The sequence below is a fragment of the Epinephelus lanceolatus genome, chromosome 12, assembly GCF_041903045.1.
Source record: "Epinephelus lanceolatus isolate andai-2023 chromosome 12, ASM4190304v1, whole genome shotgun sequence".
Taxonomy (NCBI): Eukaryota; Metazoa; Chordata; class Actinopteri; order Perciformes; family Serranidae; genus Epinephelus; species Epinephelus lanceolatus.
This window is the reverse complement of record NC_135745.1, coordinates 42,579,650-42,707,393: the sequence shown is the minus strand read 5'-3', so window position 1 is coordinate 42,707,393 and position 127,744 is coordinate 42,579,650. Positions and strand designations below refer to the sequence as shown.

General features: G+C 41.0%; 6 protein-coding genes and 2 pseudogenes across 6 annotated transcripts; 2 read left to right on the top strand and 6 right to left on the bottom strand.

Annotated features, from left to right (window-relative positions):
• Positions 1-6,451: 6,451 nt before the first annotated feature.
• On the bottom strand, positions 6,452-18,169 carry LOC144464956 (immunoglobulin lambda-1 light chain-like). Its single transcript, XM_078172800.1, has 6 exons — positions 18,042-18,169; positions 17,638-17,949; positions 17,522-17,539; positions 9,221-9,268; positions 7,165-7,464; positions 6,452-7,043 (listed from the first exon to the last, which is right to left on the bottom strand). The coding sequence occupies exons 1-6, from the start codon at positions 18,082-18,084 to the stop codon at positions 6,880-6,882; spliced, it is 885 nt and encodes a 294-aa protein (XP_078028926.1). The 5' UTR covers positions 18,085-18,169; the 3' UTR covers positions 6,452-6,879.
• Positions 11,261-14,984, bottom strand: LOC144465033 (THAP domain-containing protein 6-like; annotated as a pseudogene).
• Positions 18,170-26,968: 8,799 nt separating the features above from the next.
• LOC144464969 (immunoglobulin lambda-1 light chain-like) lies at positions 26,969-38,517 on the top strand. Its single transcript, XM_078172812.1, has 5 exons — positions 26,969-27,096; positions 27,189-27,518; positions 35,679-35,726; positions 37,479-37,778; positions 37,900-38,517. Exons 1-5 carry the CDS (start codon positions 27,054-27,056, stop codon positions 38,061-38,063), a joined length of 885 nt encoding a protein of 294 aa, XP_078028938.1. The 5' UTR covers positions 26,969-27,053; the 3' UTR covers positions 38,064-38,517.
• A 2,339-nt stretch (positions 38,518-40,856) lies between these two features.
• On the bottom strand, positions 40,857-75,358 carry LOC144465138 (uncharacterized). The gene is made up of 8 exons (XM_078173502.1): positions 75,279-75,358; positions 74,854-75,186; positions 70,057-70,104; positions 67,994-68,293; positions 67,798-67,872; positions 67,374-67,521; positions 63,264-63,440; positions 40,857-41,814 (listed from the first exon to the last, which is right to left on the bottom strand). The coding sequence occupies exons 1-8, from the start codon at positions 75,319-75,321 to the stop codon at positions 41,652-41,654; spliced, it is 1,287 nt and encodes a 428-aa protein (XP_078029628.1). The 5' UTR covers positions 75,322-75,358; the 3' UTR covers positions 40,857-41,651.
• On the top strand, positions 61,310-64,243 carry LOC144464962 (immunoglobulin lambda-1 light chain-like). The gene is made up of 3 exons (XM_078172805.1): positions 61,310-61,466; positions 63,229-63,528; positions 63,650-64,243. Exons 1-3 carry the CDS (start codon positions 61,328-61,330, stop codon positions 63,811-63,813), a joined length of 603 nt encoding a protein of 200 aa, XP_078028931.1. The 5' UTR covers positions 61,310-61,327; the 3' UTR covers positions 63,814-64,243.
• A 12,654-nt stretch (positions 75,359-88,012) lies between the features above and the next one.
• LOC144464964 (immunoglobulin lambda-1 light chain-like) lies at positions 88,013-91,124 on the bottom strand. Its single transcript, XM_078172807.1, has 3 exons — positions 90,738-91,124; positions 88,728-89,027; positions 88,013-88,606 (listed from the first exon to the last, which is right to left on the bottom strand). The coding sequence occupies exons 1-3, from the start codon at positions 90,874-90,876 to the stop codon at positions 88,443-88,445; spliced, it is 603 nt and encodes a 200-aa protein (XP_078028933.1). The 5' UTR covers positions 90,877-91,124; the 3' UTR covers positions 88,013-88,442.
• Positions 91,125-92,940: 1,816 nt separating this feature from the next.
• On the bottom strand, positions 92,941-96,054 carry LOC144465137 (THAP domain-containing protein 6-like; annotated as a pseudogene).
• Positions 96,055-112,864: 16,810 nt separating this feature from the next.
• Positions 112,865-115,846, bottom strand: LOC144464961 (immunoglobulin lambda-1 light chain-like). The gene is made up of 3 exons (XM_078172804.1): positions 115,693-115,846; positions 113,590-113,889; positions 112,865-113,468 (listed from the first exon to the last, which is right to left on the bottom strand). The coding sequence occupies exons 1-3, from the start codon at positions 115,829-115,831 to the stop codon at positions 113,305-113,307; spliced, it is 603 nt and encodes a 200-aa protein (XP_078028930.1). The 5' UTR covers positions 115,832-115,846; the 3' UTR covers positions 112,865-113,304.
• Between the last annotated feature and the right edge of the window lie 11,898 nt (positions 115,847-127,744).

Genomic DNA, 127,744 nt, shown 5'->3' with positions numbered 1-127,744 from the left:
GCTGTGCATGACGTTATTCAGACCGTCTGACAGACACAGAGCCGTTTGGGACTCTCTCTGGATGAGACAAAGTTTAGGGAAGCGGCTGTGTGCTGCTCTTCATCGGAGGTGGAAAACAGAAACTAAGTGAAAACACTTGTGATCAGGTATAGGGGAGACCAGGTATGGTTGTGACACTTTTTGTCTCAGCACCTATAACTGGCTCAAGTTTTGTGCTCAAGCTCTCAAATCTTGACACAAAGTTCCCTTTTTTGTCCACTACAAAAAGCAAAGTTTCCAACTTCTCCAACTACACCACAGACTGCATGAACTGATGTCAAATACAAGGAGTTCCAGTGTTACAACCTGTCCCACTATGGGGCTCAGTTGTAACAATAAGAGTGAAGAATTAACACAGTTACAGAAATGACAAGAACAAAAAAAGACACACACACTAATAAAGACTTTGTATAAGGTGTAAGTCACTAACTCTGGACCTGTCAGATGCTGCGTACCTCTCGTGGAAGTTTGCTGCCTCAGTTCAGTAACTAGTCAAGACATCCTCTTTCTGTGCAGTGAGGATGTTGTGACTGCTGTGATCGCCCACACGGGGCAGCTGTGTTGATCCTCTTTCTCTGAGGTCAAGTAACGTTTTGCAGTATCTGCTAAATGTCAAACAGCAGATAGAGTCATCTTTGGGGACTGAGCTTACTGCAGAGCTTACTGCTTTGGGCCCTGTGGTGAGCACGGGGCCCCCAAGAGCGCTGGAAATGTCCCACAAACAGAGCCGGGCGGCCGTACGCTCACTACACAAGTTCATCTCTCTGAGCCTCTGTTTGTTTGTCGCTCCACATGAAGAGGGTCCAGAATCCAGGCTCTAAGGATAGAGGCTGTTGTACGTACAGATTGTAAAGACCCTTGAGGCATTGTGATATCAGGCTGTATACACTGAACAGACATTTCAACTCAACACTTTTGTGTTTGCTCCCATTTTTCACAGGTTGAAGTTAAAGATCTGAGACTTTTTTATGCACTCAATAGATATATTTCTCTCAAAGTTTGGTCACAAATGAGTTCAAATCTGTGTTAGTGAGCACTTCTCCTTTTCCAAGATAATCCATCCACCTGACAGGTGTGGCTGATTAAACAGCATCATTACTACACAGGTGTGTCTTGGGATGGTCACAATAAAAGGACACTCTAAAATGTCACCTTTGATCTTGAATAAAGACATTTATCAGGATTTCACATGACGAGCGCTACAGAAATGCATTTTTTGGTCACAGATAGCCCAAAGAATCAGTCAGTATCTGCTGTGACACCATTTGCCTCCTGCAGTGCGACACATCTCCTTCACATAGAGTTGATCAGGTTGTTGATTGTTGGTCCACTCCTCTTCAGTGGCTGTGTGAAGCTGCTGGATATTGGCAGGAAGTGGAACACGCTGTCGTACACGCCGATCCAGAGCATCCCAAACATGCTCAGTGGGTGACATGTCTGCTGAGTCTGCAGGCCGTGCAACAACTGGGATGTTTTCAGCTTCCAGGAATTGTGTACAGATCTTTGCAACATGGGGCCGTGCATTATCATGCTGCAACATGAGGTCATGGCGGCGGATGAATGGCATGACGATGGCTCTCAGGATCTCATCACAGTATCTCTGAGGATTCAAAGTGCCATCAATAAAATGCACCTGTGTTCATTATCTGTAGCTTATAGCCTGTAGCATAAGCCCCCTGCCACCATGACACACTCTGTTCACAATGCTGGCGTTAGCAAACTGCTCGCCAACATGACGCCATACTGGCCTCTGCCATCGAGACGACATTCCTGCAGTCAGCACGCCAATGACACGCTGACTGCAGGAAACACAAACAAAAGACAAAGAGTGAAATGAAGAGAACATAAACACACACACACACACACACACATGCACTGTTTCTACACACTTAGAGGCAGGACTGATATAAAAAATGAAAATATAAAGACAGAAACTAAACACAAGCAATAAACACAACATCATCAGAAGGCACTAACAGTAGAAACAGTTGTAGTGAAGCAGCAGTCCAGTTAGAAACAGTGTGTTGTTGCAGACACTAGAGGGCAGCAGTGTGAAGGTTTTATTCTTCACAGCAGCAGCACACAACAGAGAGAAGGACTGAAATATCAATTGTATTATTCAATGATCACGTGTTCATTATTGTAACCATGACGACAAAGGTCCCGTCACCTTAACAAAGAGCTTATTTGAACCCAAACCACCATCTTTCCCTAAAACTAACCAAGTCTTGTTTGTGCCTAACCAAACCTTAACCACAGTGGTGTCACATCATCACACTGATTTATTTCTCACAGACAAATGATGTGGTCCTGCTGATAGTTTCATCAGATCAGAAAACACTTCTATGTGTGCTTTTAAAGCTCACTTACTAACTCCATATTTTGTCATTGAATTTGGAGAACTTTTTGGCCCCAACCTCTGCCTGAATACCAGCTGTTTCAAATCCAACCAGGGTTTTTACAGGCAGAAGCTCAGCTGTGGTGGCTTCACCAGTGTCTCCCATTGTGTCTGACCTCTACATGGAGGAAGTAGAGAGCAGAGCCCTGAGCTCCTTCCAGAGAACAGCACCATAACCACTGCTTCACATATGAGGAGCACACCTGGACTGAAACTCTTGTGAAGCCTCCGCTGGCTTCGTCTTTACAAACTAACCCTCTGAACTTTATTTGACATTCTAGTGGAGATCCCAAAGTTTACAAAAATACCAAATCTGTGCCACAAACAAAAAAGAAGCTTTTTATACTTTATACTTGAATTGATCATTTTCACTCTTCAAATCACCTGACTTTGTATTTTTCCTTCTTTCTAATGTGGTGCCGCAGAATTCTACTTTTCCACCAGCAGCTTCAACACCACCTCCACCGTCACTTCAGATTCAGATTCAGAATACTTTATTAATCCCCGGGGGGAAATTGTTTTTGTTCCAATGCTCCGTGCAAAGTAGAAATAGAAATACAGCATGAATGGAAACAAGAGATAAAGATGAAGATATAAATGAGATACTAAAATAGACAATGAAATGAATAAAATAAAATATTAAAGTAGACATTAAAATAAAATAAATAATAAAATATTAAAGTAGACAATCTGAAATATATACAATATTCTACTACTTCTACCAGCTGTTGCTGCTGTCCCACCTCAGTACCAAGTGAAGCTGCTCTGTGTGCTGTACACAGTGCTGATAGTGAAGAGTCTGGTGTACTGCTGTGGACTCTCTCTGCTGATGATCCTCAGAAACAAGGGACCGTCCACCAACTGCACACATGCTGACTGACTGTTTTCTGCTCGCCTTTTCTCACCATCAAATCTCATCAATTCATCTCATTTATCACTTTGATCAGTGTTCACAAATATCACTTATGACGTCTTGTGCTTGGTTGTAAATTTCACATCCACATGTCTTAAATCCATAAATACAAATATACACACATATATTTGTACATGAAGCCTTAATGGTTATTAAGTGTTGATATTTTTGGACAACAATGGAGCTCTATGGCACAGAGGAATAAGATCTATCAGCCTTTGATACACACACAATACTTGTTAGTAAAATACATTCAGTGATTTTGTTGATAGAAAATCCAAAGATCAAATAACACCAACATCATCTTTGAATCCATTTTTAATGACAACATCTTAATGATCTCATTATCTGGAGAGAACAAATGTTGATGATACAGATAATATTAAGAAAACTCTTATCTCAGGATAACTTCATTCAAAATCCACATATGAGATATGATCAGAAGATAACAGGCTTACTAAGAACTCCCACAGCAACTTTCACTGTTTTTATCATAGAATGCTTCTTTTATACATCATATTGAATATTTCTATTGATTTTCTTCATCTTATCAGCTTTAGTTAGTTTTTGATCCAAATCTTGTACTTTGCTTTTTGCTTTCATCTCTATTTTATTGACTGTTAATCACATTTGATCAAATCTGTTTTATAAATAAAGTTCAGTTTGATCATTTTTATTTTTCTATTAGTAATAACAGTAGTGCTTTTATTTTTTATGACTGTCTGTTTGTGTTATTCAGTTTTAATAAATGAAAGAAAAACATTTTTGACTTTTATTTTCTACATCAGACAAAGTGTAAATCATTTCATTGAACATATTTGATGTGGAAAGAAAAATATATCTTCAGCTTCAAAATCTATAAATGTGTTTGTCTGCAGAGAAACTTTAGCAAATATTTAAGGTGGTGTCATTTCCTGTGTAAAAGAAAAATCCATATTCAGTGCTAAAGTGCATAATTGATGCCTTTCCATATAAAAACATAGAGAAATCAAATGAGTCCAATAAAAACACTGTCAGATGGTGTTGCTATAGTATTAACTTGAATCATTTCAGAACATTAAGGAGTGGATGAATGTTGTTGTCATGACAAGTTGAACATCAGAGTTGATTTTAGTATTCAGTCTCATTTCTTTGAGTTTCCTGTCTATGTTTGTTAGGTTGACCTCTCTCAGTTTGCTGCACTGTAACAAACAGGAAAAGTGACTCAATATTGAGCATGTTGTCAATATGCATCAATAATCATTGACTGCAAATAATGACATCACAACATAGCTTGTGCTTTGAAATGTGTGATATTTCACAGCTGTTTGTGCTGTGAAAATGCTAACAGGAACATACTAAAGCTGCTGATTGACTTCCTGAGTTTAGCTCCTGGAGCTCCTCACTTCTTGGACTATTTGATCAAAAAGCACTTTGAGTTGCTGAACCTTAACAAGAATCTGTTTGCATGACCACGCTCCTCCAAGCACATAGTTGAACAGACAAATGATGTTGATTTACAAGAGGAGCCCACACTTCACTACCATACAGTAATGTCAGTTTGATTCTAGATGTGAATATTGTGAGCCAGATTCTAACAGGTATATCTATGTTTGAAGACTTCTTTATAGCATAGGGCTCTCTGGGCTCAGTTCAGCTGTGTGTGGGTGGAGGGCTCAGTGGAAAAAAGGCTTCCAGACAACAAGACAAAAGACAAACAGCCACAGAGAGGGAGAGCAGTTGATGAGTGTGTACAGCAGCAGATATGAATCTGTTCTCAGTGGTTATTAGGACTCATAAAAAACTGTTGACAGCCCATCAACACTTCCTCTCCTGCAGCAGATGGGCTGTGTGGGTTTCTGCTCTGCAGCTTTTCTCACAGTAACAACACAATGACAGTTACAACCATGCACTCTGCTTAAAGAATCCAGATTCCAGGAACTTCACTCACTCACTACAGTGTTCACATGGGAATAAGAACTAAACTACGCTTCAAAACAGCAGCATGTTCACAGTCACAGCACACCAAGAAATCAGCTCAACTATTCTTAAATGCTCTTTCTGAAATCTTCTCAGAAATGTCTCTGTAAAAATACAATTTCACACAAGTTTGAAGTTTCAGAGTCTTTAAATCAGCACGAGAGGATTTGAAGCACTGACTCCTCCACCGCAACATTTCCAAAAATAAGTCTTACATGTGTTATCATTGATCAGAGCCACAGAACACAAACCACTCAGACAGAAACACAAACCACAGAGACAAACAAGTCATCTTGTTGTTTCACCCCCTCAAAAAAACATCTCTATCTGTTTCTGAAGCAGAACTAGAGCGGCCATGTTGCTTCACCTCAGGATCATAGTGTGCATACATTTTTAACACGTCAGTACAAAAACAAGTTCAAATTCATCTCTTCATTTTCTGCCATGTTTAAATAAATACTCTTCATACATGACTTCATCACAAATATGTTTTCTACATGTCTAACTTTTGTATTTCTTTGTGAAGCATTTTGTGATTCTGTCTTGAAATGTGTTCCATAAATATAAATCTTAATTCCCGTCTAATCAGTAACTATACCAATCCATTTCATCTTGATCAAACTCTAATAGTTAAGTGACATTTTATTGAATGATGAAAACAAACAGCTCCATTATTTCAGCAACATTCAGACTTGAGGCCGACTGATGAAGCCGCTGTGTAATCATTTTATAGCAGTTGTAGCTTCAAAGCAGCTCGCTCTGCTGTTTGTTCATGTGTGTAAACAACAGTGTCATCAGCGTGGAGTTTTACATCCACACTGACACAATTATAAAAGGGGCTCAGCACTGAACCTGGTGGAACACCCACACCTACTGACTTGTATATAATAGCTGTGTGTATATATTTGCTGATCTTTGTTTAGCTTTGTTGTCCTTGTTTAGCTGTATGCTTATATTCATATCTTCCTGTACATGTGTTCTTGGCGCTGTGTGAAAGTATATTCAGAGCTACTTACAACCAGAGTCAAATGACTTGTAGGTGTCAACATACACGGCCAATGAAGCTGATTGTGTTTCTGATTATTTGCTATGAAGCCAAACTGGAATCCATCAAAACAAAGAGGTTTATAAAACACAGACACTTTGATTTTTCACTTTATTGAGAATGTGACACTGAAAGAATTTGACAAACCTGCCGCACTCTGCAGAATGTATTAAAAAGAAACACAAGAACAGAAGAAATACTACAAACAATAAAATATCTGACAGACAGCTCATGATTCAGATTCAATTTCTGTTATTATACAAGTCAAATTTAAAAGTGGAAACAAACTGAAGTATTAAAATAACACAAGACAGAATTTACGCTTGCAAATATATATATGTGTGTGTGTGTGTGTGTGTGTGTGTTATTATATGTTGAGGATGACTCTATCTAACTTGTGCATAAAAAGATAAAATTCACAACCAAGCACAAGACGTCATAAGTGATATTTGTGAACACTGATCAAAGTGATAAATGAGATGAATTGATGAGATTTGATGGTGAGAAAAGGCGAGCAGAAAACAGTCAGTCAGCATGTGTGCAGTTGGTGGACGGTCCCTTGTTTCTGAGGATCATCAGCAGAGAGAGTCCACAGCAGTACACCAGACTCTTCACTATCAGCACTGTGTACAGCACACAGAGCAGCTTCACCCTGAACTGCAAAGTCTGGACTGGAAAGTAGGAAACCTCTGAAAGAGAAAAGGAGTGAAATGTTTGGAGTGTCAGTGAGAAATGTCAGTCCTCTGCTCCTCTGCTCTCTTTGACATGAAGCTGAATCACTGCTGAACACAGTCACCAAGCCTTCATTACCTTGTTGTGTTTGGGCCTCCACTGTGCCCCCCTGGTGCTGGACGGAGCAGCGGTATTTATATGTACCAATCTCTTTTTGACGGATCAGCAAGATGGCGGCGGTGCGTCCCGACTCTCTGAGCTCCAGCTGCTCTCCCTCAGCAGGGAGCAGAGGTCCATTCTCCTCTTGTCTTTTCCAGGAGAAGCGGACCAGAGGAGGAAACATGGCTGAGGCCAGACACAGCAGGGAGCTCTTCCCCTCCAGGTGGGCTCTGGATGCTGCTGGGTACACGCTCACCACGGGCTTCACTACCTGCTCATCTGAAGTTTGACAGCAGCAGCAGCAGCAGCAACAAGCAGCACAGACACACATTCACACAGTCAGCAGCAGCTTACAGCACTGCACTGCATTCAGTCTGATCCTGGAAACTACATGGACTCTGATCACTAAACTACTCATCAATACAGCACAAAGTTCACTACATATACTGGATTCACCTTCATATCAAACACACTGAGCAGCTACTGTCAGCATGTCTTCTATGGACACTAAAGAAACTATTCTTTATTTTAATGGACAAACTTCACTCACTCTCATTTAACAAGAATTATTATTACATCAAAAATTGTCACTTTTACCTCCAATAAAAAGGGAATAGATTTCCTGTATTTTAAATAACTGACGGGTACATGAATACACATATTATACTTTACTACATATTTACCTTCACGTCGAACAAGAAACAATACATTTACCACCGTATACTTTACTCTGACCAATTTAAAAAATTGATATATAAATAATATCTTTTTTTCCACAATTCATATTAATTTTCAACAATTTTAACAACACACAATCACTTGTGAAATACGAATAAAAACTGCTATGAAATGAAAAATAAGATGAAAAAATGCTGATCCTAAACGGAGTAACTTACAATATAATAAAGCATAACAGATATAATATAATATAATATAATATAGTAAAGACATTTTCCTTCACAGAATTTACAGTTTTATTCTTCTATATTAAATATTTGATAAACAATGAACAATAATTTATCTTCACATAAAATACAAATTTCCCTTTATTGATGACAATATAAACACGACAGGTTTCACATTTACCAACATATAACAATTAATTGAATAACTTTTAAATGTCAGTTTTTAGCTTCTTGTTAATCTACAATTAACACAGCATGTCTGTGTGCACAACAGTCGTCTTTAAAAATAATACTGATTATGATATTATATAATACAGTTTTTTCCTTTTGAAATTAAATCAGCTGTATTTACTTATGCATACAATCTGCCAACATTTACCCTCCAGAGAATATTTGCCGTCATATATTTAAGATGACACTGGACATAATATATAGTTTTGATTTTGTCTATATTTGTCTGTGTGTTTATGATCATATATCATCACTGATCGAATATCATTTAAATATTAATAAAAAAGTCTTTATGAAATATTCAAAATGTAGCTGCTGTAATATATTATATATTAAATATATATATATATATATATATATATGTATATATAAATAAATAAATAAATATATATATATATATATGTGTGTGTGTGTGTGTGTCCTCATTTAATAATTATTTCCCATCTTAAGAAACATTTATCATCAGTCAAAATTCATCCTTTGAAATATATATATTTATTATTGTTAATATGTGCTCGTCATAATACATTTACTGATATATATAAATAGTGTTTAATATCATATATAATGTTGTTTAATAAAAAGCAGAGATGGTGCTGAATCACTGAGAGGATCAAATACTGTATATCTGTAACATTTCCAATAATCCTACTTTTTCTATATGAATCAGTTTAATCTCCTGCAGAAATAAAGAATAACTTGAGTTGTGCAGTGAGATTTAAACATCTTTTCAGGAATGATGAAGCTTTTTTATGTAACAATAGCTGCATGGCTGCAAGAATTCTCTACTAATGATGAAAAAACTAACATGTAAAGCCTGAAGCAGCACAAACTCATTAAAAACACATTTTCAACTTGTTCAATAAAACAACTGAAGGAAAATGAAGCTTTATTCTTACCTGTTACAAACAGTTTAGTTCCTGAGCCAAAGATCATGTACCATCCACCTCCCACAGTGAGAGAGAGTGATACAAAAACCTGTGTGCTGTTGAATGTGTCAGCTGAGGTGAAGGAGTCCAAATGATGAAGCAGTATCATATTTCAGCTCCATGATGTGTTTCTCTAATGTTCATATTAACATGACTGTCTCTTCTTTGATTTCCTTTTTAGACACACTAGCAGAGTGTCTCCGTGGATGGTTGCTTGACACGTTCATGTTCCTCAGAGGATGAATCCTACTGACTTTGCTAAGTTTTTATCCAGCACCATCATCAGCTGACATTTTGAAATTGTCCATTACTTTGATTGATGACGGATGTGCGTCAGATGACAGGACGCTTGTCCACATAGCCAGTGTGTGTTGCTCTGTAGTCTTGTTTTGATTTGAAGTAGAAAGAGTTGTGATCCTCCTACTTTTGAAATCAGTGCAACACATGAGAGCAGAGTTACTGTTGACACAAACAAACACTCAACAAGTCAAACTACTGTTTAGGACAAATATTGTAAACACTTAGTGGCTTAACACTCAAATATTTTTGCTGAACTGAAGCTGAAAAATATTCAAGATCAAATGAAGCTTATTGCTTGAAAAGGTTTGTTGTCAGTTGAAATCTAAGCATTAATTCAAAGTGATGTCAGTGTTTGGATGGATGTATATAGGGTTTGACATTGATATCATTCTACTTTGTTTTCAAGCCTTCAAATATCTTGTATATCAATATTGTGTCACATATGCTCATGAGACATTTCTCTGTTGATTAGCAGTTGAAAAGACATCTTCAAACTAAATCAATATTAGGATTCATCCTCTGGGGACCATAAACATGCACAACATCAGCATTGTGAGGAGGAATGGACTTTATTCCTGCAGCAGGTCAAAGCAGAAGATTTGAAACTTTGTCAAAATGCTAAAGCTTGTTTTTGTTTTTATCATGTTTAGACTTTCATTTGAATCCATGCATTTGCAGCACTACTTGGGGCTGGGTCACGGGGGCAGCAGGCTGAGCAAGGTTCTCAGGGCATTCCTCTCCCCAGCAACACTTTCCAGCTCCTAATGGGGGATCCCAAGGTGTTCCCAGGCCAGAGGCTTGTACTACAAAGCCACTTCAGCTCACTCAGGATAAGTGGAAACCACCACCCTGGTCTGCCACTCTACATGCACTGTACCAGTGTTTCAACAATGGCAGCAAAACAGTGTCCAGAGCCTTCAGCATCTCAGGGAGAATCTCATCCACACCTGGCACCTTGCCTCCAAGGAGCTTTTTACAGGGCTCTCATGCAACTGGTTGATTTTCCCACGGTCTCACCTCCAGATATGGTGGCATGTGTGTTGTGAAGCAGTTAGACCCCTCAGGAAAACGCAGTTCTGCGATTACACGCTGTCTTCCGCTGATTTCACGTCTTGTCATGGATTCCTGGAGCTGCCGCGGCATAGTGCAGAAATTATACTGTGGATGTGTTGTCATAACAAATATGGCCACTGAAAGGCGCTGTCACGTAGATGGTGATGTAACAAGAGTCTGCGAAAAGGGAAGTGGTGTGTTTACCCCTGGTGGCGAAGAGCCTGTCAGTTATCTAAAAGCAAATGTTTGCATTAACAAAAGCATCTGAATCATCATCATAAACAATATCATGTTCCCGTGAGTCGTTAGTCTAATTTCTAAAATATAAAAAGGATTCACTGTTCACAGCATGGCCAGTAAATGTTGATAAAAAACAAGGTTTGCATTAGGGCTGCACAATTAATTGTTAAAAAAACAACCTTACTATGAGTATTATGTTAGTATTACCTCAATGAATTCAGCTGTTGCTTCGTAGTGTTGAAACTGTGAATAGCCAAGGTCCCTCAGTGTGCACAGAGCTACTGTCACAGAGCGACTCAGTGTCTGCGCAGCCAAGGACACCTTCATCTTCTGTGAATCAAAATTCACATGCTTGTCTGTTACCTTGCTGACAGCGTGCAATCCATCTTTTTTTTGGACATCATTCAGATGAACGATCTATGTCCAGTTGATCTGGCCAGTGGTGCTGGTTATTGGATTGTAAGCCTGCAGCATATTCTGTCCTAACTTCAACATGTGGCAAGCATCCATCATCACACACACCCTCTCACCAGTCACTGGATGTGGAAAAAGGTTCTTAAGGGCTCAACAGGGTTTCCCTTTAGCTGGCACCCAAGTTGGTTACACATGCTGACATTGGAGGCATGCCCATCCATTGTGACACATAACACTCTTAGCACTCTTGGCATCCACAGAACTCATCCACCTCGCTAAGAAGAAAAAGCAGTTATTTAATATGGATGCTCTGATCAGGATTTTTGTGGCTGATCACTAATCACTGGAAGCAGTATCGGCCAATGCCCATCAGCAAACAATTAAACTCAGAGACGGGGATCTATTTAAGGTCCTCTATTTATGGTTTATCATTATTCATTCATGGTAATGTTGATTATGTTAAGTGTAGCTATGTCTGCTGTTCACTCTGTGCAGTCATAACGGGATTAAATAATATGCACAGCTTAGATAGAAAAAAAAGGCTTCAAATAACATGAATTTTGCAGTGTATGTGGATGTGGGAGATTCATTTGGAGAGACTAGCTTTTGGACCATGTAAGTGGAGAGTGACGGCAAACTCCCTCTGGTCTTTGGTGTATTCATGGCTCTGTTTTGACAGGAGGTGTACTGGAAGATCTGAAATTCAATTAGCACAGGCTAATTAGTAAGTACCCTTGAAATAACTAGGAAGTCTTACGTAACAAAATGGGAAAGTTTTATACACTCAAGTTAAAATTTTCTCCAAATCTGTATTTTCATTTTACCTGAGTATGAATCGAGCCTCTCTTTCAGCTCTTCATTTATGAGTTGCTTCACCCTTAGAGCCTCCAGAACACCATGGACAGTGTTCTTTGCCCTCCTTTCTCTATCTTTTGCATTCTGCTTCTCTCTTTCCAGACTCTCCACCCGAGCCAAGGCTTCACTGAGTCTGGCCCTCAGATCATCAGGTGACAAAGGCAGTGCATAGGAGTGGTCCTAGAAACGATGATGAAAATATTATGAGTCATGTTTGTATGACATCACTCAGTCACAGTCAGTCACATTCTAACTGTAATCACATCACTCCTCAATTGTATTGTCAGCACTGTGTGTGTGTGTGTGTGTGTGTGTGTGTGTGTGTGTGTCTGTGTGTGTTCAAGACATGTTTCAATGTATGTGCATGTGTGTACGTCAGTATGTCAGAACAGAGTGACAGAGAGTGGGAGGTGGTGGGAGGGGGTGGGGGTGACAAGAGGTTTGAATATAACCAGGGTCGTGATGCTCATAGCTGTTTGAGGCATATAGTACTTAGTACTCACAACACTGGGCACAGGAAGGGGTTCGGTCTCTTGGACGAGCTGGGAACAGTCCACTGACAGGCTCTCTTGAGCCTTCTTTGAGGTCTGAGATGTCCTGGTAGCCACAGGCTAAAGTGAAGGATAAAATATTTGAATTATCTCACAGGGTAATACAAAATACACAGCTGATTCCTTCACATTCAGGGCTCTAGTTTCCTGGCGCAGTGCAGGGTGGCGAACCCCGCGCAAAGCTAGTTTCGAGCAGCGCAACCCAAGGCGCGCTGAGATTGATAGTTTGGCAGACCGAGGTGCGCTGAGATGGGTGTGGCGGTGCAGCAGGGGGAGGTGTCGACAGATCCAGCTTGGCGCAGTGACAGTTTCGTGCTAAAAGGCTTCGCTGAAGGTGCGCTAAAAGCTCGCCAGCTGAAACCAGGTCTACTGTCAGCGCAGGCAATGCAACTATCTGCAATCAGCACATAAATGAATCTCTGTATCGACTGTCCCGTCACATCTGATGTCAGATCAAAGGGGATTGGCACCGTTTGGCACGTTTGGCACGCGTAATGGAAACCCAACCTGATTTGATTAACACAGCTGCAAACTAATGAGTTCACATCCCTCTCAGCCAACCACAAACAGCCACAGCATCAGATAGGGAGTATATATTCAGCATCTGTCATCTCAGAAAAGTCAAAAGAAAAGAAACAGAGTGAGACTGCGAGAGAGAAAGAGAGAGCGCGCGCGCGAGAGAGAAATGCAACATTGATTTACAATTGTGGTGACCTCCTCCCAGGCTACCTTTGCATCATCAGCCCGTGGAGGTCTGCTCGCAGTTCCGTATATTCGGACACTGCGAGCTTGGACCTCCCGGACCAAAACATCAGTTTCCTCCTGGGAGAAGTTTGGCCGTCTGACGCTGCTGCTCTCTTCTGCCATGGCGAATTGAGTAAACTCTCATTACGCCTTCGCGCGGCGCATTTAAGGGCGAGGAGAGGGGCTCATTTGATTGGTGTGATGTGTGTAAAACCCACTCCACGCCTTCTCTCCTCCCTCTTTCCGACTTGCGCAGGTAGGAGGGACGGAGGTGGGAAAGAGGAGTAGCTGCACCAGGCGCACGGTTTGCCAAACTTGCAAAATCCGCCTGGCCACACCCAGGTGGTGAAGCGCAGGTGCGCTGCGCCCCCGCCTCGCCCGGTCTGTGAAACTAGAGCCCTCAGAAAGGAAAAATAAAACACTTTCAGCATAGTGTGGCATTGACTTATCTAATACAGCCTATTGATATACCCTTTGGAGATGAGCTGGGAAACAGAAGACAGAAGGAATAGCTCCATCTCTGAGCCGGACTATTTGACCTGTTCTGTCAAAGTCCTCAGGTCTGAAATGCTCACTGCAGAGCATGGAGGACGGGCTAGCAGCTTTCTCAGCTCTTTGTCTTTGGGAAACCTACATAGTAGAAGAAAAGTTAGCTAAGCAACTGACAACAATCAGAGTAGTTCGTTCGGGGCAATTTTGTTTAGTAAGATTGACTTTTTCGTTGTTTGGAGTCTGGTTTGACCGCGGGAAGTCACAGTATTGTGCGCGAGACTTCATAGTATTATCCACAACATCAAATTCTGTTCTCAAAATGATGTTATAATGGCCAAATACAATCAAAAGTAATTGTTCAGTCTTACCTGTGAAAGGTAATTCCCTGGGATCTGGTATGGATCGTGAAACGGTTCGTACATTTCCAAGCAGCACATGAGTGGGGCATCTTGCCCGGTCTCCCCAGCTTGCCACATCCAATATGGCGGCGACTTCGACATACGATTCAGGGCTCAATGCGGCGTCTACGTATTATATGTCTATGGTTTACCCGCCCTCACCACAACATAGGTATCATTTCCTAGACTCAACCCAAACCTCATTTTAAAAAAGGCCCTGTCCTACTTAAGCTTACCTAACTGCATACACCTGAACACTTGGCTCCACGAGCCATTAAATTTATATAAAAGTTACTGAAGCACAATAGAGGGAATAAAAAGCTATTTCATTTAAAATCTACAAACATACATGTCAACAGCATAACTTTCACTCTTTTACAAAATCTAATTATGGTCAAATTATGCTTTTTGCATTGTTCCCTCTGTCAAGCTCAAATTTTTGAATGTTTGGTGTCTAAATGACAAATCAGGACAGTAACTTTTTGAATTGGTCAACTAGGATGAGCTAGCTGCAATATAATCCCCCAGGGCAATGCCTCATTCATGTGCATGTCCATTTACAGGTCTTGTTTTTGTAGTTTGGTCACTGACATACAGTGCAAAAGACGACACAAAACGCAATTAAAAGTAACGTTATCATTTAAAACAATGTTTGAGTAGAAGTCTTACCTGAGTCGCCTTCGCCATCTCCGCCCATCTTCTTCGTTCTTCTTCTTCTTCTGTTTAGCACGGTTTAGCATTGTGGACGTGGTTTGTAGGGTGTGGTTTGTACCGCGGCTACAGCTGGGTACTATTGGGTGTAGTTGCTGTACTTGATTGCTATGTATGTGCTGTCACACTATGTGCCATGTTCAATCTTTTTTATTTTCTTTATTTCTCAGTGTTCAGGGAATAAGAAAGCACTTTATTTTTTGTTATACAAGTGCTACTGGTTGGCTTATATTTTGACATTTCACTGTCTGCGCTTAAGTTAAAAATAAATCTGTCCAAGAGGGACAAACAAGATTTGAATGTGCTTATTTTGTAACCAGTAAAATAGTCTCAACTACTAGGTTCCACAATGGTTTACTGTTTTAGAATGGTATTGCAATTATGTGCATGTATTTTATAGGTCATTTTTTGGATGACTGAATGAAAACAATAATTTGAGGTTGTTTTTTTAATGTCTGCAGAATACTAACTTTCATGCTGCGGAGTCAAGCCTTTTTCTCTCTTTATGTTAAAAATATATCATGAAATGCTCTTTAGACTACAATAATACACAAAATATATTATTATTCCCAAAATAATATTTTAGTTCAATCTTAATCAAAATATATTCAACCATGAGTTTTGCTTTAAATCCAAAATGGGTCTTGTGTCTACAAAGTAATAGGCTATATGCCACATAGGCTATGGGGTGCCGTTTGTAGAGTGGCTCACGCTGAAAATAACATCAACATTTTGCCACATTTAGCTTCAAACAATGTTTAAAAAAGTGTTGTGAATTTTTTACCACATTAACAGCAATATTTGTTAACTTAGAAATATATTAAATAGTTAAATCTAAATATTAAATGTGGCACCTAAATGTTAAATGTTAAATCTAAATATTAAATCTAAATATTAAATATAAATATAAATGTTTAATCTAAATGCTAAATATAAATATAAATCTAAATGTTAAATCTAAATGCTAAATATAAATATAAATATAAATATAAATGTTAAATCTAAATATTAAATATAAATATAAATGTTAAATCTAAATGCTAAATATAAATCTAAATGTTAAATGTTTAATCTAAATGTTCTGGGTGAAACTAAATATTTAGCTAATATGCAAATTCACACTGCTGGTCACCGGAAGTACCAAAATAAAAGCTTGAGATGGTCAGACTGTGTTTATAGAACATTTATATTTATATTTAGATTTAGCATTTAGATTTAACATTTAGATTTAGATTTAGATTTAGATTTAATATTTAGATTTAACATTTAACATTTAGGTGCCACATTTAATATTTAGATTTAACTATTTAATATATTTCTAAATTAACAAATATTGCTGTAAATGTGGTAAAAGGTGACGTTAAAAAATTCACAACACTTTTTGAACACTGTTTGAAGCTAAATGTGGCAAAATGTTGATGTTATTTTCAGCGTGAGACACTTTACAAACGGCACCCCATAATAGGCAAGTCCTAGTTTCTGGTTTCCACTAGTTGAGTCACTCTGAGCTGAATGCAGGTTCACTTGTGAAGGCCCTGCGAGTCAGGGTGGCTTTGAATGAATGTAGGTATTGCCCATCTCCAGAATGCTGCCCCTAAACCCACCAGAATGCAGGAAGTCACATCTACCACATCCAAAATGTTGTGGGGGAGGACCCCCAGACCCCCACTATACCACCAGTGTCTCTCTCTGTATGGTATTTGTATGTAAGGTATTAGGCCCTATCCATCTCCAGCAGGCGCCCCAAACATCCGTTAGGATGCAGGGGATCAGGATCACATCTACCAAATCAGCTGACAAACAAAACCTTTATGTGGAGGCCTAAACGACAAAACTGTGGTCGGCCCCGCTGAATCTCACTCCAAGGTTTCTTGAAAAGTTGTCAGCCCTGTGACGACCTCAGTGACCTCTGCCAGAGATGTGGAGGAGAGTTCTCCCGAGTCTTCAGACTCTGCTCCTTCATGGAGGACGTGATGGTCGGGTTCATACGTTCTTCAAAGTGTTCTTTCAGCAGCAGTTCTCCTCAAATGTTGTTTTGCTCTATGTTATTAATGAGGCACTGTTTGATTCAAAAGGACATCCTTGTGTTTTTATCCCATTTATGTGTATTATTCATTTCATGTTATTGTTTTCTTTCTTTTGTCATATCTTTGATCGTTGTTCCTCTGTGTCACTAGAAAAACAAGTGAGAAAACTGTACTCAGCTCATTTTCTTCTATTTGTAAATTAGATTGAAGTCTTACTTTTAAAAAATATCTGTCATTTTATCCTTTGATCTGAATTATTATTTTATTTACTTTGATCTTTTCTTTTCTCTTTATTTTCCTTCATTGTTGTTCCTCTGTGTTTCTAGTTTGTCCTCACTGTGTGGAACAACAATAAAGCTGCTGGAATATCTGATAAAAATATGAATCAATATAATATTGAATAAATCCTGACAGCAGTAAAGAAAATAAATCCCTCAGTTCAGTGTGTTTGTGACTCTGGCTGAGATGGAGGTGAAATATGTGAACCTGGGCTGTGCTTTACTGCTCTCTTCCTGTCACAAACACTGTTTGACATCTGTTCATCTGGAGGTTTTTGTTCAGGCTGCAGGGATCTTTTCTCACTGTGGGGAGCATCTTTCCACAGGAGCAGTAGTAGGTGGCTGAATGATTGAGTTTAACTGTCTGGATCTTCAACTCACAGACGTTCTGTTCATACACAGCTGAGAAATCATCTTTCTGAGGATGATTGTACCTGTCCTTCTCTATGTCACCACTATTCCTAATAATATCAAGAATCACTGTGAATGTTTCTGTGTCTCTCTTCTGGAACCAGAATACATAATCATAGTCACACTGGTCAGTGTTTCGACAGGTGAAGGAGACGTTTTCACCAACTCTCCTGGTCAATGTTAAATCATCCTGAATCAGCTGCTCTGCTGCCATGGCAACCAGCGCTGTAGAGAAACAGACAGGTAGATGAAGGTGAGTGTGACAGTGTTTGTTAAAGGTTGAGTTTGTGGGCTCCTGATTGGCTGGAAACACTCACCTGAACACAGACAGCACAGAGCAGCAGCTGGGAGGAAAAGCATTTTGTGCAGTGGTGTTTCCTCTGGTGAACCTGGGGAGAAGTGGCGCTCTGATGCAGCTGAGGCCAAACAAGGACGAGCTGTGAGATCAGACGAGGGCCACGTGGTTTCTAACAGCTCCTCAGACCTCCCATCAGCCCCTGCGGCGCCACATTAGAAAGAAGGAAAAATACAAAGTCAAGTGATTTGAAGAGTGAAAATGATCAATTCAAGTATAAAGTATAAAAAGCTTCTTTTTTGTTTGTGGCACAGATTTGGTATTTTTGTAAACTTTGGGATCTCCACTAGAATGTCAAATAAAGTTCAGAGGGTTAGTTTGTAAAGACGAAGCCAGCGGAGGCTTCACAAGAGTTTCAGTCCAGGTGTGCTCCTCATATGTGAAGCAGTGGTTATGGTGCTGTTCTCTGGAAGGAGCTCAGGGCTCTGCTCTCTACTTCCTCCATGTAGAGGTCAGACACAATGGGAGACACTGGTGAAGCCACCACAGCTGAGCTTCTGCCTGTAAAAACCCTGGTTGGATTTGAAACAGCTGGTATTCAGGCAGAGGTTGGGGCCAAAAAGTCCTCCAAATTCAATGACAAAATATGGAGTTAGTAAGTGAGCTTTAAAAGCACACATAGAAGTGTTTTCTGATCTGATGAAACTATCAGCAGGACCACATCATTTGTCTGTGAGAAATAAATCAGTGTGATGATGTGACACCACTGTGGTTAAGGTTTGGTTAGGCACAAACAAGACTTGGTTAGTTTTAGGGAAAGATGGTGGTTTGGGTTCAAATAAGCTCTTTGTTAAGGTGACGGGACCTTTGTCGTCATGGTTACAATAATGAACACGTGATCATTGAATAATACAATTGATATTTCAGTCCTTCTCTCTGTTGTGTGCTGCTGCTGTGAAGAATAAAACCTTCACACTGCTGCCCTCTAGTGTCTGCAACAACACACTGTTTCTAACTGGACTGCTGCTTCACTACAACTGTTTCTACTGTTAGTGCCTTCTGATGATGTTGTGTTTATTGCTTGTGTTCAGTTTCTGTCTTTATATTTTCATTTTTATATCAGTCCTGCCTCTAAGTGTGTAGAAACAGTGTATGTATGTGTGTGTGTGTGTGTGTGTGTGTGTTTATATTCTCTTCCTTTCACTCTTTGTCTTTTGTTTGTGTTTCCTGCAGTCAGCGTGTCATTGGCGTGCTGACTGCAGGAATGTCGTCTCCAGTGTTGAAGATAATTTGGCAGTAAATCCAACCGGCCTCACAACTGCAGACCACGTGTAACCACAGCAGCTCAGGACGTCCACATCCAGCGTCTTCACCTCCAAGATGGTCTGAGACCAGCCACTCAGACAGATGATGCAATAATTGGTTTTCACAACCAAAGAATTTCTGCACAAACCATCAGAAGCCGTCTCAGGGAAGATCCTCTGCACGCTCGTCATCCTCAGCAGGGTCTCAAAGGTGAAGAGTGTCACATTTAAGGGGACTTGGCGTCTATTAGTGAAGTGCAGATTGTAACCAGCTGAAACTTCTCCCAGCTAAAAGTCCTTCAGTGTTCATTGCTGAGGAGGTTTTTATCTATTATCTACTATTTATCTATTTATTGATGGCACTTTGAATCCTCAGAGATACTGTGATGAGATCCTGAGAGCCATCGTCATGCCATTCATCCGCCGCCATGACCTCATGTTGCAGCATGATAATGCACGGCCCCATGTTGCAAAGATCTGTACACAATTCCTGGAAGCTGAAAACATCCCAGTTGTTGCACGGCCTGCAGACTCAGCAGACATGTCACCCACTGAGCATGTTTGGGATGCTCTGGATCGGCGTGTACGACAGCGTGTTCCACTTCCTGCCAATATCCAGCAGCTTCACACAGCCACTGAAGAGGAGTGGGCCAACAATCAACAACCTGATCAACTCTATGTGAAGGAGATGTGTCGCACTGCAGGAGGCAAATGGTGTCACAGCAGATACTGACTGATTCTTTGGGCTATCTGTGACCAAAAAATGCATTTCTGTAGCGCTCGTCATGTGAAATCCTGATAAATGTCTTTATTCAAGATCAAAGGTGACATTTTAGAGTGTCCTTTTATTGTGACCATCCCAAGACACACCTGTGTAGTAATGATGCTGTTTAATCAGCCACACCTGTCAGGTGGATGGATTATCTTGGAAAAGGAGAAGTGCTCACTAACACAGATTTGAACTCATTTGTGACCAAACTTTGAGAGAAATATATCTATTGAGTGCATAAAAAAGTCTCAGATCTTTAACTTCAACCTGTGAAAAATGGGAGCAAACACAAAAGTGTTGAGTTGAAATGTCTGTTCAGTGTATACAGCCTGATATCACAATGCCTCAAGGGTCTTTACAATCTGTACGTACAACAGCCTCTATCCTTAGAGCCTGGATTCTGGACCCTCTTCATGTGGAGCGACAAACAAACAGAGGCTCAGAGAGATGCAGTGCTTTTCAGAAAGTTTACAGTGTTCTCATCAGCAGGACAAACATGAACTATATGTACTAGATTTAATGATTCATTGAGACTGAGACCGACCTGCTGGAAGGATCATGGTAACAGGTACAAGCCTGAAGTCATCAGAGAATAAGCAACTGACTGAAAGTTAAAGCCAAAAGATTTGTAATGGATTTAAAGGTGTCAACAGAGTATTATCAGCAGGGAGGTTATTCCAGAAGAAAAGGCTCTGCAGCCTGCTGACTTCTTTTAACTCTGGGGACAGACGGGAGCTCTGTATTGTGAGAGCGGAGAGTCCTGACTGAAATATAAAGTTTAAGGAGATCAGACAGGTATGAAGGGACGTTCTCATTTACAGTTTGTAGGTCATCAGAAGCAACTTAAAGTCTAATCTGACATGGATCAGGAGCCAGTGAAGGGAAACTAAAACTGCTGTAATGTTGTTAAATTTTCTAGTTTTATTTCAGATTCTAGCTGCAGCGTTCTGAACCATCTGAAGACTTTTATTACGAGCCGGCAGCAGGCCTGATGAAATGTGATGATGAACAAGTTTGGATGATACAAAGGATGTCTGCATCAGCCACTGATGAAAAGACCTGATTTTAGCTGAATCTATGTTGCCTGGATGAAAGAAGTTGATCGGTAGTTTCTTTAATGAGCTGATGAAAGGAGCGAGTAGGATCAAACCTAACACAAAGATTCTCCACTGTCAGACTTTGAGAGATCACACAGTCGTCTGGAGTTTCTGTTACTTGGTCAAACTGGTGTCTTTGTGGAGCAGGGCCGATGACCAGCATCTGAGTTTCATCTGAGTTTAGGAACAGGAAATGACCTGACATCCAGTCTAAATCATTTGGGAATGATCATCTGCCTCTATAGTCACAAACAGCTGAGTATCATCAGCGTAGAAGTGGAAATTAATTCCATGACTGCTTATAATTTGGCCAAGAGGTCAATCAATTTTCAATCAATTTTATTTATGAAGCCCAATATCACAAATCACAATTTGCCTCACAGGGCTTTACAGCATACGACATCCCTCTGTCCTTATGACCCTCACAGCTGATCAGGAAAAACTCCCCAAAAAAAACCTTTAACGGGGAAAAAAAACGGTAGAAACCTCAGGAAGAGCAACTGATGAGGGATCCCTCTTCCAGGACGGACAGACGTGCAATAGATGTCGTACAGAACAGATCAGCATAATAAATTAACAGTAATCCGCATGACACAATGAGACAGAGAGACAGAGAGAGAGACAGAGAGAGAGAGAGAGAGAGAGAGAGAGATGCAGGTAATGACAGTAGCTTACAACAACATTATTGAAAGTAATAATATTATAGTTATAGTTCTGGCTACTGTGGTACAATATGTTGAAAGTATGTATTAATATCTGGCACTATACATGTGTGAAATATGTTATGAACACAGGAGGGAGCCAAACACAGGACACACACAGGGTGGTGGTGGTGAGAAAAGAGCTTTTATTGTGGAGGAGGGACTGATGGCTGGGAATGGGAATCTGGTGGTAACTGGGAAGAATGGAGATAATGGAGGACGGGGCTGGTGTGAGCGTGGAATGAGGGGGAAGTGTGGCAGGAAGGGGCAGCTTCCAGATTAGACGGCTGCTGGCAGGTAAGCAGGGAGACAAGTGTTGGACTGGAGGGAGGAAATGTGTGTTTTGAAACATTTCAGCTGGTTTGGATCAAAACTTGTGAAGGCCGTAGTGTTTTTGGACCCAAAAGCTGACACAGACACAGAAGGGTGGATGATGATGGTGCATTGTTTTGGAAGAATAAATGGGGGAATGAGGGAGGCTGGTGTTGGCAGGGGCAGGTGTGAGAGGGAGGAGAGGAGCTGGGAGCAGCTGGGACTGTGGGAAGCTGGCAGGAGAGTGTAAAGGCTGGCTTGAAGGCTGTTGGTGCGGATCAAGTTGGTGAGTCGGTGGGGAAGTGGACGCTGGAGATCCTCGGCACAGGAGACAACAGGAAGTAAGCAGCTGGAAAACACACAAGGATAACTCCAGTATAAACAACACTGAGCAGCTGAGAGAGTGACTGCCACTGAATCTGTCCATCAGTGAGTGATGCCCCCTGGTTCTTATACTGCGTGGTGATGACATCATTGGAGACTGAAGTGGAGATGGAATCAGAAGCTCCGCCCACAACACACACAAACAGGTAAACAGACAGGGGAGGTGGAAACATGAGGGAGACAGGGAGAGGAGCACATGAAGAACTTGGAGTCACAGAGCCGTGACAAAAATAGCTGTATGTGTCTGTTTAATATGTAGTATATGAATTACAAATGACATTTACAGTGCTTACCTAAGCTGTTTCCTCATATGAACTCTAGACTATTTCCAGAGAATCAGGTCCTGACGTCTGGAGTTGCCCGTTCACACATGTAGCACACAACAGATTTTGACATGTATGCTGTGGTTGTAATTCAGTGTTTTAAGATAGAAATAAAAGCACTTTAATTTGATGTGAAATCAGGACGTCCTTTCCCTCATTAGCTCCAGCTTCACAGCGGAGCGTTCAGGCCCAGTCAAAACAATCCTGCAGTCAAAACCAAACCAAAGAGGACAGAAGCAATCAGTCCAGAGACGACTGAATTGTCCCTAACAATAATTGAGATGTTCAAAAATGTAATATAAGCACTGCTGTCTGTCAGAGTATTTGTTAGCCTCCAGGTATTTTGACTTGTATAAAGTTTGGACTGCAGTGTGGCGTCTTTCCTCTGACCGGTTGCTCTGTGTCTCTGTCTCTGCGTCCCCCTCGCTGAAAGACACCTTTGCTCTGTTTGGGACTGTCTCCAGACTCATGCTTCCCACTGAAGCTGCAGCTGTGAGCTGCACTTTATCACAGGTGGTGAAGTTAACATGTGTGTGGACAATAGGCCGCACAATGGGGAGAATTAGGGGAGAGCGGGTATGGTTGTAACAATGGGATGGTTGTAACAACAGCACTTTGACCAAGAAGGGATGACCTATGAGTCATGGAATACATTTATTGTATGAGCACTTCCTTCCTGATCCTGCATGTGATATTTCGTAGCTGTGTGAAGAAGTGTGCAGGTTTTACAGCCAAAATTCTCATTTTCAGACATTTTTTGGACCAAATCTATATTTTGATGAATTCTGCTGCTGTTGAAGTTTGAATCATGTAACTTGTATTAGATTAGAGAGTTGTGTCGTGGGTAAAATGTGAGTCATTTCATCTTTGCTCATTTCAAAGCACCATGCTGCTACAGCTGGCTAAACAATGGCTGACAGAGGAGGATGTGGGCTGGTTGTGACAGAGTTTGAAAAGTCTTACAACTAACCCCAATGATAATTGAAGACATTTTCTCTTTCTATCTTACTCATTGTTTCAGCATGCCAGGAGAGTTGGTGAGAAAAAATAAGACACGTAGTCAAATGTGCATCAGATGAGGTGAGGCAGGGAAAGACAGTAAGGCAGGGCCACACCTGGACTGTTGGGGGCCCCAAGCACATTTGCTTTGGGGGCCCTCCTCACAGTAACCATGGCACTACAACAACTCATGTGTATTGTATATATGAGTTGAAGCACTCATCATGTACAAATAAGCATGTAAAAAGTGAAGTGGGAGCAGTTAGCAGCAACACTATCTTTAAGTGGACCACAGTAAATACAGTATTTGTCTATTACCCCCTGATCCTATGAATGAAAGATGAAGCTTGATGCATATTTTAGTGTCATGTGTTAACTGTAGAGGGCTGAATCTCAGCTGTCTGATAAAGGATACGAGCAAAAGATCTGATGCACAAGGCAACCATATGGTAAAGAAGATACATTTCAAATATCTGATAATATTGTGTAAGGTCTGGTGCAGTGATCAAATGAGACAGAAAGACAAAAGGAGCACTGTTAAAATAAAACTTTGATATTGGCCAAAAGATAAAACATGGGCCCTGACATTTAATGCTGATAGTATTTGTTGAAGCTGCGGCTGTACTGGGTCTGTGTTAGTACTGACTGAGACTGGATGTGGATCAACTGAGTCTGTGATTGTACTGCTTGATGATCCAGCATCTCCTCTTGCTCTGTTTCATCTGTCTCTCATGGAAGTTGTAAACACTGACACCTGCTTTGAAACAAGGGGGAGGCGGGGCCTAGCATAATTATCAGTGCGTATACGCAACTTGTGTAGTGAGCGTACGGCCGCCCGGCTCTGTTTGTGGGACATTTCCAGCGCTCTTGGGGGCCCCGTGCTCACCACAGGGCCCAAAGCAGTAAGCTCTGCAGTAAGCTCAGTCCCCAAAGATGACTCTATCTGCTGTTTGACATTTAGCAGATACTGCAAAACGTTACTTGACCTCAGAGAAAGAGGATCAACACAGCTGCCCCGTGTGGGCGATCACAGCAGTCACAACATCCTCACTGCACAGAAAGAGGATGTCTTGACTAGTTACTGAACTGAGGCAGCAAACTTCCACGAGAGGTACGCAGCATCTGACAGGTCCAGAGTTAGTGACTTACACCTTATACAAAGTCTTTATTAGTGTGTGTGTGTGTGTCTTTTTTTGTTCTTGTCATTTCTGTAACTGTGTTAATTCTTCACTCTTATTGTTACAACTGAGCCCCATAGTGGGACAGGTTGTAACACTGGAACTCCTTGTATTTGACATCAGTTCATGCAGTCTGTGGTGTAGTTGGAGAAGTTGGAAACTTTGCTTTTTGTAGTGGACAAAAAAGGGAACTTTGTGTCAAGATTTGAGAGCTTGAGCACAAAACTTGAGCCAGTTATAGGTGCTGAGACAAAAAGTGTCACAACCATACCTGGTCTCCCCTATACCTGATCACAAGTGTTTTCACTTAGTTTCTGTTTTCCACCTCCGATGAAGAGCAGCACACAGCCGCTTCCCTAAACTTTGTCTCATCCAGAGAGAGTCCCAAACGGCTCTGTGTCTGTCAGACGGTCTGAATAACGTCATGCACAGCAGAGTATAGAGCAGCTGGAGTTTTTCTTGATATATTGTGACTTTATTCTCATTAAATCATGACTTTGTTTTATCAAAATATTATTCTGGACTTCTCAGAGAACACAGATATGTGGGATATGTTTTGACTGTGCAGAGAGTTTTGAACATGAGCAGAAATCTTGCTGAAACACATGTGAGCTATTAAAGTCCAGGAGTTTATAAATGAATTCAAATCAATGAATGTATCATTGACATGAATGGCTGCCACATGCACATTTAAAGAGGTTACTTCCCCAAACAAAAGACACAAAGGAGGACTCAAATATTTGACAGCTATACAGAATGCCTGAGAGCCTTACTCTATTATATTCCATTATATTCTTATATCTTGAATTGTCACCTGCTGCCTGAATTTTGTCTTTTCCTTCACATGAATAAAGACATTTCTGGTGGACGACCCCCAGACCCCCCGCTTCATATGTGCCCCCCCCAAAGAATGTTTGGAGAGCCGGGGTAGATATACTGCAGGCTGATGAGCTGATGAGAGGCAGGTGAGCAGACTGGGAGAGGTGATGAGCAGATTGCAGACAGGTGTGCATGATGAGCAGAACCAGGAGCCAGGAGAATCACTGTCACATCATGACACCAGCCACTGTTAGTGTAACAACAGATTCCTCCAGCTTTCCTTTTACCTGACAGTTGTGTGTGGTGATCGGCTCTGATCAGCTGGAAGTCTGCCAGCTGCAGCGCAGAGTCCGCTATCCATCCACACAGAAACGTTTACATGAAGCACAAAACACAAGATGAAGAAAAGTCTGTGTTTTTCCACCAGATTGAGGAACAGACAAAAGGTTCAGTCTGTGAGAACCTCAGCTTTCTATCAGAGCTAGTAGAAGTAGTGCTAATATTTGTAATAGTAGAATTTACTGTGTTGTATTAGTCGCAGGAGGAAAAGGATCTGAATTCTTTTTACAAGTAGGAACAACAATAATACCAGTGATACTTGTCCTTTACTGGTTTTTGTCCACTAGATGGCACTGTGGGGATTTGTGGTCAGCATCATCCTGTCGTCATGGCGACCATCATCAGCATCATGTGGCTCCTCTTGCACTTCCTGTGACTGACCACAGGGTGGTGCTCTTTCTCTGTGATGTTTAATGTCAGCACCAGCAGCAAACACAGAAATCCAGCATGTGATAAAGTTTGGTTTGAAATCTGTCACACAGCCATGTTGGAAGAGCTGATTTATTGGTGTGACACCTATCTAAGAGCGTAAAGAGACATGTGATGTCATAGAACAGAGCCATGCTTCATGTTATTAGTAACACTTGTGCTTTTCCTTCTGTGACAAGTCAAAATGTCTGCTGTGAAAAAGGCCTGTTGTCACACAGCAGCAGCCTCATCTGTCGGCCGCAGGGGCTGATGGGAGGTCTGAGGAGCTGTTAGAAACCACGTGGCCCTCGTCTGATCTCACAGCTCGTCCTTGTTTGGCCTCAGCTGCATCAGAGCGCCACTTCTCCCCAGGTTCACCAGAGGAAACACCACTGCACAAAATGCTTTTCCTCCCAGCTGCTGCTCTGTGCTGTCTGTGTTCAGGTGAGTGTTTCCAGCCAATCAGGAGCCCACAAACTCAACCTTTAACAAACACTGTCACACTCACCTTCATCTACCTGTCTGTTTCTCTACAGCGCTGGTTGCCATGGCAGCAGAGCAGCTGATTCAGGATGATTTAACATTGACCAGGAGAGTTGGTGAAAACGTCTCCTTCACCTGTCGCACTGACCAGTGTGACTACCAGTATGTACTCTGGTTCCAGAAGAGAGACACAGAAACATTCACACTGATTCTTGATATTAATACGAATAGTGGTGACATAGTGAAGGACAGTTTCAATCATCCTCAGAAAGATGATTTCTCAGCTGTGTATGAACAGAACGTCTGTGAGTTGCAGATCCAGACAGTTAAACTCAGTCATTCAGCCACCTACTACTGCTCCTGTGCAAAGAGAGCTCCCCACAGTGAGAAAAGATCCCTGCAGCCTGAACAAAAACCTCCAGATGAACAGATGTCAAACAGTGTTTGTGACAGGAAGAGAGCAGTAAAGCACAGCCCAGGTTCACATATTTCACCTCCATCTCAGCCAGAGTCACAAACACACTGAACTGAGGGATTTATTTTCTTTACTGCTGTCAGGATTTATTCAATATTATATTGATTCATATTTTTATCAGATATTCCAGCAGCTTTATTGTTGTTCCACACAGTGAGGACAAACTAGAAACACAGAGGAACAACAATGAAGGAAAATAAAGAGAAAAGAAAAGATCAAAGTAAATAAAATAATAATTCAGATCAAAGGATAAAATGACAGATATTTTTTAAAAGTAAGACTTCAATCTAATTTACAAATAGAACAAAATGAGCTGAGGACAGTTTTCTCACTTGTTTTTCTAGTGACACAGAGGAACAACGATCAAAGATATGACAAAAGAAAGAAAACAATAACATGAAATGAATAATACACATAAATGGGATAAAAACACAAGGATGTCCTTTTGAATCAAACAGTGCCTCATTAATAACATAGAGCAAAACAACATTTGAGGAGAACTGCTGCTGAAAGAACACTTTGAAGAACGTATGAACCCGACCATCACGTCCTCCATGAAGGAGCAGAGTCTGAAGACTCGGGAGAACTCTCCTCCACATCTCTGGCAGAGGTCACTGAGGTCGTCACAGGGCTGACAACTTTTCAAGAAACCTTGGAGTGAGATTCAGCGGGGCCGACCACAGTTTTGTCGTTTAGGCCTCCACATAAAGGTTTTGTTTGTCAGCTGATTTGGTAGATGTGATCCTGATCCCCTGCATCCTAACGGATGTTTGGGGCGCCTGCTGGAGATGGCACAACTCCAGTTTGACTCATCAAAGCCTCGTGTGTGTGTATCACACGTTTTGGGGGAGAAATACGGCCCATTTCATTGATGTTGTTCTGTTATCTTGCTTGTGACAACAATGCCATGCGAGCTAAAGTTAACAAGCTAACTTGGCTGCAGGCTAATGTAGAGTTGGTGCCAGGGCTAAAATTAACAACCGCCAATGGCGGGTAAAAAATGAGTTTGGCGTGTAAAACAAAAACACACACCCGTCAGTGCCGATGGAAAATTTTGAATTGCATGTGGGTTTTTTATGTGCTTCGACCATTTCTGCCAGCTGTGTCCAGGGACGGTTTTTGCTATGGGCAATGTGGGCGACCGCCCAGGGCGCAATCTATGTGAGGGCGCACGAGCGCCCTCCAAAACAAAAAATAAAATAAAATAAAATAAACTCGCCAGTTTTCTAGACTCTCGCTCATTTCCGCGTCAAGTTAGTGGAGTGGGCGCTGGGGCGCTCCTATTATCACGTTTCAACCAGCAGCAGAAAGGAAAGGCGAATCCTGGCGGTTGTGGGTTGAACAGGGGTCACAGACAGGAATACGGCGGAGGCTCATAGTGCTCTGCGGCACAAGATAACGGCTTACCAGCGACAGAGAAGTCCGACTCCAGGTCCAGTAATTTCCTCTTTCGTTGGTGTCATGACTGCCCAGTAGTACCTGCACAACCAAGCCGTGGCGGCACACAGGTATGTGGCGTGTCAGAGGAGAAACGAGTCGTTCACATTTCTTTCTTTGTGGCAGGTAACGGTCCACAAACCTCACCGCACTGTGGGGGGCGCCGAGGGATGGTTCGCCCAGGGCGTAAAACTAGCCAGGACCGTCTCTGGCTGTGTCAGACTATTTTGACCCTCACGGCTTATGGTACATGTGCCGGGAAAGCATGACGTCAGCTACTGGAACTTGTTTGCCGGACATTCTATGGTAACTTCTGAGCAAGATGTGGCGACACCTTTCTGCTGTGAAGCCACCGCCAGAAAACAGGAAAAATGAAGATGAACATGTTGGACTTGGACAAGAAGAACAGACAGACGGTGTACAAATGTCGCATGGCATTTGATTGAAAAACGGAAAGTAGACGAGGCTGGCCAGCCGCGGTCATGGCTGACCTACGACCTACACACCATCACGATGAGTTGCAGCCTTTGCCGCAAGCACGCCAAAGAAACACAGAGGACAGGGTTGGATTTTCCTAAAGTTGGATTTTCATACTAAAAACGTAAAGTAATTATTTTTCGTCAAATGAGGTACAATTCTTTTATTTGGCTGGTGAAAAATATGTTTGGCCGGTAAATTTTTGGAGGTCACTAGCCAATGGCAGACGAGGTAAAATGTTAATTTTACGCCCTGGTTGGTGCTCTGAAACAGGGGCGTCACTAGCAGTTGAAAACATCCGGGGCCTTAGCCCTGAAGTGGGAACGATGTTTTTACCCAGTTCGGAGTGGGAATTACGGGGAGAAACCCCCGGACCCCTGAATTTTGAATAATTCCCTGATAAATACGTGATTTTAACGTATTTTGACAAAGAATGAGCACTCGTCTTCTATTAGGCTGCCCAAATTGTCCCCCAACTGGGGGACTTTGAGAACAACTTTGCAAACACAGAGTGAAACAATGCACTAATCACGAAGAATATAGTGATGTTGCACATCAAATTAAACAGCAGAACCTGGACTACAAGGCTGTACAAACCCTTTTTACATGCCCCAAACACAGCTCAAACAACAACTAAATAAACAACAACAAATCCAACTCCATACAGCATCTATGTGTCGACCCACTCGGTATATTTCGGGCTCTAACTCAACGCCATGTTATGCAAAACACACACCATTCATCTCAAATGAAAGCAGAGTCTCTGCTGTTTCCACACAAAGCACTCTACACCAAAGCATCAGAGAGATAGAGGCCAAAGAACAACAACAGAAATCGTTTCGCCGAGCCATAGTTGTAAAATTTCTCTGACCGTTGTTGTTTTGCTGTGAAACATTAATTCTGCTGGTAAAACACAGTACATCCTGGTAGACGGACGTGTTGTGCTGCATTCAAATGAATCCGGGCGAACATGACAGGCTTTAGGTTATGAGGGGAAAAACCGGCACCTCCCTGACAACTGCGTTCTGCTGACTCTGACTGGCTTACAGTGCTGTCAATCTCGTGTTGGTGGGTATAGCCTCATTCTATTGGCTCTAACGAATCAAACGAGGTGTCAATCACTCAAATCGACCAATCCGTTGCGGAGATAGAGCCTCCAAAGCACAGAAGAGGAAATCTGCTTCACATATGGTGTGTGTGTGTGGGTGTGTGTGTGTGTGTGTGTGGTCAGTTTGGAGTGGGAATTACATAACAAAAACAAACACACAGTTGTATGTGTACAAGACTAAGTTAAACGCGGCAACTCGGTGCTGGCCACCAGTATGCACAATAAATTAGTGATGGTGAAATGGAAGCTTCATGAAGCAGTGAACCACTTTGACACAACTGCTTCAAGAATGACACACTGCTTCAAGCATTTCATACAGTCAGAAGAGTGACATCTGCTGGCTGTGTGTCAGAACTGCATCTAAGTGGAAGACCTGGAAAAGCCTCAAGACTGCCTGTAACGAGGCCTCGCTCTGGGTAGTCACGTGATTGTGGGCGTGCCAAAGCAGGGACACTGTCACGGAACACTTGTGCTTCAAAAGATCGACACTGTGTCGAGCAAACTGGCTCGAGCGTAACATCACTACAATAAATACACTTGTAATACAGAGCAGCCTACTGACGTTGCACTTGAAAACTGTAACACGTTATCATTCTGACTGCCCATATATGGGCATATGCCATGTAAGCTGGTGTGACAGTGAGTGTGTTGTGTGCTACTGTGCTGCGTGCACTGCTGTCTGTTGTGCTCCCGTGCCGTGCCCTGGACTTTAAGTTGGAAACGAGGTGCTTTATTAGTAAAAAAGAACAAAACAACAAAAAAACAGCAAACGGGGCTGAAAAGATCCGGGGCTGAGACCAAAAGATCCGGGGCTGAGCCCAAAAGATCCGGGGCTGAGCCCAAAAGATCCGGGGCTATAGCCGGGAATGCCCAGGTCTAACGACGTCCATGCTCTGAAAGTTAGCAAATATATGCCTATAACGACCGTGGAAAGAGGAGAGCTTATTTTCTCTTATTGTCTCTGGATGGTGGAGTTGAAATTTACCAAGACTTCTGATATCACGTTAAACTTTGTATGGAAACTGTTAGCTTACCTGTCTTTATGCTTCCTTTCGAGGTGACGGTCAAAGTTTGATGTCGTCCCAGCTGTTTCGGTGAGCAGAGCACTGCAGAATTTGCACACTGACGAACTTTTTCGCTTAGTTTTACAAATGAACTCCTTGTGCTGTGTGAAACGAGTTGGCAGACATCTTTCATTATGACGAGTTCACACAGCCGCTCTCCTCCTGTTGTCTCCATCCTCTGTGTGCAGCTGCTACCTGCCGGGCACACAGCAGCTGCAGCTGGGGGGAAATCTTTACACTACCAATGATTTTTGTTATTAGCTGTTTTTGAGAGGGTACTTTTTCACTCTTATCAGTGGGGCACGGACAAAAACCCTATCAGCAGTGGTCTTGATCAGTCTCATTCAAAAAACCTGAGTCCACCCAGTCAGAGACCGATCTCGAGTGCTACAACACTACCTGGAGGTGAGAAATGCAAGACTTGAAAGATTTCTTCTTCCTCTGCAGGAGGGCATCATTCATCATTGTAGGTACTAGTAGCCTAGTAATGTAAGGTGGCGCCCAACTTTTTTTTTTCCGACTGTGAAATTGGAGGTGTGGCGTGAGACCGTGTGAAATCAACCAATTGCGTGACTCTCACGGCGAATGTGTGAGAGTTGACAGCCCTGTAAAAAGCTCCTTGGAGGCAAGGTGCCAGGTGTGGATGAGATTCTCCCTGAGATGCTGAAGGCTCTGGACACTGTTTTGCTGCCATTGTTGAAACACTGGTACAGTGCATGTAGAGTGGCAGACCAGGGTGGTGGTTTCCACTTTTAAAATGCCTTCGCCTCCTGTTAGAGGATTTCCAGGCACGTCCGACTGGTAGGAGGCCCCGGGGCAGAGCCAGAACACACTGGAGGGATTATATATCTCATCTGAGGCCTGTAATACCAAGCAGGGTTTGAAGTTAGCCAGATAACTTTGGGCTTAACTCTGGGTTTTCAGCACTACCAAGCTGGTTCTCTTTTGACCATGATAAATCACCGTGGCAACGTATGCTGAACAGCTAAGCTGCTCCAGAGCAGGTTAACTTCAGGGTATGGGATCACAGCCTGTCAACACCCCGACCTCTGACCAATCAGATCACTGAAGAAAAAAGTCTCCATGTAGCAAAGTCCAGAGTGACAGCAGGTAAAAAAGAGGAGCCTGTATGCTGTCACAGGTCAGTAGAATCATTTCATTATTTCCACTGGTTTTAAAACAGAGCTTCTAACAAATGGAGAGATTGTTTACAACACTAAACACATGATTTTAACACTGTTTGAAATGATGCAAAGTTTATTTCAGTCTGCAGTGATGGTGATATTTTACACTCTGATTCATCACTGCAGCTCAAAATAACCTGAGACACCTGTGTGATGAGAACTGGGACAAAACACATCATATTTTATTAGTAAAATAATCCAGACATTATTAATTGGCTCCTGTTATTATAAATGTAACATTTGGATCAGACAGACCTCATCAGTCCTTAACTACTTTTGCACCCTTTACTTCAGTAACACAAACAGTCTGGCGTCACTTCAAAGTGTTTTATGTGACAGATTGAGGGTGGTATTATCATCGTCCAACTAAACAGCAAAATAATACTCTGTACTAATGTCACATTGGCCCATAGCTCAGTGATACATGCACCTAACTTAAGTCTCAGATGACGCTACATTTTTGGATGGTGTTTACAATGTTTCTAGATTTTCCTTTTGAAGATTACAGATTGTTGTTTACATCCCACGCCACTGACATTTGACTGGCTCACAGTAGCAGACACTTTTGCTGCCGTTTCATCTCATATAATATGAAGCAGCCTACTTCATTCATGGTTCTGATGATGTGGCCCATAATTAACACCACTGGCTCTTTCACATGAACACGCTGCTAAATCTGAATATTTTTCCTCACTTGTTTCCACAAATGCTCACAAGCCTCAGGTGCTTTTAATGTATTTAACTCACTGGTGAATCCTTGTGATGCTTTCTGTATTGAGCCGTCTTCTTCTCCTTAAACTTATAAATATGTGTCTCAGCTCTGGATGTGTTCCATCCTCCTTTAAACATGCCACGGTGCAGCCTCTTTTGAAAAAGAAAAATTTGAATCCCTCGGTATTGGCTAATTTCAGGCCAATTTCCAAACTTCCTTTCATTTCCAAGGTTTTAGAGAAAGTTGTTTTTAACCGACTGCAAGAATTTTTAAAAGGGGCCAACGTTGGTGAACGGTTTCAGTCTGGTTTTAAGCCTCCTCACAGCACTGAAACTGCTCTTTTAAAATTCTCCTGTCACACCTAGAGCACTGTGTAGGTATAAGAGGCACTGTTTTAAGTTGGTTTAAATCGTTCCTCTCGGACAGATCCTTTTCTGTTCTTATGGGGCAGTTTTCCTCCTCAGTGGCCCCTTTGACCTGCAGGGTCCCCCAGGGGTCAGTTCTGGGCCCCCTATTGTTCTCCCTTTATATGCCACCCCTGGCGTCGATATTTAGGAAGCATGGTATTCCCTTTCACTGCGTTGCTGATGAGGTGCAGGTGTATTTACCATTAAAGATTCCTTCCAAAGATTCCCTTCAGGCTGTGCTAAACTGCCTAAGTGACATTAAAACATGGATGGACTTAAACTTCTTAAAATTAAATGAAAACAAAACAGAGGTTGTCCTGTTCGGTCGCCCTGATCTGGTTCAGGTCCTTGCCAGCTCCCTGGGCCCACTAGCACCTTACATGGGATCCCACACTAGGAATCTTGGTGTGATTGATGGTGCTTTTAAGCTAGACAAACAGTTCAGCTCAGTGGTCAAGTCTAGCTTTTTCAGCTGATGCTTCTATCCAAAGTTAAACCCTATCTAAGCCAGAAAGACCTCAACAAAGTTATCCATGCTTTTATTACCTCTCACTGTTGAACCTGTAGGCTCAATTTTCGATAAATCAAAAATCTGTGTGGATCGTTTTTCTAGGACAGTCTGAAGATGCTCTGTAGCGAGTTTGGTGTCAATTGAGCAAAAATTGTGGGAGGAGATTTAATAAGTTTTACAGTTTTTTAAAAAAAACAGAGTGATGGACTTCATAATTTGCAATAGGTTTAAATGTACAAAAGTTTCTTCAGTATTGGGGCTACAGTTTGATGGAAGTTGCAAATCTGTAGCACATATGGTTGATTTGCTGTGAATTTTTAAAATTTTGAACTTTAGAGGCTCGCTGTAGCGCCACCATCAGGACTATTGGCCTGTTTTTGCAGCTGAGGATATCTGGCATGAGACTGGACCTTTGTGCAAAGTTTGGTGATTTTTCGCGCATGGAAAGTATGATTTCCTCGGAAGAAGAAGAAGAAGAAGAAGAAGCCAGGACCCTAATGATATCAGTGTCAAACCCTATATACATCCATCCAAACACTGACATCACTTTGAATCAATGCTTAGATTTCAACTGACAACAAACCTTTTCAAGCAATAAGCTTCATTTGATCTTGAATATTTTTCAGCTTCAGTTCAGCAAAAATATTTGAGTGTTAAGCCACTAAGTGTTTACAATATTTGTCCTAAACAGTAGTTTGACTTGTTGAGTGTTTGTTTGTGTCAACAGTAACTCTGCTCTCATGTGTTGCACTGATTTCAAAAGTAGGAGGATCACAACTCTTTCTACTTCAAATCAAAACAAGACTACAGAGCAACACACACTGGCTATGTGGACAAGCGTCCTGTCATCTGACGCACATCCGTCATCAATCAAAGTAATGGACAATTTCAAAATGTCAGCTGATGATGGTGCTGGATAAAAACTTAGCAAAGTCAGTAGGATTCATCCTCTGAGGAACATGAACGTGTCAAGCAACCATCCACGGAGACACTCTGCTAGTGTGTCTAAAAAGGAAATCAAAGAAGAGACAGTCATGTTAATATGAACATTAGAGAAACACATCATGGAGCTGAAATATGATACTGCTTCATCATTTGGACTCCTTCACCTCAGCTGACACATTCAACAGCACACAGGTTTTTGTATCACTCTCTCTCACTGTGGGAGGTGGATGGTACAGGATCTTTGGCTCAGGAACTAAACTGTTTGTAACAGGTAAGAATAAAGCTTCATTTTCCTTCAGTTGTTTTATTGAACAAGTTGAAAATGTGTTTTTAATGAGTTTGTGCTGCTTCAGGCTTTACATGTTAGTTTTTTCATCATTAGTAGAGAATTCTTGCAGCCATGCAGCTATTGTTACATAAAAAAGCTTCATCATTCCTGAAAAGATGTTTAAATCTCACTGCACAACTCAAGTTATTCTTTATTTCTGCAGGAGATTAAACTGATTCATATAGAAAAAGTAGGATTATTGGAAATGTTACAGATATACAGTATTTGATCCTCTCAGTGATTCAGCACCATCTCTGCTTTTTATTAAACAACATTATATATGATAATAAACACTATTTATATATATCAGTAAATGTATTATGACGAGCACATATTAATAATAATAAATATATATATTTCAAAGGATGAATTTTGTCTGATGATAAATGTTTCTTAAGATGGTAAATAATTATTAAACGAAGACATATATATATATATATATATATATATATATATATATATATAAATTTAATATATAATATATTACAGCAGCTACAGTTTGAATATTTCAGAAAGAATTTTTTATTCATATTTAAATGATATTCGATCAGTGATGATATATGATCATAAACACACAGACAAATACACACAAAATCAAAACTATATATTATGTCCAGTGTCATCTTAAATATATGACGGCAAATATTCTCTGGAGGGTAAATGTTGGCAGATTGTATGCATAAGTAAATACAGCTGATTTAATTTCAAAAGGAAAAAACTGTATTATATAATATCATAATCAGTATTATTTTTAAAGACGACTGTTGTGCACGCTGACATGCTGTGTTAATTGTAGATTAACAAGAAGCTAAAAACTGACATTTAAAAGTTATTCAATTAATTGTTATATGTTGGTAAATGTGAAACCTGTCGTGTTTATATTGTCATCAATAAAGGGAAATTTGTATTTTATGTGAAGATAAATTATTGTAAATTGTTTATCAAATATTTAATATAGAAGAATAAAACTGTAAATTCTGTGAAGGAAAATGTCTTTACTATATTATATTATATTATATTATATTATATTATATTATATTATATTATATTATATTATATGTGTTACGCTTTATTATATTGTAAGTTACTCCATTTAGGATCAGCATGTTTTCATCTTATTTTTCATTTCATAGCAGTTTTTATTCGTATTTCACAAGTGATTGTGTGTTGTTAAAATTGTTGAAAATTAATATGAATTGTGGAAAAAAAGATATTATTTATATATCAATATTTTAGATTGTCAGAGTAAAGTATACGGTGGTAAATGTATTGTGTCTTGTTTTACGTGAAGGTAAATATGTAGTAAAGTATAATATGTGTATTCATGTACCCGTCAGTTATTTAAAATACAGGAAATCTATTCCCTTTTTATTGGAGGTAAAAGTGACAATTTTTGATGTAATAATAATTCTTGTTAAATGAGAGTGAGTGAAGTTTGTCCATTAAAATAAAGAATAGTTTCTTTAGTGTCCATAGAAGACATGCTGACAGTAGCTGCTCAGTGTGTTTGATATGAAGGTGAATCCAGTATATGTAGTGAACTTTGTGCTGTATTGATGAGTAGTTTAGTGATCAGAGTCCATGTAGTTTCCAGGATCAGACTGAATGCAGTGCAGTGCTGTAAGCTGCTGCTGACTGTGTGAATGTGTGTCTGTGCTGCTTGTTGCTGCTGCTGCTGCTGCTGTCAAACTTCAGATGAGCAGGTAGTGAAGCCCGTGGTGAGCGTGTACCCAGCAGCATCCAGAGCCCACCTGGAGGGGAAGAGCTCCCTGCTGTGTCTGGCCTCAGCCATGTTTCCTCCTCTGGTCCGCTTCTCCTGGAAAAGACAAGAGGAGAATGGACCTCTGCTCCCTGCTGAGGGAGAGCAGCTGGAGCTCAGAGAGTCGGGACGCACCGCCGCCATCTTGCTGATCCGTCAAAAAGAGATTGGTACATATAAATACCGCTGCTCCGTCCAGCACCAGGGGGGCACAGTGGAGGCCCAAACACAACAAGGTAATGAAGGCTTGGTGACTGTGTTCAGCAGTGATTCAGCTTCATGTCAAAGAGAGCAGAGGAGCAGAGGACTGACATTTCTCACTGACACTCCAAACATTTCACTCCTTTTCTCTTTCAGAGGTTTCCTACTTTCCAGTCCAGACTTTGCAGTCCAGGGTGAAGCTGCTCTGTGTGCTGTACACAGTGCTGATAGTGAAGAGTCTGGTGTACTGCTGTGGACTCTCTCTGCTGATGATCCTCAGAAACAAGGGACCGTCCACCAACTGCACACATGCTGACTGACTGTTTTCTGCTCGCCTTTTCTCACCATCAAATCTCATCAATTCATCTCATTTATCACTTTGATCAGTGTTCACAAATATCACTTATGACGTCTTGTGCTTGGTTGTAAATTTTATCTTTTTATGCACAAGTTAGATAGAGTCATCCTCAACATATATAAACACACACACACACACACACACACACACACACACACACACACACACACACACATATATATATTTGCAAGCGTAAATTCTGTCTGGTCTTATTTTAATACTTCAGTTTGTTTCCACTTTTAAATTTGACTTGTATAATAACAGAAATTGAATCTGAATCATGAGCTGTCTGTCAGATATTTTATTGTTTGTAGTATTTCTTCTGTTCTTGTGTTTCTTTTTAATACATTCTGCAGAGTGCGGCAGGTTTGTCAAATTCTTTCAGTGTCACATTCTCAATAAAGTGAAAAATCAAAGTGTCTGTGTTTTATAAACCTCTTTGTTTTGATGGATTCCAGTTTGGCTTCATAGCAAATAATCAGAAACACAATCAGCTTCATTGGCCGTGTATGTTGACACCTACAAGTCATTTGACTCTGGTTGTAAGTAGCTCTGAATATACTTTCACACAGCGCCAAGAACACATGTACAGGAAGATATGAATATAAGCATACAGCTAAACAAGGACAACAAAGCTAAACAAAGATCAGCAAATATATACACACAGCTATTATATACAAGTCAGTAGGTGTGGGTGTTCCACCAGGTTCAGTGCTGAGCCCCTTTTATAATTGTGTCAGTGTGGATGTAAAACTCCACGCTGATGACACTGTTGTTTACACACATGAACAAACAGCAGAGCGAGCTGCTTTGAAGCTACAACTGCTATAAAATGATTACACAGCGGCTTCATCAGTCGGCCTCAAGTCTGAATGTTGCTGAAATAATGGAGCTGTTTGTTTTCATCATTCAATAAAATGTCACTTAACTATTAGAGTTTGATCAAGATGAAATGGATTGGTATAGTTACTGATTAGACGGGAATTAAGATTTATATTTATGGAACACATTTCAAGACAGAATCACAAAATGCTTCACAAAGAAATACAAAAGTTAGACATGTAGAAAACATATTTGTGATGAAGTCATGTATGAAGAGTATTTATTTAAACATGGCAGAAAATGAAGAGATGAATTTGAACTTGTTTTTGTACTGACGTGTTAAAAATGTATGCACACTATGATCCTGAGGTGAAGCAACATGGCCGCTCTAGTTCTGCTTCAGAAACAGATAGAGATGTTTTTTTGAGGGGGTGAAACAACAAGATGACTTGTTTGTCTCCGTGGTTTGTGTTTCTGTCTGAGTGGTTTGTGTTCTGTGGCTCTGATCAATGATAACACATGTAAGACTTATTTTTGGAAATGTTGCGGTGGAGGAGTCAGTGCTTCAAATCCTCTCGTGCTGATTTAAAGACTCTGAAACTTCAAACTTGTGTGAAATTGTATTTTTACAGAGACATTTCTGAGAAGATTTCAGAAAGAGCATTTAAGAATAGTTGAGCTGATTTCTTGGTGTGCTGTGACTGTGAACATGCTGCTGTTTTGAAGCGTAGTTTAGTTCTTATTCCCATGTGAACACTGTAGTGAGTGAGTGAAGTTCCTGGAATCTGGATTCTTTAAGCAGAGTGCATGGTTGTAACTGTCATTGTGTTGTTACTGTGAGAAAAGCTGCAGAGCAGAAACCCACACAGCCCATCTGCTGCAGGAGAGGAAGTGTTGATGGGCTGTCAACAGTTTTTTATGAGTCCTAATAACCACTGAGAACAGATTCATATCTGCTGCTGTACACACTCATCAACTGCTCTCCCTCTCTGTGGCTGTTTGTCTTTTGTCTTGTTGTCTGGAAGCCTTTTTTCCACTGAGCCCTCCACCCACACACAGCTGAACTGAGCCCAGAGAGCCCTATGCTATAAAGAAGTCTTCAAACATAGATATACCTGTTAGAATCTGGCTCACAATATTCACATCTAGAATCAAACTGACATTACTGTATGGTAGTGAAGTGTGGGCTCCTCTTGTAAATCAACATCATTTGTCTGTTCAACTATGTGCTTGGAGGAGCGTGGTCATGCAAACAGATTCTTGTTAAGGTTCAGCAACTCAAAGTGCTTTTTGATCAAATAGTCCAAGAAGTGAGGAGCTCCAGGAGCTAAACTCAGGAAGTCAATCAGCAGCTTTAGTATGTTCCTGTTAGCATTTTCACAGCACAAACAGCTGTGAAATATCACACATTTCAAAGCACAAGCTATGTTGTGATGTCATTATTTGCAGTCAATGATTATTGATGCATATTGACAACATGCTCAATATTGAGTCACTTTTCCTGTTTGTTACAGTGCAGCAAACTGAGAGAGGTCAACCTAACAAACATAGACAGGAAACTCAAAGAAATGAGACTGAATACTAAAATCAACTCTGATGTTCAACTTGTCATGACAACAACATTCATCCACTCCTTAATGTTCTGAAATGATTCAAGTTAATACTATAGCAACACCATCTGACAGTGTTTTTATTGGACTCATTTGATTTCTCTATGTTTTTATATGGAAAGGCATCAATTATGCACTTTAGCACTGAATATGGATTTTTCTTTTACACAGGAAATGACACCACCTTAAATATTTGCTAAAGTTTCTCTGCAGACAAACACATTTATAGATTTTGAAGCTGAAGATATATTTTTCTTTCCACATCAAATATGTTCAATGAAATGATTTACACTTTGTCTGATGTAGAAAATAAAAGTCAAAAATGTTTTTCTTTCATTTATTAAAACTGAATAACACAAACAGACAGTCATAAAAAATAAAAGCACTACTGTTATTACTAATAGAAAAATAAAAATGATCAAACTGAACTTTATTTATAAAACAGATTTGATCAAATGTGATTAACAGTCAATAAAATAGAGATGAAAGCAAAAAGCAAAGTACAAGATTTGGATCAAAAACTAACTAAAGCTGATAAGATGAAGAAAATCAATAGAAATATTCAATATGATGTATAAAAGAAGCATTCTATGATAAAAACAGTGAAAGTTGCTGTGGGAGTTCTTAGTAAGCCTGTTATCTTCTGATCATATCTCATATGTGGATTTTGAATGAAGTTATCCTGAGATAAGAGTTTTCTTAATATTATCTGTATCATCAACATTTGTTCTCTCCAGATAATGAGATCATTAAGATGTTGTCATTAAAAATGGATTCAAAGATGATGTTGGTGTTATTTGATCTTTGGATTTTCTATCAACAAAATCACTGAATGTATTTTACTAACAAGTATTGTGTGTGTATCAAAGGCTGATAGATCTTATTCCTCTGTGCCATAGAGCTCCATTGTTGTCCAAAAATATCAACACTTAATAACCATTAAGGCTTCATGTACAAATATATGTGTGTATATTTGTATTTATGGATTTAAGACATGTGGATGTGAAATTTACAACCAAGCACAAGACGTCATAAGTGATATTTGTGAACACTGATCAAAGTGATAAATGAGATGAATTGATGAGATTTGATGGTGAGAAAAGGCGAGCAGAAAACAGTCAGTCAGCATGTGTGCAGTTGGTGGACGGTCCCTTGTTTCTGAGGATCATCAGCAGAGAGAGTCCACAGCAGTACACCAGACTCTTCACTATCAGCACTGTGTACAGCACACAGAGCAGCTTCACTTGGTACTGAGGTGGGACAGCAGCAACAGCTGGTAGAAGTAGTAGAATATTGTATATATTTCAGATTGTCTACTTTAATATTTTATTATTTATTTTATTTTAATGTCTACTTTAATATTTTATTTTATTCATTTCATTGTCTATTTTAGTATCTCATTTATATCTTCATCTTTATCTCTTGTTTCCATTCATGCTGTATTTCTATTTCTACTTTGCACGGAGCATTGGAACAAAAACAATTTCCCCCCGGGGATTAATAAAGTATTCTGAATCTGAATCTGAAGTGACGGTGGAGGTGGTGTTGAAGCTGCTGGTGGAAAAGTAGAATTCTGCGGCACCACATTAGAAAGAAGGAAAAATACAAAGTCAGGTGATTTGAAGAGTGAAAATGATCAATTCAAGTATAAAGTATAAAAAGCTTCTTTTTTGTTTGTGGCACAGATTTGGTATTTTTGTAAACTTTGGGATCTCCACTAGAATGTCAAATAAAGTTCAGAGGGTTAGTTTGTAAAGACGAAGCCAGCGGAGGCTTCACAAGAGTTTCAGTCCAGGTGTGCTCCTCATATGTGAAGCAGTGGTTATGGTGCTGTTCTCTGGAAGGAGCTCAGGGCTCTGCTCTCTACTTCCTCCATGTAGAGGTCAGACACAATGGGAGACACTGGTGAAGCCACCACAGCTGAGCTTCTGCCTGTAAAAACCCTGGTTGGATTTGAAACAGCTGGTATTCAGGCAGAGGTTGGGGCCAAAAAGTTCTCCAAATTCAATGACAAAATATGGAGTTAGTAAGTGAGCTTTAAAAGCACACATAGAAGTGTTTTCTGATCTGATGAAACTATCAGCAGGACCACATCATTTGTCTGTGAGAAATAAATCAGTGTGATGATGTGACACCACTGTGGTTAAGGTTTGGTTAGGCACAAACAAGACTTGGTTAGTTTTAGGGAAAGATGGTGGTTTGGGTTCAAATAAGCTCTTTGTTAAGGTGACGGGACCTTTGTCGTCATGGTTACAATAATGAACACGTGATCATTGAATAATACAATTGATATTTCAGTCCTTCTCTCTGTTGTGTGCTGCTGCTGTGAAGAATAAAACCTTCACACTGCTGCCCTCTAGTGTCTGCAACAACACACTGTTTCTAACTGGACTGCTGCTTCACTACAACTGTTTCTACTGTTAGTGCCTTCTGATGATGTTGTGTTTATTGCTTGTGTTTAGTTTCTGTCTTTATATTTTCATTTTTATATCAGTCCTGCCTCTAAATGTGGAGAAACAGTGTGTGTGTGTTTATATTCTCTTCATTTCACTCTTTGTCTTTTGTTTGTGTTTCCTGCAGTCAGCGTGTCATTGGCGTGCTGACTGCAGGAATGTCGTCTCCAGTGTTGAAGATAATTTGGCAGTACATCCAACCGGCCTCACAACTGCAGACCACGTGTAACCACAGCAGCTCAGGACGTCCACATCCAGCGTCTTCACCTCCAAGATGGTCTGAGACCAGCCACTCAGACAGATGATGCAATAATTGGTTTTCACAACCAAAGAATTTCTGCACAAACCATCAGAAGCCGTCTCAGGGAAGCTCATCTGCACGCTCGTCATCCTCAGCAGGGTCTCAAAGGTGAAGTGTGTCAGATTTAAGGGGACTTCATGGCGTCTACTAGTGAAGTGCAGATTGCAACCAGCTGAAACTTCTCCCAGCTAAAAGTCCTTCAGTGTTCATTGCTGAGGAGGTTTTTATCAGGAGCTGAATTATCCACAGAGGACTCTTCCTCTCCAAAACAAACAGACCAGATGATTCAAACCACTAGAAACACTAAATGAAGCAGTTTCATGTTACAAATCAGTTTAATTCCAGCACTGCTCATTGCAGTTGGGCTTCTTACATCAGTGGCTGACATGAAAACATGAATGGCCCTGTGTGGAGCCAGTGTTTAGTTTGTCCATTCTGGGCTACTGTAGAAACATGTGGGTGCAACATGGTGATCTCTGTAGACGAGGACCTGCTCCTTATGTAGATATAAAGGTCTCATTCTAAGTTAAGGAGAACACAACAAATCTTATGTTCAGGTGATTACACACTAAAGAAAACAGACTTATCATATTATATTCCATTTCTGTCAATATGTCCTCCTAAATCCTCCACGCTGGAGCTTTAACTGACTTGAGTTGGAAACTGCTCACCTATGATGGCGTCTGGTACTTTGGAGGTGTGTTCTCTTCACACATGAATCCTGGTTTACACTGTACGGGGCAGATGGCAGAGGCCAGTATGGCGTCATGTTGGCGAGCAGTTTGCTAACGCCAGCATTGTGAACAGAGTGTGTCATGGTGGCAGGGGGCTTATGCTACAGGCTATAAGCTACAGATAATGAACACAGGTGCATTTTATTGATGGCACTTTGAATCCTCAGAGATACTGTGATGAGATCCTGAGAGCCATCGTCATGCCATTCATCCGCCGCCATGACCTCATGTTGCAGCATGATAATGCACGGCCCCATGTTGCAAAGATCTGTACACAATTCCTGGAAGCTGAAAACATCCCACTTGTTGCACGGCCTGCAGACTCAGCAGACATGTCACCCACTGAGCATGTTTGGGATGCTCTGGATCGGCGTGTACGACAGCGTGTTCCACTTCCTGCCAATATCCAGCAGCTTCACACAGCCACTGAAGAGGAGTGGGCCAACAATCAACAACCTGATCAACTCTATGTGAAGGAGATGTGTCGCACTGCAGGAGGCAAATGGTGTCACAGCAGATACTGACTGATTCTTTGGGCTATCTGTGACCAAAAAATGCATTTCTGTAGCGCTCGTCATGTGAAATCCTGATAAATGTCTTTATTCAAGATCAAAGGTGACATTTTAGAGTGTCCTTTTATTGTGACCATCCCAAGACACACCTGTGTAGTAATGATGCTGTTTAATCAGCCACACCTGTCAGGTGGATGGATTATCTTGGAAAAGGAGAAGTGCTCACTAACACAGATTTGAACTCATTTGTGACCAAACTTTGAGAGAAATATATCTATTGAGTGCATAAAAAAGTCTCAGATCTTTAACTTCAACCTGTGAAAAATGGGAGCAAACACAAAAGTGTTGAGTTGAAATGTCTGTTCAGTGTATACAGCCTGATATCACAATGCCTCAAGGGTCTTTACAATCTGTACGTACAACAGCCTCTATCCTTAGAGCCTGGATTCTGGACCCTCTTCATGTGGAGCGACAAACAAACAGAGGCTCAGAGAGATGCAGTGCTTTTCAGAAAGTTTACAGTGTTCTCATCAGCAGGACAAACATGAACTATATGTACTAGATTTAATGATTCATTGAGACTGAGACCGACCTGCTGGAAGGATCATGGTAACAGGTACAAGCCTGAAGTCATCAGAGAATAAGCAACTGACTGAAAGTTAAAGCCAAAAGATTTGTAATGGATTTAAAGGTGTCAACAGAGTATTATCAGCAGGGAGGTTATTCCAGAAGAAAAGGCTCTGCAGCCTGCTGACTTCTTTTAACTCTGGGGACAGACGGGAGCTCTGTATTGTGAGAGCGGAGAGTCCTGACTGAAATATAAAGTTTAAGGAGATCAGACAGGTATGAAGGGACGTTCTCATTTACAGTTTGTAGGTCATCAGAAGCAACTTAAAGTCTAATCTGACATGGATCAGGAGCCAGTGAAGGGAAACTAAAACTGCTGTAATGTTGTTAAATTTTCTAGTTTTATTTCAGATTCTAGCTGCAGCGTTCTGAACCATCTGAAGACTTTTATTACGAGCCGGCAGCAGGCCTGATGAAATGTGATGATGAACAAGTTTGGATGATACAAAGGATGTCTGCATCAGCCACTGATGAAAAGACCTGATTTTAGCTGAATCTATGTTGCCTGGATGAAAGAAGTCGATCGGTAGTTTCTTTAATGAGCTGATGAAAGGAGTGAGTAGGATCAAACCTAACACAAAGATTCTCCACTGTCAGACTTTGAGAGATCACACAGTCGTCTGGAGTTTCTGTTACTTGGTCAAACTGGTGTCTTTGTGGAGCAGGGCCGATGACCAGCATCTGAGTTTCATCTGAGTTTAGGAACAGGAAATGACCTGACATCCAGTCTAAATCATTTGGGAATGATCATCTGCCTCTATAGTCACAAACAGCTGAGTATCATCAGCGTAGAAGTGGAAATTAATTCCATGACTGCTTATAATTTGGCCAAGAGGTCAATCAATTTTCAATCAATTTTATTTATAAAGCCCAATATCACAAATCACAATTTGCCTCACAGGGCTTTACAGCATACGACATCCCTCTGTCCTTATGACCCTCACAGCTGATCAGGAAAAACTCCCCAAAAAAACCCTTTAACGGGGAAAAAAAAATGGTAGAAACCTCAGGAAGAGCAACTGAGGAGGGATCCCTCTTCCAGGACGGACAGACGTGCAATAGATGTCGTACAGAACAGATCAGCATAATAAATTAACAGTAATCTGCATGACACAATGAGACAGAGAGAGAGAGAGAGAGATGCAGGTAATGACAGTAGCTTACAACAACATTATTGAAAGTAATAATATTATAGTTATAGTTCTGGCTACTGTGGTACAATATGTTGAAAGTATGTATTAATATCTGGCAGTATACATGTGTGAAATATGTTATGAACACAGGAGGGAGCCAAACACAGGACACACACAGGGTGGTGGTGGTGAGAAAAGAGCTTTTATTGTGGAGGAGGGACTGATGGCTGGGAATGGGAATCTGGTGGTAACTGGGAAGAATGGAGATAATGGAGGACGGGGCTGGTGTGAGCGTGGAATGAGGGGGAAGTGTGGCAGGAAGGGGCAGCTTCCAGATTAGACGGCTGCTGGCAGGTAAGCAGGGAGACAAGTGTTGGACTGGAGGGAGGAAATGTGTGTTTTGAAACATTTCAGCTGGTTTGGATCAAAACTTGTGAAGGCCGTAGTGTTTTTGGACCCAAAAGCTGACACAGACACAGAAGGGTGGATGATGATGGTGCATTGTTTTGGAAGAATAAATGGGGGAATGAGGGAGGCTGGTGTTGGCAGGGGCAGGTGTGAGAGGGAGGAGAGGAGCTGGGAGCAGCTGGGACTGTGGGAAGCTGGCAGGAGAGTGTAAAGGCTGGCTTGAAGGCTGTTGGTGCGGATCAAGTTGGTGAGTCGGTGGGGAAGTGGACGCTGGAGATCCTCGGCACAGGAGACAACAGGAAGTAAGCAGCTGGAAAACACACAAGGATAACTCCAGTATAAACAACACTGAGCAGCTGAGAGAGTGACTGCCACTGAATCTGTCCATCAGTGAGTGATGCCCCCTGGTTCTTATACTGCGTGGTGATGACATCATTGGAGACTGAAGTGGAGATGGAATCAGAAGCTCCGCCCACAACACACACAAACAGGTAAACAGACAGGGGAGGTGGAAACATGAGGGAGACAGGGAGAGGAGCACATGAAGAACTTGGAGTCACAGAGCCGTGACAAAAATAGCTGTATGTGTCTGTTTAATATGTAGTATATGAATTACAAATGACATTTACAGTGCTTACCTAAGCTGTTTCCTCATATGAACTCTAGACTATTTCCAGAGAATCAGGTCCTGACGTCTGGAGTTGCCCGTTCACACATGTAGCACACAACAGATTTTGACATGTATGCTGTGGTTGTAATTCAGTGTTTTAAGATAGAAATAAAAGCACTTTAATTTGATGTGAAATCAGGACGTCCTTTCCCTCATTAGCTCCAGCTTCACAGCGGAGCGTTCAGGCCCAGTCAAAACAATCCTGCAGTCAAAACCAAACCAAAGAGGACAGAAGCAATCAGTCCAGAGACGACTGAATTGTCCCTAACAATAATTGAGATGTTCAAAAATGTAATATAAGCACTGCTGTCTGTCAGAGTATTTGTTAGCCTCCAGGTATTTTGACTTGTATAAAGTTTGGACTGCAGTGTGGCGTCTTTCCTCTGACCGGTTGCTCTGTGTCTCTGTCTCTGCGTCCCCCTCGCTGAAAGACACCTTTGCTCTGTTTGGGACTGTCTCCAGACTCATGCTTCCCACTGAAGCTGCAGCTGTGAGCTGCACTTTATCACAGGTGGTGAAGTTAACATGTGTGTGGACAATAGGCCGCACAATGGGGAGAATTAGGGGAGAGCGGGTATGGTTGTAACAATGGGATGGTTGTAACAACAGCACTTTGACCAAGAAGGGATGACCTATGAGTCATGGAATACATTTATTGTATGAGCACTTCCTTCCTGATCCTGCATGTGATATTTCGTAGCTGTGTGAAGAAGTGTGCAGGTTTTACAGCCAAAATTCTCATTTTCAGACATTTTTTGGACCAAATCTATATTTTGATGAATTCTGCTGCTGTTGAAGTTTGAATCATGTAACTTGTATTAGATTAGAGAGTTGTGTCGTGGGTAAAATGTGAGTCATTTCATCTTTGCTCATTTCAAAGCACCATGCTGCTACAGCTGGCTAAACAATGGCTGACAGAGGAGGATGTGGGCTGGTTGTGACAGAGTTTGAAAAGTCTTACAACTAACCCCAATGATAATTGAAGACATTTTCTCTTTCTATCTTACTCATTGTTTCAGCATGCCAGGAGAGTTGGTGAGAAAAAATAAGACACGTAGTCAAATGTGCATCAGATGAGGTGAGGCAGGGAAAGACAGTAAGGCAGGGCCACACCTGGACTGTTGGGGGCCCCAAGCACATTTGCTTTGGGGGCCCTCCTCACAGTGACCATGGCACTACAACAACTCATGTGTATTGTATATATGAGTTGAAGCACTCATCATGTACAAATAAGCATGTAAAAAGTGAAGTGGGAGCAGTTAGCAGCAACACTATCTTTAAGTGGACCACAGTAAATACAGTATTTGTCTATTACCCCCTGATCCTATGAATGAAAGATGAAGCTTGATGCATATTTTAGTGTCATGTGTTAACTGTAGAGGGCTGAATCTCAGCTGTCTGATAAAGGATACGAGCAAAAGATCTGATGCACAAGGCAACCATATGGTAAAGAAGATACATTTCAAATATCTGATAATATTGTGTAAGGTCTGGTGCAGTGATCAAATGAGACAGAAAGACAAAAGGAGCACTGTTAAAATAAAACTTTGATATTGGCCAAAAGATAAAACATGGGCCCTGACATTTAATGCTGATAGTATTTGTTGAAGCTGCGGCTGTACTGGGTCTGTGTTAGTACTGACTGAGACTGGATGTGGATCAACTGAGTCTGTGATTGTACTGCTTGATGATCCAGCATCTCCTCTTGCTCTGTTTCATCTGTCTCTCATGGAAGTTGTAAACACTGACACCTGCTTTGAAACAAGGGGGAGGCGGGGCCTAGCATAATTATCAGTGCGTATACGCAACTTGTGTAGTGAGCGTACGGCCGCCCGGCTCTGTTTGTGGGACATTTCCAGCGCTCTTGGGGGCCCCGTGCTCACCACAGGGCCCAAAGCAGTAAGCTCTGCAGTAAGCTCAGTCCCCAAAGATGACTCTATCTGCTGTTTGACATTTAGCAGATACTGCAAAACGTTACTTGACCTCAGAGAAAGAGGATCAACACAGCTGCCCCGTGTGGGCGATCACAGCAGTCACAACATCCTCACTGCACAGAAAGAGGATGTCTTGACTAGTTACTGAACTGAGGCAGCAAACTTCCACGAGAGGTACGCAGCATCTGACAGGTCCAGAGTTAGTGACTTACACCTTATACAAAGTCTTTATTAGTGTGTGTGTGTGTGTCTTTTTTTGTTCTTGTCATTTCTGTAACTGTGTTAATTCTTCACTCTTATTGTTACAACTGAGCCCCATAGTGGGACAGGTTGTAACACTGGAACTCCTTGTATTTGACATCAGTTCATGCAGTCTGTGGTGTAGTTGGAGAAGTTGGAAACTTTGCTTTTTGTAGTGGACAAAAAAGGGAACTTTGTGTCAAGATTTGAGAGCTTGAGCACAAAACTTGAGCCAGTTATAGGTGCTGAGACAAAAAGTGTCACAACCATACCTGGTCTCCCCTATACCTGATCACAAGTGTTTTCACTTAGTTTCTGTTTTCCACCTCCGATGAAGAGCAGCACACAGCCGCTTCCCTAAACTTTGTCTCATCCAGAGAGAGTCCCAAACGGCTCTGTGTCTGTCAGACGGTCTGAATAACGTCATGCACAGCAGAGTATAGAGCAGCTGGAGTTTTTCTTGATATATTGTGACTTTATTCTCATTAAATCATGACTTTGTTTTATCAAAATATTATTCTGGACTTCTCAGAGAACACAGATATGTGGGATATGTTTTGACTGTGCAGAGAGTTTTGAACATGAGCAGAAATCTTGCTGAAACACATGTGAGCTATTAAAGTCCAGGAGTTTATAAATGAATTCAAATCAATGAATGTATCATTGACATGAATGGCTGCCACATGCACATTTAAAGAGGTTACTTCCCCAAACAAAAGACACAAAGGAGGACTCAAATATTTGACAGCTATACAGAATGCCTGAGAGCCTTACTCTATTATATTCCATTATATTCTTATATCTTGAATTGTCACCTGCTGCCTGAATTTTGTCTTTTCCTTCACATAAATAAAGACATTTCTGGTGGACGACCCCCAGACCCCCCGCTTCATATGTGCCCCCCCCAAAGAATGTTTGGAGAGCCGGGGTAGATATACTGCAGGCTGATGAGCTGATGAGAGGCAGGTGAGCAGACTGGGAGAGGTGATGAGCAGATTGCAGACAGGTGTGCATGATGAGCAGAACCAGGAGCCAGGAGAATCACTGTCACATCATGACACCAGCCACTGTTAGTGTAACAACAGATTCCTCCAGCTTTCCTTTTACCTGACAGTTGTGTGTGGTGATCGGCTCTGAACAGCTGGAAATCTGCCAGCTGCAGCGCAGAGTACGCTATCCATCCACACAGAAACGTTTACATGAAGCACAAAACACAAGATGAAGAAAAGTCTGTGTTTTTCCACCAGATTGAGGAACAGACAAAAGGTTCAGTCTGTGAGAACCTCAGCTTTCTATCAGAGCTAGTAGAAGTAGTGCTAATATTTGTAATAGTAGAATTTACTGTGTTGTATTAGTCGCAGGAGGAAAAGGATCTGAATTCTTTTTACAAGTAGGAACAACAATAATACCAGTGATACTTGTCCTTTACTGGTTTTTGTCCACTAGATGGCACTGTGGGGATTTGTGGTCAGCATCATCCTGTCGTCATCATCCTGGCGTCATGGCGACCATGCATCATGTGGATGCATCATGTCGACCATGCATCATGTGGATCCTCTTGCACTTCCTGTGACTGACCACAGGGTGGTGCTCTTTCTCTGTGATGTTTAATGTCAGCACCAGCAGCAAACACAGAAATCCAGCATGTGATAAAGTTTGGTTTGAAATCTGTCACACAGCCATGTTGGAAGAGCTGATTTATTGGTGTGACACCTATCTAAGAGCGTAAAGAGACATGTGATGTCATAGAACAGAGCCATGCTTCATGTTATTAGTAACACTTGTGCTTTTCCTTCTGTGACAAGTCAAAATGTCTGCTGTGAAAAAGGCCTGTTGTCACACAGCAGCAGCCTCATCTGTCCGCCGCAGGGGCTGATGGGAGGTCTGAGGAGCTGTTAGAAACCACGTGGCCCTCGTCTGATCTCACAGCTCGTCCTTGTTTGGCCTCAGCTGCATCAGAGCGCCACTTCTCCCCAGGTTCACCAGAGGAAACACCACTGCACAAAATGCTTTTCCTCCCAGCTGCTGCTCTGTGCTGTCTGTGTTCAGGTGAGTGTTTCCAGCCAATCAGGAGCCCACAAACTCAACCTTTAACAAACACTGTCACACTCACCTTCATCTACCTGTCTGTTTCTCTACAGCGCTGGTTGCCATGGCAGCAGAGCAGCTGATTCAGGATGATTTAACATTGACCAGGAGAGTTGGTGAAAACGTCTCCTTCACCTGTCGAAACACTGACCAGTGTGACTACGATTATGTATACTGGTTCCAGAAGAGAGACACAGAAACATTCACACTGATTCTTGATATTAATACGAATAGTGGTGACATAGTGAAGGACAGTTACAATCATCCTCAGAAAGATGATTTCTCAGCTGTGTATGAACAGAATGTCTGTGAGTTGCAGATCCAGACAGTTAAACTCAGTCATTCAGCCACCTACTACTGCTACTGTTTGAAAGATGCTCCCCACAGTGAGAAAAGATCCCTGCAGCCTGAACAAAAACCTCCAGATGAACAGATGTCAAACAGTGTTTGTGACAGGAAGAGAGCAGTAAAGCACAGCCCAGGTTCACATATTTCACCTCCATCTCAGCCAGAGTCACAAACACACTGAACTGAGGGATTTATTTTCTTTACTGCTGTCAGGAGTTATTCAATATTATATTGATTCATATTTTTATCAGATATTCCAGCAGCTTTATTGTTGTTCCACACAGTGAGGACAAACTAGAAACACAGAGGAACAACAATGAAGGAAAATAAAGAGAAAAGAAAAGATCAAAGTAAATAAAATAATAATTCAGATCAAAGGATAAAATGACAGATATTTTTTAAAAGTAAGACTTCAATCTAATTTACAAATAGAACAAAATGAGCTGAGGACAGTTTTCTCACTTGTTTTTCTAGTGACACAGAGGAACAATGATCAAAGATATGACAAAAGAAAGAAAACAATAACATGAAATGAATAATACACATAAATGGGATAAAAACACAAGGATGTCCTTTTGAATCAAACAGTGCCTCATTAATAACATAGAGCAAAACAACATTTGAGGAGAACTGCTGCTGAAAGAACACTTTGAAGAACGTATGAACCCGACCATCACGTCCTCCATGAAGGAGCAGAGTCTGAAGACTCGGGAGAACTCTCCTCCACATCTCTGGCAGAGGTCACTGAGGTCGTCACAGGGCTGACAACTTTTCAAGAAACCTTGGAGTGAGATTCAGCGGGGCCGACCACAGTTTTGTCGTTTAGGCCTCCACATAAAGGTTTTGTTTGTCAGCTGATTTGGTAGATGTGATCCTGATCCCCTGCATCCTAACGGATGTTTGGGGCGCCTGCTGGAGATGGATAGGGCCTAATACCTTACATACAAATACCATACAGAGAGAGACACTGGTGGTATAGTGGGGGTCTGGGGGTCCTCCCCCACAACATTTTGGATGTGGTAGATGTGACTTCCTGCATTCTGGTGGGTTTAGGGTAGGGATGGGAATCAAGAACCGGTTCCTGTTCAGAACCGGTTCCAACTGGTCCAATTCATCGACATCATTAGCCTTTATGCTTAACGATTCCCTTATCGATTCTTTTCATTACGCCGAATCTATGCTCGTCAGTCAGCAGCACGTTCAACAACAAAGAAGACGTAATGGCGGAGAGACAGAAGCGGTCAAAGGCGTGGCTTCACTTCATGCTGTTAATAGCGTCCCTGGAGCTGCTAGCCCGCTGTGGAGCCTCGCGCATCCCCGCTCCTGTTGTCGGATTTCATGGGAACACCAAGGATGGTAAGATGAGGGCAGCTGAGTTGATTTGCACACCATTTGTTCTTATAATATGCTGGGCTAGCTGCGTTAGCTGCCTCATCTGAGTTAGCTGCACTAGCTGCATGGTGTTGACTCACTCAGGCTGTGGGCCGGGATTTATCTCTAGATCACCAGCTAGGAGTAACATTAATGACAACTCATTGTGGCTGTTGTTGTGACATAGATAACTATATGCCAGTGCTGGCTTATGACTGTGAAAGCTGCCGTTAGTTTTTGGTGTGGTTAGACGATGTCGAAACATTTCTGTGCAGGAGGAGGTGTGTCGTTAGGAGGCTCCGAGGGGAGAGGGACACGAGCTCAGAGGGGAGGGGGGGTGTGGTGCTTTTTTTCAAATCTTTCTCATCGTCTTTCTAAACTAGACCATGGCTTTAAGGTTCATAATAAAACGTTATGAAAGCAGATGTCTTGGGTTACAAACAACAGGAGGTGATATCATTAATTCACAGGAGGAATCGATAAGGGAATCGATAAAGAATCGGATCGATAAGCAGAATCGATAATGGCATTGATATCAATAAAATCCTATCAATTCCCATCCCTAGTTTAGGGGCAGCATTCTGGAGATGGGCAATACCTACATTCATTCAAAGCCACCCTGACTCGCAGGGCCTTCACAAGTGAACCTGCATTCAGCTCAGAGTGACTCAACTAGTGGAAACCAGAAACTAGGACTTGCCTATGTGGCATATAGCCTATTACTTTGTAGACACAAGACCCATTTTGGATTTAAAGCAAAATTCATGGTTGAATATATTTTGATTAAGATCGAACTAAAATATTTTTTTGGGAATAATAATATATTTTGTGTATTATTGTAGTCTAAAGAGCATTTCATGATATATTTCTAACATAATGTGGCCTATTACACCGACATACATTTATATTATAAAATAAATGCTGTGTGGATATTAATATAAATGTGTCTCTTGCATTTGTCATGAATCATGTTTCTAATTTGCCTTGTTTTGCATCACTTTAGTGTGCTGGCTACCAAATGAACTCATAAGTGCAATTCCAACCACATCATTTCAATCACATAAACAAACAATGGCTCAGTTCTGCTAAATATGTCCATCAATGAGCATATGCTCAGTTAGCGCCCAACATTTATGACAGCAGAATTTTTGGCCTATCTACTGCTTGCTCTGCCCAGCTGCTTGAAAGGATGGCTGCTGCAGCAACAGGCTACTATTTTAATTTAGCTGCTAACATAAAGTACTCTTTGCTACTAATTTAGCATTTTTGACATTTACAAAGCTCCAAATGCCTTTACATGCTCTCACAACACATATAAGGAACTAAATGTAAAGTTTAAAAGCTAAAGACTAACCGCTAAGGATCCCACGGAGAAAAAGGCTTGACTCCACAGCATGAAAGTTAGTATTCTGCAGACATTAAAAAAACTACCTCAAATTATTGTTTTCATTCAGTCATCCAAAAAATGACCTATAAAATACATGCACATAATTGCAATACCATTCTAAAACAGTAAACCATTGTGGAACCTAGTAGTTGAGACTATTTTACTGGTTACAAAATAAGCACATTCAAATCTTGTTTGTCCCTCTTGGACAGATTTATTTTTAACTTAAGCGCAGACAGTGAAATGTCAAAATATAAGCCAACCAGTAGCACTTGTATAACACAAAATAAAGTGCTTTCTTATTCCCTGAACACTGAGAAATAAAGAAAACCAAACCACACCCTACAAACCACGTCCACAATGCTAAACTGTGCTAAACAGAAGAAGAAGAACGAAGAACGAAGAAGATGGGCGGAGATGGCGATGGTGACTCAGGTAAGACTTCTACTCAAACATTGTTTTAAATGCTGACGTTACTTTTACTTGCGTTTTGTGTCGGCTTTTGGGGAACAGCCCATTGGTCCGACCATATTAAACCCACTGTTCTGAAGTCTGTTCCGAAATCATCATGATGCCCTGTGGTTAAGGTCTGGTTAGGTTTAGGCACAAAAAACACTTGGTTAGGATCAGGAAAAGATCATAGTGTGGGTTAAAATGAAAAAGAAAGTGGCAAACACATAAGCTGTGAGCCTGCTCCGCCTCAAGCCTTTCCCAGCTGACCCAGAGCTGGTCGCGGTGCACCATCAAGGCAGAAATACGCCCGCCGGGAGCCATTCAGCACTGCGGACCGTTGGACGAATGGGCTGTCGGACCAATGACATGGACCCGTCTTTTGCACTGTATGTCAGTGACTAAACTACAAAAACAAGACCTGTAAATGGACATGCACATGAATGAGGCATTGCCCTGGGGGATTATATTGCAGCTAGCTCATCCTAGTCGACCAATTCAAAAAGTTACTGTCCTGATTTGTCATTTAGACACCAAACATTCAAAAATTTGAGCTTGACAGAGGGAACAATGCAAAAAGCATAATTTGACCATAATTAGATTTTGTAAAAGAGTAAAAGTTATGCTGTTGACATGTATGTTTGCAGATTTTAAATGAAATAGCTTTTTATTCCCTCTATTGTGCTTCAGTAACTTTTATATAAATTTAATGGCTCGTGGAGCCAAGTGTTCAGGTGTATGCAGTTAGGTAAGCTTAAGTAGGACAGGGCCTTTTTTAAAATGAGGTTTGGTTGAGTCTAGGAAATGATACCTATGTTGTGGTGAGGGCGGGTAAACCATAGACATATAATACGTAGACGCCGCATTGAGCCCTGAATCGTATGTCGAAGTCGCCGCCATATTGGATGTGGCAAGCTGGGGAGACCGGGCAAGATGCCCCACTCATGTGCTGCTTGGAAATGTACGAACCGTTTCACGATCCATACCAGATCCCAGGGAATTACCTTTCACAGGTAAGACTGAACAATTACTTTTGATTGTATTTGGCCATTATAACATCATTTTGAGAACAGAATTTGACGTTGTGGATAATACTATGAAGTCTCGCGCACAATACTGTGACTTCCCGCGGTCAAACCAGACTCCAAACAACGAAAAAGTCAATCTTACTAAACAAAATTGCCCCGAACGAACTACTCTGATTGTTGTCAGTTGCTTAGCTAACTTTTCTTCTACTATGTAGGTTTCCCAAAGACAAAGAGCTGAGAAAGCTGCTAGCCCGTCCTCCATGCTCTGCAGTGAGCATTTCAGACCTGAGGACTTTGACAGAACAGGTCAAATAGTCCGGCTCAGAGATGGAGCTATTCCTTCTGTCTTCTGTTTCCCAGCTCATCTCCAAAGGGTATATCAATAGGCTGTATTAGATAAGTCAATGCCACACTATGCTGAAAGTGTTTTATTTTTCCTTTCTGAGGGCTCTAGTTTCGCTGACCGGGCGAGGCGGGGGCGCAGCGCACCTGCGCTTCGCCAACTGGGTGTGGCCAGGCGGATTTTGCAAGTTTGGCACACCGTGCGCCTGGCGCAGCTACTCCTCTTTCCCACCTCCGTCCCTCCTACCTGCGCAAGTCGGAAAGAGGGAGGAGAGAAGGCGTGGAGTGGGTTTTACACACATCACACCAATCAAATGAGCCCCTCTCCTCGCCCTTAAATGCGCCGCGCGAAGGCGTAATGAGAGTTTACTCAATTCGCCATGGCAGAAGAGAGCAGCAGCGTCAGACGGCCAAACTTCTCCCAGGAGGAAACTGATGTTTTGGTCCGGGAGGTCCAAGCTCGCAGTGTCCGAATATACGGAACTGCGAGCAGACCTCCACGGGCTGATGATGCAAAGGTAGCCTGGGAGGAGGTCACCACAACTGTAAATCAATGCTGCGTTTCTCTCGTGCGCGCGCGCTCTCTCTTTCTCTCTCGCAGTCTCACTCTGTTTCTTTTCTTTTGACTTTTCTGAGATGACAGATGCTGAATATATACTCCCTATCTGATGCTGTGGCTGTTTGTGGTTGGCTGAGAGGGATGTGAACTCATTAGTTTGCAGCTGTGTTAATCAAATCAGGTTGGGTTTCCATTACGCGTGCCAAACGTGCCAAACGGTGCCAATCCCCTTTGATCTGACATCAGATGTGACGGGACAGTCGATACAGAGATTCATTTATGTGCTGATTGCAGATAGTTGCATTGCCTGCGCTGACAGTAGACCTGGTTTCAGGTGGCGAGCTTTTAGCGCACCTTCAGCGAAGCCTTTTAACACTAAACTGTCACTGCGCCAAGCTGGATCTGTCGACACCTCCCCCTGCTGCACCGCCACACCCATGTCAGCGCACCTCGGTCTGCCAAACTATCAAACTGAGCGCGCCTTGGGTTGTGCTGCTCGAAACTAGCTTTGCGCGGGGTTCGCCACCCTGCACTGCGCCGGGAAACTAGAGCCCTGAATGTGAAGGAATCAGCTGTGTATTTTGTATTACCCTGTGAGATAATTCAAATATTTTATCCTTCACTTTAGCCTGTGGCTACCAGGACATCTCAGACCTCAAAGAAGGCTCAAGAGAGCCTGTCAGTGGACTGTTCCCAGCTCGTCCAAGAGACCGAACCCCTTCCTGTGCCCAGTGTTGTGAGTACTAAGTACTATATGCCTCAAACAGCTATGAGCATCACGACCCTGGTTATATTCAAACCTCTTGTCACCCCCACCCCCTCCCATTCTCTGTCACTCTGTTCTGACATACTGACGTACACACATGCACATACATTGAAACATGTCGTGAATGTGCATCCTAGACACACACAGACACACACACACACACACACACACACAGACACACACACACACACACACACACACACACACACACACACACAGACACACAGACACAGATACACACACAGTGCTGACAATACAATTGAGGAGTGATGTGATTACAGTTAGAATGTGACTGACTGTGACTGAGTGATGTCATACAAACATGACTCATAATATTTTCATCATCGTTTCTAGGACCACTCCTATGCACTGCCTTTGTCACCTGATGATCTGAGGGCCAGACTCAGTGAAGCCTTGGCTCGGGTGGAGAGTCTGGAAAGAGAGAAGCAGAATGCAAAAGATAGAGAAAGGAGGGCAAAGAACACTGTCCATGGTGTTCTGGAGGCTCTAAGGGTGAAGCAACTCATAAATGAAGAGCTGAAAGAGAGGCTCGATTCATACTCAGGTAAAATGAAAATACAGATTTGGAGAAAATTTTAACTTGAGTGTATAAAACTTTCCCATTTTGTTACGTAAGACTTCCTAGTTATTTCAAGGGTACTTACTAATTAGCCTGTGCTAATTGAATTTCAGATCTTCCAGTACACCTCCTGTCAAAACAGAGCCATGAATACACCAAAGACCAGAGGGAGTTTGCCGTCACTCTCCACTTACATGGTCCAAAAGCTAGTCTCTCCAAATGAATCTCCCACATCCACATACACTGCAAAATTCATGTTATTTGAAGCCTTTTTTTTCTATCTAAGCTGTGCATATTATTTAATCCCGTTATGACTGCACAGAGTGAACAGCAGACATAGCTACACTTAACATAATCAACATTACCATGAATGAATAATGATAAACCATAAATAGAGGACCTTAAATAGATCCCCGTCTCTGAGATTAATTGTTTGCTGATGGGCATTGGCCGATACTGCTTCCAGTGATTAGTGATCAGCCACAAAAATCCTGATCAGAGCATCCATATTAAATAACTGCTTTTTCTTCTTAGCGAGGTGGATGAGTTCTGTGGATGCCAAGAGTGCTAAGAGTGTTATGTGTCACAATGGATGGGCATGCCTCCAATGTCAGCATGTGTAACCAACTTGGGTGCCAGCTAAAGGGAAACCCTGTTGAGCCCTTAAGAACCTTTTTCCACATCCAGTGACTGGTGAGAGGGTGTGTGTGATGATGGATGCTTGCCACATGTTGAAGTTAGGACAGAATATGCTGCAGGCTTACAATCCAATAACCAGCACCACTGGCCAGATCAACTGGACATAGATCGTTCATCTGAATGATGTCCAAAAAAAAGATGGATTGCACGCTGTCAGCAAGGTAACAGACAAGCATGTGAATTTTGATTCACAGAAGATGAAGGTGTCCTTGGCTGCGCAGACACTGAGTCGCTCTGTGACAGTAGCTCTGTGCACACTGAGGGACCTTGGCTATTCACAGTTTCAACACTACGAAGCAACAGCTGAATTCATTGAGGTAATACTAACATAATACTCATAGTAAGGTTGTTTTTTTAACAATTAATTGTGCAGCCCTAATGCAAACCTTGTTTTTTATCAACATTTACTGGCCATGCTGTGAACAGTGAATCCTTTTTATATTTTAGAAATTAGACTCACGGGAACATGATATTGTTTATGATGATGATTCAGATGCTTTTGTTAATGCAGACATTTGCTTTTAGATAACTGACAGGCTCTTCGCCACCAGGGGTAAACACACCACTTCCCTTTTCGCAGACTCTTGTTACATCACCATCTACGTGACAGCGCCTTTCAGTGGCCATATTTGTTACGACAACACATCCACAGTATAATTTCTGCACTATGCCGCGGCAGCTCCAGGAATCCATGACAAGACGTGAAATCAGCGGAAGACGGCGTGTAATCGCAGAACTGCGTTTTCCTGAGGGGTCTAACTGCTTCACAACACACATGCCACCATATCTGGAGGTGAGAAATGCAAGACTTGAAATATTTCTTCATCCTCTGCAGGAGGGCATCATTCGTCATTGTAGGTAGTAGTAGCCTAGTTATGTAAGGTGGCGCCACCTACTGTACAGGAGTGGAACGACTACCAGCACTTGTTTTTTCGAGTGTGAAATTGGAGGTGTGGCGTGAGACCGTGGGAAATCAACCAGTTGCATGACAGCCCTGTAAAAAGCTCCTTGGAGGCAAGGTGCCAGGTGTGGATGAGATTCTCCCTGAGATGCTGAAGGCTCTGGACACTGTTTTGCTGCCATTGTTGAAACACTGGTACAGTGCATGTAGAGTGGCAGACCAGGGTGGTGGTTTCCACTTATCCTGAGTGAGCTGAAGTGGCTTTGTAGTACAAGCCTCTGGCCTGGGAACACCTTGGGATCCCCCATTAGGAGCTGGAAAGTGTTGCTGGGGAGAGGAACGTCCTGAGAACCTTGCTCAGCCTGCTGCCCCCGTGACCCAGCCCCAAGTAGTGCTGCAAATGCATGGATTCAAATGAAAGTCTAAAAATGATAAAAACAAAAACAAGCTTTAGCATTTTGACAAAGTTTCAAATCTTCTGCTTTGACCTGCTGCAGGAATAAAGTCCATTCCTCCTCACAATGCTGATGTTGTGCATGTTTATGGTCCCCAGAGGATGAATCCTAATATTGATTTAGTTTGAAGATGTCTTTTCAACTGCTAATCAACAGAGAAATGTCTCATGAGCATATGTGACACAATATTGATATACAAGATATTTGAAGGCTTGAAAACAAAGTAGAATGATATCAATGTCAAACCCTATATACATCCATCCAAACACTGACATCACTTTGAATCAATGCTTAGATTTCAACTGACAACAAACCTTTTCAAGCAATAAGCTTCATTTGATCTTGAATATTTTTCAGCTTCAGTTCAGCAAAAATATTTGAGTGTTAAGCCACTAAGTGTTTACAATATTTGTCCTAAACAGTAGTTTGACTTGTTGAGTGTTTGTTTGTGTCAACAGTAACTCTGCTCTCATGTGTTGCACTGATTTCAAAAGTAGGAGGATCACAACTCTTTCTACTTCAAATCAAAACAAGACTACAGAGCAACACACACTGGCTATGTGGACAAGCGTCCTGTCATCTGACGCACATCCGTCATCAATCAAAGTAATGGACAATTTCAAAATGTCAGCTGATGATGGTGCTGGATAAAAACTTAGCAAAGTCAGTAGGATTCATCCTCTGAGGAACATGAACATGTCAAGCAACCATCCACGGAGACACTCTGCTAGTGTGTCTAAAAAGAAAATCAAAGAAGAGACAGTCATGTTAATATGAACATTAGAGAAACACATCATGGAGCTGAAATATGATACTGCTTCATCATTTGGACTCCTTCACCTCAGCTGACACATTCAACAGCACACAGGTTTTTGTATCACTCTCTCTCACTGTGGGAGGTGAACCGTACATGATCTTTGGCTCAGGAACTAAACTGTTTGTAACAGGTAAGAATAAAGCTTCATTTTCCTTCAGTTGTTTTATTGAACAAGTTGAAAATGTGTTTTTAATGAGTTTGTGCTGCTTCAGGCTTTACATGTTAGTTTTTTCATCATTAGTAGAGAATTCTTGCAGCCATGCAGCTATTGTTACATAAAAAAGCTTCATCATTCCTGAAAAGATGTTTAAATCTCACTGCACAACTCAAGTTATTCTTTATTTCTGCAGGAGATTAAACTGATTCATATAGAAAAAGTAGGATTATTGGAAATGTTACAGATATACAGTATTTGATCCTCTCAGTGATTCAGCACCATCTCTGCTTTTTATTAAACAACATTATATATGATATTAAACACTATTTATATATATCAGTAAATGTATTATGACGAGCACATATTAACAATAATAAATATATATATTTCAAAGGATGAATTTTGACTGATGATAAATGTTTCTTAAGATGGTAAATAATTATTAAATGAGGACATATATGTATATATATATATATATATATATATATATATATATATATATATATATATATATATATATTAAAATATAATATATTACAGCAGCTACATTTTGAATATTTCATAAAGACTTTTTTATTAATATTTAAATGATATTCGATCAGTGATGATATATGATCATAAACACACAGACAAATACACACAAAATCAAAACTATATATTATGTCCAGTGTCATCTTAAATATATGACGGCAAATATTCTTTGGAGGGTAAATGTTGGCAGATTGTATGCATAAGTAAATACAGCTGATTTAATTTCAAAAGGAAAAAACTGTATTATATAATATCATAATCAGTATTATTTTTAAAGACGACTGTTGTGCACGCTGACATGCTGTGTTAATTGTAGATTAACAAGAAGCTAAAAACTGACATTTAAAAGTTATTCAATTAATTGTTATATGTTGGTAAATGTGAAACCTGTCGTGTTTATATTGTCATCAATAAAGGGAAATTTGTATTTTATGTGAAGATAAATTATTGTTCATTGTTTATCAAATATTTAATATAGAAGAATAAAACTGTAAATTCTGTGAAGGAAAATGTCTTTACTATATTATATTATATTATATTATATTATATTATATTATATTATATGTGTTATGCTTTATTATATTGTAAGTTACTCCCTTTAGGATCAGCATGTTTTCATCTTATTTTTCATTTCATAGCAGTTTTTATTCGTATTTCACAAGTGATTGTGTGTTGTTAAAATTGTTGAAAATTAATATGAATTGTGGAAAAAAAGATATTATTTATATATCAATTTTTTAAATTGGTCAGAGTAAAGTATACGGTGGTAAATGTATTGTTTCTTGTTTTACGTGAAGGTAAATATGTAGTAAAGTATAATATGTGTATTCATGTACCCGTCAGTTATTTAAAATACAGGAAATCTATTCCCTTTTTATTGGAGGTAAAAGTGACAATTTTTGATGTAATAATAATAATTCTTGTTAAATTAGAGTGAGTGAAGTTTGTCCATTAAAATAAAGAATAGTTTCTTTAGTGTCCATAGAAGACATGCTGACAGTAGCTGCTCAGTGTGTTTGATATGAAGGTGAATCCAGTATATGTAGTGAACTTTGTGCTGTATTGATGAGTAGTTTAGTGATCAGAGTCCATGTAGTTTCCAGGATCAGACTGAATGCAGTGCAGTGCTGTAAGCTGCTGCTGACTGTGTGAATGTGTGTCTGTGCTGCTTGTTGCTGCTGCTGCTGCTGCTGTCAAACTTCAGATGAGCAGGTAGTGAAGCCCGTGGTGAGCGTGTACCCAGCAGCATCCAGAGCCCACCTGGAGGGGAAGAGCTCCCTGCTGTGTCTGGCCTCAGCCATGTTTCCTCCTCTGGTCCGCTTCTCCTGGAAAAGACAAGAGGAGAATGGACCTCTGCTCCCTGCTGAGGGAGAGCAGCTGGAGCTCAGAGAGTCGGGACGCACCGCCGCCATCTTGCTGATCCGTCAAAAAGAGATTGGTACATATAAATACCGCTGCTCCGTCCAGCACCAGGGGGGCACAGTGGAGGCCCAAACACAACAAGGTAATGAAGGCTTGGTGACTGTGTTCAGCAGTGATTCAGCTTCATGTCAAAGAGAGCAGAGGAGCAGAGGACTGACATTTCTCACTGACACTCCAAACATTTCACTCCTTTTCTCTTTCAGAGGTTTCCTACTTTCCAGTCCAGACTTTCCAGTCCAGGGTGAAGCTGCTCTGTGTGCTGTACACAGTGCTGATAGTGAAGAGTCTGGTGTACTGCTGTGGACTCTCTCTGCTGATGATCCTCAGAAACAAGGGACCGTCCACCAACTGCACACATGCTGACTGACTGTTTTCTGCTCGCCTTTTCTCACCATCAAATCTCATCAATTCATCTCATTTATCACTTTGATCAGTGTTCACAAATGTCACTTATGACGTCTTGTGATTGGTTGTAAATTTTATCTTTTTATGCACAGGTTAGATAGAGTCATCCTCAACATATAAACACACACACACACACACACACACACACACATATATATATTTGCAAGCATAAATTCTGTCTTGTGTTATTTTAATACTTCAGTTTGTTTCCACTTTTAAATTTGACTTGTATAATAACAGAAATTGAATCTGAATCATGAGCTGTCTGTCAGATATTTTATTGTTTGTAGTATTTCTTCTGTTCTTGTGTTTCTTTTTAATACATTCTGCAGAGTGCGGCAGGTTTGTCAAATTCTTTCAGTGTCACATTCTCAATAAAGTGAAAAATCAAAGTGTCTGTGTTTTATAAACCTCTTTGTTTTGATGGATTCCAGTTTGGCTTCATAGCAAATAATCAGAAACAGAATCAGCTTCATTGGCCGTGTATGTTGACACCTACAAGTCATTTGACTCGGGTTGTAAGTAGCTCTGAATATACTTTCACACAGCGCCAAGAACACATGTACAGGAAGATATGAATATAAGCATACAGCTAAACAAGGACAACAAAGCTAAACAAAGATCAGCAAATATATACACACAGCTATTATATACAAGTCAGTAGGTGTGGGTGTTCCACCAGGTTCAGTGCTGAGCCCCTTTTATAATTGTGTCAGTGTGGATGTAAAACTCCACGCTGATGACACTGTTGTTTACACACATGAACAAACAGCAGAGTGAGCTGCTTTGAAGCTACAACTGCTATAAAATGATTACACAGCGGCTTCATCAGTCGGCCTCAAGTCTGAATGTTGCTGAAATAATGGAGCTGTTTGTTTTCATCAATCAATAAAATGTCACTTAACTATTAGAGTTTGATCAAGATGAAATGGATTGGTATAGTTACTGATTAGACAGGAATTAAGATTTATATTTATGGAACACATTTCAAGACAGAATCACAAAATGCTTCACAAAGAAATACAAAAGTTAGACATGTAGAAAACATATTTGTGATGAAGTCATGTATGAAGAGTATTTATTTAAACATGACAGAAAATGAAGAGATGAATTTGAACTTGTTTTTGTACTGACGTGTTAAAAATGTATGCACACTATGATCCTGAGGTGAAGCAACATGGCCGCTCTAGTTCTGCTTCAGAAACAGATAGAGATGTTTTTTTGAGGGGGTGAAACAACAAGATGACTTGTTTGTCTCCGTGGTTTGTGTTTCTGTCTGAGTGGTTTGTGTTCTGTGGCTCTGATCAATGATAACACATGTAAGACTTATTTTTGGAAATGAAGCGGTGGAGGAGTCAGTGCTTCAAATCCTCTCGTGCTGATTTAAAGACTCTGAAACTTCAAACTTGTGTGAAATTGTATTTTTACAGAGACATTTCTGAGAAGATTTCAGAAAGAGCATTTAAGAATAGTTGAGCTGATTTCTTGGTGTGCTGTGACTGTGAACATGCTGCTGTTTTGAAGCGTAGTTTAGTTCTTATTCCCATGTGAACACTGTAGTGAGTGAGTGAAGTTCCTGGAATCTGGATTCTTTAAGCAGAGTGCATGGTTGTAACTGTCATTGTGTTGTTACTGTGAGAAAAGCTGCAGAGCAGAAACCCACACAGCCCATCTGCTGCAGGAGAGGAAGTGTTGATGGGCTGTCAACAGTTTTTTATGAGTCCTAATAACCACTGAGAACAGATTCATATCTGCTGCTGTACACACTCATCAACTGCTCTCCCTCTCTGTGGCTGTTTGTCTTTTGTCTTGTTGTCTGGAAGCCTTTTTTCCACTGAGCCCTCCACCCACACACAGCTGAACTGAGCCCAGAGAGCCCTATGCTATAAAGAAGTCTTCAAACATAGATATACCTGTTAGAATCTGGCTCACAATATTCACATCTAGAATCAAACTGACATTACTGTATGGTAGTGAAGTGTGGGCTCCTCTTGTAAATCAACATCATTTGTCTGTTCAACTATGTGCTTGGAGGAGCGTGGTCATGCAAACAGATTCTTGTTAAGGTTCAGCAACTCAAAGTGCTTTTTGATCAAATAGTCCAAGATGTGAGGAGCTCCAGGAGCTAAACTCAGGAAGTCAATCAGCAGCTTTAGTATGTTCCTGTTAGCATATTCACAGCACAAACAGCTGTGAAATATCACACATTTCAAAGCACAAGCTATGTTGTGATGTCATTATTTGCATGATTATTGATGCATATTGACAACATGCTCAATATTGAGTCACTTTTCCTGTTTGTTACAGTGCAGCAAACTGAGAGAGGTCAACCTAACAAACATAGACAGGAAACTCAAAGAAATGAGACTGAATACTAAAATCAACTCTGATGTTCAACTTGTCATGACAACAACATTCATCCACTCCTTAATGTTCTGAAATGATTCAAGTTAATACTATAGCAACACCATCTGACAGTGTTTTTATTGGACTCATTTGATTTCTCTATGTTTTTATATGGAAAGGCATCAATTATGCACTTTAGCACTGAATATGGATTTTTCTTTTACACAGGAAATGACACCACCTTAAATATTTGCTAAAGTTTCTCTGCAGACAAACACATTTATATTTAAGAGAGATTTTGAAGCTGAAAATATATTTTTCTTTCCACATCAAATATGTTCAATGAAATGATTTACGCTTTGTCTGATGTAGAAAATAAAAGTCAAAAATGTTTTTCTTTCATTTATTAAAACTGAATAACACAAACAGACAGTCATAAAAAATAAAAGCACTACTGTTATTACTAATAGAAAAATAAAAATGATCAAGCTGAACTTTACAGATTTGATCAAATGTGATTAACAGTCAATAAAATAGAGATGAAAGCAAAAAGCAAAGTACAAGATTTGGATCAAAAACTAACTAAAGCTGATAAGATGAAGAAAATCAATAGAAATATTCAATATGATGTATAAAAGAAGCATTCTATGATAAAAACAGTGAAAGTTGCTGTGGGAGTTCTTAGTAAGCCTGTTATCTTCTGATCATATCTCATATGTGGATTTTGAATGAAGTTATCCTGAGATAAGAGTTTTCTTAATATTATCTGTATCATCAACATTTGTTCTCTCCAGATAATGAGATCATTAAGATGTTGTCATTAAAAATGGATTCAAAGATGATGTTGGTGTTATTTGATCTTTGGATTTTCTATCAACAAAATCACTGAATGTATTTTACTAACAAGTATTGTGTGTGTATCAAAGGCTGATAGATCTTATTCCTCTGTGCCATAGAGCTCCATTGTTGTCCAAAAATATCAACACTTAATAACCATTAAGGCTTCATGTACAAATATATCTGTGTATATTTGTATTTATGGATTTAAGACATGTGGATGTGAAATTTACAACCAAGCGCAAGACGTCATAAGTGATATTTGTGAACACTGATCAAAGTGATAAATGAGATGAATTGATGAGATTTGATGGTGAGAAAAGGCGAGCAGAAAACAGTCAGTCAGCATGTGTGCAGTTGGTGGACGGTCCCTTGTTTCTGAGGATCATCAGCAGAGAGAGTCCACAGCAGTACACCAGACTCTTCACTATCAGCACTGTGTACAGCACACAGAGCAGCTTCACCCTGGACTGAGACTGGAAGGACACTGACACACACACACACACACACACACACACACACACACACACACACACAGAGCAGATGTTGATCAGTATAACTTGGACTTTTCCAGACGGGACAACCAGCTTTACATGAAGACAGGGGTCGGCTACAATTTGAATGAAAGCTCAAAGGCCCTTATTAAATCCAACAAGTCAGGGCCCCAGCAAGCTTTTTAGGTGTGGAGCCAGGACAGTGACTTTAAATGTTGAAGTGAAAAAGGAAAGATTGGCATTGAAGGAGAGGCAGCAGGTGATCTTACAGTCAGCTTGCTGCAGAGCTGGCAGGTCTGCTGGCTCTCTCTCTGGAGGACAGGAGGCTGCTGGAGCTGGAACCTCTGAAAGAGAAAAGGAGTGAAATGTTTGGAGTGTCAGTGAGAAATGTCAGTCCTCTGCTCCTCTGCTCTCTTTGACATGAAGCTGAATCACTGCTGAACACAGTCACCAAGCCTTCATTACCTTGTTGTGTTTGGGCCTCCACTGTGCCCCCCTGGTGCTGGACGGAGCAGCGGTATTTATATGTACCAATCTCTTTTTGACGGATCAGCAAGATGGCGGCGGTGCGTCCCGACTCTCTGAGCTCCAGCTGCTCTCCCTCAGCAGGGAGCAGAGGTCCATTCTCCTCTTGTCTTTTCCAGGAGAAGCGGACCAGAGGAGGAAACATGGCTGAGGCCAGACACAGCAGGGAGCTCTTCCCCTCCAGGTGGGCTCTGGATGCTGCTGGGTACACGCTCACCACGGGCTTCACTACCTGCTCATCTGAAGTTTGACAGCAGCAGCAGCAGCAGCAACAAGCAGCACAGACACACATTCACACAGTCAGCAGCAGCTTACAGCACTGCACTGCATTCAGTCTGATCCTGGAAACTACATGGACTCTGATCACTAAACTACTCATCAATACAGCACAAAGTTCACTACATATACTGGATTCACCTTCATATCAAACACACTGAGCAGCTACTGTCAGCATGTCTTCTATGGACACTAAAGAAACTATTCTTTATTTTAATGGACAAACTTCACTCACTCTCATTTAACAAGAATTATTATTATTACATCAAAAATTGTCACTTTTACCTCCAATAAAAAGGGAATAGATTTCCTGTATTTTAAATAGCTGACGGGTACATGAATACACATATTATACTTTACTACATATTTACCTTCACGTAAAACAAGAAACAATACATTTACCACCGCATACTTTACTCTGACCAATTTAAAAAATTGATATATAAATAATATCTTTTTTTCCACAATTCATATTAATTTTCAACAATTTTAACAACACACAATCACTTGTGAAATACGAATAAAAACTGCTATGAAATGAAAAATAATATGAAAACATGCTGATCCTAAACAGAGTAACTTACAATATAATAAAGCATAACAGATATAATATAATATAATATAATATAATATAATATAGTAAAGACATTTTCCTTCACAGAATTTACAGTTTTATTCTTCTATATTAAATATTTGATAAACAATGAACAATAATTTATCTTCACATAAAATACAAATTTCCCTTTATTGATGACAATATAAACATGACAGGTTTCACATTTACCAACATATAACAATTAATTGAATAACTTTTAAATGTCAGTTTTTAGCTTCTTGTTAATCTACAATTAACACAGCATGTCAGCGTGCACAACAGTCGTCTTTAAAAATAATACTGATTATGATATTATATAATACAGTTTTTTCCTTTTGAAATTAAATCAGCTGTATATACTTATGCATACAATCTGCCAACATTTACCCTCCAGAGAATATTTGCCGTCATATATTTAAGATGACACTGGACATAATATATAGTTTTGATTTTGTCTATATTTGTCTGTGTGTTTATGATCATATATCATCACTGATCGAATATCATTTAAATATTAATAAAAAAGTCTTTATGAAATATTCAAACTGTAGCTGCTGTAATATATTATATATTAAATATATATATATATATATATATATATATATATATATATATATATATATATATATATATATATATATATATATATGTGTCTTCATTTAATAATTATTTACCATCTTAAGAAACATTTATCATCAGACAAAATTCATCCTTTGAAATATTTATATTTATTATTGTTAATATGTGCTCGTCATAATACATTTACTGATATATATAAATAGTGTTTATTATCATATATAATGTTGTTTAATAAAAAGCAGAGATGGTGCTGAATCACTGAGAGGATCAAATACTGTATATCTGTAACATTTCCAATAATCCTACTTTTTCTATATGAATCAGTTTAATCTCCTGCAGAAATAAAGAATAACTTGAGTTGTGCAGTGAGATTTAAACATCTTTTCAGGAATGATGAAGCTTTTTTATGTAACAATAGCTGCATGGCTGCAAGAATTCTCTACTAATGATGAAAAAACTAACATGTAAAGCCTGAAGCAGCACAAACTCATTAAAAACACATTTTCAACTTGTTCAATAAAACAACTGAAGGAAAATGAAGCTTTATTCTTACCTGTTACAAACAGTTTAGTTCCTGAGCCAAAGATCCCGTACCATCCACCTCCCACAGTGAGAGAGAGTGATACAAAAACCTGTGTGCTGTTGAATGTGTCAGCTGAGGTGAAGGAGTCCAAATGATGAAGCAGTATCATATTTCAGCTCCATGATGTGTTTCTCTAATGTTCATATTAACATGACTGTCTCTTCTTTGATTTCCTTTTTAGACACACTAGCAGAGTGTCTCCGTGGATGGTTGCTTGACACGTTCATGTTCCTCAGAGGATGAATCCTACTGACTTTGCTAAGTTTTTATCCAGCACCATCATCAGCTGACATTTTGAAATTGTCCATTACTTTGATTGATGACGGATGTGCGTCAGATGACAGGACGCTTGTCCACATAGCCAGTGTGTGTTGCTCTGTAGTCTTGTTTTGATTTGAAGTAGAAAGAGTTGTGATCCTCCTACTTTTGAAATCAGTGCAACACATGAGAGCAGAGTTACTGTTGACACAAACAAACACTCAACAAGTCAAACTACTGTTTAGGACAAATATTGTAAACACTTAGTGGCTTAACACTCAAATATTTTTGCTGAACTGAAGCTGAAAAATATTCAAGATCAAATGAAGCTTATTGCTTGAAAAGGTTTGTTGTCAGTTGAAATCTAAGCATTGATTCAAAGTGATGTCAGTGTTTGGATGGATGTATATAGGGTTTGACATTGATATCATTAGGGTCCTGGCTTCTTCTTCTTCTTCTTCTTCCGAGGAAATCATACTTTCCATGCGCGAAAAATCACCAAACTTTGCACAAAGGTCCAGTCTCATGCCAGATATCCTCAGCTGCAAAAACAGGCCAATAGTCCTGATGGTGGCGCTACAGCGAGCCTCTAAAGTTCAAAATTTTAAAAATTCACAGCAAATCAACCATATGTGCTACAGATTTGCAACTTCCATCAAACTGTAGCCCCAATACTGAAGAAACTTTTGTACATTTAAGCCTATTGCAAATTATGAAGTCCATCACTCTGTTTTTTTAAAAAAACTGTAAAACTTATTAAATCTCCTCCCACAATTTTTGCTCAATTGACACCAAACTCGCTACAGAGCATCTTCAGACTGTCCTAGAAAAACGATCCACACAGATTTTTGATTTATCGAAAATTGAGCCTACAGGTTCAACAGTGAGAGGTAATAAAAGCATGGATAACTTTGTTGAGGTCTTTCTGGCTTAGATAGGGTTTAACTTTGGATAGAAGCATCAGCTGAAAAAGCTAGACTTGACCACTGAGCTGAACTGTTTGTCTAGCTTAAAAGCACCATCAATCACACCAAGATTCCTAGTGTGGGATCCCATGTAAGGTGCTAGTGGGCCCAGGGAGCTGGCAAGGACCTGAACCAGATCAGGGTGACCGAACAGGACAACCTCTGTTTTGTTTTCATTTAATTTTAAGAAGTTTAAGTCCATCCATGTTTTAATGTCACTTAGGCAGTTTAGCACAGCCTGAAGGGAATCTTTGGAAGGAATCTTTAATGGTAAATACACCTGCACCTCATCAGCAACGCAGTGAAAGGGAATACCATGCTTCCTAAATATCGACGCCAGGGGTGGCATATAAAGGGAGAACAATAGGGGGCCCAGAACTGACCCCTGGGGGACCCTGCAGGTCAAAGGGGCCACTGAGGAGGAAAACTGCCCCATAAGAACAGAAAAGGATCTGTCCGAGAGGAACGATTTAAACCAACTTAAAACAGTGCCTCTTATACCTACACAGTGCTCTAGGTGTGACAGGAGAATTTTAAAAGAGCAGTTTCAGTGCTGTGAGGAGGCTTAAAACCAGACTGAAACCGTTCACCAACGTTGGCCCCTTTTAAAAATTCTTGCAGTCGGTTAAAAACAACTTTCTCTAAAACCTTGGAAATGAAAGGAAGTTTGGAAATTGGCCTGAAATTAGCCAATACCGAGGGATTCAAATTTTTCTTTTTCAAAAGAGGCTGTACCGTGGCATGTTTAAAGGAGGACGGAACACATCCAGAGCTGAGACACATATTTATAAGTTTAAGGAGAAGAAGACAGCTCAATACAGAAAGCATCACAAGGATTCACCAGTGAGTTAAATACATTAAAAGCACCTGAGGCTTGTGAGCATTTGTGGAAAGAAGTGAGGAAAAATATTCAGATTTAGCAGCGTGTTCATGTGAAAGAGCCAGTGGTGTTAATTATGGGCCACATCATCAGAACCATGAATGAAGTAGGCTGCTTCATATTATATGAGATGAAACGGCAGCAAAAGTGTCTGCTACTGTGAGCCAGTCAAATGTCAGTGGCGTGGGATGTAAACAACAATCTGTAATCTTCAAAAGGAAAATCTAGAAACATTGTAAACACCATCCAAAAATGTAGCGTCATCTGAGACTTAAGTTAGGTGCATGTATCACTGAGCTATGGGCCAATGTGACATTAGTACAGAGTATTATTTTGCTGTTTAGTTGGACGATGATAATACCACCCTCAATCTGTCACATAAAACACTTTGAAGTGACGCCAGACTGTTTGTGTTACTGAAGTAAAGGGTGCAAAAGTAGTTAAGGACTGATGAGGTCTGTCTGATCCAAATGTTACATTTATAATAACAGGAGCCAATTAATAATGTCTGGATTATTTTACTAATAAAATATGATGTGTTTTGTCCCAGTTCTCATCACACAGGTGTCTCAGGTTATTTTGAGCTGCAGTGATGAATCAGAGTGTAAAATATCACCATCACTGCAGACTGAAATAAACTTTGCATCATTTCAAACAGTGTTAAAATCATGTGTTTAGTGTTGTAAACAATCTCTCCATTTGTTAGAAGCTCTGTTTTAAAACCAGTGGAAATAATGAAATGATTCTACTGACCTGTGACAGCATACAGGCTCCTCTTTTTTACCTGCTGTCACTCTGGACTTTGCTACATGGAGACTTTTTTCTTCAGTGATCTGATTGGTCAGAGGTCGGGGTGTTGATAGGCTGTGGTCCCATACCCTGAAGTAATGCTGCATTTTACTGGTAGCCGGAACCGGGATTGATACGGTTTCCGGTCCGGAAAGGTACAAAAGAAGACCCGTTCTACCCGGAGGTCTCGTCATCAAACTCGGGCAAGGTCCAGGTAGACCGAGTCGGTATAATGACATCACGACAAAGATGGCTGCGCACATTGTGAATGGTAAACAAAGTTATTTGTCCTCAATTTGTCCTCGTGTATGCTGTTTAATTAAACGTTTGTGTTGTAAAAATCATACAAGTACTTTGCAATGGCATTTCTATTTCCACTGTTGATTTGCGTTGGAAAAAAAATCTGCGCAAGCCTGTTGTAGCCTAAAGTCGTTTGAACCAGCAAAGTCTCCGGTGCTCAGCAACCATGCAAACTCCTTTTCTCTGAATGTCTTTTTTTTAGGATTATTGCTTGTATTGGTAATCAGATGTGTTTTTGTTTTTTGATTGTATTGTACCTACGTGTGTTCCTTGTATAGACATAGACTTGCTCACCCTTTGACCTTTGTGGCCATGTGACTGAACCTATAAAGGAAGTAGCCTGACAGCCATTTTGTAAATGCCCTGATGAAGGCCTGTATGGCTGAAACGCATAGGCGTTTTTAAATTACTTTGTAAGCGCATTTAATAAAGGATTTTTATAAATGTCCCTCTGAGTGCCTCAGATTCTTCTTCTTGAAAATGTTAAGCCCAAAGTTATCTGGCTAACTTCAAACCCTGCTTGGTAGTACAGGCCTCAGATGAGATATATAATCCCTCCAGTGTGTTCTGGCTCTGCCCCGGGGCCTCCTACCAGTCGGACGTGCCTGGAAATCCTCTAACGGGAGGCGAAGGCATCCTGATCAGATGCTCAGATCATCTCAACTGAGCCCTTTCCATGTTCACTACTCAAAGCTCATGACGGTCCCAATTTTAAAAGTGGAAACCACCACCCTGGTCTGCCACTCTACATGCACTGTACCAGTGTTTCAACAATGGCAGCAAAACAGTGTCCAGAGCCTTCAGCATCTCAGGGAGAATCTCATCCACACCTGGCACCTTGCCTCCAAGGAGCTTTCAGACGACCTCAGTGACCTCTGCCAGAGATGTGGAGGAGAGTTCTCCCGAGTCTTCAGACTCTGCTCCTTCATGGAGGACGTGATGGTCGGGTTCATACGTTCTTCAAAGTGTTCTTTCAGCAGCAGTTCTCCTCAAATGTTGTTTTGCTCTATGTTATTAATGAGGCACTGTTTGATTCAAAAGGACATCCTTGTGTTTTTATCCCATTTATGTGTATTATTCATTTCATGTTATTGTTTTCTTTCTTTTGTCATATCTTTGATCGTTGTTCCTCTGTGTCACTAGAAAAACAAGTGAGAAAACTGTCCTCAGCTCATTTTCTTCTATTTGTAAATTAGATTGAAGTCTTACTTTTAAAAAATATCTGTCATTTTATCCTTTGATCTGAATTATTATTTTATTTACTTTGATCTTTTCTTTTCTCTTTATTTTCCTTCATTGTTGTTCCTCTGTGTTTCTAGTTTGTCCTCACTGTGTGGAACAACAATAAAGCTGCTGGAATATCTGATAAAAATATGAATCAATATAATATTGAATAACTCCTGACAGCAGTAAAGAAAATAAATCCCTCAGTTCAGTGTGTTTGTGACTCTGGCTGAGATGGAGGTGAAATATGTGAACCTGGGCTGTGCTTTACTGCTCTCTTCCTGTCACAAACACTGTTTGACATCTGTTCATCTGGAGGTTTTTGTTCAGGCTGCAGGGATCTTTTCTCACTGTGGGGAACATCTTTATCACAGGAGCAGTAGTAGGTGGCTGAATGACTGAGTTTAACTGTCTGGATCTGCAACTCACAGACGTTCTGTTCATACACAGCTGAGAAATCATCTTTCTGAGGATGATTGTAACTGTCCTTATCTATGTCACCACTATTCGTATTAATATCAAGAATCAGTGTGAATGTTTCTGTGTCTCTCTTCTGGTACCAGAATACATAATCATAGTCACACTGGTCAGTGTTTCGACAGGTGAAGGAGACGTTTTCACCAACTCTCCTGGTCAATGTTAAATCATCCTGAATCAGCTGCTCTGCTGCCATGGCAACCAGCGCTGTAGAGAAACAGACAGGTAGATGAAGGTGAGTGTGACAGTGTTTGTTAAAGGTTGAGTTTGTGGGCTCCTGATTGGCTGGAAACACTCACCTGAACACAGACAGCACAGAGCAGCAGCTGGGAGGAAAAGCATTTTGTGCAGTGGTGTTTCCTCTGGTGAACCTGGGGAGAAGTGGTGCTCTGATGCAGCTGAGGCCAAACAAGGACGAGCTGTGAGATCAGACGAGGGCCACGTGGTTTCTAACAGCTCCTCAGACCTCCCATCAGCCCCTGCGGCCGACAGATGAGGCTGCTGCTGTGTGACAACAGGCCTTTTTCACAGCAGACATTTTGACTTGTCACAGAAGGAAAAGCACAAGTGTTACTAATAACATGAAGCATGGCTCTGTTCTATGACATCACATGTCTCTTTACGCTCTTAGATAGGTGTCACACCAATAAATCAGCTCTTCCAACATGGCTGTGTGACAGATTTCAAACCAAACTTTATCACATGCTGGATTTCTGTGTTTGCTGCTGGTGCTGACATTAATCACAGAGAAAGAACACCACCATGTGGTCAGTCACAGGAAGTGCAAGAGGATCCACATGATGCTGATGATGGTCGCCATGACGACAGGATGATGCTGACCACAAATCCCCACAGTGCCATCTAGTGGACAAAAACCAGTAAAGGACAAGTATCACTGGTATTATTGTTGTTCCTACTTGTAAAAAGAATTCAGATCCTTTTCCTCCTGCGACTAATACAACACAGTAAATTCTACTATTACAAATATTAGCAGTACTTCTAGTAGCTCTGATAGAAAGCTGAGGTTCTCACAGACTGAACCTTTTGTCTGTTCCTCAATCTGGTGGAAAAACACAGACTTTTCTTCTACATATGAAGCGGGGGGTCTGGGGGTCGTCCACCAGAAATGTCTTTATTCATGTGAAGGAAAAGACAAAATTCAGGCAGCAGGTGACAATTCAAGATATAAGAATATAATGGAATATAATAGAGTAAGGCTCTCAGGCATTCTGTATAGCTGTCAAATATTTGAGTCCTCCTTTGTGTCTTTTGTTTGGGGAAGTAACCTCTTTAAATGTGCATGTGGCAGCCATTCATGTCAATGATACATTCATTGATTTGAATTCATTTATAAACTCCTGGACTTTAATAGCTCACATGTGTTTCAGCAAGATTTCTGCTCATGTTCAAAACTCTCTGCACAGTCAAAACATATCCCACATATCTGTGTTCTCTGAGAAGTCCAGAATAATATTTTGATAAAACAAAGTCATGATTTAATGAGAATAAAGTCACAATATATCAAGAAAAACTCCAGCTGCTCTATACTCTGCTGTGCATGACGTTATTCAGACCGTCTGACAGACACAGAGCCGTTTGGGACTCTCTCTGGATGAGACAAAGTTTAGGGAAGCGGCTGTGTGCTGCTCTTCATCGGAGGTGGAAAACAGAAACTAAGTGAAAACACTTGTGATCAGGTATAGGGGAGACCAGGTATGGTTGTGACACTTTTTGTCTCAGCACCTATAACTGGCTCAAGTTTTGTGCTCAAGCTCTCAAATCTTGACACAAAGTTCCCTTTTTTGTCCACTACAAAAAGCAAAGTTTCCAACTTCTCCAACTACACCACAGACTGCATGAACTGATGTCAAATACAAGGAGTTCCAGTGTTACAACCTGTCCCACTATGGGGCTCAGTTGTAACAATAAGAGTGAAGAATTAACACAGTTACAGAAATGACAAGAACAAAAAAAGACACACACACACACACTAATAAAGACTTTGTATAAGGTGTAAGTCACTAACTCTGGACCTGTCAGATGCTGCGTACCTCTCGTGGAAGTTTGCTGCCTCAGTTCAGTAACTAGTCAAGACATCCTCTTTCTGTGCAGTGAGGATGTTGTGACTGCTGTGATCGCCCACACGGGGCAGCTGTGTTGATCCTCTTTCTCTGAGGTCAAGTAACGTTTTGCAGTATCTGCTAAATGTCAAACAGCAGATAGAGTCATCTTTGGGGACTGAGCTTACTGCAGAGCTTATTGCTTTGGGCCCTGTGGTGAGCACGGGGCCCCCAAGAGCGCTGGAAATGTCCCACAAACAGAGCCGGGCGGCCGTACGCTCACTACACAAGTTGCGTATACGCACTGATAATTATGCTAGGCCCCGCCTCCCCCTTGTTTCAAAGCAGGTGTCAGTGTTTACAACTTCCATGAGAGACAGATGAAACAGAGCAAGAGGAGATGCTGGATCATCAAGCAGTACAATCACAGACTCAGTTGATCCACATCCAGTCTCAGTCAGTACTAACACAGACCCAGTACAGCCGCAGCTTCAACAAATACTATCAGCATTAAATGTCAGGGCCCATGTTTTATCTTTTGGCCAATATCAAAGTTTTATTTTAACAGTGCTCCTTTTGTCTTTCTGTCTCATTTGATCACTGCACCAGACCTTACACAATATTATCAGATATTTGAAATGTATCTTCTTTACCATATGGTTGCCTTGTGCATCAGATCTTTTGCTCGTATCCTTTATCAGACAGCTGAGATTCAGCCCTCTACAGTTAACACATGACACTAAAATATGCATCAAGCTTCATCTTTCATTCATAGGATCAGGGGGTAATAGACAAATACTGTATTTACTGTGGTCCACTTAAAGATAGTGTTGCTGCTAACTGCTCCCACTTCACTTTTTACATGCTTATTTGTACATGATGAGTGCTTCAACTCATATATACAATACACATGAGTTGTTGTAGTGCCATGGTCACTGTGAGGAGGGCCCCCAAAGCAAATGTGCTTGGGGCCCCCAACAGTCCAGGTGTGGCCCTGCCTTACTGTCTTTCCCTGCCTCACCTCATCTGATGCACATTTGACTACGTGTCTTATTTTTTCTCACCAACTCTCCTGGCATGCTGAAACAATGAGTAAGATAGAAAGAGAAAATGTCTTCAATTATCATTGGGGTTAGTTGTAAGACTTTTCAAACTCTGTCACAACCAGCCCACATCCTCCTCTGTCAGCCATTGTTTAGCCAGCTGTAGCAGCATGGTGCTTTGAAATGAGCAAAGATGAAATGACTCACATTTTACCCACGACACAACTCTCTAATCTAATACAAGTTACATGATTCAAACTTCAACAGCAGCAGAATTCATCAAAATATAGATTTGGTCCAAAAAATGTCTGAAAATGAGAATTTTGGCTGTAAAACCTGCACACTTCTTCACACAGCTACGAAATATCACATGCAGGATCAGGAAGGAAGTGCTCATACAATAAATGTATTCCATGACTCATAGGTCATCCCTTCTTGGTCAAAGTGCTGTTGTTACAACCATCCCATTGTTACAACCATACCCGCTCTCCCCTAATTCTCCCCATTGTGCGGCCTATTGTCCACACACATGTTAACTTCACCACCTGTGATAAAGTGCAGCTCACAGCTGCAGCTTCAGTGGGAAGCATGAGTCTGGAGACAGTCCCAAACAGAGCAAAGGTGTCTTTCAGCGAGGGGGACGCAGAGACAGAGACACAGAGCAACCGGTCAGAGGAAAGACGCCACACTGCAGTCCAAACTTTATACAAGTCAAAATACCTGGAGGCTAACAAATACTCTGACAGACAGCAGTGCTTATATTACATTTTTGAACATCTCAATTATTGTTAGGGACAATTCAGTCGTCTCTGGACTGATTGCTTCTGTCCTCTTTGGTTTGGTTTTGACTGCAGGATTGTTTTGACTGGGCCTGAACGCTCCGCTGTGAAGCTGGAGCTAATGAGGGAAAGGACGTCCTGATTTCACATCAAATTAAAGTGCTTTTATTTCTATCTTAAAACACTGAATTACAACCACAGCATACATGTCAAAATCTGTTGTGTGCTACATGTGTGAACGGGCAACTCCAGACGTCAGGACCTGATTCTCTGGAAATAGTCTAGAGTTCATATGAGGAAACAGCTTAGGTAAGCACTGTAAATGTCATTTGTAATTCATATACTACATATTAAACAGACACATACAGCTATTTTTGTCACGGCTCTGTGACTCCAAGTTCTTCATGTGCTCCTCTCCCTGTCTCCCTCATGTTTCCACCTCCCCTGTCTGTTTACCTGTTTGTGTGTGTTGTGGGCGGAGCTTCTGATTCCATCTCCACTTCAGTCTCCAATGATGTCATCACCACGCAGTATAAGAACCAGGGGGCATCACTCACTGATGGACAGATTCAGTGGCAGTCACTCTCTCAGCTGCTCAGTGTTGTTTATACTGGAGTTATCCTTGTGTGTTTTCCAGCTGCTTACTTCCTGTTGTCTCCTGTGCCGAGGATCTCCAGCGTCCACTTCCCCACCGACTCACCAACTTGATCCGCACCAACAGCCTTCAAGCCAGCCTTTACACTCTCCTGCCAGCTTCCCACAGTCCCAGCTGCTCCCAGCTCCTCTCCTCCCTCTCACACCTGCCCCTGCCAACACCAGCCTCCCTCATTCCCCCATTTATTCTTCCAAAACAATGCACCATCATCATCCACCCTTCTGTGTCTGTGTCAGCTTTTGGGTCCAAAAACACTACGGCCTTCACAAGTTTTGATCCAAACCAGCTGAAATGTTTCAAAACACACATTTCCTCCCTCCAGTCCAACACTTGTCTCCCTGCTTACCTGCCAGCAGCCGTCTAATCTGGAAGCTGCCCCTTCCTGCCACACTTCCCCCTCATTCCACGCTCACACCAGCCCCGTCCTCCATTATCTCCATTCTTCCCAGTTACCACCAGATTCCCATTCCCAGCCATCAGTCCCTCCTCCACAATAAAAGCTCTTTTCTCACCACCACCACCCTGTGTGTGTCCTGTGTTTGGCTCCCTCCTGTGTTCATAACATATTTCACACATGTATACTGCCAGATATTAATACATACTTTCAACATATTGTACCACAGTAACCAGAACTATAACTATAATATTATTACTTTCAATAATGTTGTTGTAAGCTACTGTCATTACCTGCATCTCTCTGTCTCATTGTGTCATGCGGATTACTGTTAATTTATTATGCTGATCTGTTCTGTACGACATCTATTGCACGTCTGTCCGTCCTGGAAGAGGGATCCCTCCTCAGTTGCTCTTCCTGAGGTTTCTACCATTTTTTTTCCCCGTTAAAGGGTTTTTTTGGGGAGTTTTTCCTGATCAGCTGTGAGGGTCATAAGGACAGAGGGATGTCGTATGCTGTAAAGCCCTGTGAGGCAAATTGTGATTTGTGATATTGGGCTTTATAAATAAAATTGATTGAAAATTGATTGACCTCTTGGCCAAATTATAAGCAGTCATGGAATTAATTTCCACTTCTACGCTGATGATACTCAGCTGTTTGTGACTATAGAGGCAGATGATCATTCCCAAATGATTTAGACTGGATGTCAGGTCATTTCCTGTTCCTAAACTCAGATGAAACTCAGATGCTGGTCATCGGCCCTGCTCCACAAAGACACCAGTTTGACCAAGTAACAGAAACTCCAGACGACTGTGTGATCTCTCAAAGTCTGACAGTGGAGAATCTTTGTGTTAGGTTTGATCCTACTCGCTCTTTTGATCAGCTCATTAAAGAAACTACCGATCAACTTCTTTCATCCAGGCAACATAGATTCAGCTAAAATCAGGTCTTTTCATCAGTGGCTGATGCAGACATCCTTTGTATCATCCAAACTTGTTCATCATCACATTTCATCAGGCCTGCTGCCGGCTCGTAATAAAAGTCTTCAGATGGTTCAGAACGCTGCAGCTAGAATCTGAAATAAAACTAGAAAATTTAACAACATTACAGCAGTTTTAGTTTCCCTTCACTGGCTCCTGATCCATGTCAGATTAGACTTTAAGTTGCTTCTGATGACCTACAAACTGTAAATGAGAACGTCCCTTCATACCTGTCTGATCTCCTTAAACTTTATATTTCAGTCAGGACTCTCCGCTCTCACAATACAGAGCTCCTGTCTGTCCCCAGAGTTAAAAGAAGTCAGCAGGCTGCAGAGCCTTTTCTTCTGGAATAACCTCCCTGCTGATAATACTCTGTTGACACCTTTAAATCCATTACAAATCTTTTGCCTTTAACTTTCAGTCAGTTGCTTATTCTCTGATGACTTCAGGCTTGTACCTGTTACCATGATCCTTCCAGCAGGTCGGTCTCAGTCTCAATGAATCATTAAATCTAGTACATATAGTTCATGTTTGTCCTGCTGATGAGAACACTGTAAACTTTCTGAAAAGCACTGCATCTCTCTGAGCCTCTGTTTGTTTGTCGCTCCACATGAAGAGGGTCCAGAATCCAGGCTCTAAGGATAGAGGCTGTTGTACGTACAGATTGTAAAGACCCTTGAGGCATTGTGATATCAGGCTGTATACACTGAACAGACATTTCAACTCAACACTTTTGTGTTTGCTCCCATTTTTCACAGGTTGAAGTTAAAGATCTGAGACTTTTTTATGCACTCAATAGATATATTTCTCTCAAAGTTTGGTCACAAATGAGTTCAAATCTGTGTTAGTGAGCACTTCTCCTTTTCCAAGATAATCCATCCACCTGACAGGTGTGGCTGATTAAACAGCATCATTACTACACAGGTGTGTCTTGGGATGGTCACAATAAAAGGACACTCTAAAATGTCACCTTTGATCTTGAATAAAGACATTTATCAGGATTTCACATGACGAGCGCTACAGAAATGCATTTTTTGGTCACAGATAGCCCAAAGAATCAGTCAGTATCTGCTGTGACACCATTTGCCTCCTGCAGTGCGACACATCTCCTTCACATAGAGTTGATCAGGTTGTTGATTGTTGGCCCACTCCTCTTCAGTGGCTGTGTGAAGCTGCTGGATATTGGCAGGAAGTGGAACACGCTGTCGTACACGCCGATCCAGAGCATCCCAAACATGCTCAGTGGGTGACATGTCTGCTGAGTCTGCAGGCCGTGCAACAAGTGGGATGTTTTCAGCTTCCAGGAATTGTGTACAGATCTTTGCAACATGGGGCCGTGCATTATCATGCTGCAACATGAGGTCATGGCGGCGGATGAATGGCATGACGATGGCTCTCAGGATCTCATCACAGTATCTCTGAGGATTCAAAGTGCCATCAATAAAATGCACCTGTGTTCATTATCTGTAGCTTATAGCCTGTAGCATAAGCCCCCTGCCACCATGACACACTCTGTTCACAATGCTGGCGTTAGCAAACTGCTCGCCAACATGACGCCATACTGGCCTCTGCCATCTGCCCCGTACAGTGTAAACCAGGATTCATGTGTGAAGAGAACACACCTCCAAAGTACCAGACGCCATCATAGGTGAGCAGTTTCCAACTCAAGTCAGTTAAAGCTCCAGCGTGGAGGATTTAGGAGGACATATTGACAGAAATGGAATATAATATGATAAGTCTGTTTTCTTTAGTGTGTAATCACCTGAACATAAGATTTGTTGTGTTCTCCTTAACTTAGAATGAGACCTTTATATCTACATAAGGAGCAGGTCCTCGTCTACAGAGATCACCATGTTGCACCCACATGTTTCTACAGTAGCCCAGAATGGACAAACTAAACACTGGCTCCACACAGGGCCATTCATGTTTTCATGTCAGCCACTGATGTAAGAAGCCCAACTGCAATGAGCAGTGCTGGAATTAAACTGATTTGTAACATGAAACTGCTTCATTTAGTGTTTCTAGTGGTTTGAATCATCTGGTCTGTTTGTTTTGGAGAGGAAGAGTCCTCTGTGGATAATTCAGCTCCTGATAAAAACCTCCTCAGCAATGAACACTGAAGGACTTTTAGCTGGGAGAAGTTTCAGCTGGTTGCAATCTGCACTTCACTAGTAGACGCCATGAAGTCCCCTTAAATCTGACACACTTCACCTTTGAGACCCTGCTGAGGATGACGAGCGTGCAGATGAGCTTCCCTGAGACGGCTTCTGATGGTTTGTGCAGAAATTCTTTGGTTGTGAAAACCAATTATTGCATCATCTGTCTGAGTGGCTGGTCTCAGACCATCTTGGAGGTGAAGACGCTGGATGTGGACGTCCTGAGCTGCTGTGGTTACACGTGGTCTGCAGTTGTGAGGCCGGTTGGATGTACTGCCAAATTATCTTCAACACTGGAGACGACATTCCTGCAGTCAGCACGCCAATGACACGCTGACTGCAGGAAACACAAACAAAAGACAAAGAGTGAAATGAAGAGAATATAAACAAACACACACACACACACACACACACACACACTGTTTCTCCACATTTAGAGGCAGGACTGATATAAAAATGAAAATATAAAGACAGAAACTAAACACAAGCAATAAACACAACATCATCAGAAGGCACTAACAGTAGAAACAGTTGTAGTGAAGCAGCAGTCCAGTTAGAAACAGTGTGTTGTTGCAGACACTAGAGGGCAGCAGTGTGAAGGTTTTATTCTTCACAGCAGCAGCACACAACAGAGAGAAGGACTGAAATATCAATTGTATTATTCAATGATCACGTGTTCATTATTGTAACCATGACGACAAAGGTCCCGTCACCTTAACAAAGAGCTTATTTGAACCCAAACCACCATCTTTCCCTAAAACTAACCAAGTCTTGTTTGTGCCTAACCAAACCTTAACCACAGTGGTGTCACATCATCACACTGATTTATTTCTCACAGACAAATGATGTGGTCCTGCTGATAGTTTCATCAGATCAGAAAACACTTCTATGTGTGCTTTTAAAGCTCACTTACTAACTCCATATTTTGTCATTGAATTTGGAGAACTTTTTGGCCCCAACCTCTGCCTGAATACCAGCTGTTTCAAATCCAACCAGGGTTTTTACAGGCAGAAGCTCAGCTGTGGTGGCTTCACCAGTGTCTCCCATTGTGTCTGACCTCTACATGGAGGAAGTAGAGAGCAGAGCCCTGAGCTCCTTCCAGAGAACAGCACCATAACCACTGCTTCACATATGAGGAGCACACCTGGACTGAAACTCTTGTGAAGCCTCCGCTGGCTTCGTCTTTACAAACTAACCCTCTGAACTTTATTTGACATTCTAGTGGAGATCCCAAAGTTTACAAAAATACCAAATCTGTGCCACAAACAAAAAAGAAGCTTTTTATACTTTATACTTGAATTGATCATTTTCACTCTTCAAATCACCTGACTTTGTATTTTTCCTTCTTTCTAATGTGGTGCCGCAGAATTCTACTTTTCCACCAGCAGCTTCAACACCACCTCCACCGTCACTTCAGATTCAGATTCAGAATACTTTATTAATCCCCGGGGGGAAATTGTTTTTGTTCCAATGCTCCGTGCAAAGTAGAAATAGAAATACAGCATGAATGGAAACAAGAGATAAAGATGAAGATATAAATGAGATACTAAAATAGACAATGAAATGAATAAAATAAAATATTAAAGTAGACATTAAAATAAAATAAATAATAAAATATTAAAGTAGACAATCTGAAATATATACAATATTCTACTACTTCTACCAGCTGTTGCTGCTGTCCCACCTCAGTACCAAGTGAAGCCGCTCTGTGTGCTGTACACAGTGCTGATAGTGAAGAGTCTGGTGTACTGCTGTGGACTCTCTCTGCTGATGATCCTCAGAAACAAGGGACCGTCCACCAACTGCACACATGCTGACTGACTGTTTTCTGCTCGCCTTTTCTCACCATCAAATCTCATCAATTCATCTCATTTATCACTTTGATCAGTGTTCACAAATATCACTTATGACGTCTTGCGCTTGGTTGTAAATTTCACATCCACATGTCTTAAATCCATAAATACAAATATACACACATATATTTGTACATGAAGCCTTAATGGTTATTAAGTGTTGATATTTTTGGACAACAATGGAGCTCTATGGCACAGAGGAATAAGATCTATCAGCCTTTGATACACACACAATACTTGTTAGTAAAATACATTCAGTGATTTTGTTGATAGAAAATCCAAAGATCAAATAACACCAACATCATCTTTGAATCCATTTTTAATGACAACATCTTAATGATCTCATTATCTGGAGAGAACAAATGTTGATGATACAGATAATATTAAGAAAACTCTTATCTCAGGATAACTTCATTCAAAATCCACATATGAGATATGATCAGAAGATAACAGGCTTACTAAGAACTCCCACAGCAACTTTCACTGTTTTTATCATAGAATGCTTCTTTTATACATCATATTGAATATTTCTATTGATTTTCTTCATCTTATCAGCTTTAGTTAGTTTTTGATCCAAATCTTGTACTTTGCTTTTTGCTTTCATCTCTATTTTATTGACTGTTAATCACATTTGATCAAATCTGTAAAGTTCAGCTTGATCATTTTTATTTTTCTATTAGTAATAACAGTAGTGCTTTTATTTTTTATGACTGTTTGTGTTATTCTTTGATTCAATGCCCAGTTTTAATAAATGAAAGAAAAACATTTTTGACTTTTATTTTCTACATCAGACAAAGCGTAAATCATTTCATTGAACATATTTGATGTGGAAAGAAAAATATATTTTCAGCTTCAAAATCTCTCTTAAATATAAATGTGTTTGTCTGCAGAGAAACTTTAGCAAATATTTAAGGTGGTGTCATTTCCTGTGTAAAAGAAAAATCCATATTCAGTGCTAAAGTGCATAATTGATGCCTTTCCATATAAAAACATAGAGAAATCAAATGAGTCCAATAAAAACACTGTCAGATGGTGTTGCTATAGTATTAACTTGAATCATTTCAGAACATTAAGGAGTGGATGAATGTTGTTGTCATGACAAGTTGAACATCAGAGTTGATTTTAGTATTCAGTCTCATTTCTTTGAGTTTCCTGTCTATGTTTGTTAGGTTGACCTCTCTCAGTTTGCTGCACTGTAACAAACAGGAAAAGTGACTCAATATTGAGCATGTTGTCAATATGCATCAATAATCATTGACTGCAAATAATGACATCACAACATAGCTTGTGCTTTGAAATGTGTGATATTTCACAGCTGTTTGTGCTGTGAAAATGCTAACAGGAACATACTAAAGCTGCTGATTGACTTCCTGAGTTTAGCTCCTGGAGCTCCTCACTTCTTGGACTATTTGATCAAAAAGCACTTTGAGTTGCTGAACCTTAACAAGAATCTGTTTGCATGACCACGCTCCTCCAAGCACATAGTTGAACAGACAAATGATGTTGATTTACAAGAGGAGCCCACACTTCACTACCATACAGTAATGTCAGTTTGATTCTAGATGTGAATATTGTGAGCCAGATTCTAACAGGTATATCTATGTTTGAAGACTTCTTTATAGCATAGGGCTCTCTGGGCTCAGTTCAGCTGTGTGTGGGTGGAGGGCTCAGTGGAAAAAAGGCTTCCAGACAACAAGAGAAAAGACAAACAGCCACAGAGAGGGAGAGCAGTTGATGAGTGTGTACAGCAGCAGATATGAATCTGTTCTCAGTGGTTATTAGGACTCATAAAAAACTGTTGACAGCCCATCAACACTTCCTCTCCTGCAGCAGATGGGCTGTGTGGGTTTCTGCTCTGCAGCTTTTCTCACAGTAACAACACAATGACAGTTACAACCATGCACTCTGCTTAAAGAATCCAGATTCCAGGAACTTCACTCACTCACTACAGTGTTCACATGGGAATAAGAACTAAACTACGCTTCAAAACAGCAGCATGTTCACAGTCACAGCACACCAAGAAATCAGCTCAACTATTCTTAAATGCTCTTTCTGAAATCTTCTCAGAAATGTCTCTGTAAAAATACAATTTCACACAAGTTTGAAGTTTCAGAGTCTTTAAATCAGCACGAGAGGATTTGAAGCACTGACTCCTCCACCGCTTCATTTCCAAAAATAAGTCTTACATGTGTTATCATTGATCAGAGCCACAGAACACAAACCACTCAGACAGAAACACAAACCACGGAGACAAACAAGTCATCTTGTTGTTTCACCCCCTCAAAAAAACATCTCTATCTGTTTCTGAAGCAGAACTAGAGCGGCCATGTTGCTTCACCTCAGGATCATAGAGTGCATACATTTTTAACACGTCAGTACAAAAACAAGTTCAAATTCATCTCTTCATTTTCTGCCATGTTTAAATAAATACTCTTCATACATGACTTCATCACAAATATGTTTTCTACATGTCTAACTTTTGTATTTCTTTGTGAAGCATTTTGTGATTCTGTCTTGAAATGTGTTCCATAAATATAAATCTTAATTCCCGTCTAATCAGTAACTATACCAATCCATTTCATCTTGATCAAACTCTAATAGTTAAGTGACATTTTATTGAATGATGAAAACAAACAGCTCCATTATTTCAGCAACATTCAGACTTGAGGCCGACTGATGAAGCCGCTGTGTAATCATTTTATAGCAGTTGTAGCTTCAAAGCAGCTCGCTCTGCTGTTTGTTCATGTGTGTAAACAACAGTGTCATCAGCGTGGAGTTTTACATCCACACTGACACAATTATAAAAGGGGCTCAGCACTGAACCTGGTGGAACACCCACACCTACTGACTTGTATATAATAGCTGTGTGTATATATTTGCTGATCTTTGTTTAGCTTTGATGTCCTTGTTTAAGTGTATGCTTATATTCATATCTTCCTGTACATGTGTTCTTGGTGCTGTGTGAAAGTATATTCAGAGCTACTTACAACCAGAGTCAAATGACTTGTAGGTGTCAACATACACGGCCAATGAAGCTGATTGTGTTTCTGATTATTTGCTATGAAGCCAAACTGGAATCCATCAAAACAAAGAGGTTTATAAAACACAGACACTTTGATTTTTCACTTTATTGAGAATGTGACACTGAAAGAATTTGACAAACCTGCCGCACTCTGCAGAATGTATTAAAAAGAAACACAAGAACAGAAGAAATACTACAAACAATAAAATATCTGACAGACAGCTCATGATTCAGATTCAATTTCTGTTATTATACAAGTCAAATTTAAAAGTGGAAACAAACTGAAGTATTAAAATAACACAAGACAGAATTTATGCTTGCAAATATATATATGTGTGTGTGTGTGTGTGTGTGTGTGTGTGTTTATATGTTGAGGATGACTCTATCTAACTTGTGCATAAAAAGATAAAATTTACAACCAAGCACAAGACGTCATAAGTGACATTTGTGAACACTGATCAAAGTGATAAATGAGATGAATTGATGAGATTTGATGGTGAGAAAAGGCGAGCAGAAAACAGTCAGTCAGCATGTGTGCAGTTGGTGGACGGTCCCTTGTTTCTGAGGATCATCAGCAGAGAGAGTCCACAGCAGTACACCAGACTCTTCACTATCAGCACTGTGTACAGCACACAGAGCAGCTTCACCCTGGACTGGAAAGTCTGGACTGGAAAGTAGGAAACCTCTGAAAGAGAAAAGGAGTGAAATGTTTGGAGTGTCAGTGAGAAATGTCAGTCCTCTGCTCCTCTGCTCTCTTTGACATGAAGCTGAATCACTGCTGAACACAGTCACCAAGCCTTCATTACCTTGTTGTGTTTGGGCCTCCACTGTGCCCCCCTGGTGCTGGACGGAGCAGCGGTATTTATATGTACCAATCTCTTTTTGACGGATCAGCAAGATGGCGGCGGTGCGTCCCGACTCTCTGAGCTCCAGCTGCTCTCCCTCAGCAGGGAGCAGAGGTCCATTCTCCTCTTGTCTTTTCCAGGAGAAGCGGACCAGAGGAGGAAACATGGCTGAGGCCAGACACAGCAGGGAGCTCTTCCCCTCCAGGTGGGCTCTGGATGCTGCTGGGTACACGCTCACCACGGGCTTCACTACCTGCTCATCTGAAGTTTGACAGCAGCAGCAGCAGCAGCAACAAGCAGCACAGACACACATTCACACAGTCAGCAGCAGCTTACAGCACTGCACTGCATTCAGTCTGATCCTGGAAACTACATGGACTCTGATCACTAAACTACTCATCAATACAGCACAAAGTTCACTACATATACTGGATTCACCTTCATATCAAACACACTGAGCAGCTACTGTCAGCATGTCTTCTATGGACACTAAAGAAACTATTCTTTATTTTAATGGACAAACTTCACTCACTCTAATTTAACAAGAATTATTATTATTACATCAAAAATTGTCACTTTTACCTCCAATAAAAAGGGAATAGATTTCCTGTATTTTAAATAACTGACGGGTACATGAATACACATATTATACTTTACTACATATTTACCTTCACGTAAAACAAGAAACAATACATTTACCACCGTATACTTTACTCTGACAATCTAAAATATTGATATATAAATAATATCTTTTTTTCCACAATTCATATTAATTTTCAACAATTTTAACAACACACAATCACTTGTGAAATACGAATAAAAACTGCTATGAAATGAAAAATAAGATGAAAAAATGCTGATCCTAAACGGAGTAACTTACAATATAATAAAGCATAACAGATATAATATAATATAATATAATATAGTAAAGACATTTTCCTTCACAGAATTTACAGTTTTATTCTTCTATATTAAATATTTGATAAACAATGAACAATAATTTATCTTCACATAAAATACAAATTTCCCTTTATTGATGACAATATAACACGACAGGTTTCACATTTACCAACATATAACAATTAATTGAATAACTTTTAAATGTCAGTTTTTAGCTTCTTGTTAATCTACAATTAACACAGCATGTCAGCGTGCACAACAGTCGTCTTTAAAAATAATACTGATTATGATATTATATAATACAGTTTTTTCCTTTTGAAATTAAATCAGCTGTATTTACTTATGCATACAATCTGCCAACATTTACCCTCCAAAGAATATTTGCCGTCATATATTTAAGATGACACTGGACATAATATATAGTTTTGATTTTGTGTGTATTTGTCTGTGTGTTTATGATCATATATCATCACTGATCGAATATCATTTAAATATTAATAAAAAAGTCTTTATGAAATATTCAAAATGTAGCTGCTGTAATATATTATATTTTAATATATATATATATATATATATATATATACATATATGTCCTCATTTAATAATTATTTACCATCTTAAGAAACATTTATCATCAGTCAAAATTCATCCTTTGAAATATATATATTTATTATTGTTAATATGTGCTCGTCATAATACATTTACTGATATATATAAATAGTGTTTAATATCATATATAATGTTGTTTAATAAAAAGCAGAGATGGTGCTGAATCACTGAGAGGATCAAATACTGTATATCTGTAACATTTCCAATAATCCTACTTTTTCTATATGAATCAGTTTAATCTCCTGCAGAAATAAAGAATAACTTGAGTTGTGCAGTGAGATTTAAACATCTTTTCAGGAATGATGAAACTTTTTTATGTAACAATAGCTGCATGGCTGCAAGAATTCTCTACTAATGATGAAAAAACTAACATGTAAAGCCTGAAGCAGCACAAACTCATTAAAAACACATTTTCAACTTGTTCAATAAAACAACTGAAGGAAAATGAAGCTTTATTCTTACCTGTTACAAACAGTTTAGTTCCTGAGCCAAAGATCCTGTACCATCCACCTCCCACAGTGAGAGAGAGTGATACAAAAACCTGTGTGCTGTTGAATGTGTCAGCTGAGGTGAAGGAGTCCAAATGATGAAGCAGTATCATATTTCAGCTCCATGATGTGTTTCTCTAATGTTCATATTAACATGACTGTCTCTTCTTTGATTTCCTTTTTAGACACACTAGCAGAGTGTCTCCGTGGATGGTTGCTTGACACGTTCATGTTCCTCAGAGGATGAATCCTACTGACTTTGCTAAGTTTTTATCCAGCACCATCATCAGCTGACATTTTGAAATTGTCCATTACTTTGATTGATGACGGATGTGCGTCAGATGACAGGACGCTTGTCCACATAGCCAGTGTGTGTTGCTCTGTAGTCTTGTTTTGATTTGAAGTATAAAGAGTTGTGATCCTCCTACTTTTGAAATCAGTGCAACACATGAGAGCAGAGTTACTGTTGACACAAACAAACACTCAACAAGTCAAACTACTGTTTAGGACAAATATTGTAAACACTTAGTGGCTTAACACTCAAATATTTTTGCTGAACTGAAGCTGAAAAATATTCAAGATCAAATGAAGCTTATTGCTTGAAAAGGTTTGTTGTCAGTTGAAATCTAAGCATTGATTCAAAGTGATGTCAGTGTTTGGATGGATGTATATAGGGTTTGACATTGATATCATTCTACTTTGTTTTCAAGCCTTCAAATATCTTGTATATCAATATTGTGTCACATATGCTCATGAGACATTTCTCTGTTGATTAGCAGTTGAAAAGACATCTTCAAACTAAATCAATATTAGGATTCATCCTCTGGGGACCATAAACATCCACAACATCAGCATTGTGAGGAGGAATGGACTTTATTCCTGCAGCAGGTCAAAGCAGAAGATTTGAAACTTTGTCAAAATGCTAAAGCTTGTTTTTGTTTTTATCATTTTTAGACTTTCATTTGAATCCATGCATTTGCAGCACTACTTGGGGCTGGGTCACGGGGGCAGCAGGCTGAGCAAGGTTCTCAGGACGTTCCTCTCCCCAGCAACACTTTCCAGCTCCTAATGGGGGATCCCAAGGTGTTCCCAGGCCAGAGGCTTGTACTACAAAGCCACTTCAGCTCACTCAGGATAAGTGGAAACCACCACCCTGGTCTGCCACTCTACATGCACTGTACCAGTGTTTCAACAATGGCAGCAAAACAGTGTCCAGAGCCTTCAGCATCTCAGGGAGAATCTCATCCACACCTGGCACCTTGCCTCCAAGGAGCTTTTTACAGGGCTGTCATGCAACTGGTTGATTTCTCACAGTCTCATGCCACACCTCCAATTTCACACTCGAAAAAACAAGTGCTGGTAGTCGTTCCACTCCTGTACAGTAGGTGGCGCCACCTTACATAACTAGGCTACTACTACCTACAATGACGAATGATGCCCTCCTGCAGAGGATGAAGAAATATTTCAAGTCTTGCATTTCTCACCTCCAGATATGGTGGCATGTGTGTTGTGAAGCAGTTAGACCCCTCAGGAAAACGCAGTTCTGCGATTACACGCCGTCTTCCGCTGATTTCACGTCTTGTCATGGATTCCTGGAGCTGCCGCGGCATAGTGCAGAAATTATACTGTGGATGTGTTGTCATAACAAATATGGCCACTGAAAGGCGCTGTCACGTAGATGGTGATGTAACAAGAGTCTGCGAAAAGGGAAGTGGTGTGTTTACCCCTGGTGGCGAAGAGCCTGTCAGTTATCTAAAAGCAAATGTTTGCATTAACAAAAGCATCTGAATCATCATCATAAACAATATCATGTTCCCGTGAGTCGTTAGTCTAATTTCTAAAATATAAAAAGGATTCACTGTTCACAGCATGGCCAGTAAATGTTGATAAAAAACAAGGTTTGCATTAGGGCTGCACAATTAATTGTTAAAAAAACAACCTTACTATGAGTATTATGTTAGTATTACCTCAATGAATTCAGCTGTTGCTTCGTAGTGTTGAAACTGTGAATAGCCAAGGTCCCTCAGTGTGCACAGAGCTACTGTCACAGAGCGACTCAGTGTCTGCGCAGCCAAGGACACCTTCATCTTCTGTGAATCAAAATTCACATGCTTGTCTGTTACCTTGCTGACAGCGTGCAATCCATCTTTTTTTTGGACATCATTCAGATGAACGATCTATGTCCAGTTGATCTGGCCAGTGGTGCTGGTTATTGGATTGTAAGCCTGCAGCATATTCTGTCCTAACTTCAACATGTGGCAAGCATCCATCATCACACACACCCTCTCACCAGTCACTGGATGTGGAAAAAGGTTCTTAAGGGCTCAACAGGGTTTCCCTTTAGCTGGCACCCAAGTTGGTTACACATGCTGACATTGGAGGCATGCCCATCCATTGTGACACATAACACTCTTAGCACTCTTGGCATCCACAGAACTCATCCACCTCGCTAAGAAGAAAAAGCAGTTATTTAATATGGATGCTCTGATCAGGATTTTTGTGGCTGATCACTAATCACTGGAAGCAGTATCGGCCAATGCCCATCAGCAAACAATTAAACTCAGAGACGGGGATCTATTTAAGGTCCTCTATTTATGGTTTATCATTATTCATTCATGGTAATGTTGATTATGTTAAGTGTAGCTATGTCTGCTGTTCACTCTGTGCAGTCATAACGGGATTAAATAATATGCACAGCTTAGATAGAAAAAAAAGGCTTCAAATAACATGAATTTTGCAGTGTATGTGGATGTGGGAGATTCATTTGGAGAGACTAGCTTTTGGACCATGTAAGTGGAGAGTGACGGCAAACTCCCTCTGGTCTTTGGTGTATTCATGGCTCTGTTTTGACAGGAGGTGTACTGGAAGATCTGAAATTCAATTAGCACAGGCTAATTAGTAAGTACCCTTGAAATAACTAGGAAGTCTTACGTAACAAAATGGGAAAGTTTTATACACTCAAGTTAAAATTTTCTCCAAATCTGTATTTTCATTTTACCTGAGAATGAATCGAGCCTCTCTTTCAGCTCTTCATTTATGAGTTGCTTCACCCTTAGAGCCTCCAGAACACCATGGACAGTGTTCTTTGCCCTCCTTTCTCTATCTTTTGCATTCTGCTTCTCTCTTTCCAGACTCTCCACCCGAGCCAAGGCTTCACTGAGTCTGGCCCTCAGATCATCAGGTGACAAAGGCAGTGCATAGGAGTGGTCCTAGAAACGATGATGAAAATAGTCATGTTTGTATGACATCACTCAGTCACAGTCAGTCACATTCTAACTGTAATCACATCACTCCTCAATTGTATTGTCAGCACTGTGTGTGTGTGTGTGTGTGTGTGTGTGTGTGTGTGTCTGTGTGTCTGTGTCTGTGTGTCTGTGTGTGTCTAGGATGCACATTCACGACATGTTTCAATGTATGTACATGTGTGTACGTCAGTATGTCAGAACAGAGTGACAGAGAGTGGGAGGTGGTGGGAGGGGGTGGGGGTGACAAGAGGTTTGAATATAACCAGGGTCGTGATGCTCATAGCTGTTTGAGGCATATAGTACTTAGTACTCACAACACTGGGCACAGGAAGGGGTTCGGTCTCTTGGACGAGCTGGGAACAGTCCACTGACAGGCTCTCTTGAGCCTTCTTTGAGGTCTGAGATGTCCTGGTAGCCACAGGCTAAAGTGAAGGATAAAATATTTGAATTATCTCACAGGGTAATACAAAATACACAGCTGATTCCTTCACATTCAGGGCTCTAGTTTCCCGGCGCAGTGCAGGGTGGCGAACCCCGCGCAAAGCTAGTTTCGAGCAGCACAACCCAAGGCGCGCTCAGTTTGATAGTTTGGCAGACCGAGGTGCGCTGAGATGGGTGTGGCGGTGCAGCAGGGGGAGGTGTCGACATATCCAGCTTGCCGCAGTGATAGTTCAGTGTTAAAAGGCTTCGCTGAAGGTGCGCTAAAAGCTCGCCACCTGAAACCAGGTCTCCTGTCAGCGCAGGCAATGCAACTATCTGCAATCAGCACATAAATGAATCTCTGTATCGACTGTCCCGTCACATCTGATGTCAGATCAAAGGGGATTGGCACCGTTTGGCACGTTTGGCACGCGTAATGGAAACCCAACCTGATTTGATTAACACAGCTGCAAACTAATGAGTTCACATCCCTCTCAGCCAACCACAAACAGCCACAGCATCAGATAGGGAGTATATATTCAGCATCTGTCATCTTAGAAAAGTCAAAAGAAAAGAAACAGAGTGAGACTGCGAGAGAGAAAGAGAGAGCGCGCGCGCACGAGAGAAACGCAACATTGATTTACAATTGTGGTGACCTCCTCCCAGGCTACCTTTGCATCATCAGCCCGTGGAGGTCTGCTCGCAGTTCCGTATATTCGGACACTGCAAGCTTGGACCTCCCGGACCAAAACATCAGTTTCCTCCTGGGAGAAGTTTGGCCGTCTGACGCTGCTGCTCTCTTCTGCCATGGCGAATTGAGTAAACTCTTATTACGCTTTCGCGCGGCACATTTAAGGGCGAGGAGAGGGGCTCATTTGATTGGTGTGATGTGTGTAAAACCCACTCCACGCCTTCTCTCCTCCCTCTTTCCGACTTGCGCAGGTAGGAGGGACGGAGGTGGGAAAGAGGAGTAGCTGCGCCAGGCGCACGGTGTGCCAAACTTACAAAATCCGCCTGGCCACACCCAGGTGGTGAAGCGCAGGTGCGCTGCGCCCCCGCCTCGCCCGGTCTGCAAAACTAGAGCCCTCAGAAAGGAAAAATAAAACACTTTCAGCATAGTGTGGCATTGACTTATCTAATACAGCCTATTGATATACCCTTTGGAGATGAGCTGGGAAACAGAAGACAGAAGGAATAGCTCCATCTCTGAGCCGGACTATTTGACCTGTTCTGTCAAAGTCCTCAGGTCTGAAATGCTCACTGCAGAGCATGGAGGACGGGCTAGCAGCTTTCTCAGCTCTTTGTCTTTGGGAAACCTACATAGTAGAAGAAAAGTTAGCTAAGCAACTGACAACAATCAGAGTAGTTCGTTCAGGGCAATTTTGTTTAGTAAGATTGACTTTTTCGTTGTTTGGAGTCTGGTTTGACCGCGGGAAGTCACAGTATTGTGCGCGAGACTTCATAGTATTATCCACAACATCAAATTCTGTTCTCAAAATGATGTTATAATGGCCAAATACAATCAAAAGTAATTGTTCAGTCTTACCTGTGAAAGGTAATTCCCTGGGATCTGGTATGGATCGTGAAACGGTTCGTACATTTCCAAGCAGCACATGAGTGGGGCATCTTGCCCGGTCTCCCCAGCTTGCCACATCCAATATGGCGGCGACTTCGACATACGATTCAGGGCTCAATGCGGCGTCTACGTATTATATGTCTATGGTTTACCTGCCCTCACCACAACATAGGTATCATTTCCTAGACTCAACCCAAACCTCATTTTAAAAAAGGCCCTGTCCTACTTAAGCTTACCTAACTGCATACACCTGAACACTTGGCTCCACGAGCCATTAAATTTATATAAAAGTTACTGAAGCACAATAGAGGGAATAAAAAGCTATTTCATTTAAAATCTGCAAACATACATGTCAACAGCATAACTTTCACTCTTTTACAAAATCTAATTATGGTCAAATTATGCTTTTTGCATTGTTCCCTCTGTCAAGCTCAAATTTTTGAATGTTTGGTGTCTAAATGACAAATCAGGACAGTAACTTTTTGAATTGGTCGACTAGGATGAGCTAGCTGCAATATAATCCCCCAGGGCAATGCCTCATTCATGTGCATGTCCATTTACAGGTCTTGTTTTTGTAGTTTAGTCACTGACATACAGTGCAAAAGACGGGTCCATGTCATTGGTCCGACAGCCCATTAGTCCAACGGTCCGCAGTGCTGAACGGCTCCCGGCGGGCGTATTTCTGCCTTGATGGTGCGCCGCGACCGGCTCTGGGTCAGCTGGGAAAGGCTTGAGGCGGAGCAGGCTCACAGCTTATGTGTTTGTCACTTTCTTTTTCATTTTAACCCACACTATGATCTTTTCCTGATCCTAACCAAGTGTTTTTTGTGCCTAAACCTAACCAGACCTTAACCACAGGGCATCATGATGATTTCGGAACAGACCTCAGAACAGTGGGTTTAATATGGTCGGACCAATGGGTAGTTCCCCAAAAGACGACACAAAGCTCAAGTAAAAGTAACGTCAGCATTTAAAACAATGTTTGAGTAGAAGTCTTACCTGAGTCACCATCGCCATCTCCGCCGATCTTCATCGTTCTTCTTCTTCTGTTTAGCACGGTTTAGCATCGTGCGCGTGGTTTGTAGGGTGTGGTTTGTACCGCGGCTACAGTTGGGTACTATTGGGTGTAGTTGCTGTACTTGATTGCTATGTATGTGCTGTCACACTATGTGCCATGTTCAATCTTTTTTATTTTCTTTATTTCTCAGTGTTCAGGGAATAAGAAAGCACTTTATTTTTTGTTATACAAGTGCTACTGGTTGGCTTATATTTTGACATTTCACTGTCTGCGCTTAAGTTAAAAATAAATCTGTCCAAGAGGGACAAACAAGATTTGAATGTGCTTATTTTGTAACCAGTAAAATAGTCTCAACTACTAGGTTCCACAATGGTTTACTGTTTTAGAATGGTATTGCAATTATGTGCATGTATTTTATAGGTCATTTTTTGGATGACTGAATGAAAACAATAATTTTAGGTAGTTTTTTTAATGTCTGCAGAATACTAACTTTCATGCTGTGGAGTCAAGCCTTTTTCTCCGTGGGATCCTTAGCGGTTAGTCTTTAGCTTTTAAACTTTACATTTAGTTCCTTATATGTGTTGTGAGAGCATGTAAAGGCATTTGGAGCTTTGTAAATGTCAAAAATGCTAAATTAGTAGCAAAGAGTACTTTATGTTAGCAGCTAAATTAAAATAGTAGCCTGTTGCTGCAGCAGCCATCCTTTCAAGCAGCTGGGCAGAGCAAGCAGTAGATAGGCCAAAAATTCTGCTGTCATAAATGTTGGGCGCTAACTGAGCATATGCTCATTGATGGACATATTTAGCAGAACTGAGCCATTGTTTGTTTATGTGATTGAAATGATGTGGTTGGAATTGCACTTATGAGTTCATTTGGTAGCCAGCACACTAAAGTGATGCAAAACAAGGCAAATTAGAAACATGATTCATGACAAATGCAAGAGACACATTTATATTAATATCCACACAGCATTTATTTTATAGTATAAATGTATGTCGGTGTAATAGGCCACATTATGTTAGAAATATATCATGAAATGCTCTTTAGACTACAATAATACACAAAATATATTATTATTCCCAAAAAAATATTTTAGTTCGATCTTAATCAAAATATATTCAACCATGAATTTTGCTTTAAATCCAAAATGGGTCTTGTGTCTACAAAGTAATAGGCTATATGCCACATAGGCAAGTCCTAGTTTCTGGTTTCCACTAGTTGAGTCACTCTGAGCTGAATGCAGGTTCACTTGTGAAGGCCCTGCGAGTCAGGGTGGCTTTGAATGAATGTAGGTATTGCCCATCTCCAGAATGCTGCCCCTAAACCCACCAGAATGCAGGAAGTCACGTCTACCACATCCAAAATGTTGTGGGGGAGGACCCCCAGACCCCCACTATACCACCAGTGTCTCTCTCTGTATGGTATTTGTATGTAAGGTATTAGGCCCTATCCATCTCCAGCAGGCGCCCCAAACATCCGTTAGGATGCAGGGGATCAGGATCACATCTACCAAATCAGCTGACAAACAAAACCTTTATGTGGAGGCCTAAACGACAAAACTGTGGTCGGCCCCGCTGAATCTCACTCCAAGGTTTCTTGAAAAGTTGTCAGCCCTGTGACGACCTCAGTGACCTCTGCCAGAGATGTGGAGGAGAGTTCTCCCGAGTCTTCAGACTCTGCTCCTTCATGGAGGACGTGATGGTCGGGTTCATACGTTCTTCAAAGTGTTCTTTCAGCAGCAGTTCTCCTCAAATGTTGTTTTGCTCTATGTTATTAATGAGGCACTGTTTGATTCAAAAGGACATCCTTGTGTTTTTATCCCATTTATGTGTATTATTCATTTCATGTTATTGTTTTCTTTCTTTTGTCATATCTTTGATCGTTGTTCCTCTGTGTCACTAGAAAAACAAGTGAGAAAACTGTCCTCAGCTCATTTTGTTCTATTTGTAAATTAGATTGAAGTCTTACTTTTAAAAAATATCTGTCATTTTATCCTTTGATCTGAATTATTATTTTATTGACTTTGATCTTTTCTTTTCTCTTTATTTTCCTTCATTGTTGTTCCTCTGTGTTTCTAGTTTGTCCTCACTGTGTGGAACAACAATAAAGCTGCTGGAATATCTGATAAAAATATGAATCAATATAATATTGAATAAATCCTGACAGCAGTAAAGAAAATAAATCCCTCAGTTCAGTGTGTTTGTGACTCTGGCTGAGATGGAGGTGAAATATGTGAACCTGGGCTGTGCTTTACTGCTCTCTTCCTGTCACAAACACTGTTTGACATCTGTTCATCTGGAGGTTTTTGTTCAGGCTGCAGGGATCTTTTCTCACTGTGGGGAGCATCTTTCCACAGTAGCAGTAGTAGGTGGCTGAATGATTGAGTTTAACTGTCTGGATCTGCAACTCACAGACATTCTGTTCATACACAGCTGAGAAATCATCTTTCTGAGGATGATTGTAACTGTCCTTATCTATGTAACCACTATGCCTATTAATATACAGAATCACTGTGAATGTTTCTGTGTCTCTCTTCTGGAACCAGAGTACATAATTACTATCACACTGGTCAGTGTTTCGACAGGTGAAGGAGACGTTTTCACCAACTCTCCTGGTCAATGTTAAATCATCCTGAATCAGCTGCTCTGCTGCCATGGCAACCAGCGCTGTAGAGAAACAGACAGGTAGATGAAGGTGAGTGTGACAGTGTTTGTTAAAGGTTGAGTTTGTGGGCTCCTGATTGGCTGGAAACACTCACCTGAACACAGACAGCACAGAGCAGCAGCTGGGAGGAAAAGCATTTTGTGCAGTGGTGTTTCCTCTGGTGAACCTGGGGAGAAGTGGCGCTCTGATGCAGCTGAGGCCAAACAAGGACGAGCTGTGAGATCAGACGAGGGCCACGTGGTTTCTAACAGCTCCTCAGACCTCCCATCAGCCCCTGCGGCGGACAGATGAGGCTGCTGCTGTGTGACAACAGGCCTTTTTCACAGCAGACATTTTGACTTGTCACAGAAGGAAAAGCACAAGTGTTACTAATAACATGAAGCATGGCTCTGTTCTATGACATCACATGTCTCTTTACGCTCTTAGATAGGTGTCACACCAATAAATCAGCTCTTCCAACATGGCTGTGTGACAGATTTCAAACCAAACTTTATCACATGCTGGATTTCTGTGTTTGCTGCTGGTGCTGACATTAAACATCACAGAGAAAGAGCACCACCCTGTGGTCAGTCACAGGAAGTGCAAGAGGATCCACATGATGCTGATGATGGTCGCCATGACGACAGGATGATGCTGACCACAAATCCCCACAGTGCCATCTAGTGGACAAAAACCAGTAAAGGACAAGTATCACTGGTATTATTGTTGTTCCTACTTGTAAAAAGAATTCAGATCCTTTTCCTCCTGCGACTAATACAACACAGTAAATTCTACTATTACAAATATTAGCACTACTTCTACTAGCTCTGATAGAAAGCTGAGGTTCTCACAGACTGAACCTTTTGTCTGTTCCTCAATCTGGTGGAAAAACACAGACTTTTCTTCATCTTGTGTTTTGTGCTTCATGTAAACGTTTCTGTGTGGATGGATAGCGTACTCTGCGCTGCAGCTGGCAGACTTCCAGCTGTTCAGAGCCGATCACCACACACAACTGTCAGGTAAAAGGAAAGCTGGAGGAATCTGTTGTTACACTAACAGTGGCTGGTGTCATGATGTGACAGTGATTCTCCTGGCTCCTGGTTCTGCTCATCATGCACACCTGTCTGCAATCTGCTCATCACCTCTCCCAGTCTGCTCACCTGCCTCTCATCAGCTCATCAGCCTGCAGTATATCTACCCCGGCTCTCCAAACATTCTTTGGGGGGGGCACATATGAAGCGGGGGGTCTGGGGGTCGTCCACCAGAAATGTCTTTATTCATGTGAAGGAAAAGACAAAATTCAGGCAGCAGGTGACAATTCAAGATATAAGAATATAATGGAATATAATAGAGTAAGGCTCTCAGGCATTCTGTATAGCTGTCAAATATTTGAGTCCTCCTTTGTGTCTTTTGTTTGGGGAAGTAACCTCTTTAAATGTGCATGTGGCAGCCATTCATGTCAATGATACATTCATTGATTTGAATTCATTTATAAACTCCTGGACTTTAATAGCTCACATGTGTTTCAGCAAGATTTCTGCTCATGTTCAAAACTCTCTGCACAGTCAAAACATATCCCACATATCTGTGTTCTCTGAGAAGTCCAGAATAATATTTTGATAAAACAAAGTCATGATTTAATGAGAATAAAGTCACAATATATCAAGAAAAACTCCAGCTGCTCTATACTCTGCTGTGCATGACGTTATTCAGACCGTCTGACAGACACAGAGCCGTTTGGGACTCTCTCTGGATGAGACAAAGTTTAGGGAAGCGGCTGTGTGCTGCTCTTCATCGGAGGTGGAAAACAGAAACTAAGTGAAAACACTTGTGATCAGGTATAGGGGAGACCAGGTATGGTTGTGACACTTTTTGTCTCAGCACCTATAACTGGCTCAAGTTTTGTGCTCAAGCTCTCAAATCTTGACACAAAGTTCCCTTTTTTGTCCACTACAAAAAGCAAAGTTTCCAACTTCTCCAACTACACCACAGATTGCATGAACTGATGTCAAATACAAGGAGTTCCAGTGTTACAACCTGTCCCACTATGGGGCTCAGTTGTAACAATAAGAGTGAAGAATTAACACAGTTACAGAAATGACAAGAACAAAAAAAGACACACACACTAATAAAGACTTTGTATAAGGTGTAAGTCACTAACTCTGGACCTGTCAGATGCTGCGTACCTCTCGTGGAAGTTTGCTGCCTCAGTTCAGTAACTAGTCAAGACATCCTCTTTCTGTGCAGTGAGGATGTTGTGACTGCTGTGATCGCCCACACGGGGCAGCTGTGTTGATCCTCTTTCTCTGAGGTCAAGTAACGTTTTGCAGTATCTGCTAAATGTCAAACAGCAGATAGAGTCATCTTTGGGGACTGAGCTTACTGCAGAGCTTACTGCTTTGGGCCCTGTGGTGAGCACGGGGCCCCCAAGAGCGCTGGAAATGTCCCACAAACAGAGCCGGGCGGCCGTACGCTCACTACACAAGTTGCGTATACGCACTGATAATTATGCTAGGCCCCGCCTCCCCCTTGTTTCAAAGCAGGTGTCAGTGTTTACAACTTCCATGAGAGACAGATGAAACAGAGCAAGAGGAGATGCTGGATCATCAAGCAGTACAATCACAGACTCAGTTGATCCACATCCAGTCTCAGTCAGTACTAACACAGACCCAGTACAGCCGCAGCTTCAACAAATACTATCAGCATTAAATGTCAGGGCCCATGTTTTATCTTTTGGCCAATATCAAAGTTTTATTTTAACAGTGCTCCTTTTGTCTTTCTGTCTCATTTGATCACTGCACCAGACCTTACACAATATTATCAGATATTTGAAATGTATCTTCTTTACCATATGGTTGCCTTGTGCATCAGATCTTTTGCTCGTATCCTTTATCAGACAGCTGAGATTCAGCCCTCTACAGTTAACACATGACACTAAAATATGCATCAAGCTTCATCTTTCATTCATAGGATCAGGGGGTAATAGACAAATACTGTATTTACTGTGGTCCACTTAAAGATAGTGTTGCTGCTAACTGCTCCCACTTCACTTTTTACATGCTTATTTGTACATGATGAGTGCTTCAACTCATATATACAATACACATGAGTTGTTGTAGTGCCATGGTTACTGTGAGGAGGGCCCCCAAAGCAAATGTGCTTGGGGCCCCCAACAGTCCAGGTGTGGCCCTGCCTTACTGTCTTTCCCTGCCTCACCTCATCTGATGCACATTTGACTACGTGTCTTATTTTTTCTCACCAACTCTCCTGGCATGCTGAAACAATGAGTAAGATAGAAAGAGAAAATGTCTTCAATTATCATTGGGGTTAGTTGTAAGACTTTTCAAACTCTGTCACAACCAGCCCACATCCTCCTCTGTCAGCCATTGTTTAGCCAGCTGTAGCAGCATGGTGCTTTGAAATGAGCAAAGATGAAATGACTCACATTTTACCCACGACACAACTCTCTAATCTAATACAAGTTACATGATTCAAACTTCAACAGCAGCAGAATTCATCAAAATATAGATTTGGTCCAAAAAATGTCTGAAAATGAGAATTTTGGCTGTAAAACCTGCACACTTCTTCACACAGCTACGAAATATCACATGCAGGATCAGGAAGGAAGTGCTCATACAATAAATGTATTCCATGACTCATAGGTCATCCCCTCTTGGTCAAAGTGCTGTTGTTACAACCATCCCATTGTTACAACCATACCCGCTCTCCCCTAATTCTCCCCATTGTGCGGTCTATTGTCCACACACATGTTAACTTCACCACCTGTGATAAAGTGCAGCTCACAGCTGCAGCTTCAGTGGGAAGCATGAGTCTGGAGACAGTCCCAAACAGAGCAAAGGTGTCTTTCAGCGAGGGGGACGCAGAGACAGAGACACAGAGCAACCGGTCAGAGGAAAGACGCCACACTGCAGTCCAAACTTTATACAAGTCAAAATACCTGGAGGCTAACAAATACTCTGACAGACAGCAGTGCTTATATTACATTTTTGAACATCTCAATTATTGTTAGGGACAATTCAGTCGTCTCTGGACTGATTGCTTCTGTCCTCTTTGGTTTGGTTTTGACTGCAGGATTGTTTTGACTGGGCCTGAACGCTCCGCTGTGAAGCTGGAGCTAATGAGGGAAAGGACGTCCTGATTTCACATCAAATTAAAGTGCTTTTATTTCTATCTTAAAACACTGAATTACAACCACAGCATACATGTCAAAATCTGTTGTGTGCTACATGTGTGAACGGGCAACTCCAGACGTCAGGACCTGATTCTCTGGAAATAGTCTAGAGTTCATATGAGGAAACAGCTTAGGTAAGCACTGTAAATGTCATTTGTAATTCATATACTACATATTAAACAGACACATACAGCTATTTTTGTCACGGCTCTGTGACTCCAAGTTCTTCATGTGCTCCTCTCCCTGTCTCCCTCATGTTTCCACCTCCCCTGTCTGTTTACCTGTTTGTGTGTGTTGTGGGCGGAGCTTCTGATTCCATCTCCACTTCAGTCTCCAATGATGTCATCACCACGCAGTATAAGAACCAGGGGGCATCACTCACTGATGGACAGATTCAGTGGCAGTCACTCTCTCAGCTGCTCAGTGTTGTTTATACTGGAGTTATCCTTGTGTGTTTTCCAGCTGCTTACTTCCTGTTGTCTCCTGTGCCGAGGATCTCCAGCGTCCACTTCCCCACCGACTCACCAACTTGATCCGCACCAACAGCCTTCAAGCCAGCCTTTACACTCTCCTGCCAGCTTCCCACAGTCCCAGCTGCTCCCAGCTCCTCTCCTCCCTCTCACACCTGCCCCTGCCAACACCAGCCTCCCTCATTCCCCCATTTATTCTTCCAAAACAATGCACCATCATCATCCACCCTTCTGTGTCTGTGTCAGCTTTTGGGTCCAAAAACACTATGGCCTTCACAAGTTTTGATCCAAACCAGCTGAAATGTTTCAAAACACACATTTCCTCCCTCCAGTCCAACACTTGTCTCCCTGCTTACCTGCCAGCAGCCGTCTAATCTGGAAGCTGCCCCTTCCTGCCACACTTCCCCCTCATTCCACGCTCACACCAGCCCCGTCCTCCATTATCTCCATTCTTCCCAGTTACCACCAGATTCCCATTCCCAGCCATCAGTCCCTCCTCCACAATAAAAGCTCTTTTCTCACCACCACCACCCTGTGTGTGTCCTGTGTTTGGCTCCCTCCTGTGTTCATAACATATTTCACACATGTATAGTGCCAGATATTAATACATACTTTCAACATATTGTACCACAGTAGCCAGAACTATAACTATAATATTATTACTTTCAATAATGTTGTTGTAAGCTACTGTCATTACCTGCATCTCTCTCTCTCTCTCTCTGTCTCATTGTGTCATGCGGATTACTGTTAATTTATCATGTTGATCTGTTCTGTACGACATCTATTGCACGTCTGTCCGTCCTGGAAGAGGGATCCCTCCTCAGTTGCTCTTCCTGAGGTTTCTACCATTTTTTTTTCCCCGTTAAAGGGGTTTTTGGGGAGTTTTTCCTGATCAGCTGTGAGGGTCATAAGGACAGAGGGATGTCGTATGCTGTAAAGCCCTGTGAGGCAAATTGTGATTTGTGATATTGGGCTTTATAAATAAAATTGATTGAAAATTGATTGACCTCTTGGCCAAATTATAAGCAGTCATGGAATTAATTTCCACTTCTACGCTGATGATACTCAGCTGTTTGTGACTATAGAGGCAGATGATCATTCCCAAATGATTTAGACTGGATGTCAGGTCATTTCCTGTTCCTAAACTCAGATGAAACTCAGATGCTGGTCATCGGCCCTGCTCCACAAAGACACCAGTTTGACCAAGTAACAGAAACTCCAGACGACTATGTGATCTCTCAAAGTCTGACAGTGGAGAATCTTTGTGTTAGGTTTGATCCTACTCGCTCTTTTGATCAGCTCATTAAAGAAACTACCGATCGACTTCTTTCATCCAGGCAACATAGATTCAGCTAAAATCAGGTCTTTTCATCAGTGGCTGATGCAGACATCCTTTGTATCATCCAAACTTGTTCATCATCACATTTCATCAGGCCTGCTGCCGGCTCGTAATAAAAGTCTTCAGATGGTTCAGAACGCTGCAGCTAGAATCTGAAATAAAACTAGAAAATTTAACAACATTACAGCAGTTTTAGTTTCCCTTCACTGGCTCCTGATCCATGTCAGATTAGACTTTAAGTTGCTTCTGATGACCTACAAACTGTAAATGAGAACGTCCCTTCATACCTGTCTGATCTCCTTAAACTTTATATTTCAGTCAGGACTCTCCGCTCTCACAATACAGAGCTCCCGTCTGTCCCCAGAGTTAAAAGAAGTCAGCAGGCTGCAGAGCCTTTTCTTCTGGAATAACCTCCCTGCTGATAATACTCTGTTGACACCTTTAAATCCATTACAAATCTTTTGGCTTTAACTTTCAGTCAGTTGCTTATTCTCTGATGACTTCAGGCTTGTACCTGTTACCATGATCCTTCCAGCAGGTCGGTCTCAGTCTCAATGAATCATTAAATCTAGTACATATAGTTCATGTTTGTCCTGCTGATGAGAACACTGTAAACTTTCTGAAAAGCACTGCATCTCTCTGAGCCTCTGTTTGTTTGTCGCTCCACATGAAGAGGGTCCAGAATCCAGGCTCTAAGGATAGAGGCTGTTGTACGTACAGATTGTAAAGAACCTTGAGGCATTGTGATATCAGGCTGTATACACTGAACAGACATTTCAACTCAACACTTTTGTGTTTGCTCCCATTTTTCACAGGTTGAAGTTAAAGATCTGAGACTTTTTTATGCACTCAATAGATATATTTCTCTCAAAGTTTGGTCACAAATGAGTTCAAATCTGTGTTAGTGAGCACTTCTCCTTTTCCAAGATAATCCATCCACCTGACAGGTGTGGCTGATTAAACAGCATCATTACTACACAGGTGTGTCTTGGGATGGTCACAATAAAAGGACACTCTAAAATGTCACCTTTGATCTTGAATAAAGACATTTATCAGGATTTCACATGACGAGCGCTACAGAAATGCATTTTTTGGTCACAGATAGCCCAAAGAATCAGTCAGTATCTGCTGTGACACCATTTGCCTCCTGCAGTGCGACACATCTCCTTCACATAGAGTTGATCAGGTTGTTGATTGTTGGCCCACTCCTCTTCAGTGGCTGTGTGAAGCTGCTGGATATTGGCAGGAAGTGGAACACGCTGTCGTACACGCCGATCCAGAGCATCCCAAACATGCTCAGTGGGTGACATGTCTGCTGAGTCTGCAGGCCGTGCAACAAGTGGGATGTTTTCAGCTTCCAGGAATTGTGTACAGATCTTTGCAACATGGGGCCGTGCATTATCATGCTGCAACATGAGGTCATGGCGGCGGATGAATGGCATGACGATGGCTCTCAGGATCTCATCACAGTATCTCTGAGGATTCAAAGTGCCATCAATAAAATGCACCTGTGTTCATTATCTGTAGCTTATAGCCTGTAGCATAAGCCCCCTGCCACCATGACACACTCTGTTCACAATGCTGGCGTTAGCAAACTGCTCGCCAACATGACGCCATACTGGCCTCTGCCATCTGCCCCGTACAGTGTAAACCAGGATTCATGTGTGAAGAGAACACACCTCCAAAGTACCAGACGCCATCATAGGTGAGCAGTTTCCAACTCAAGTCAGTTAAAGCTCCAGCGTGGAGGATTTAGGAGGACATATTGACAGAAATGGAATATAATATGATAAGTCTGTTTTCTTTAGTGTGTAATCACCTGAACATAAGATTTGTTGTGTTCTCCTGAACTTAGAATGAGACCTTTATATCTACATAAGGAGCAGGTCCTCGTCTACAGAGATCACCATGTTGCACCCACATGTTTCTACAGTAGCCCAGAATGGACAAACTAAACACTGGCTCCACACAGGGCCATTCATGTTTTCATGTCAGCCACTGATGTAAGAAGCCCAACTGCAATGAGCAGTGCTGGAATTAAACTGATTTGTAACATGAAACTGCTTCATTTAGTGTTTCTAGTGGTTTGAATCATCTGGTCTGTTTGTTTTGGAGAGGAAGAGTCCTCTGTGGATAATTCAGCTCCTGATAAAAACCTCCTCAGCAATGAACACTGAAGGACTTTTAGCTGGGAGAAGTTTCAGCTGGTTGCAATCTGCACTTCACTAGTAGACGCCATGAAGTCCCCTTAAATCTGACACACTTCACCTTTGAGACCCTGCTGAGGATGACGAGCGTGCAGATGAGCTTCCCTGAGACGGCTTCTGATGGTTTGTGCAGAAATTCTTTGGTTGTGAAAACCAATTATTGCATCATCTGTCTGAGTGGCTGGTCTCAGACCATCTTGGAGGTGAAGACGCTGGATGTGGACGTCCTGAGCTGCTGTGGTTACACGTGGTCTGCAGTTGTGAGGCCGGTTGGATTTACTGCCAAATTATCTTCAACACTGGAGACGACATTCCTGCAGTCAGCACGCCAATGACACGCTGACTGCAGGAAACACAAACAAAAGACAAAGAGTGAAATGAAGAGAACATAAACACACACACACACACACACACACACACACACACATGCACTGTTTCTCCACACTTAGAGGCAGGACTGATATAAAAATGAAAATATAAAGACAGAAACTAAACACAAGCAATAAACACAACATCATCAGAAGGCACTAACAGTAGAAACAGTTGTAGTGAAGCAGCAGTCCAGTTAGAAACAGTGTGTTGTTGCAGACACTAGAGGGCAGCAGTGTGAAGGTTTTATTCTTCACAGCAGCAGCACACAACAGAGAGAAGGACTGAAATATCAATTGTATTATTCAATGATCACGTGTTCATTATTGTAACCATGACGACAAAGGTCCCGTCACCTTAACAAAGAGCTTATTTGAACCCAAACCACCATCTTTCCCTAAAACTAACCAAGTCTTGTTTGTGCCTAACCAAACCTTAACCACAGTGGTGTCACATCATCACACTGATTTATTTCTCACAGACAAATGATGTGGTCCTGCTGATAGTTTCATCAGATCAGAAAACACTTCTATGTGTGCTTTTAAAGCTCACTTACTAACTCCATATTTTGTCATTGAATTTGGAGAACTTTTTGGCCCCAACCTCTGCCTGAATACCAGCTGTTTCAAATCCAACCAGGGTTTTTACAGGCAGAAGCTCAGCTGTGGTGGCTTCACCAGTGTCTCCCATTGTGTCTGACCTCTACATGGAGGAAGTAGAGAGCAGAGCCCTGAGCTCCTTCCAGAGAACAGCACCATAACCACTGCTTCACATATGAGGAGCACACCTGGACTGAAACTCTTGTGAAGCCTCCGCTGGCTTCGTCTTTACAAACTAACCCTCTGAACTTTATTTGACATTCTAGTGGAGATCCCAAAGTTTACAAAAATACCAAATCTGTGCCACAAACAAAAAAGAAGCTTTTTATACTTTATACTTGAATTGATCATTTTCACTCTTCAAATCACCTGACTTTGTATTTTTCCTTCTTTCTAATGTGGTGCCGCAGAATTCTACTTTTCCACCAGCAGCTTCAACACCACCTCCACCGTCACTTCAGATTCAGATTCAGAATACTTTATTAATCCCCGGGGGGAAATTGTTTTTGTTCCAATGCTCCGTGCAAAGTAGAAATAGAAATACAGCATGAATGGAAACAAGAGATAAAGATGAAGATATAAATGAGATACTAAAATAGACAATGAAATGAATAAAATAAAATATTAAAGTAGACATTAAAATAAAATAAATAATAAAATATTAAAGTAGACAATCTGAAATATATACAATATTCTACTACTTCTACCAGCTGTTGCTGCTGTCCCACCTCAGTACCAAGTGAAGCTGCTCTGTGTGCTGTACACAGTGCTGATAGTGAAGAGTCTGGTGTACTGCTGTGGACTCTCTCTGCTGATGATCCTCAGAAACAAGGGACCGTCCACCAACTGCACACATGCTGACTGACTGTTTTCTGCTCGCCTTTTCTCACCATCAAATCTCATCAATTCATCTCATTTATCACTTTGATCAGTGTTCACAAATATCACTTATGACGTCTTGTGCTTGGTTGTAAATTTCACATCCACATGTCTTAAATCCATAAATACAAATATACACATATATATTTGTACATGAAGCCTTAATGGTTATTAAGTGTTGATATTTTTGGACAACAATGGAGCTCTATGGCACAGAGGAATAAGATCTATCAGCCTTTGATACACACACAATACTTGTTAGTAAAATACATTCAGTGATTTTGTTGATAGAAAATCCAAAGATCAAATAACACCAACATCATCTTTGAATCCATTTTTAATGACAACATCTTAATGATCTCATTATCTGGAGAGAACAAATGTTGATGATACAGATAATATTAAGAAAACTCTTATCTCAGGATAACTTCATTCAAAATCCACATATGAGATATGATCAGAAGATAACAGGCTTACTAAGAACTCCCACAGCAACTTTCACTGTTTTTATCATAGAATGCTTCTTTTATACATCATATTGAATATTTCTATTGATTTTCTTCATCTTATCAGCTTTAGTTAGTTTTTGATCCAAATCTTGTACTTTGCTTTTTGCTTTCATCTCTATTTTATTGACTGTTAATCACATTTGATCAAATCTGTTTTATAAATAAAGTTCAGTTTGATCATTTTTATTTTTCTATTAGTAATAACAGTAGTGCTTTTATTTTTTATGACTGTCTGTTTGTGTTATTCTTTGATTCAATGCCCAGTTTTAATAAATGAAAGAAAAACATTTTTGACTTTTATTTTCTACATCAGACAAAGCGTAAATCATTTCATTGAACATATTTGATGTGGAAAGAAAAATATATTTTGAGCTTCAAAATCTCTCTTAAATATAAATGTGTTTGTCTGCAGAGAAACTTTAGCAAATATTTAAGGTGGTGTCATTTCCTGTGTAAAAGAAAAATCCATATTCAGTGCTAAAGTGCATAATTGATGCCTTTCCATATAAAAACATAGAGAAATCAAATGAGTCCAATAAAAACACTGTCAGATGGTGTTGCTATAGTATTAACTTGAATCATTTCAGAACATTAAGGAGTGGATGAATGTTGTTGTCATGACAAGTTGAACATCAGAGTTGATTTTAGTATTCAGTCTCATTTCTTTGAGTTTCCTGTCTATGTTTGTTAGGTTGACCTCTCTCAGTTTGCTGCACTGTAACAAACAGGAAAAGTGACTCAATATTGAGCATGTTGTCAATATGCATCAATAATCATTGACTGCAAATAATGACATCACAACATAGCTTGTGCTTTGAAATGTGTGATATTTCACAGCTGTTTGTGCTGTGAAAATGCTAACAGGAACATACTAAAGCTGCTGATTGACTTCCTGAGTTTAGCTCCTGGAGCTCCTCACTTCTTGGACTATTTGATCAAAAAGCACTTTGAGTTGCTGAACCTTAACAAGAATCTGTTTGCATGACCACGCTCCTCCAAGCACATAGTTGAACAGACAAATGATGTTGATTTACAAGAGGAGCCCACACTTCACTACCATACAGTAATGTCAGTTTGATTCTAGATGTGAATATTGTGAGCCAGATTCTAACAGGTATATCTATGTTTGAAGACTTCTTTATAGCATAGGGCTCTCTGGGCTCAGTTCAGCTGTGTGTGGGTGGAGGGCTCAGTGGAAAAAAGGCTTCCAGACAACAAGACAAAAGACAAACAGCCACAGAGAGGGAGAGCAGTTGATGAGTGTGTACAGCAGCAGATATGAATCTGTTCTCAGTGGTTATTAGGACTCATAAAAAACTGTTGACAGCCCATCAACACTTCCTCTCCTGCAGCAGATGGGCTGTGTGGGTTTCTGCTCTGCAGCTTTTCTCACAGTAACAACACAATGACAGTTACAACCATGCACTCTGCTTAAAGAATCCAGATTCCAGGAACTTCACTCACTCACTACAGTGTTCACATGGGAATAAGAACTAAACTACGCTTCAAAACAGCAGCATGTTCACAGTCACAGCACACCAAGAAATCAGCTCAACTATTCTTAAATGCTCTTTCTGAAATCTTCTCAGAAATGTCTCTGTAAAAATACAATTTCACACAAGTTTGAAGTTTCAGAGTCTTTAAATCAGCACGAGAGGATTTGAAGCACTGACTCCTCCACCGCAACATTTCCAAAAATAAGTCTTACATGTGTTATCATTGATCAGAGCCACAGAACACAAACCACTCAGACAGAAACACAAACCACGGAGACAAACAAGTCATCTTGTTGTTTCACCCCCTCAAAAAAACATCTCTATCTGTTTCTGAAGCAGAACTAGAGCGGCCATGTTGCTTCACCTCAGGATCATAGTGTGCATACATTTTTAACACGTCAGTACAAAAACAAGTTCAAATTCATCTCTTCATTTTCTGCCATGTTTAAATAAATACTCTTCATACATGACTTCATCACAAATATGTTTTCTACATGTCTAACTTTTGTATTTCTTTGTGAAGCATTTTGTGATTCTGTCTTGAAATGTGTTCCATAAATATAAATCTTAATTCCCGTCTAATCAGTAACTATACCAATCCATTTCATCTTGATCAAACTCTAATAGTTAAGTGACATTTTATTGAATGATGAAAACAAACAGCTCCATTATTTCAGCAACATTCAGACTTGAGGCCGACTGATGAAGCCGCTGTGTAATCATTTTATAGCAGTTGTAGCTTCAAAGCAGCTCGCTCTGCTGTTTGTTCATGTGTGTAAACAACAGTGTCATCAGCGTGGAGTTTTACATCCACACTGACACAATTATAAAAGGGGCTCAGCACTGAACCTGGTGGAACACCCACACCTACTGACTTGTATATAATAGCTGTGTGTATATATTTGCTGATCTTTGTTTAGCTTTGTTGTCCTTGTTTAGCTGTATGCTTATATTCATATCTTCCTGTACATGTGTTCTTGGCGCTGTGTGAAAGTATATTCAGAGCTACTTACAACCAGAGTCAAATGACTTGTAGGTGTCAACATACACGGCCAATGAAGCTGATTGTGTTTCTGATTATTTGCTATGAAGCCAAACTGGAATCCATCAAAACAAAGAGGTTTATAAAACACAGACACTTTGATTTTTCACTTTATTGAGAATGTGACACTGAAAGAATTTGACAAACCTGCCGCACTCTGCAGAATGTATTAAAAAGAAACACAAGAACAGAAGAAATACTACAAACAATAAAATATCTGACAGACAGCTCATGATTCAGATTCAATTTCTGTTATTATACAAGTCAAATTTAAAAGTGGAAACAAACTGAAGTATTAAAATAAGACAAGACAGAATTTACGCTTGCAAATATATATATGTGTGTGTGTGTGTGTGTGTGTGTGTGTGTGTGTGTGTTTATATATGTTGAGGATGACTCTATCTAACTTGTGCATAAAAAGATAAAATTTACAACCAATCACAAGACGTCATAAGTGATATTTGTGAACACTGATCAAAGTGATAAATGAGATGAATTGATGAGATTTGATGGTGAGAAAAGGCGAGCAGAAAACAGTCAGTCAGCATGTGTGCAGTTGGTGGACGGTCCCTTGTTTCTGAGGATCATCAGCAGAGAGAGTCCACAGCAGTACACCAGACTCTTCACTATCAGCACTGTGTACAGCACACAGAGCAGCTTCACCCTGGACTGGAAAGTCTGGACTGGAAAGTAGGAAACCTCTGAAAGAGAAAAGGAGTGAAATGTTTGGAGTGTCAGTGAGAAATGTCAGTCCTCTGCTCCTCTGCTCTCTTTGACATGAAGCTGAATCACTGCTGAACACAGTCACCAAGCCTTCATTACCTTGTTGTGTTTGGGCCTCCACTGTGCCCCCCTGGTGCTGGACGGAGCAGCGGTATTTATATGTACCAATCTCTTTTTGACGGATCAGCAAGATGGCGGCGGTGCGTCCCGACTCTCTGAGCTCCAGCTGCTCTCCCTCAGCAGGGAGCAGAGGTCCATTCTCCTCTTGTCTTTTCCAGGAGAAGCGGACCAGAGGAGGAAACATGGCTGAGGCCAGACACAGCAGGGAGCTCTTCCCCTCCAGGTGGGCTCTGGATGCTGCTGGGTACACGCTCACCACGGGCTTCACTACCTGCTCATCTGAAGTTTGACAGCAGCAGCAGCAGCAGCAACAAGCAGCACAGACACACATTCACACAGTCAGCAGCAGCTTACAGCACTGCACTGCATTCAGTCTGATCCTGGAAACTACATGGACTCTGATCACTAAACTACTCATCAATACAGCACAAAGTTCACTACATATACTGGATTCACCTTCATATCAAACACACTGAGCAGCTACTGTCAGCATGTCTTCTATGGACACTAAAGAAACTATTCTTTATTTTAATGGACAAACTTCACTCACTCTCATTTAACAAGAATTATTATTATTACATCAAAAATTGTCACTTTTACCTCCAATAAAAAGGGAATAGATTTCCTGTATTTTAAATAGCTGACGGGTACATGAATACACATATTATACTTTACTACATATTTACCTTCACGTAAAACAAGAAACAATACATTTACCACCGCATACTTTACTCTGACCAATTTAAAAAATTGATATATAAATAATATCTTTTTTTCCACAATTCATATTAATTTTCAACAATTTTAACAACACACAATCACTTGTGAAATACGAATAAAAACTGCTATGAAATGAAAAATAATATGAAAACATGCTGATCCTAAACAGAGTAACTTACAATATAATAAAGTATAACACATATAATATAATATAATATAATATAATATAATATAATATAATATAATATAATATAATATAATATAATATAGTAAAGACATTTTCCTTCACAGAATTTACAGTTTTATTCTTCTATATTAAATATTTGATAAACAATGAACAATAATTTATCTTCACATAAAATACAAATTTCCCTTTATTGATGACAATATAAACACGACAGGTTTCACATTTACCAACATATAACAATTAATTGAATAACTTTTAAATGTCAGTTTTTAGCTTCTTGTTAATATACAATTAACACAGCATGTCAGCGTTCACAACAGTCGTCTTTAAAAATAATACTGATTATGATATTATATAATACAGTTTTTTTTTCAATCTGCCAACATTTACCCTCCAAAGAATATTTGCCGTCATATATTTAAGATGACACTGGACATAATATATAGTTTTGATTTTGTGTGTATTTGTCTGTGTGTTTATGATCATATATCATCACTGATCGAATATCATTTAAATATTAATAAAAAATTCTTTCTGAAATATTCAAACTGTAGCTGCTGTAATATATTATATATTAAATATATATATAAATAAATATATATATATATATATATATATATATATATGTATATGTATATATATATATATATATATATATATATATATATATATATATATATATGTGTGTGTGTGTGTCTTCATTTAATAATTATTTACCATCTTAAGAAACATTTATCATCAGACAAAATTCATCCTTTGAAATATATATATTTATTATTGTTAATATGTGCTCGTCATAATACATTTACTGATATATATAAATAGTGTTTATTATCATATATAATGTTGTTTAATAAAAAGCAGAGATGGTGCTGAATCACTGAGAGGATCAAATACTGTATATCTGTAACATTTCCAATAATCCTACTTTTTCTATATGAATCAGTTTAATCTCCTGCAGAAATAAAGAATAACTTGAGTTGTGCAGTGAGATTTAAACATCTTTTCAGGAATGATGAAGCTTTTTTATGTAACAATAGCTGCATGGCTGCAAGAATTCTCTACTAATGATGAAAAAACTAACATGTAAAGCCTGAAGCAGCACAAACTCATTAAAAACACATTTTCAACTTGTTCAATAAAACAACTGAAGGAAAATGAAGCTTTATTCTTACCTGTTACAAACAGTTTAGTTCCTGAGCCAAAGATCCCGTACCATTCACCTCCCACAGTGAGAGAGAGTGATACAAAAACCTGTGTGTTGTTGAATGTGTCAGCTGAGGTGAAGGAGTCCAAATGATGAAGCAGTATCATATTTCAGCTCCATGATGTGTTTCTCTAATGTTCATATTAACATGACTGTCTCTTCTTTGATTTTCTTTTTAGACACACTAGCAGAGTGTCTCCGTGGATGGTTGCTTGACACGTTCATGTTCCTCAGAGGATGAATCCTACTGACTTTGCTAAGTTTTTATCCAGCACCATCATCAGCTGACATTTTGAAATTGTCCATTACTTTGATTGATGACGGATGTGCGTCAGATGACAGGACGCTTGTCCACATAGCCAGTGTGTGTTGCTCTGTAGTCTTGTTTTGATTTGAAGTAGAAAGAGTTGTGATCCTCCTACTTTTGAAATCAGTGCAACACATGAGAGCAGAGTTACTGTTGACACAAACAAACACTCAACAAGTCAAACTACTGTTTAGGACAAATATTGTAAACACTTAGTGGCTTAACACTCAAATATTTTTGCTGAACTGAAGCTGAAAAATATTCAAGATCAAATGAAGCCTATTGCTTGAAAAGGTTTGTTGTCAGTTGAAATCTAAGCATTGATTCAAAGTGATGTCAGTGTTTGGATGGATGTATATAGGGTTTGACATTGATATCATTAGGGTCCTGGCTTCTTCTTCTTCTTCTTCTTCCGAGGAAATCATACTTTCCATGCGCGAAAAATCACCAAACTTTGCACAAAGGTCCAGTCTCATGCCAGATATCCTCAGCTGCAAAAACAGGCCAATAGTCCTGATGGTGGCGCTACAGCGAGCCTCTAAAGTTCAAAATTTTAAAAATTCACAGCAAATCAACCATATGTGCTACAGATTTGCAACTTCCATCAAACTGTAGCCCCAATACTGAAGAAACTTTTGTACATTTAAACCTATTGCAAATTATGAATTCCATCACTCTGTTTTTTTTAAAAAACTGTAAAACTTATTAAATCTCCTCCCACAATTTTTGCTCAATTGACACCAAACTCGCTACAGAGCATCTTCAGACTGTCCTAGAAAAACGATCCACACAGATTTTTGATTTATCGAAAATTGAGCCTACAGGTTCAACAGTGAGAGGTAATAAAAGCATGGATAACTTTGTTGAGGTCTTTCTGGCTTAGATAGGGTTTAACTTTGGATAGAAGCATCAGCTGAAAAAGCTAGACTTGACCACTGAGCTGAACTGTTTGTCTAGCTTAAAAGCACCATCAATCACACCAAGATTCCTAGTGTGGGATCCCATGTAAGGTGCTAGTGGGCCCAGGGAGCTGGCAAGGACCTGAACCAGATCAGGGCGACCGAACAGGACAACCTCTGTTTTGTTTTCATTTAATTTTAAGAAGTTTAAGTCCATCCATGTTTTAATGTCACTTAGGCAGTTTAGCACAGCCTGAAGGGAATCTTTGGAAGGAATCTTTAATGGTAAATACACCTGCACCTCATCAGCAACGCAGTGAAAGGGAATACCATGCTTCCTAAATATCGACGCCAGGGGTGGCATATAAAGGGAGAACAATAGGGGGCCCAGAACTGACCCCTGGGGGACCCTGCAGGTCAAAGGGGCCACTGAGGAGGAAAACTGCCCCATAAGAACAGAAAAGGATCTGTCCGAGAGGAACGATTTAAACCAACTTAAAACAGTGCCTCTTATACCTACACAGTGCTCTAGGTGTGACAGGAGAATTTTAAAAGAGCAGTTTCAGTGCTGTGAGGAGGCTTAAAACCAGACTGAAACCGTTCACCAACGTTGGCCCCTTTTAAAAATTCTTGCAGTCGGTTAAAAACAACTTTCTCTAAAACCTTGGAAATGAAAGGAAGTTTGGAAATTGGCCTGAAATTAGCCAATACCGAGGGATTCAAATTTTTCTTTTTCAAAAGAGGCTGCACCGTGGCATGTTTAAAGGAGGACGGAACACATCCAGAGCTGAGACACATATTTATAAGTTTAAGGAGAAGAAGACGGCTCAATACAGAAAGCATCACAAGGATTCACCAGTGAGTTAAATACATTAAAAGCACCTGAGGCTTGTGAGCATTTGTGGAAACAAGTGAGGAAAAATATTCAGATTTAGCAGCGTGTTCATGTGAAAGAGCCAGTGGTGTTAATTATGGGCCACATCATCAGAACCATGAATGAAGTAGGCTGCTTCATATTATATGAGATGAAACGGCAGCAAAAGTGTCTGCTACTGTGAGCCAGTCAAATGTCAGTGGCGTGGGATGTAAACAACAATCTGTAATCTTCAAAAGGAAAATCTAGAAACATTGTAAACACCATCCAAAAATGTAGCGTCATCTGAGACTTAAGTTAGGTGCATGTATCACTGAGCTATGGGCCAATGTGACATTAGTACAGAGTATTATTTTGCTGTTTAGTTGGACGATGATAATACCACCCTCAATCTGTCACATAAAACACTTTGAAGTGACGCCAGACTGTTTGTGTTACTGAAGTAAAGGGTGCAAAAGTAGTTAAGGACTGATGAGGTCTGTCTGATCCAAATGTTACATTTATAATAACAGGAGCCAATTAATAATGTCTGGATTATTTTACTAATAAAATATGATGTGTTTTGTCCCAGTTCTCATCACACAGGTGTCTCAGGTTATTTTGAGCTGCAGTGATGAATCAGAGTGTAAAATATCACCATCACTGCAGACTGAAATAAACTTTGCATCATTTCAAACAGTGTTAAAATCATGTGTTTAGTGTTGTAAACAATCTCTCCATTTGTTAGAAGCTCTGTTTTAAAACCAGTGGAAATAATGAAATGATTCTACTGACCTGTGACAGCATACAGGCTCCTCTTTTTTACCTGCTGTCACTCTGGACTTTGCTACATGGAGACTTTTTTCTTCAGTGATCTGATTGGTCAGAGGTCGGGGTGTTGACAGGCTGTGATCCCATACCCTGAAGTTAACCTGCTCTGGAGCAGCTTAGCTGTTCAGCATACGTTGCCACGGTGATTTATCATGGTCAAAAGAGAACCAGCTTGGTAGTGCTGAAAACCCAGAGTTAAGCCCAAAGTTATCTGGCTAACTTCAAACCCTGCTTGGTAGTACAGGCCTCAGATGAGATATATAATCCCTCCAGTGTGTTCTGGCTCTGCCCCGGGGCCTCCTACCAGTCGGACGTGCCTGGAAATCCTCTAACGGGAGGCGAAGGCATCCTGATCAGATGCTCAGATCATCTCAACTGAGCCCTTTCCATGTTCACTACTCAAAGCTCATGACGGTCCCAATTTTAAAAGTGGAAACCACCACCCTGGTCTGCCACTCTACATGCACTGTACCAGTGTTTCAACAATGGCAGCAAAACAGTGTCAAGAGCCTTCAGCATCTCAGGGAGAATCTCATCCACACCTGGCACCTTGCCTCCAAGGAGCTTTTCACAGGGCTGTCAACTCTCACACATTCGCCGTGAGAGTCACGCAATTGGTTGATTTCACGCAGTCTCACGCCACACCTCCAATTTCACATTCGGAAAAAAAAAAAAGTGGTACGGTACGGTAGGTGGCGCCACCTTACATTACTAGGCTACTAGGACCTACAATGATGAATGATGCCCTCCTGCAGAGGAAGAAGAAATATTTCAAGTCTTGCATTTCTCACCTCCAGGTAGTGTTGTAGCACTCGAGATCGGTCTCTGACTGGGTGGACTCAGGTTTTTTGAATGAGACCGATCAAGACCACTGCTGATAGGGTTTTTGTCCGTGCCCCACTGATAAGAGTGAAAAAGTACCCTCTCAAAAACAGCTAATAACAAAAATCATTGGTAGTGTAAAGATTTCCCCCCAGCTGCAGCTGCTGTGCGCCCGGCAGGTAGCAGCTGCACACAGAGGATGGAGACAACAGGAGGAGAGCGGCTGTGTGAACTCGTCATAATGAAAGATGTCTGCCAACTCGTTTCACACAGCACAAGGAGTTCATTTGTAAAACTAAGCGAAAAAGCTCAGCAGTGTGCAAATTCTGCAGTGCTCTGCTCACCGAAACAGCTGGGACGACGTCAAACTTTGACCGTCACCTCGAAAGGAAGCATAAAGACAGGTAAGCTAACAGTTTCCATACAAAGTTTAACGTGATATCAGAAGTCTTGGTAAATTTCAACTCCACCATCCAGAGACAATAAGAGAAAATAAGCTCTCCTCTTTCCACGGTCGTTATAGGCATATATTTGCTAACTTTCAGAGCATGGACGTCGTTAGACCTGGGCATTCCCGGCTATAGCCCCGGATCTTTTGGAGTCAGCCCCGGATCTTTTGGGCTCAGCCCCGGATCTTTTGGGCTCAGCCCCGGATCTTTTGGGCTCAGCCCCGGATCTTTTCAGCCCCGTTTGTTGTTTTTTTGTTGTTTTGTTCTTTTTTACTAATAAAGCACCTCGTTTCCAACTTAAAGTCCAGGGCACGGCACGGGAGCACAACAGACAGCAGTGCACGCAGCACAGTAGCACACAACACACTCACTGTCACACCAGCTTACATGGCATATGCCCATATATGGGCAGTCAGAATGATAACGTGTTACAGTTTTCAAGTGCAACGTCAGTAGGCTGCTCTGTATTACAAGTGTATTTATTGTAGTGATGTTACGCTCGAGCCAGTTTGCTCGACACAGTGTCGATCTTTTGAAGCACAAGTGTTCCGTGACAGTGTCCCTGCTTTGGCACGCCCACATTCACGTGACTACCCAGAGCGAGGCCTCATTACAGGCAGTCTTGAGGCTTTTCCAGGTCTTCCACTTAGATGCAGTTCTGACACACAGCCAGCAGATGTCACTCTTCTGACTGTATGAAATGCTTGAAGCAGTGTGTCATTCTTGAAGCAGTTGTGTCAAAGTGGTTCACTGCTTCATGAAGCTTCCATTTCACCATCACTAATTTATTGTGCATACTGGTGGCCAGCACCGAGTCGCCGCGTTTAACTTAGTCTTGTACACATACAACTGTGTGTTTGTTTTTGTTATGTAATTCCCACTCCAAACTGACCACACACACACACACACACATCATATGTGAAGCAGATTTTCTCTTCTGTGCTTTGGAGGCTCTATCTCCGCAACGGATTGGTCGATTTGAGTGATTGACACCTCGTTTGATTCGTTAGAGCCAATAGAATGAGGCTATACCCACCAACACGAGATTGACAGCACTGTAAGCCAGTCAGAGTCAGCAGAACGCAGTTGTCAGGGAGGTGCCGGTTTTTCCCCTCGGAACCTAAAGCCCATCATGTTCGCCCGGATTCATTTGAATGCAGCACAACATGTCCGTCTACCAGGATGCACCGTGTTTTACAGCAAAACAACAATGGTAAGAGAAATTTTACAACTATGGCTCGGCGAAACGATTTCTGTTGTTGTTCTTTGGCCTCTATCTCTCTGATGCTTTGGTGTAGAGTGCTTTGTGTGGAAACAGCAGAGCCTCTGCTTTCATTTGAGATGAATGGTGTGTGTTTTGCATAACATGGCGTTGAGTTAGAGCCCGAAATATACCGAGTGGGTCGACACATAGGTGCTGTATGGAGTTGGATTTGTTGTTGTTTATTTAGTTGTTGTTTGAGCTGTGTTTGGGGCATGTAGAAAGGGTTTGTACAGCCTTGTAGTCCAGGTTCTGCTGTTTAACATCACTATATTCTTCGTGATTAGTGCATTGTTTCACTCTGTGTTTGCAAAGTTGTTCTCAAAGTCCCCCAGTTGGGGGACAATTTGGGCAGCCTAATAGAAGACGAGTGCTCATTCTTTGTCAAAATACGTTAAAATCACGTATTTATCAGGGAATTATTCAAAATTCAGGGGTCCGGGGGTTTCTCCCCGTAATTCCCACTCCGAACTGGGTAAAAACATCGTTCCCACTTCAGGGCTAAGGCCCCGGATGTTTTCAACTGCTAGTGACGCCCCTGTTTCAGAGCACCAACCAGGGCGTAAAATTAACATTTTACCTCGTCTGCCATTGGCTAGTGACCTCCAAAAATTTACCGGCCAAACATATTTTTCACCAGCCAAATAAAAGAATTGTACCTCATTTGACGAAAAATAATTACTTTACGTTTTTAGTATGAAAATCCAACTTTAGGAAAATCCAACCCTGTCCTCTGTGTTTCTTTGGCGTGCTTGCGGCAAAGGCTGCAACTCATCGTGATGGTGTGTAGGTCGTAGGTCAGCCATGACCGCGGCTGGCCAGCCTCGTCTACTTTCCGTTTTTCAATCAAATGCCATGCGACATTTGTACACCGTCTGTCTGTTCTTCTTGTCCAAGTCCAACGTGTTCATCTTCATTTTTCCTGTTTTCTGGCGGTGGCTTCACGGCAGAAAGGTGTCGCCACATCTTGCTCAGAAGTTACCATAGAATGTCCGGGAAACAAGTTCCAGTAGCTGACGTCATGCGTTCCCGGCACATGTACAATAAGCCGTGAGGGTCAAAATAGTCTGACACAGCCAGAGACGGTCCTGGCTAGTTTTACGCCCTGGGCGAACCATCCCTCGGCGCCCCCCACAGTGCGGTGAGGTTTGTGGACCGTTACCTGCCACAAAGAGAGAAATGTGAACGACTCGTTTCTCCTCTGACACGCCACATACCTGTGTGCCGCCACGGCTTGGTTGTGCAGGTACTACTGGGCAGTCATGACACCAACGAAAGAGGAAATTACTGGACCTGGAGTCGGACTTCTCTGTCGCTGGTAAGCCGTTATCTTGCGCCGCAGAGCACTATGAGCCTCCGCCGTATTCCTGTCTGTGACCCCTGTTCAACCCACAACCGCCAGGATTCGCCTTTCCTTTCTGCTGCTGGTTGAAACGTGATAATAGGAGCGCCCCAGCGCCCACTCCACTAACTTGACGCGGAAATGAGCGAGAGTCTAGAAAACTGGCGAGTTTATTTTATTTTATTTTATTTTTTGTTTTGGAGGGCGCTCGTGCGCCCTCACATAGATTGCGCCCTGGGCGGTCGCCCACATTGCCCATAGCAAAAACCGTCCCTGGACACAGCTGGCAGAAATGGTCGAAGCACATAAAAAACCCACATGCAATTCAAAATTTTCCATCGGCACTGACGGGTGTGTGTTTTTGTTTTACACGCCAAACTCATTTTTTACCCGCCATTGGCGGTTGTTAATTTTAGCCCTGGCACCAACTCTACATTAGCCTGCGGCCAAGTTAGCTTGTTAACTTTAGCTCGCATGGCATTGTTGTCACAAGCAAGATAACAGAACAACATCAATGAAATGGGCCGTATTTCTTCCCCAAAACGTGTGATACACACACACGAGGCTTTGATGAGTCAAACTGGAGTTGTGCCATCTCCAGCAGGCGCCCCAAACATCCGTTAGGATGCAGGGGATCAGGATCACATCTACCAAATCAGCTGACAAACAAAACCTTTATGTGGAGGCCTAAACGACAAAACTGTGGTCGGCCCCGCTGAATCTCACTCCAAGGTTTCTTGAAAAGTTGTCAGCCCTGTGACGACCTCAGTGACCTCTGCCAGAGATGTGGAGGAGAGTTCTCCCGAGTCTTCAGACTCTGCTCCTTCATGGAGGACGTGATGGTCGGGTTCATACGTTCTTCAAAGTGTTCTTTCAGCAGCAGTTCTCCTCAAATGTTGTTTTGCTCTATGTTATTAATGAGGCACTGTTTGATTCAAAAGGACATCCTTGTGTTTTTATCCCATTTATGTGTATTATTCATTTCATGTTATTGTTTTCTTTCTTTTGTCATATCTTTGATCGTTGTTCCTCTGTGTCACTAGAAAAACAAGTGAGAAAACTGTCCTCAGCTCATTTTGTTCTATTTGTAAATTAGATTGAAGTCTTACTTTTAAAAAATATCTGTCATTTTATCCTTTGATCTGAATTATTATTTTATTTACTTTGATCTTTTCTTTTCTCTTTATTTTCCTTCATTGTTGTTCCTCTGTGTTTCTAGTTTGTCCTCACTGTGTGGAACAACAATAAAGCTGCTGGAATATCTGATAAAAATATGAATCAATATAATATTGAATAAATCCTGACAGCAGTAAAGAAAATAAATCCCTCAGTTCAGTGTGTTTGTGACTCTGGCTGAGATGGAGGTGAAATATGTGAACCTGGGCTGTGCTTTACTGCTCTCTTCCTGTCACAAACACTGTTTGACATCTGTTCATCTGGAGGTTTTTGTTCAGGCTGCAGGGATCTTTTCTCACTGTGGGGAGCTCTCTTTCCAACAGGAGCAGTAGTAGGTGGCTGAATGATTGAGTTTAACTGTCTGGATCTGCAACTCACAGACGTTCTGTTCATACACAGCTGAGAAATCATCTTTCTGAGGATGATTGAAACTGTCCTTCTCTATGTCACCACTATTCCTATTAATATCAAGAATCAGTGTGAATGTTTCTGTGTCTCTCTTCTGGTACCAGTATACATAGCTGCCATCACACTGGTCAGTGTTTCGACAGGTGAAGGAGACGTTTTCACCAACTCTCCTGGTCAATGTTAAATCATCCTGAATCAGCTGCTCTGCTGCCATGGCAACCAGCGCTGTAGAGAAACAGACAGGTAGATGAAGGTGAGTGTGACAGTGTTTGTTAAAGGTTGAGTTTGTGGGCTCCTGATTGGCTGGAAACACTCACCTGAACACAGACAGCACAGAGCAGCAGCTGGGAGGAAAAGCATTTTGTGCAGTGGTGTTTCCTCTGGTGAACCTGGGGAGAAGTGGCGCTCTGATGCAGCTGAGGCCAAACAAGGACGAGCTGTGAGATCAGACGAGGGCCACGTGGTTTCTAACAGCTCCTCAGACCTCCCATCAGCCCCTGCGGCGCCACATTAGAAAGAAGGAAAAATACAAAGTCAGGTGATTTGAAGAGTGAAAATGATCAATTCAAGTATAAAGTATAAAAAGCTTCTTTTTTGTTTGTGGCACAGATTTGGTATTTTTGTAAACTTTGGGATCTCCACTAGAATGTCAAATAAAGTTCAGAGGGTTAGTTTGTAAAGACGAAGCCAGCGGAGGCTTCACAAGAGTTTCAGTCCAGGTGTGCTCCTCATATGTGAAGCAGTGGTTATGGTGCTGTTCTCTGGAAGGAGCTCAGGGCTCTGCTCTCTACTTCCTCCATGTAGAGGTCAGACACAATGGGAGACACTGGTGAAGCCACCACAGCTGAGCTTCTGCCTGTAAAAACCCTGGTTGGATTTGAAACAGCTGGTATTCAGGCAGAGGTTGGGGCCAAAAAGTTCTCCAAATTCAATGACAAAATATGGAGTTAGTAAGTGAGCTTTAAAAGCACACATAGAAGTGTTTTCTGATCTGATGAAACTATCAGCAGGACCACATCATTTGTCTGTGAGAAATAAATCAGTGTGATGATGTGACACCACTGTGGTTAAGGTTTGGTTAGGCACAAACAAGACTTGGTTAGTTTTAGGGAAAGATGGTGGTTTGGGTTCAAATAAGCTCTTTGTTAAGGTGACGGGACCTTTGTCGTCATGGTTACAATAATGAACACGTGATCATTGAATAATACAATTGATATTTCAGTCCTTCTCTCTGTTGTGTGCTGCTGCTGTGAAGAATAAAACCTTCACACTGCTGCCCTCTAGTGTCTGCAACAACACACTGTTTCTAACTGGACTGCTGCTTCACTACAACTGTTTCTACTGTTAGTGCCTTCTGATGATGTTGTGTTTATTGCTTGTGTTTAGTTTCTGTCTTTATATTTTCATTTTTATATCAGTCCTGCCTCTAAATGTGGAGAAACAGTGTGTGTGTGTGTGTGTGTGTGTGTTTGTTTATGTTCTCTTCATTTCACTCTTTGTCTTTTGTTTGTGTTTCCTGCAGTCAGCGTGTCATTGGCGTGCTGACTGCAGGAATGTCGTCTCCAGTGTTGAAGATAATTTGGCAGTACATCCAACCGGCCTCACAACTGCAGACCACGTGTAACCACAGCAGCTCAGGACGTCCACATCCAGCGTCTTCACCTCCAAGATGGTCTGAGACCAGCCACTCAGACAGATGATGCAATAATTGGTTTTCACAACCAAAGAATTTCTGCACAAACCATCAGAAGCCGTCTCAGGGAAGATCCTCTGCACGCTCGTCATCCTCAGCAGGGTCTCAAAGGTGAAGAGTGTCAGATTTCAGGGGACTTCATGGCGTCTATTAGTGAAGTGCAGATTGTAACCAGCTGAAACTTCTCCCAGCTAAAAGTCCTTCAGTGTTCATTGCTGAGGAGGTTTTTATCTATTCTCTACTATTTATCTATTTATTGATGGCACTTTGAATCCTCAGAGATACTGTGATGAGATCCTGAGAGCCATCGTCATGCCATTCATCCGCCGCCATGACCTCATGTTGCAGCATGATAATGCACGGCCCCATGTTGCAAAGATCTGTACACAATTCCTGGAAGCTGAAAACATCCCACTTGTTGCACGGCCTGCAGACTCAGCAGACATGTCACCCACTGAGCATGTTTGGGATGCTCTGGATCGGCGTGTACGACAGCGTGTTCCACTTCCTGCCAATATCCAGCAGCTTCACACAGCCACTGAAGAGGAGTGGGCCAACAATCAACAACCTGATCAACTCTATGTGAAGGAGATGTGTCGCACTGCAGGAGGCAAATGGTGTCACAGCAGATACTGACTGATTCTTTGGGCTATCTGTGACCAAAAAATGCATTTCTGTAGCGCTCGTCATGTGAAATCCTGATAAATGTCTTTATTCAAGATCAAAGGTGACATTTTAGAGTGTCCTTTTATTGTGACCATCCCAAGACACACCTGTGTAGTAATGATGCTGTTTAATCAGCCACACCTGTCAGGTGGATGGATTATCTTGGAAAAGGAGAAGTGCTCACTAACACAGATTTGAACTCATTTGTGACCAAACTTTGAGAGAAATATATCTATTGAGTGCATAAAAAAGTCTCAGATCTTTAACTTCAACCTGTGAAAAATGGGAGCAAACACAAAAGTGTTGAGTTGAAATGTCTGTTCAGTGTATACAGCCTGATATCACAATGCCTCAAGGGTCTTTACAATCTGTACGTACAACAGCCTCTATCCTTAGAGCCTGGATTCTGGACCCTCTTCATGTGGAGCGACAAACAAACAGAGGCTCAGAGAGATGCAGTGCTTTTCAGAAAGTTTACAGTGTTCTCATCAGCAGGACAAACATGAACTATATGTACTAGATTTAATGATTCATTGAGACTGAGACCGACCTGCTGGAAGGATCATGGTAACAGGTACAAGCCTGAAGTCATCAGAGAATAAGCAACTGACTGAAAGTTAAAGCCAAAAGATTTGTAATGGATTTAAAGGTGTCAACAGAGTATTATCAGCAGGGAGGTTATTCCAGAAGAAAAGGCTCTGCAGCCTGCTGACTTCTTTTAACTCTGGGGACAGACGGGAGCTCTGTATTGTGAGAGCGGAGAGTCCTGACTGAAATATAAAGTTTAAGGAGATCAGACAGGTATGAAGGGACGTTCTCATTTACAGTTTGTAGGTCATCAGAAGCAACTTAAAGTCTAATCTGACATGGATCAGGAGCCAGTGAAGGGAAACTAAAACTGCTGTAATGTTGTTAAATTTTCTAGTTTTATTTCAGATTCTAGCTGCAGCGTTCTGAACCATCTGAAGACTTTTATTACGAGCCGGCAGCAGGCCTGATGAAATGTGATGATGAACAAGTTTGGATGATACAAAGGATGTCTGCATCAGCCACTGATGAAAAGACCTGATTTTAGCTGAATCTATGTTGCCTGGATGAAAGAAGTTGATCGGTAGTTTCTTTAATGAGCTGATCAAAAGAGCGAGTAGGATCAAACCTAACACAAAGATTCTCCACTGTCAGACTTTGAGAGATCACACAGTCGTCTGGAGTTTCTGTTACTTGGTCAAACTGGTGTCTTTGTGGAGCAGGGCCGATGACCAGCATCTGAGTTTCATCTGAGTTTAGGAACAGGAAATGACCTGACATCCAGT

Excerpts from the sequence above, each read along its gene's own strand:
- LOC144464956 (XM_078172800.1), bottom strand. The coding sequence starts at position 18,084 with ATGCTTTTCCTCCCAGCTGCTGCTCTGTGCTGTCTGTGTTCAG. Across the intron at positions 17,950-18,041 it reads TCTGTGCTGTCTGTGTTCAG|CGCTGGTTGCCATGGCAGCA; the intron begins GTGAGTGTTTCC and ends GTTTCTCTACAG. Across the intron at positions 7,465-9,220 it reads AACTAAACTGTTTGTAACAG|ATGAGCAGGTAGTGAAGCCC; the intron begins GTAAGAATAAAG and ends GTCAAACTTCAG.
- LOC144464969 (XM_078172812.1), top strand. The coding sequence starts at position 27,054 with ATGCTTTTCCTCCCAGCTGCTGCTCTGTGCTGTCTGTGTTCAG. Across the intron at positions 27,097-27,188 it reads TCTGTGCTGTCTGTGTTCAG|CGCTGGTTGCCATGGCAGCA; the intron begins GTGAGTGTTTCC and ends GTTTCTCTACAG. Across the intron at positions 37,779-37,899 it reads GGAGGCCCAAACACAACAAG|AGGTTTCCTACTTTCCAGTC; the intron begins GTAATGAAGGCT and ends TTTCTCTTTCAG.
- LOC144464962 (XM_078172805.1), top strand. The coding sequence starts at position 61,328 with ATGATACTGCTTCATCATTTGGACTCCTTCACCTCAGCTGACACATTC. Across the intron at positions 61,467-63,228 it reads AACTAAACTGTTTGTAACAG|ATGAGCAGGTAGTGAAGCCC; the intron begins GTAAGAATAAAG and ends GTCAAACTTCAG. Across the intron at positions 63,529-63,649 it reads GGAGGCCCAAACACAACAAG|AGGTTTCCTACTTTCCAGTC; the intron begins GTAATGAAGGCT and ends TTTCTCTTTCAG.
- LOC144465138 (XM_078173502.1), bottom strand. The coding sequence starts at position 75,321 with ATGCTTTTCCTCCCAGCTGCTGCTCTGTGCTGTCTGTGTTCAG. Across the intron at positions 75,187-75,278 it reads TCTGTGCTGTCTGTGTTCAG|CGCTGGTTGCCATGGCAGCA; the intron begins GTGAGTGTTTCC and ends GTTTCTCTACAG. Across the intron at positions 63,441-67,373 it reads AACTGCACACATGCTGACTG|CAAGATGGCGGCGGTGCGTC; the intron begins ACTGTTTTCTGC and ends TTGACGGATCAG.
- LOC144464964 (XM_078172807.1), bottom strand. The coding sequence starts at position 90,876 with ATGATACTGCTTCATCATTTGGACTCCTTCACCTCAGCTGACACATTC. Across the intron at positions 89,028-90,737 it reads AACTAAACTGTTTGTAACAG|ATGAGCAGGTAGTGAAGCCC; the intron begins GTAAGAATAAAG and ends GTCAAACTTCAG. Across the intron at positions 88,607-88,727 it reads GGAGGCCCAAACACAACAAG|AGGTTTCCTACTTTCCAGTC; the intron begins GTAATGAAGGCT and ends TTTCTCTTTCAG.
- LOC144464961 (XM_078172804.1), bottom strand. The coding sequence starts at position 115,831 with ATGATACTGCTTCATCATTTGGACTCCTTCACCTCAGCTGACACATTC. Across the intron at positions 113,890-115,692 it reads AACTAAACTGTTTGTAACAG|ATGAGCAGGTAGTGAAGCCC; the intron begins GTAAGAATAAAG and ends GTCAAACTTCAG. Across the intron at positions 113,469-113,589 it reads GGAGGCCCAAACACAACAAG|AGGTTTCCTACTTTCCAGTC; the intron begins GTAATGAAGGCT and ends TTTCTCTTTCAG.